Source organism: Tachypleus tridentatus, chromosome 4, assembly GCF_004210375.1.
Source record: "Tachypleus tridentatus isolate NWPU-2018 chromosome 4, ASM421037v1, whole genome shotgun sequence".
NCBI lineage: Eukaryota > Metazoa > Arthropoda > Merostomata > Xiphosura > Limulidae > Tachypleus > Tachypleus tridentatus.
In genome coordinates, this window is record NC_134828.1 from 107,092,926 (window position 1) to 107,237,104 (window position 144,179).

General features: G+C 33.8%; 2 protein-coding genes and 1 long non-coding RNA gene across 14 annotated transcripts in view; 2 read left to right on the forward strand and 1 right to left on the reverse strand.

Annotated features, from left to right (window-relative positions):
- The first annotated feature begins 421 nt into the window (after positions 1-421).
- On the forward strand, positions 422-119,385 carry LOC143249855 (PTB domain-containing engulfment adapter protein 1-like). Of its 12 annotated transcripts, none has more exons than XM_076500414.1 (14): positions 422-703; positions 33,575-33,693; positions 42,162-42,435; positions 43,671-43,735; positions 56,403-56,439; positions 58,165-58,236; positions 65,757-65,855; positions 74,686-74,823; positions 75,286-75,402; positions 90,376-90,474; positions 91,474-91,608; positions 100,139-100,286; positions 106,279-106,412; positions 115,286-119,385. In XM_076500414.1, exons 4-14 carry the CDS (start codon positions 43,716-43,718, stop codon positions 115,367-115,369), a joined length of 1,083 nt encoding a protein of 360 aa, XP_076356529.1. In that variant the 5' UTR covers positions 422-703; positions 33,575-33,693; positions 42,162-42,435; positions 43,671-43,715; the 3' UTR covers positions 115,370-119,385. The 12 variants fall into 12 exon arrangements, with proteins under 12 accessions (XP_076356529.1, XP_076356523.1, XP_076356525.1 ...); XM_076500405.1 differs by lacking the exons at positions 422-703; positions 56,403-56,439 and adding exons at positions 25,420-25,697; positions 34,932-35,485; XM_076500408.1 differs by lacking the exon at positions 56,403-56,439.
- LOC143249857 (uncharacterized) lies at positions 48,831-51,707 on the reverse strand. The gene is made up of 3 exons (XR_013028012.1): positions 51,613-51,707; positions 51,264-51,424; positions 48,831-49,647 (listed from the first exon to the last, which is right to left on the reverse strand). It is a non-coding gene; the product is annotated as an uncharacterized LOC143249857 (long non-coding RNA).
- A 17,530-nt stretch (positions 119,386-136,915) lies between the features above and the next one.
- Positions 136,916-144,179, forward strand: part of LOC143248186 (glycine receptor subunit alpha-4-like) — a 59,072-nt gene continuing 51,808 nt past the window's right edge. Inside the window, exon 1 of the mRNA XM_076496619.1 lies at positions 136,916-137,085. Coding sequence (XP_076352734.1) covers positions 136,991-137,085 — 95 coding nt within the window. The 5' untranslated portion in view covers positions 136,916-136,990. The remainder of the gene's footprint in view (positions 137,086-144,179) is intronic.

Consider the following 144,179-nt stretch of genomic DNA (forward strand, 5'->3'; position numbering starts at 1 on the left):
GACTCGATTCCCCCTTGGGGGCTCAGCTGATAGCTCGAGATGACTTTGCTATAAAAAACACACAAACACACATTATTCGTTGGTAAAAAAGTTAACGTTGGGGCGGTGATGACCAGCTGCCTTCCCTCTAGTCTTTCACTGCTATATTAAGTACGGCTAACGCAGATACATTTCAGAAAATGTATTGCACAGTTATGAATTTTTATAGCGTTCTTTTACTAACTTTTTAAAAATCCCATTAAAAACACAAAAGACTGCATGTAAGTTTTACACAGTGACGCAATAGTTGCATAATTTGAGCTATTAAAATACATAGAGATCAAATTAAAATAAAAGTATTTTTATTGTTGACAGAGGGCGCTGTGGTAGTTATTGAGCGGTTAAAAACACCAGCTGCAGTCTTCATCCAGTATTTTTCAGTGAATAAAAGGTCAACGATTTGGAGATTAAAGGTTTTACAGTCGTTTATACAAAGTATTAAAATATATCTAAGGATCCAATATAAACAACTGTTTAATGTACAACGCGAATATTTGCGGTGTTAAAAGAATCACGGTTTAATCCAGCTTTTTTTTTGTTTTATTTTTTATTACCTCGTTACGTTCCTTACGAGTGCTATGATAGTAATTTGTTTGGTTTAAGTAGCATTGAACAGCGGTAAGTTGAAGCGCAAAAGACTTGGTTGTGTATCCTGCCGCTACCCGTAAGTTATTTTTTGTTACAAATTACCCTTACTGTAATGAAAGTCCATAAAACATATTATGTTGAAATTCTGTAGTACTACAAGTTTCCCAGCATGGTCAGGTGGGTTAAAGCGTTGGACTCCTAATCTGAGGGTCGCGGGTTCGAACCCCCTTCGCACCAAACATGCTCGCCCTTTCAGTTGTGGGTGCGTTATAATAGTACGATCAATCCCACTATTCGTTGGTAAAAGAGTTGGCGGTGACTGGCGATGGCTAGCTGCCTTCTCTCTAGTCTTACACTGCTAAATTAGGGATGGCTAGCGCAGATAACCCTCGAGAAACTTGGCGAGAAATTCAAAAAACAATTACTGTAAGTATCGGAAATGACATTTATTTATATATATACGTAGTGTGTGTATGTGATATAAATCCAGGCCTTTCCACCAGGGGAAGAAAAAGAATTACAATTCAGGTTTAAGAAAATAGAAAATGCTATACTTTAGGGGGAATCCCCCATGTACACAACTTGAATTCAACACTGGTTTGTGTATGTGGTTCTGCAGGAGGTAAAACGGCAGTTACTATTTTCTATGTTATAGTTTTTAATTAGATAATGTGTAGCCGTTTTTCGGAAAGGATATTTTTGTGTGTACAACAATGATGTGAATTTTATTTTAGTGTCAAAAGGAACAAGTTTGTGTCTTTACAGCTAACGTATACACACTGAACTAAATAACTGAAATACTAATGATTCAACTTTCGTTTCCTTTTCAGTACTTGTAAGTAAAATATTATAACTTTCATGTAATCCTTCTACGTCATTTTATTTGTTTAGAGAATACAATTATTAATATATACAGGAAGTAATATAATCGTAATAAATGCACGTAACTGTGCGTACTATTCTCGAAAATATCTACACCTTCGTTGATTTGTTCACACCAGATATATTTGTACTCACTAATGGTTTTCTTCACTTCGGATATATCTGTGGCATTCATCGTGAGATTGCGAGTCGAGAGACCAAAACACTAGTCCATATCTAGAGAAAAATTTGTCTCTGATGTAAAAAAATTAAAAAGGAAAGAAGAAAAAAATGTCTTGCCTTTCAAAAGTACTCGTTTTTTTTCTTTTGGTATTAAGTTTATAGCAGGAGCATTAGGTCAACGGAAATGAGCCGTGGCAAAGAAATTGCAAGCTTAAGCCTAAAATCATTGTACTTCTTATTTTAATTGTGTTTGGTTTTTGTATTGAAATTTCAAAGTTATTATTTTGCTTTATATTCAGTTTTTGAAGATAAATAAAAAACGCAATACTCTACATTTCTCTGATATTATAGTATATTGACTGAAATTTTAATATTGAAAAATAATTTCACGACAATCTAATTTAAGCGAAATTATAATAAAAAACTCACGAACTCTGATATATTTAAAACAAAGGAAGATAATGTTTCATATCCAGTAGTTTTATTATGTTCCATAACACTAAACTCATAAGCCCGGCATGGCCAGGTGGGTTAAGGCGTTCGAATCCCTGTCGCACCAAACATGCTCGCCCTTTCAGCCGTTGGGGCGTTATAAATGTGATAGTCAATTTCACTGTTCGTTGGTAAAAGAATAGCCCCAGAATTGGCTGTGGGTGGTGATGACTAGCTGCTTTCCCTCTAGTCTTACCCTGCTAAATTAGGGACGGCTAGCGCACTTAGCTCTCGAGTAGCTTTGCGCGAAATTTAAAAAAACAAACTAAACACTTTGAATTAATTTCATAATAGTACTTTCAAGTCCAAGTTTCCGGTGTCTTTCGAAGTTATTACTTAAGGGAAGCAATTAAAAAAATATAACTTTTTCAAGTTCCTTTAACTTTTATCACTTGAAAACATACATATATTAAAACTTTTGCCCTACGCCATTTCGAATAAAAGTACACGTGCTTACACATCACTTCCGTGATATATGCATCCTGACTGTTTTCTCTTGTTGTCGTCTCGTCTCGTTTTATTAACCGTGCACACAAAGAGTGGGCAGGCACGAGGCAATTTGTTCTGCTACGATCATACAAAATTCCATTAAAACCATTTACAAATAAAATACTTTGGTGAGAAGTCATCGTCCTGCTATATCAGTGTATTATTGCTATTATTCTGTGTCCGACGGCACGATAAATGAATAACCGCAACTGGGTTCCCGAGGTCAACCTCAGTAGAAAAGAGGACAGAGTCTACCTAAACAGTTGTGGGACACAAACACGTACTCCAGTGTTGTATAACCTGTTTCTTACAACGCTCGGAGATGAGCTTGCACTTGGAAAGCGTTGTCATTGGCCTCATTATACACTATATTGCGTTGAAAAATTAATATCGAATAAGAATGATTTTTCTGTGGATGTGAACATATATATATGTGCATCAATGTGTGTATTAAATTTTTACAACCTGTCCCGAGGTTCCACAATGATTAATAAGCTCTAAACCCTTTTAGATAAATACTTGAAACCTGCTTCATGGACAGCGTGACGGTCAAAATACATATGGCTGCAAGGTGAATGTTAGGTTTACTGACACTTCAATTTTTTAAACCATACAACTGATATCACATGAAATCTCGCACACGTTAAAGTACGTGGCTGCTGTGGCTGTTTCTTGAATCACGTGTTTACTGTAGGAAAACTTGACTTGAAATTCAAGTTTTATTAAAGCTCGTAGGATCTATCAAACAGGGAAAGAAAATTTATTATTTCTCGTTTATAACCACGTGTTTTAGCGTTACAGCAGAGAATCTCGAAGGGTTTCTTGTGTTTTAGGCCCTGAGGGATGAGATAAATTATCGTTTGGTTCGTGTAAAGAATTGTTGACACGAGATATTTGCTTCACGTTGGGGAAGCACTCTATTTCATATCAACATTTTTAATGTATATGGGTGAGCGAGGAGGTGACAGCAATATAGCTACTGTTGAATGTCACAGGACAAAAATTAATAATTATGTTAATTTTCTAACGAAGTCAGTCAGAGTTGTTTCTGTTTAAATCATGCTATTGGGTCCGCCATGCGTGAAATCTTACAGTTGTTCACATGAGGACAGAGCTTGAAGGTGTTCCCCAATACTGCTCACACAACAAACAGCGTGCAAAATACAACATTAACTGTTGTGTCACGTGTGCAAGTAGATTCATATTTCACTCTGTTAATTTTTAACCTGGCACTTGGCCTGGTAACTGTGGCGCTTGTCTTACTGTATACGGGTCACGGGATCCATATTCGGCACAAATATGTTTGCCTTTTCGGTCGCGAGGGCGCGTAACATTATGATTAATTCTACCGTTCGTGATGACGAGAAGCCCGCATGAAGTAAACATGTTTTCTCAAAACGGCTGGTATGGGTATTAAAACTTTAATTAAAATAAAGGACAGGACAACGTTTCGAACTTCTTAGGCCATCTTCAGGTTAACAGATCGGAGAATACAATCTCACCATTCATTAGTAAAGATTAGTCTAAGAGTTCCAATAAGTTGCCTTCTATGTAGTCAGCAGTTGAAAATTAGGAACGGTGGTCCTAGTAACTTTGCCATAGACAAACAATTCACTTTTATGCCCCCCAACCCCGCGCTAGCATAGCGATAAGTCTCCGGATTTACAATCCTGAAATCAGGGATTCGATTCTCTTCGGTGCGCTCAGCAGATGGTCCACTGTGGCTTTGCTATAAGAAAACACACACATTTATACGGCAAGAATAATCAAACAGTGATTCAATATCTTCGATTAAACGTAACCAGTAATATAAAATTATAAATTATAAAATTATAAAATTTCAACTCAGTGATTACGATGTTTTATATTTCTATTTTTATATTTATAAAACTCGTTGCTCATGAACACATGTTTGAATACAATCTATATAAATAAACATCATCATGAACACATGTTTGAATACAATCTATATAAATAAACATCAATATATGTGTTCCCGCTGCATCTATTACTACATTCTTCATCAATCAGCACAACTTGACACAGTAATACAGGATGACGTAAAGAAGGTCATTAGATGGGGATGAAACGGTATGCCTATCTTCACAGTATTGGTACATTTATGTATTTTTATTAGTATTTATATTGTTAAAAAAATAGAAGCACAATTTCCTATCATTTGTTACAAACGAGTTTTCATTTTATCTGTCTAGTAAGTAATAAATAAATGTATTAATTTTGTTGGTAAATAGATGAGTTTTGATTCAATTCATTGGAAGAAAAATTAAACAAAACAAAACACGGAATTACAGATTTCTGCATATCTTGTTGATACATACACGTATTTTAAACATTTTCTATCTCTAAAGTCCGTAATCTGAGGGTCGCGGGTTCGCATCCCCGTCGCGCCAAACATGGTCGCCCTCTCAGCCGTGGGGCGTATAATGTTACGGTCAATCCCACTATTCGTTGGTAAAAGAGTAGCCCAAGAGTTGGCGGTGGGTGGTGATGACTAGCTGCCTTCTCTCTAGTGTTACACTAGTAAATTAGGGACGGCTAGCACAGATAGCCCTCGAGTAGCTTTGTGCGAAATTCAAAAACAAACAAACAAAATCTCTGAAGTCTGAGTCTCCACCGTCCCCATTAGCTCATGTAATTATATTTCTTAAATGTAAAATAAATGACACTACACACAAAGGCTTTGTTTATATACACGCTTCGTATTACAATTTACACAACCGGATGGCGAAAAAAATTGAGGGTTACATATGGCTATAAAGAACTGGACAATTTCGAGCTTTCTTGTTTTGTTTTTAATGACGAAATATAATCACGTGGTTGTACTAACAGAATATAGGCCAGAGGTACGTTATTTATAAGTCAACATTTACCAACTTTGATCTGAATGATACCAGATAGTGAAATAGTGGAGTGAAATTCAATTCACCAAGTTCAAGACTGACAACTTAAAACTGGTTTCATAAATATTTGATATTAGCCACAACAGTTCTTACTTTTATCCAGTTAGGCTTGAGATGAAAGAAATTGAATCTCGCTGGTACATAAGCGTATTATTGTTCTGGGCTTTGATGTCATGAACTGTTCGTAAACTAATTACACTGCACAACAAAGTGTTTGCTTCTTGAACACTGTTGGGTGTTCCTTATAGACTTTTGGCTGCTGATCACGAAAATCACATCCAAATTTGCCCATCACGTACCGTTTCATCGAAATATTCAGTTTCACCAGGACATTGCTACAATGGAAAAACGATATCAGGGCAACTGGAATCCGTCAATGTTTGCTGACCACTGTTGGACACTGCAACGTGATGCACCGGACATTGAATACAAACGAAAATCAGGAGCAAAACACTTTTAATTATGTTGAACTTAATAACGTATTAGAAACATAAACGCAATTAAATACGTTATTGCCGGTAAACAGTTAACTGTCTATTTCTCAGAGTTCCTACGTAATGAATCAAAACCAAAACTATATTTGTGCATACCCACCAGGTACCTGTCACAATCAGCAAAAACTTTTTAGGAAGCAAAACTTTTAAAAAAAATTTGTTGTGTAGTATACATATCAGTATTTATTATTTAAAATAGTTTTTGATAACATGAAAGTTTCGATAACACAATACCAGTATTTATTATTTAAATTAATTAATTTACCTCAATTATTTGAAAATTTGTATTTTGCGGTAACATAAAAATGACCTCCTGGAAGTATCTAACAGAACTGATCGTACACTACTTTAACCCAGTTCCTCATCCATTTGTTCCCACAATCTGAAATCGCAGGTCACAGTATTTCATATAACAATTTCTCTGTCATAAGTATAGCATCTTCAGACCTTGAACTCTATATTAAAGGAATTTTACTTATAGCTAAAGGCCTTCTAAGTAATAACGATTTACAAACTTTTTTAGATCTAAAATTATTCTAAGTTTACACACTTAAAACGTAACTGTTTTACAATATAAATGTAATCCTTTGTTGTTTTATCCTTCCGTTTACAACTTTACATAATAACTAAGTTAACTAGTAATTGATAATATTATAGTTGTAGTTGATAAATAATCTTTTTAACACTATTTTCAGATATTACTGAAGGTGAAATAAGTGTATTCCGAAACGTTCGAACCTTATGAATAAAATGTTTTAGGTTTTGTTAAACATGTAATAGTCTTCATTTTTCATTATGAGTACTTGAAATAAAACCTCCATAATATAAGTATCTCTCCCCCCTCCCTTAGTACAGCGGTAAGTCTACGAATTTGCAACGCTAAAATGAGGCGTTCGATTCCACTCGGTGGACTCGGCAGATAGCCCGATGTGACTTTGCTATAATAAAACACGCACCCACTTAAGTATTTGCAGACCCGACATGGCCGAGTGTGTTAAGGCGTTCGACTCGTAATTCGAGGGTCGCGGGTTCGAATCTCGGTCGCACAAAACATGCTCGCCCTTTCAGCCGTGAGGGCGTTATAATGTAACGGTCAATCCCACTATTCGTTGATAAAAGAGTAGCCCAAGAGTTGGCGGTGGGTGGTGATGACTAGCTGCCTTCCCTCTTGTCTTACACTGCTAAATTAGGGACGGCTAGCACAGATAGCTCTCGAGTAGCTTTGCGCGAAATTAAAAACAAACAAACAAACAAGTATCTGCATGTGATTTATATGTAATTTGTCACATGCGTATTAAATTCCTTTTTATTATGTGTTCACACAATTTTGTGATTTGTCTTGAAAAGTTGCTATAAACTTATCTCTTTACGTGGTATATATATATATATAACTGGCACATGTAGCATACATACACTGCTTCATGAAAACACCGAAGCTTTATTTCGTTTTTGTTCTTAGGAACAAAATTATACAATGAGTTATTTGTTCTGTGTCTTACACTGATACGGAAACTCAAGTTTCAGCGTTTTCAGTTCTCAGACGTTCTTCTAAGCAACCGGATAAGGGGGAAGGGGCGAAGTGTTTTACACTAAAAGTAGTTCAGATAACATTTCAAATTTACCGACGTGATTCTATTTATAAGATCGTGCTGCCCACGTGATTCTACTATAAGATCGTGCTGCCCACGTGATTCTACTGTAAGATCCTGCTTCTTACAAAAGGTGATAAATCAGGTATTTTTATGTTTGTTTTCATTGGATATCACTCACAAGTGAACTATAAATAGATAGAAACATTCAACTAAAACTTTTAGGTCCTGCATGGTCACGTGGTTAGGATGCTTGACTCGCAATATGAGGGTTGCAGTTTCGAACCCCCGTCTCACCAAATATACTCGCCTTTTCAGCCGAGGGGCACTATAATGTGATGGTTAATTCTACTATTCGTTGGTGAAAGAGTAGTTCAAGTACTCTTTTATTGCTACATTAGGGACAGCTAACACAGATGGTCCTCATGTAAATTTGTGCGAACTTCAAACCAAACTAAAGCTTCTGAGTCCACGAAAGACGAGTGTTTTGTTGTTTATTTGTAGTTAAGCACAAAGCTACACACACAATGGGCTCTTTGTATTCTACTCACCACGGGTATCGAAACCAAGTTTCTAGTAAGTTCGAAGACAATGGGAGGACGCAAGACGAGTGTTTGTTCTTTTACGCAGTTTCCTACGTGTTCATAAGAAAGGAAAATTTTGAATTTGGTTATGAAATGTTAAGACGATAACGCTGGGAAACAATAACAACAAAACATTTTTTTTCGGGCTTGGCATGGCCAGATGGTTAGGGTGCTCGACTTCGCAATTTATGGGTCGCGGGTTCAAATCCTCTTTACACCAAACGTCCCCACCCTTTTAACCGTGGGTGGTGATGACTAGATGTCATTCCTCTAGTCTTACACTACTAAATTAGGGGCGACTGGCGTAGATAGCTCTCGCGTAGCTTTGCGAGAAATTGAAAAACAAACAAACAAACATTTTCTTTTTCTGCTGCTATTCCTAAGTAATTTGACGATATTGATTCTGAAACTCATGTTTAAAATTACTGATTGCCTCTAGCTTTCGAGTTATGATACATTTATTAAAAATATATAACATATAACATTTTGGAATAACATGGGATCTATTGGTCTATCCTGTCTATTCCGTTGTTTAAACTAAATTAATGTATTAACTTTTTAATTATTTTTTAAATCCAGTCCTTATCATTCATATACTAATCAAGCTTTCTATTAAACTCACTTAAATGTATTGCTTCTACAACATCTGAAGACTACCCATTACAAAGAACAACCAAAATAACACAACTACAAACGTGTTGTGAGTAATTTTAACATAACATTTTGGGACAATATAGGATCTATTGGTCTGTCTCGGCTGTTCCACAACCTAAACTAGATTGACTTAAAAACAGAAAAGCAGAGCTTAAAGCCAGCCCCTATTATTCATATACTTGTGAAGCTTTTCGTAAACTCACGTAAATTTACTGTCTTTGCAACATCTGAAGACAACTCACACTAAAAACCAACCACCCTGTTGGAAAAATAAAACTGTTTTAGCTGAAGATGACTCCTACCCTGCTAAAAGTTATATTTGTGTCCTGTAGTCCTACCATTCTTACCATTAAGTATGAAAAAGACGTTATCAATTCCTTTTACAATCATAAAAACCTCATCCAGAACCTCTTAACTATTTCAGGATACAAGTTTTGAAATATTTCATATTCTCGTCGTATTACAACCCCTCCATCCGAAGTAACCCGCTCTCTGAACCAATTTCAAAAATGTAACGTTTTTCCTAAGGTAAACAGACCCCGCATGGTTAGGATGTTAAGGCTCTTGACTCGTAATCTGAGAGTTGCGGATTCGAATCCCCGTCGCTCGAAACATGCTCGCCCTTTCAGCCGTGTGGGCGTTATAATATGAGGGTCAATCCCACTATTTATTGGTAAAAGAGTAGCCTAAGAGTTGGAGGTGGGATTGACCGTCACACTACCCGTCCCTAATTTAGTGTTGAAAGTTCTCGTGTAGCTTTGCGCGAAATTCAAAAACAAGCAAACCAATACTCCTAAGGTACGCAGCCCAAGACTGAACACACTACTCCAAATGTGACCCAACCAGTGATCCATACAATGAAGTTATAACCTCTTTAGACTTGTATTTAATGTTTCTGTTGATACAACTTAAAATCCTAATTGCTTTACAACAGCAATAGCACGCTGCTTGGAATGCCTTAGAGACTGATCGGCCATTACACCAAGATATCTTTATCTCAAATACTATTAAGGTTATTACCATCCAAATAACACTTATAATTCAACTTATACACTGCTAAATTAGGGACGGCTAACGCAGATAGCCCTCGAGTAGCTTTGTTTGAAATTCAAAAACAAACACACTGTTCTTTGTAGCAGTCCAGATGTCCAGACTGTACAACACATATGTGGAGATTAATGTATTTCCTGGTCCTCAATTTTACACCCAAAATAGTGCTAATAAGTTACCTTTATTTACCTTGTGTGCGGTGTTTTTTACGTGAAAACTGTAATATATTTTCCACAGATGTAGCAGAAACTAATTGGGTGATTTTTGCACTTTCAGACTTTACTTGAACTGCAGGCAGCCATCATTTGAAATTATTTTAAACAAAATGTAAAATAACTTATGTTTACATAACTAGAGTGTAAAATACAAAGACTTGCGGAATTTGAATTTGTTACGAATTTTATGCGAAGAAGAAGATCAGGCTTTGTTTTGACTGTGCGCGAAGCGAGACGAAGTGACCAACTGAGTTAATGAGATGCAACTGAGAGATAGGCAAACTGAGGACATAAGGATTTCGTGATTTTCAAGCGAAGCAAGTGTACGTGGGAATGAAGCAACAGTGGTACATTACTTTATAATTATATCGAGAACAAATGACATTATGAACAGTATATTTGGAATTTTACATTACACAATACAATAAACTTGACCTGATACGGTCAGCTTACACTAATACATTGCACAATACAATAAACTTGACCTGATATGGTCAGCTTACACTAATACATTGCACAATACAATAAACTTGACCTGACATGGTCAGCTTACACCAATACATTACACAATACAATAAACTTGACCTGGCATGGCCAGCTCGTTAGTGCACTCTAAACATAATCTTCGCGTCCCGGGTTCGAATTCCCATCCCACAAAACGTGTTAGCCCTTTCAACAGTGGGGGCACTATAATGGGATGTCGAACTATCTGCTGAGTCTAATGATTTTAGTTGTAGTGAATCAGGTAATAAACTTTTACATGACTTTTTATTCATTAAAATTCACGTTTTGGAGAGAAGAAGAAATTAATAGATGAATGTATATCTTGTATATCGGTTGTATAAGATGTGGTTAAATAGAAGGTATTCATGGAACTGTAAATAAATGTTTTGTGTGTAAAAAAAAAGTTTTAAAAACTGACATCTTTATCAAAAGTTCGTATATAACAGTACAAGAGTTTGAAAACCGACAGTTTTTACTAAATGTTCACTTGTCATGGTACAACAGTTTAGATAACTGACATCTTTATCAAATGTTCACTTGTAATGGTACAACAGTTTAGATAACTGACATCTTTATCAAATGTTCACTTACAATGGTACAACAGTTTAGATAACTGACATCTTTATCAAATGTTCACTTGTCATGGTACAATAGTTTAGATAACTGACATCTTTATCAAATGTTCACTTATAATGGTACAACAGTTCAGATAACTGAAATCTTTATCAAATGTTCACTTGTAATGGTACAACAGTTTAGATAACTGAAATCTTTATCAAATGTTCACTTATAATGGTACAACAGTTTAGATAACTGACATCTTTATCAAATGTTCACTTATAATGGTACAACAGTTTAGATAACTGACATCTTTATCAAATGTTCACTTATAATGGTACAACAGTTTAGATAACTGACATCTTTATCAAATGTTCACTTATAATGGTACAACAGTTTAGATAACTGACATCTTTATCAAATGTTCACTTGTAATGGTACAATAGTTTAGATAACTGACATCTTTATCAAATGTTCACTTATAATAGTACAACAGTTTAGATAACTGACATCTTTATCAAATGTTCACTTATAATGGTACAACAGTTTAGATAACTGACATCTTTATCAAATGTTCACTTATAATGGTACAACAGTTTAGATAACTGACATCTTTATCAAATGTTCACTTATAATGGTACAACAGTATAGATAACTGACATCTTTATCAAATGTTCACTTATAATGGTACAACAGTATAGATAACTGACATCTTTATCAAATGTTCACTTATAATGGTACAACAGTATAGATAACTGACATCTTTATCAAATGTTCACTTATAATGGTACAACAGTTTAGATAACTGACATCTTTATCAAATGTTCACTTGTAATGGTACAACAGTTCAGATAACTGACATCTTTATCAAATGTTCACTTGTAATGGTACAACAGTTTAGATAACTGAAATCTTTATCAAATGTTCACTTATAATGGTACAACAGTTCAGATAACTGAAATCTTTATCAAATGTTCACTTATAATGGTACAACAGTTTAGATAACTGACATCTTTATCAAATGTTCACTTATAATGGTACAACAGTTTAGATAACTGACATCTTTATCAAATGTTCACTTATAATGGTACAACAGTTTAGATAACTGAAATCTTTATCAAATGTTCACTTGTAATGGTACAACAGTTTAGACAACTGAAATCTTTATCAAACGTTCACTTATAATGGTACAACAGTTTAGATAACTGAAATCTTTATCAAATGTTCACTTATAATGGTACAACAGTTTAAAAAGTGACAGTTTCACTGAATGTTACTACACAGCAGTACAACAGTTTTCTTTAGTATTTTTACATAGATCTTAAATTTAACATTCGGTTTCTTTCTGATTGCCGGTAATAAAACCTTTGTCATCAGTAATATTGTTTTGTTTTTGATGCAGGTGTTGTGGTTAACTTACAAGATGAAAACTGCTTCGCCATCAGGTGGAATTTTTCTGTTTCTTGAAGATTAGGCTTATAAATTTGTTACTCGTAGCGTTAGTATTGGTTTCGTTTTGTATGGAACGTATCTTAATTACACATCATCAGCAAACAAGAAATGTGCATATTTCTCGAGTACCTTCTGTGATTAGTTTTTTGAATATAATTTCGGTATAAGTACTCTCCATGTATAATGTTTTTCAGGGTGATATGTACCACTTACGTAGCCAAAGTCTTCATTCGTATGTTGCATGTCATAGTAACTCCTAAACAAAACGATTTATGTTCTTGTGGGTAAAAACGTCGATGTTAGACCACATTCTTCTCTCCCATTCGTCTGTTTATGTTTGTGTCTTCTCATATAAATGCTCCAGACAAGTGTTTGTTCTCGGATCACGGTGTGAGTTTCTTATATTATATAGCCCCTTTGTTTCTGTTTGTACCCAACTTTCTTCTAAGGAAGTCTTCGAACCTGGGCCGCACCGTGGGTAGAGCGAGCGATGCGTTTGCGCAGGGTGTCCAGTTGTAAACTAATGGATTTGGTTGGGTGGTGGTGGGCGCTGTATTTATACGTACGTCTCCATGAAACGCCAGGTCATCGCACACAGTGCTTTGGGTACCCAAGTCACACAACTAATGTAAATACCCAGCCGCTTCTTTGCTTTGCCAACTTGATGTTTGTGTAAATTCTAAATTGGCAATATTCGAGTCAAACTGCGTACAGCGTCAACCTGACCTGACCGTTTCGCTTCTTGGTGAGCTTGTCTGTTCCCATGTTGCTTTCTTGTCTTTTTATTATTATTAAGGTTTTGTTGTTTCGTTAGTGAGAAACCATAAAAAGGGCTAACTGCACTTTGTCCACCCCGAGGTGTAAGTCTGTATAAATCTACCATTTATCCAACGCCGGTAGGGGGAGACTCAGTATTTTGAGTTTCGAGAGTGTTATAGCACTTACTTAATGTAAAAGCGAGTCGTTAACATGTTGTATCTAGACGTCTTAAATTTTATAAGATGTATTTTATACAAACACCAGTGATCTTAACTGAATACAAGTTAAAACGTGTTGACACAGTAAACAAAAAAGTCTCAAGGTGACTACATGTGCAGGAAATGTATCATAAAAGAAAACTTCTTAAGATTTAAGTTTTTCTGATATTAAAAACAATGATAAAGACATGAGCTAGAATTTTATACTTATAAGAGTCTAGTTATTAGAAGTTTAAAGCCTGCTTACAGCTTTTGTCGTACCTTTTTCTCTTTCTGTTAGTCGTTTTCCTTTCATATAGGCCCGGCACGGCCAAGCGTGTTAAGGCGTGCGACTCGTAATCTGAGGGTCGCGGGTTCGCATCCCCATCGCGCCAAACCTGCTCGCCCTTTCAGCCGTAGGGGCGTTATAATGACTAGCTGCCTTCCCTCTAGTCTTACACTGCTAAATTAGGGACGGCTAGCAAAGATAGCCCTCGAGTAGCTTTGTGCGAAATTCAAAAACAAACAAGCAAACAAATCCTTTCATATAAAAGTTCCTTTCCACGTCAAATGACTCATATAAAGGCAGTCCTTCTCAGTGTTGTATTCCATCCACTTACGTCACTGGAAAGAGACTAAGTACCTATATCTGCTTAACATTGTTGGAAACTTACTAAATTGTTCAAGAAAAAATTTCTGGATTATTTAGTCATGCGTTTGGTTTCATTAGTTTTAATATTTAAGGTAGTTATTTTTTTCTGTTTCAAGTAAATTCCCATGTTCTGCAGTTATATTTACAAACACTGATAATGTACTTATCAGTGCTGATTAATGCGTGAGTGCTGTTTGCTTTTAAGTAAGGACAACGCTAACTTCGTTTGTTTGCGTAGTCACACACGGGGCTGAGGAACAGCGAGATATCTCTTTCCGTGACTTCCTTATATACCATATGTAAAAGGGCGTACTGAAATTCTGCATATCCGTAAAACGACAGGATGGCGCAGTTCTGCGTACCAGGTGAGCGCCAATGACCTTCACCCTTCTCCGAATCCGGGAGTTGTGGCTGGTCTTTCACGGGCTTCTCAGAAAAGACGCATTGATAGATAAACATTATATTAAAAGTAAAGAAAGATAACAATAACAAAAATGAAAGCGTAAATGGCTCACAAGGAAACTTTTCGTTATAAAATCAACGTTGGAAATCACTTTTGAAAACCCACCAGTGGTAAGTGTGAGGGTTTATTCACTAAAAATCCGGGTTCAATTTCTGTGGTGAGTTTCGCGCTGAAACGTAAAACAAACACGTGTGAAATTTGTTGTCCTCTGCCCTGTTTTATTTTTCCCGTTATAAGTTATAACTTAACAGATTCAGTGTCTTTCTGTGTGTCGTGTTACTATGACAGATTCAGTGTCTTTCTGTGTGTCGTGTTACTATGACAGATTCAGTGTCTTTCTGTGTGTCGTGTTACAATGACAGATTCAGTGTCTTTCTGTGTGTCGTGTTACTATGACAATATTCAGTGTCTTTCTGTGTGTCGTGTTATTATGACAGATTCAGTGTCTTTCTGTGTGTCGTGTTACTATGACAGATTCAGTGTCTTTCTGTGTGTCGTGTTACAATGACAGATTCAGTGTCTTTCTGTGTGTCGTGTTACTATGACAATATTCAGTGTCTTTCTGTGTGTCGTGTTATTATGACAGATTCAGTGTTTTTCTGTGTGTCGTGTTACAATGACAGATTCAGTGTCTTTCTGTGTGTCGTGTTACAATGACAGATTCAGTGTCTTTCTGTGTGTCGTGTTACAAATTCAGTGTCTTTCTGTGTGTCGTGTTACTATGATTAGTGTTATTTCTGTGTGTGTTACTATGACAATATTCAGTGTCTTTCTGTGTGTCGTGTTACTATGACAGATTCAGTGTCTTTCTGTGTGTCGTGTTACTATGACAATATTCAGTGTCTTTCTGTGTGTCGTGTTGTTATGACAGATTCAGTGTCTTTCTGTGTGTCGTGTTATTATGACAGATTCAGTGTCTTTCTGTGTGTCGTGTTACTATGACAGATTCAGTGTCTTTCTGTGTGTCGTGTTACTATGACAGATTCAGTGTCTTTCTGTGTGTCGTGTTACAATGACAGATTCAGTGTCTTTCTGTGTGTCGTGTTACAATGACAGATTCAGTGTCTTTCTGTGTGTCGTGTTACAATGACAGATTCAGTGTCTTTCTGTGTGTCGTGTTACTATGACAATATTCAGTGTCTTTCTGTGTGTCGTGTTACTATGACAGATTCAGTGTCTTTCTGTGTGTCGTGTTACTATGACAATATTCAGTGTCTTTCTGTGTGTCGTGTTATTATGACAGATTCAGTGTCTTTCTGTGTGTCGTGTTACTATGACAGATTCAGTGTCTTTCTGTGTGTCGTGTTACTATGACAGATTCAGTGTCTTTCTGTGTGTCGTGTTACTATGACAGATTCAGTGTCTTTCTGTGTGTCGTGTTACTATGACAATATTCAGTGTCTTTCTGTGTGTCGTGTTACTATGACAATATTCAGTGTCTTTCTGTGTGTCGTGTTATTATGACAGATTCAGTGTCTTTCTGTGTGTCGTGTTACTATGACAGATTCAGTGTCTTTCTGTGTGTCGTGTTACAATGACAGATTCAGTGTCTTTCTGTGTGTCGTGTTACAATGACAGATTCAGTGTCTTTCTGTGTGTCGTGTTACAATGACAGATTCAGTGTCTTTCTGTGTGTCGTGTTACTATGACACATTCAGTGTCTTTCAGTGTGTCGTGTTACTATGACAATATTCAGTGTCTTTCTGTGTGTCGTGTTACTATGACAGATTCAGTGTCTTTCTGTGTGTCCTCTTACCTCTCCTTGTCTTTCAGTGGGACAGCGGTAAGTCGTTGGATTCACGACATTGAAGTCAAGGGGTTCGTTTTCCCTCGGTGAATACAGCAGATAGCCCACTGTGGCATTGCTTTAATAAAAAAACACGCACGTATGTACATACCCTTTCTCAACTGCTCGTCTTACTGACTTCCAAATGGTACCAGACGAATCGTCACGGTCGTGAGGTTTGCAAAAATGTAAAATTTTTCACCCCACAATTTCAGGGAATCCTTGCACTTCCTGAAAATTGTATCTCCTTAACTTCTGGACCTATCAACTTCTAAACGTTGCCAAATTAATCGTCTCGGTCTCAAAATTTGCAAAAAATTAAAGTTTTTCAACAACCTCTTAGCGAATCCGAGTATTTCGCGAAAACAGTTCCATAAGGATTCCCCTAAAGCGGATCTCAAATTTGGCAATGAATTAGAGGGTGTAACTAAGTAGGTCTAATAATTATCGTTTACTGCTTGATTAAATAAATTAAATTTGCGTTATAGTGGACCTATAAAATGTAGTCCATAGGCCCATGGGCTCACCAGTAGGTTTAAAATAATTCTTTCCAACTACCCTATTCCACATTATCCACAGCCCTACAGACACTCTGTCATTTTCCAGAAACGATGCTTTTAATGTGAACTGATATAAAACACTTTCATGTTTTTCTATATTGGGCACTTTTAACATATCTGAGAGTGTTCTAGCACTCCCTATGTAGGGGTGGCAAAAACATCCGCACTAAAACAATACAGAAGTCATCTGTATTTTTTCGTTATAGGTCGTCAAAAGCTGAATATGAAGAGCCATCTGGCACAGTTGATATATCCGTGGTGTATATGCCACGTTTCAGCTATTCAAGAGCGTCCCAAAAGACGAAAACAGGCTAATAGCCATAACAACGAGATTTCTTATTTTCATTCATTATCTTTCTTGGGGTTCATTTCCCCTCGGTGGACTCAGCCCAATGTGGCTTTACTGTAAGAAATTAACACTCACATTTCATCTTTCTTCAGCAGGCCTAGTGCCTACCTAGTTCTAACTGTAACTATAATTTTATCACCATTTTAATAGAGCGAAACAGTCTCCATTATAATTGATTATCTATCTTAATGTTATTATACCCAACATTTATAATTCTATAGAATATATTTTAAAACTCGGTAACCCACGTACACCAGCTTCTGAGAAAACGTAATTAAATAGGTATTAGTGGGAATAAAAAGAAAATCAAACAAGATAGAGATGAAAGTAGACAAATGACTTGATCCAGTTAGTGACCATATAAGCAGACATGGAATATAAAATCCCTATATCCTCACCGACAAAACAAATAAAACCAGAATTTTCAATCATAAAATTTTGCTCTATTGTGAAGTAGTCATAAAAATAGTATTTTAAGGAAAGGTAAAGCGATGAAAGCTCGGATTCTATTTGAACACCGAGTTTTTAATTAATAAATTGAGGAAGCCAGTAATGTGAATTATTTCTTTCTCCATGTAAAGTAGAGACAGTTTAGTCTGATCACGTGATATGTTCACTTCTATCCACATCTCTGTTGCTCTGTTTTTTTCCATGTTTAGTAGTCAGCTTTCCATTGCTTTCTTATTTAGCGATGAATGTTTCCTACTTGCGAAATTAAGAGGTGGTTCATGTGCATATATGTTTGAAACGTTGGATTAATATGAGATACTTAAGAACTGTTTAGAGCGACAATTCCTTCCCTCTTAAAGGGGCCCGGTATGGCCAAGCGTGCGATTCGTAATCTGAGGGTCGCGGGTTCGAATCCTGGTCGCACCAAACATGCTCGCCCTTTCAGTCGTGTGGGCGTTATAACGTGACGGTCAATCTCACTATTCGTTGGTAACAAAGTAGCCCAAGTGAGGGTAGCTGCCTTCCCTCTAGTCTTACATTGCTACATTAGGGACGGCTAGCGCAGATAGCCCTTATATAGCTGTGCGCAAAAATAAAAAACAAACAAACTTCAAGTGGGTCATCAGTCATCATAAAAATTACGGTCTTGCAAAGCTGAAAGCAAGGAAACAAACAAAATATGTAGGTCTTAGTTTGATTTTTTAAAGCAATTCACAATAAAAATGCGTTGTGTCCGGGGTCATAAGAAATTGATCTCCATTCTGTTACCGTTGTTTCGCTTTTGTGTCAAATCTCAAAGGTGAGACATTCATGTAATGAGAAAGAAAATTTTATTATACATTCCGTACAGACTGAAGGAATCCCCGTCACACCAAACATGTTCGTCCTTTCAGCCGTGGAGACATTATAATGTTACGGTCAATCCCACTATTCGTTGGTAAAAGAGTAGCCCAAGAGTTGGCGGTAGGCGGTGACGACTAGCTGCTTTTCCTTTAGTCTTACATTTGAGACGGCTGGTGCAGATAGCCCCCGTGTAGCTTTGCGTGAAATTCAAAGTAAAAAAAAAATATATATTAAATTAAAAGATTTATAACTTGCATTTGTGCTCGTCAGGTAATTATTGCGTTTCATTTCTCATCAGACATGATATTACAGTAGTTTAGGTAAACAGTATAAACAGGTTGTGTGGGTCATAGCCACTTTTAATCACGTGAGCAGATAACATCAGTGAGATTTCTTAGAAAGCGGTGGGTGGTAATGAATAGCTGCCTTTAGTCTTAGAAACGTATAGCATCAAAACAAGTTTTGAGTTTTCACCTGGTGTCTTATAATTACTTCTCATCTTGAATGACTGTTGTTCATAAGAACCTTGAATAATATCGAAGCTTCAATAACTTTTTGAATGTTCCATGTTCAGCACTTTTAAGTGCTTTGGAGATGCACATTTTGCAATTAGTTTGGAACTGTAGTGTTGAAATCTAACTGCGATAGTTGGTTGTAAGCGAGCGGGTGATATTGTTTGTCTGTATAGGTGTGGAGAGAAAACTGAAAAAGTATAGAAATGAAAAGATTATGGTGTTATAAAGATGATGTAATTACGAACACTTGATTTAGACTTCATCCGACAAGATGATATACATAGAAAAGTCCTGAAGATAATGTTAGAAACCACACTCATTGTATCACCATCAATATAATATTTAGGAATGTAGTAGAACAATAAAAAATGTATTCAGAGTCTGGATGTGGAAGTGACAACATCACTGTTGTATGCACCATCAAGATAACGTTAAGGAAGTCATGAGAAGTCAAATACTAGAAGAAACTCGATTATATAATTATTATGAGTAAAAATAATGTTGATGAAAGGTATACAGTTGCATTTTCAAAACTCGAAGATGAAGGAAATATACCAGAATGGGAAAATTTTAAAGAAACAGGAGTCAAAACATCTAAGGAGGTGACTCCATTAAATTGAGGAAAAAAGAAATGGATGACAAAAGAAATCCTTGTGTTCATGGAAGATAGAAGGAAGACAAAACCCCTGAAGAGTATAAGAACTTGAACTGAAGAATTCGACTGATATTCAATGAATGAAAGGGAAAGCGGCTTAAAGCATAATAAAATAGAAAGAGAAAAACAAAAGGATAAAGATGTTATGTAAACGTATAGAAATATCAAAGATGCCATAGGTAAAGGAGAACTTACTGGTAATGGAAGTATATAAGATAAGAATGGTGATGTATTTATGGAACAAGAACAAGTACTGAAAAGATGGACAAGGTATACTGAAGTCACAACAGTCGTAAAGAATCACCACGTATTTAGAATAAAAAGGACTGATTGAACATTTCTATTTATTTCAGAAGTACGAACAGTCATCAGCAGAAAGAAAACCAATAACGCTACAGAAGCAGATGAAATTGTAATAAAACAAATAAAGTGTTTGGAAAAGTTTGGTACAGAAAAGTTAACAACTGTTATCAATGTAAGCTATGAAGGTGGTGAAGTACCTGAAGATCTCAATTAGTTGGTCTTTATTGTACTCCTTAAAAGACCTGAAGTCATTTGATGTGAACATCATGGAAAAACCAGTTTAATGAGTCATGTGACAAAGATACGTTTAAAGGTGTTGATGATGAAAGATAGAAGTAGAATAACACTGAGGATTGTAAAAGTTCAATGTGGTTTTGTTGAAGATCGTGGTACAAGAAATGCTATATTCATGGTACGAATATTTTCGAAGATGGCTTTAAATATGAAAGAAAGATCTTTTATTGTGTGTTATGATTATACCAAATCTTTTGATAGTCAAGCATGTAGAGATTGTGAAGTTAATTAAAATGCTGAATACTGGTGATAAAGACTTGAGAATTTTGAGAAATCTTCATTGGTACCAAATTACTACAGTGAATGTAGAAAATTAATTAAGTGATTTCATCCGCTTAAAAAAAAATAGTGAGAAATAGTGTAGTTTCTATGGAAACGAAGTTAAGACTTTTGGATCGCTATGTTATATCAGTTCTCACATATGCATTAAAATGTCGGACAATGTTCCCAAGTAAAGGAAAGGTAATTGATAAAGATAATTTGAGGGTCGCGTATTCGAATCCCCATCACACCAAACATGCTCGCCATTTCAGCCGTGGGGGCGTTATAACGTGACGGTCAATCCCACTATTCTTTGGTAAAAGAGTAGCCCAAGAGTTGGCAGTGGGTTGTGATGACTAGCTGCCTTCTCTCTAGTCTTACACTATCAAGTTAGGGACGGCTAGCGCAAATAGCCTTCATGTAGTTTTGCACGAAATTCAAAAACAAACAAACAAACATGTGACGGGTTCGTGATTGGAGATATCGTGCCGCTCAATACGTTCCTGACTTTCGACACGTTACGAAACCTACAATCAGTCCTGCTGTTTGGTATGATAAACAGGAAAAATACCTGTAACTGACTTTATGCCCTCCCCATGGTCAGAAGCTCGAACACCTTAATTGTTTGACTCCCAACTAATTCGGCCGACTTATATAGTTTCAAAAGCATGGCCTCTGAGTTAGAGAGAGTTATATCTGTTTGTTTTCGTGTGGTCTTAATTTTTGATTTGCCTACACTCAAGCCTTATGAGTTATGTAGTGACAATGATCCTAAGAATCAAACGTATTAAATTATGCTGACTTACCGCAAATCGGTATTTGGAAACAAAAAGTTTCACATCGTTTAACGAGAGTTTCATCGAGGCTGTAATAAACAGCTATCAGTCAAAGTTAAGTACTCTTTATAGGAACTATTTTTCAGGTTTATCTCATGCTCCTGGAGCCATTCCTTCGTTCGAACTCGTACTCGATATGGGCAGTCTTATGCTACACATTTTCGTACAATTCAGGTTTTAACTTCATTGGAGGAACGTGGAAAGACTTGACAGGTGTTGCTATGGTTCCAATTTCTTTGGTCGTCTTTTGGATTTCATGAAAATAGTCATTGGTTTCGAAGTGTGGTTTGAAGCTTGTAAGCCTTCGATAAACTCAAATCATTTATTATTATCAGGCAGGTGGCACCACTGCCTATGTAGGGATGGCCTGAATTATTCATCGAACTGGCGTTTTAAATATATCTTCAATAGGTCATCAGAACTTTATAATGCTACACAGTATTTCCTTTTATAATAATATCTATGTAATGATTGAGTCACAAGTTTTGAAAATGTCTCTAAGTATCATAGCAACAAGTTTGAATTTTTTGTTCTTATTTTTTATCGCATAATAACTCAAAACAGTGGTGTCAACCACTTTCACTGAGATGACGTAGTTTCGGGAGTATCCGCAAATTATTAATTAGTAGTAATTAAAAAAAAGACCACAATTCTATTGCAAACGATATTGTCATTACCCCTTCAAGTTTGCTATCTTACAGAAGTCTGGTGTTCCTCTAAAAAGCTCGAGGAATTATCAGCAAGTAATAAATAAACAATAAATATTACAGTTGGGACCTCATTGTATTTAGAGTTGGTTATAACTACAACCTTCCTATGTCTGTTGAAATACTGCATTAAAAACAATTACAAGGAAGCCGTGAAGATTCTTCTTTTAGAAAAAAGGAAGTAAATGTAGTGATGGCAAATATCAATCCTTGGAAAATAATGCAAACAAGACAGTATGGATGGCATTTGCATCATCCTACATAATAGTATAGGCAATAATTAATATATAATAATATGTATATATGGCCTGGCATGGTCAAGCGCGTAAGGCGTGCGACTCCTAATCCGAGGGTCGCGGGTTCGCGCCCGCGTCGTTCTAAACATGCTCGCCCTCCCAGCCGTGACGGTCAATCCCACTATTCGTTGGTAAAAAGAGTAGCCCAAGAGTTGGCGGTGGATGGTGATGACTAGCTGCCTTCCCTCTAGTCTTACACTACTAAATTAGGGACGGCTCAGTGCAGCGGGCTAACAACCTACTCATTTAAATACCTGTTGAAGAATCCGCAAGCGATTGCGGCCCAATGTTCCTTGATGGAATCTAATGGTGATAACTAAACTAACTAATATGTATATATAAAACTATTCAATCACAATTAAGTTTATTCTGTTAACGTTCTACTGCAATGTATGCCTGTTTCTAAAGGCTTATGACGTTAAAATTTGGTTTTGATACCCATGATGGGAAAGCGCACGTAAAACCCATCATGCAGTTTTGCACTTAATAATAACAAAATCTTTTTAATTTTATGACTATTTATAACAATGTTACATGCTCATTAACTTTCTAGAGCATTTTGTTTCGAAATTACGTTAAAATTAACGTTTCTGTAGTGTCAGAATTTGAACAGTGATATGCAGGTTTGTTTCGAGTTTAGCGTATAATAAGTAAAATAGACATTTTCAAATTATTTGTAATTTCCGCATTGTCATGGCGTCAACACGGACAGTTGTTAACTTGCTCTGCTCTTTGTTTTCTGGTTGATGACGCCTCGTTTTTCTGTAGGAATGTTTCAGTATTGTACAAGAAATTCGAGTTGAACAGGTTAGAACTGAAATATCCTTGGCTGGCCGATTATAAAGTTGACATCCATTGGATAAAGGAAGCGAGTTAACATTCTGTATTTGAATGTGCTTTCTTTGTTAGGTCTTCACTAGTCGACCTATTAGAATAACCCGTTCTCTCCCTCTTTAGAAGAAGGCCCGGCATGGTTAGGGTGCTCGATTCGCAATATGCAGGTTGCGGGTTCGAATCCCCGTCCCACCAAACATGTTAGCCCTTTCAGCCGTGGGGGTGTTATAATTTGATGGTCAGTCCCACTATTTTTGGTAAAAGCGTAGCTCAAGAGTTGGCGGTAGTTGATGATGACCAGCTGCCTTCCCTCTAGTATTTCACTACTAAATTAGGGACGGTTAGTGCAGATAACTCCCTGTAGTTTTGCGCGAAATTAAAAACAAACCAACTTTATGAAGATTGTTGTTCGGTTTGGGGACATCCAATTTCAAGAGAGAGGAAGCAACAAGGCTAAACACCAGTTAGAGAAGGAAAGGCTATCCTGTTGTCTGTAATAGTATAGGAGCTGTTTCACTGTTGTTTCTTTTTAATAGTACAATAAATATTTCTACATTTTAATATATTTGTCTGGCCTCTTTATTCTGCTCTTAAAGAGAAAACTGGAGTTTGTATTCTCTCAAAAACATTCTCAGTAGCCCTGGGCAAATCTGCTGCTGTTGCGGGTTTACTTGTTCGATATTTGTTGGTAAATAGATCCACGAATACCACAAACTTTCTGTTTAAATAAATTTTCGCGTCACCTTCTCCTTAAAATTCATTTTCCAATTTCGTTCTAGATTTGCACCATGTTTAAGCCGCTGTCATTTGGGATTTGTGTGACTCTCAGAAGTATATTGTGATTATGCTTATTTAACACCAGGGGGTGTTTTATGATTCAAAATGTATTGTTTGTGTAGAAAAATTCGCAAGATCACTTGGATAAAATATATGCCTTTTTAAAAGTTAATTTCATCAAATTAAAACTTATTAATATATTTATGAGTTCACTTGCATGTCAGATAAGATGTACTTTTGCATGGGCTCCGAAAGCGTTCTGTTTCAAAAATAAATAAAACCAAAATTAAAGGGTATCAAATATTTTTAAAGTTCACAAGTCATGCTATGTTACAGTTTGCAAGTGCATAATTCTTCTCGTGGCTCATGGCATGCGCACGTTCTACAGATGCCACGATAGTGCAAATTGCAACGTGAAGCGTCTCTTATGTGACGCCATTTTAGTGTCTACTGACTAACTGTCAGACAGACAACACACTACTGTATTGTGGCGTTAGTAATTAAAGTAGGTGACTCACTCAAGGCGGCCTTAGGCCCCTTTTCGGAAAAACGAATCTTCAACAAGGCTACTTTTTTGTGCAAATAATTCAAAAATCTTATCTAATTTTTGATTCATTCGCCTTATTTGATTTGGACTTGTTGCTATGGGCTTAGCCTTTTACCATTCTCTAGAAGGAGTTATTAGCAGTTAGAGTACAGAAAATGTTTATCTCCAAGCTAAAGCGATTCTTGTTTTATCTATGTGATGGAAGTTATACGTTCTTGAGGATAACTGGTTTGATAGCCAAGATACTTTCTTCAGAAGTGTCGGCGAGTATTTTCAGTGACAATAAATTTGTGAGAATTGTTTATGTTGCTTTTCCTTATTGCAGTATATTATTTAGGAGTAATTGTCAGTTTTGGTGCATTATTAAAGATACAGTGGTAACTTCCACGTTACAGTAGCATAACGTAATGCATTTCGATCAAATATTGTTCTTGCATTCCTATATAAAACAAAACGAAAACTCGAACCGTGAGTTGCTAGTTTTGAAAGATTGAAATTGATAGTTGTGACTCGTTTAGCCGTGCCTCCACGAATCATAAACAAAGTGGCAGGAAAGGACTTGATTGTGTGAATCACGTGACCGTTGCCACAGTAACCTTGAACGAACTCCCTGGCCTTGATTTCACAACGTGTGTAATATACGTGTGTGTGTGTGTGTGTGTACGTACGTACAGTGTTGCCAGTTTGAAAGATAACACGGCTGCTCTTACGGGGGACCCGAGAACTGTTTGTTTCTTACGGAATCTACTTTGCATTATTCGTTGTATCGTTGCCAGAATATTATTTAGCTGTTCGTCATATTTACGAGCGTAAAATATACCTGTTGTCATAGTAATCCAACTGAGGCTGATGTTGGAACGATACGAAAATTTTATTGTGTATGAACTTGTAAGTGAGTGATAACAGAAGTAAAATATTTGTTCTGAATTACCAGAGCCTGGTAAGTAGAGTTTTCCACTAAGTAGTTTGTAATACTGCTATTTTTACGGTATCTTAAAGTCATAATCTACAGACATTACACTTATAGGATAAGTACCATTTGAACAGGTAGAGAAATATTTTTATCTTTCAGTGCCTGTTGCCGCAGTAACTACAACAAAACTTCCTTGTTTTATTGAATTCAGTGGAACTTAACATTGCATTCAAGTGATACTTGTACTGAACCTATGTGTTCTATGATTTATTTTTGTTTTGATGAATTAATCCAACTGCTTCATGATAATTTGTTTTCTAGAATATTATAAGTGTTTATGGTTTTATGCGCAACCTGTTGACATAAGACATTATGCTGATGAACAATATTAGGAGAAAATTTAGCAGCTCTGTTACCTCGCACAATTCGAGCTTCTGTTCAGTTGCATTGGAAGATATTTCAGATAATGTAGCAGCCTTGTTATTTCATTTTTTCAAGACTTTATTTGACGGGTAGGGGAGTTGCTGTGAATCAGTCAAGAGTTGTTAAGAACCAACCAGTCGACTGTCTCGCTTCCTTAGAGTTGTTAAGAACCAACCAGTCGACTGTCTCGCTTCCTTAGAGTTGTTAAGAACCAACCAGTCGACTGTCTCGCTTCCTTAAAGTTGTTAAGAACCAACCAGTCGACTGTCTCGTTACCTTAGAGATGTTAAAAACCAGTCGACTGTCTCACTTCCTTAAAGCTGTTATGGACCATTCGACTGTCTCGCTTCTCCAGAGTTGTTAAGAACCAGTGGACTATGTCGCTTCTCCAGAGTTGTTGTGGACTAGTCGACTGTCTCGTTTCTCCAGAGTTGTTAAGAACCAGTGGACTATGTCGCTTCTTTAGAGCTGTTGTGGACTAGTCGACTGTCTTGCTTTCTCGTATAGGGTCGATAAAAACACGAATGTCACATCGCGTTGAAATCTAAAAAAGAAAGAACTATTTTGTTTGAAGCGTACAGTACACATACAGTGGGAAAAGAGACCGTGATGTCATAGGGTATGAATTATGGTACCAAATGAATGCTGCTGTCCATTGAACAACAAAAGCTACAGTTATCTAGTGCCATTACAGATAAAATATTTTATGCTGTGGTAGCTACAATGAAAACATCCATATTCTTCATGTAACGGATAATATTGTTTATTTCTTAGTACAGGTTTTACTTTTATAACATCCGCCGCTAGTACAGTGGTAAGTCTACGGATTTACAAAGCTAAAATTAGGGTTTCGATTCCTCTCGGTAGACTCAGCGGATAGCCCGATGTGGATTTGTTATAAGAAAACATAAACATACTTTTATTATCTGTAATTTTTCGGAATTGTAATTGGAATATTATGTAAAAACAATTAAGATATGTTTTAATCCACTTACAACTAAGTTAATATTTTATTTAATGTGGTAATTTTCATTGTTTTTTTCTTTATTTGCTTTTCAGGTACATTTCGAGATATCACGCTTCCATTGTAAAATGAATACTAAAGACACTTCAATTGTTGTTGTTTGTTTTGTTTCTTTTTTTCCAATGAGGAAATTAGATTGTTTGTTTTTGCTTCAGTTTTCACTAGCCTCAAATAAATCGGGGGATTTTTTGTTAGATTGGGGAATTCGGAAATAAACGGGAAAAATGAAGGAGAAACATGAAATTTTGAGAAATTTTGTTCATTTAAAGAAAACATTTATGAAGAAATTACTTATCGGAAGTTCTCATGAGAGTTAACAACAGTTATGTATGGGATGTATTTAAAATTCATGACGAACAAGTGTTAACTTTCACAAATTTTAACTCCCTCACAGGATCATATTTTCTACATCTATGAGAAAACTGAGTGCATTACAACGTTTTTTTTTTTTTTTCATTAAAGCTCAAGATAATTTAGGACCTCACTGGGCGTTTACTACATTTGGTGTCCTATTTTTATCATGTTTGTCAACATGCTATAGGTTAGTGAAAACAACACTAACTGGAACTATTTGTCATAAGTCTTAATACACAGTGTACTAAATGACGTGGGTGTTTTCTGCACTTCACTATTGCTATTATATAGTAAATTCATCGCTTAATTATTAGCAAAAGAATAAATATTAAAACTAATGACTATTGTTAACTTGGAATTTACGACATAATTATTCACTATTGTAAGAACAACGTCATAAATATCGTTGCACGTGTGTTGTACAAATGCTTTCGTGTTTTTTTTTTTTTCTTTTACAGTGATTTCAAAGAATGAAACTTGAATTTCTGGCACCTAAGATATTTTATCTGAGTGCAAACGAATTCTATAATTTCTTTCATAACATCTACAGTTATTATAATTCTAACATTATTTACAAGACGAGAATATCTAATACAGGCTACAGTTTTCACTGTTATCAGAGGTTTTGCGTGTTTGGACTTCAGGCTACAGTTTTCACTGTTATCAGAGGTTTTGCGTGTTTGGACTTCAGGCTACAGTTTTTACTGTTATCAGAGGTTTCGCGTGTTTGGACTTCAGGCTACAGTTTTCACTGTTATCAGAGGTTTTGTGTGTTTGGACTTCAGGCTACAGTTTTCACTGTTATCAGAGGTTTCGCGTGTTTGGACTTCACTTTTGGAAATCTCCATTGGATCAATGATCAAGTTTTCAGGCTCAGACGGGATTTTGACACTCGTGGTAGAGAGAGCACAGATAGCACATTGTGTAGCGTTGCGCTTAACAACAACCAAACCATTTTTGGAAAGCTAAACATTAAATTTAATAGTTATTTATAGTGAGAAGTTGAGAAGTGGGAACACATTTACTGATATCTCTCTTGAAGAATGTAAAAACAAAAAACAATAAGCGTTTGTTTGAACTTCGCGTAAAGCTACACGAGGGCTATCTGTGCTAGCTGTCCCTGATTTAGCAGTGTAAGACTAGAGGGAAGGCAGCTAGTCTTCACCGCCTACCGTTAACTCTTGGGCTACTCATTTACCAATGAATAGTGGAATTGATCGTAACATTATAACGCCTCCACGGCTGAAAGGGCGAGCATGTTTGATATGACCCTCAGGTTACGAATAAAATGCACTAACCATCTGACCATGCTGGGCCTTGTTATTTGTTTAAACAGTTCTATGTTTCGAAATAATTTGGTATAAAAATTCTGTTAGACAAAAGTTCAAATGTGCATATTTTGTTTGAAATTAAAAGCAGTAAAATAACATCTTGAAATGTGTGCACCAAGTTAGCATCGCGCATATTTACATTTGTTTAGTGTATATTATGTAAATATATTCATTAGTACTAACTCGCAGCTTGTTCTCTGTCGCAGGTTTGTATGCCTGTGTACAAACATCTGAGCATGTGCACTTTAAGGGACATGTCCCTTCAGGAATATTTCTTCCATTGACTGTATGTTTGTCAGCCATTTTGACTGACATCTGTGTCGACTTTTTAAATATAAATTTGTTTATGTAAATGCCCCATAACCAACTACATATGTCTAGTTTTCACGTTTCTGTAGTAACTTAGTTTGACAGCCTTATGTGCTCTTTTTACTTATAGGAACACAAAAAAAAACATTATGCCTTTATGTGCATTTGCCGTAAAAATCCGTTTATCACAATTTTTCTACTTACTGCGCACATTACATTAAAAACTACAAATGATATATCAGTTTATACGTTGCAGAAGCACGTGTATCCACAGATGTGCTTGTTTCACTTGAGATACCCGCACTCGGGTAACATTCATCTCTTTTTTTTTTTCCTACCCGTGTACTCTCGCCAACCATACACATGTTTAACTTCTCAAACTCTGCTGGAGACGTTATTTTAGAAACATCATGTTGAGCTTTAAACCATGTAAAGACAGCTTGTTATAACAGGTTGAATGTGTAGTCCACACTCTTCTCGCCTATCCTGGATAACAAACTGTTAATTTGTTTCTCACTTAACTACACTTACTTCGGTTGTTGCCCACGGTTTTTAACAAGTGTGCCCTTTTACGAGAACGCATCTTAAAAACGTGTCCCCCCCCATGACACATTACGGTAGGCATGCGGATTTATAGCACTAGAAGCCGGGTTTCGATATCCGTGGTGGGCACAGCACAGATAGCTCATTGTGTAGCTTTGTGCTTGGCTGTCAACAAACTTAACGTTACACGTATTCCTCTGCAAAGCGAACAGGGCCAGCCTCAGTCATTCGAGTTAAATATTAACTGGAGATATAAGAAACTGTGAGATACAGCTTTTTATTTTATTTACAAATGAAAAACTAAAAAACTAAACAACAACTAGTATACCACGCAGATGTAATATTATTATTATTATTATTATTTTTACCGGGCCTGATATTCTGTTTAGTTCAGGGTTTCTCAGCCAGATTTGCCAGACGACCCCCGTGTCCGAGCTTTGGTGAAAAAACAGTTCGTTACAGTTCATAACAAAGATAACACGTGTATCTCTCGGACACCTTGAGGACTTAAAGAAAAATAGAAATGTTGACTCAGCGCAGACAGCTCATGTTCCCATGGAAACCTACTCGAGTCCTATTGTTTGAGAAACATTGGTTTAGTGTATACGTTTCGAAAGAATCTCTGTGAAAGTCTGTCACGTAATGTGTTGTGGGATGCCTGATCATTCCGTTTTGGTTGAGAGATTGTAACGCTAACATTCAGGGCTAGGTTTCAACTGTGGGCAAATGGCAGACAGTCCAATGTGCAGCTTCGCACTTGCAGGTTTTCATTTAATATACTTAAATTCATATATTAACTTAATTTTTTTTCTCGTTGTTTGATAGAATCTCGAATTTTCGTAATAGTTTTAACTCCAAACGTTTTTAAGCACGCATCATTTATTGTTGGAAAATTTTGTTTGATGAAATAACTAACAAAAGTTTGCATTTCATAGTGTCATAAAAACGTCATTTTTGTTTTTGTCTTTTAATATAGTAGCACAATTTTCCGGAAAATGAATGTTTTATTAGTTTTCCAAAATGCAGCTTTTATTTCAATGACGATATTGTAAAAATAAGAGGAGAACTTTATTATATATTACAATGTATTAAAACAAGTGGTTAAACGTTTGTCTCTCAGTAACTAAGAGGTGCGGCATGGCCAGGTGGTTAAGGCATTCTACTTGTAATCTGAGGGTTGAGGGTTCGAATCCCCGTCACACCAAACATGCTCGCCCTTTCAGCCGTGAGGGTGTTCTAACGTTACGGTCAATCCCATTATTCGTTGGTAAAAGAGTAGCCCAAGTGTTGGCGGTGGGTGGTAATGACTAGCTGCCTTCTCTCTATTCCTTCACTGCTAAATTAGGGACGGCTAGCACAGATATCCCTCGTGTAGCTTTGCGCGTAATTCAAAACAAACCAAACCAGTAATTAAGGACAAAAATTGTTGTAAGCCGTATGTTTAATACCGGTACTCACAGTGGCGTATTTAGGTAAGGGCGACAGAGGGCTCAGCCCCAGGGCCCATTGGTAATTTTAGTCTATGTAAAATTACGTGGGACATAAGGCTCATAACAATTATTAGCCCTTGGACCCACACAACCTTAAATCCGCCACTGGATACCCGATACCAAATCTGGACTTCACAATCCTGGAAGAAGACAATTTAAAAGCTGTATTTTAAATGTTGTAATTAGATGTTAGCTAGAAGGCGCATCGCATAACAATGAATTGAGTTACTTCAAGAATTTGCCTGGAATATTAATAAATCAGAGGCTTTGCGAAATATCTAGAACAAAGACTAGGTTATAAGTAGGGGTAAGTGAAACAGTGAAGCATCTCAAGAAAGAGTTGTTTTTTTAACGGTAGAGTGAATTAGTCAGGGGTTTCACCCTTTTGGATGTATGTTATCTGTAGCGCATATTGAGTTACTTTGTTTTTGAATTTCGCGCAAAGTTACACGAGGACTATCTGCGTTAGCCGTTCCTAATTTAGCAGTGAAAGACTAGAGGGAAGGCAGCTAGTCATCATCCGCCCCAACGTTAACTTTTTTACCAACGAATAATGTGTGTTTTTTAAAAGTAAAGCCACATTGAGCTATCTGCTGAGTCCACCGAGGGGAATCGAACTCATGATTTTAGCGTTGCAAGTTCGTAGACTTACCGCTGTACCAGCGGAGGACACAATGAATAATGGGATTGACCGTCACATTATAACGTCCTCAAGGCTGAAAGCACGAGCATGTTTGGTGTGACGGGGATTCGAACTCGCGATCCTAAGGTTGCGAATTAAAAGCCCTAACCAACTGGTCATGATTTACTTTGACAATTAAGTCGTTTTTCTTTTTTATGTTAGTTTAGAGCAGTTAACGTGGTTGCAAACGTAGACCAACAAAAGTTTATAGTGTTTGTGTAATGGGCTATGTGTGTTCTGCCCACCACGTGTATTGAAAGCCGAATTGTTGTAAGTCCGCAGACATACCGCTGTGCCACTGGGAGGAGAATTTATAGTATACAAGCCTGTAAGAAACGTTAAGGAAAAAATAAATCTTATATAATGTTGTTGCGTAGACTAGACGTAAAATAATTTTCACCAGGTAATTTAAAAGAATGCGTCAGCATAAAAACATTGTGTACAACAGTATATTGGTGACCTTTCACTGAAATATTTTGACTTGTGGCTGAAAAGTGTTTGGACAAGAAATTGTCATTCTTTTATATTACTAAAATGCAATTGACAGAATTTGCGTTAAAAGTAATTTTAATTAAAATGTATTAAATGACTAACTGGTGTACTCGTCGGCTGGACGGAAGTTATGTAAATTCGTGGTTGATGAAACGTTGTATTAGGACAGAAAAAACTGTTTCCTTTATAAATAATTATAAAAAAACGCGTATGAAAACTGCAAAATACAAATTGTGAAACCACAAATTTTCCTGTATTTCCGCAAAGACTCAACAAACCTTCAAGCCGAACTGGGTGAGGATCCATGAACAGGGGGCCCACTAGTGGGTAAAAATGTAAAAATCCCCATAAAAATCTTAAAACGTAAAATTACAAACTGGAAATTTGTATATAGTCCCGTATGGATTTAATGACCTTCCATACCAATTTGAGAGGTAATTACATGAACATACAACAGAGAGTATTATTATTTTATTTATACACGGCCAAGCCTGGTTAAAACACTCGACTCGTAATCTGAGGGTCGCGGGTTCGAATCTCCGTCTCACCAAATATGCTCGTCCTTTCAGCCGTGGGGGCGGTATAAAGTTACGGTCAATACCATAATTCGTTGTTAAAAGGATAGCCCAAGAGTTGGCGGTGGGTGATGATGACTAGCTGCCTTCCCTTTAGTCTTACACTGCTAAATTAAAGATGGCTAGCACAGATAGCTCTCGTGTAGCTTTGCGCAAAATTCAAAACAAATTATTTATACAGATTCGTTTTTCAATGGCCCAGCATAGCCAGATGATTAGGTCGTGCAACTCGTAATCTGAGGGTCGCGGGTTTGAATTCCCATCACACCAAGCATACTCACCCTTTCAGCTGGCCAATCCCATTATTCGCTGGTAAAAGAGTATTCCAAGAGTTATATTGCGAAATTTGTGGCGACTTGGGTAGATAGCCTTCGCGTAGTTTTGCGCGAAATTCGTAATCAAACAAATCGTTTACCGAAATCGTATAATACTACTATGCATATATTTATTCTCGCTTTCAAGTATTTTGACTCTTGTATACGTCTTATATTTACACCTCTGAACCTTGCTGTTGGATTTGTGTTAGTCAGCCACAAAGTAACGGTTTTTATCAGGATCATGACTCACCTAGAGGATAATTTGTTTCTGTCATATATTTTGACATCTTATGTTAAAGTAATCTCGTATTAAGTAATCAGATATTATTAAACTTCTAAGTGTTTATGTATTTTTCGTCAAAAGGAAATGCCTAAGGTGTTTTGTGGCTTACCAGCATGACATTCCGTTTGAATGAACCCAAGACTCGGTCTGTTTAGTCGTGACGGGAAGTAGTAATTAACCAGAGGAGAAAAGTAGGCCAGGTAGAACCTTGTTGAGTGTTGTTTATTTAACTTATAACAGATTCTTGAAATTTAATAATTTATTTTTTTTCTTATTATTATTCTGTCTCTCATCATTCATGCCAAAGCCCTTATTAGTAGTAATTAAGATAGACCTAAAACATATTATAGTACTCGCGCTTTTAACATCTCTTATTTTGTCAAAATCTTACCATTATGATAAGAAACTTAAACGTATTCCCTGAAAAAAAGTATATTTAAAGTCGTCTCAAATTTTGTTTAGTAGGCTGAAGTAAGCTTTCTGTTGGTTAAACTTGTACATGCTGACATCTATAATATGATCAGCTGAAGTTTCTTCCTAATGCATTGACATGTTTCTTGTGTAACTTCTAATTTTTATGAAACTCGCTGTACCGTATATTTGTAAATAGGACGAGAGACATTTTGAACAAAGCTCAACTTCCATATTTATCCATCTTATTATTATAATTTTTGGTTTATATTATCTCTGCCGAGCCCATAATACGTTAGTTCCTCATTTGAATTGTGGATGTGATGTAAAATATGGACCATTGTAAAGGAGTTACACATGTTACTTTGTCATAGTCTTTTTCTAAGTTTATTATTCGCCTGAAAATTTTTCTTGCAGTTTCTGAGATTGATATGCAAAGATAGTATTATACATTTTTCGTACCTTGGAAACTGTTTTCATAATATTTTAAATTTTTAATTAATGGCTTGTTTTGGCATGAATCTACCGTGCTATGTGAATATAATTTGCTGACTTCAGTCCAGATTCGGTTTTTACCCGGTTTACTTTAAAAGTCGCTCTTTTTTATTATTTAAAACCGTCAGATTTAAAGTTTGCTCTTGCCTGGTGAATTGTGCGCATTACGTTTTATAGTAAAACCGTTGGTAGGAATGAAGGCATTTTTTGATGATGTGAATTTTCCGATTTATTTTACGCTTGTAATTTCTACAAAAAAAAACCCTAACAACAACAACAACACAAGACAAACTTTATCATTTGCTTTGAATATTGTACATCACGTTCGTAGTTAAGATATTGTGTGGTTAATATGATTGTTTTACATGATATTAGTTTGGTGTGATATATGGAAATAATACACGTCAGTTTACTATCTAAAATCAAAAGAATTATGAGGTGACGTGCTATTTCTTATGTAACCCGGATGTATATTCGCCAAACGACCTCAGAGTTACAGGGCATTTTATCATTGATTTTTTCATTCTGTCAGGAAAAGAATGGAAGAGAGCTGAAGTGTCTTTTTAAGAGTCTACCTTTCTGACGTGCGTTACACTATTATTTTTAAACTAAAGGGTGATTCCACGATAAAGTTGCACCACTTAAAAACCTGAATACAAAATCCGTAAAGTTAACAATGAACTAGTTGTTATTTCTTGTGGTTCAACGACGGCACGGAAGAACACGTTTACTTTGCAAACGTAGTTATGTTCCTGCAAGTCACGTGATTACCTTTCTGGTCAGCAATTTTCTTCTCGCAAGTATAGCACGCCTTTGACTCTGTTATTCAAACACTTCCGCATGAGACATATTAACCATTGTTTTCCGCTAGCGCTAAATGATGTGTTATCTACTGATGTGTTTACAAAAGTGTGACTAGAGTATGTTACTTGTTACATTCCACCTTCAACACCGTGGCACTGAGGAGTTTCGATACACTGTGGCTTATTTATCAGGCATCTGCTTTTACTCTTGTTGTACCAATATATTGGCTATTCCGAAGGTTTTTTTCAAGGTGGCCAGTGACTCACGGTTGAAACAGTGCAGGTAATTTTGTTCGTCATTTGTTTATTAAACATATATATTTGAGAGGTCGATTCTCGAATCTTAAGTACCATTATATAGTCCATACGATATTAGGGAATCCTTGTTTATGTCTTTCTGTTGTTTTTATTACTGTTATTAAGACTGATTTGACCCGAAATGCAGCGATGTTACTTGAAAGAGACAATGTGTAAAAATTAAACTCAAGCATGTTTATCAGAGAAATGAAGTGTTAGAAGTTATGACACCATGAGTTTTAACATGGTAGAAATATTTACAATCCCTATCTTCATGTTTCAAAACACTAATTTGCTTCTCTATTTAATATGTTCATGTGTAGGCAAGAAAAATATTGAAAATGAAGCATTGTTAAGTCTAATCCAATCACAAAAAATAACAAACAATTAGTGCTTATTTCACTGTTATAACTGTGTCTGTTGTTGATAACTGTTTGTTCATTATGTTTTTAAAATCTGGTTAAAAACAACTAGATATGGCGAGTGTTGCCATGTTATTACAAAGTGTTGTTTGATAGCATTCGTTCTTAAAATTACCAATTTATCATAGTTTCCTTCGTTCAAAACGTGGTTACACGATGTGCTCCGTGAACAAACCAAAAACAGAATAACTGGTTTTTCTGAATGATGGTGAGGTGTAACTCAAATAAAATAATAATACATATTTGGCGTAAAATAAATGTTTTATTATTTCTTGCTTATATGTAACTGACAGTAGTTATATTTCACTCACTTTGTATATTTCACACCGTAACAGTTGTTCACGCAGTTTATGATATAAATAACTCGCTGTTTTATAATGCCTTTCCTCACTTCATTACTTTAAACTAGCAAATAAAATTACAAGAAAACTTTAACGAGTAGGGATAAAGAGGAACCACAAAGTTCCTGACCACCCCTGTTGGGAAGAGAATTCCCCAGACTTATGTTTCTCTAAACTAAACCCCTGCCAAGTCACAGCGTCAGTCATATACTAGCTAGCCTGATAAACCCTGATATTGGGGAAAATGCTTCGTTATGACTGGATATGGCGGTTGATATGCCTTTCACCCACAGGTTCTTAAAACCATGGGATTGGGTGTATCAGTACAACACTTACACGGCTGAAGGGGCGAACATGGCAATAACGGGATTCGATTCCGCGATCTACATGTTATGTGCTTAATATCTTAACCACGAGAACAGGGTGAGAAATGTTACATTAGTAAAATGGTATTTTTGTGTCTGTGTAGCGGAACTATACAGTGTACACAATATATAGTTTCAATACGGTATGGTTGATTTCCATTCATCTGATGACGTTTAAGAACTTTTTAATTTTGCGGTATTGAACAAAGAATTTAATAAAAAATGTTTGTAGTCCTTCCAGGATCTGTGGAGGAAAAAAATCTATGCAATCTTTTTGTTGTAAAAGTAGAGTTAAGATTTTAAGAATTGTTTATTGTTTTTCAGAATGTGTTCCGCTTTCATTCCTGTTTGTTTCTAAGAGACTAAAATCGTAGAACACGAAATCGCATTATCACAGCATACGAACCACACCACAGTAATTATGTTTCGATAATGGTACGTTCCCAGAAGTTTAGGATCGTTTAAAAGGTTTTTTTAACACTCGCATTCGGACACAAATCAAATTGCAGTAATTATTTGTTTTCAGCTTTTACGTCAATGTAGCACTGAAACATAATCTTGCCTATCACGATTTCTTGAAAATAAACAGTGATGAAAAAATTGCTCATTGTGTTTCTTAGGAGTTAAGTACGTGGTGAAAGACACTTGTAAGTGAATTTAGTCGAAAGACAATATAAATAGTTTGAGGAGAAACAGTTAACGCGGAAATTCGCACCAAATTTATATTAAAGTAATAGCTATTAAAAGCCATTTTTTAGACAGATATAATTTGCGAAGCTATAGTACCGCATTGAGCAAGCAGCGAATTATATATATACATTTCTAAATATATAATTTAAGCGAATATTTTGATTTAACGCGAAATATGTAAAATCATTTTTATATGTGCTAAATAAGGCGACAGAACGTCGCGTGTAGAACACGTTTGGCGCTGCATGTGTACGTAATTGTATTGTTTGTATGTACCATATATTTTCCATTGGAACTCTTCACCTAACTTTTGCATATGTATTAATGGTCATGGTTCTCCTGCGTCTTTAACGCTGTCTACCTTTAGAAGCCATTAACACATGGCTAGCATATGTTATTACATGTTCTATTCAACCACGTAATGACATAACACTACTCTAATTTCATTATCACTAGTGTCAGTGTCCAACAAGAATTTCCTGTCTTGTGAATTGGCCAGTACTGAAGTGTCTACTGAAAACTTTGGGGATTGGAATACTTGGGCACATTCATCACTCCATGCAAAGTTCGTTTAAGTTTTAGTGAGAGCATACAATGATGCTGTTATCTTGGTGCAGTTCACAAAATTAAGAAAATTGCAAACTTTTTGCCTGGCTACGGGTTAAGGCCAGTCTCTCACTGCTGTTATCTTAGTAGACTCGTTTTCTACGTACATCATAACTGTGAAATTCAACCTTTGTGCACATGAATGTACATTTTCATGGTTTCATTTCCATACCTGTTTTTCTTATTTTCTGGAATACCATCCTCGGCTGCAAGCTTGATTGTATGACTAAACACTAAAACATCATCATAGTCCAAATATCTCTCCCATTGCCACTGCTGCCTCTAGCTTGAGCCTGTCAGAAGTTCTACTCTCAGCATCCAACTTGACTACCTAATATCTGGGTGCCATATCTCAAGTTTAGAACCAACTGGAACTTTTTACCATGCCCAAACATTTATAGTTCTTGGTAAGGGAAAGGTATCAATGTAAGCTATCACACACATGCATCTAAAAATCAATACAAAATCTTAACATATCTTACATCTTCCTGACAATTACTACTGGAGATAACCAAGTACTTTGAAAAAGCTGTCTAACACCTTGTACATAAGCTGTATCTTAGTATTAGCCATATCCTTAGTTTTCCAAGAAGCGTATTTGTTTCACCAGACACGTGTATTATCTGTATGTGTTATGGTGAGTCATGCTGTCTGATCCACATGGCCATCTGATCTAACAAATACTTTGACATACTCAACCAACAAGTTTCTGAACTGCTTTTACTGTATTGGGTCTAAACTATTTACATAATTGTTAATCATACATTTTCTAGCTTTTATCTAAGGTGTATTGGACATGAACAGTAGCATACCACTAGCCTAAGTTACTCATATTTTACTTATCACACCAATAACCCTTACAGAAAAAAGCTGGACAGCCATTGCCTATAATTACATCAGGACTTCATCACTTCTAGTACAGGCACCTTCCTGTGCTAATGTTGCTTGCATTTTGGACAGGAAACAGTTCACTTCATGTGTGGCTTTCATAACTATATTGCATTGTACTGACATAATAGTTTTCATCTGCAGTAAACCATTTAACACCACTTGTATATATAAGGATGCTATTTTTATTCCTTCTGCTACACACATTTATGCAGTCATCTGTTTCTGGGCTCAATCTAGCTGATACTGGATAACTATCCCATGTAATATAAGAGTATTAATTACACAAGAAACTGTGATAATTTTATGCTATCTCCAACCCAAGCTTGCTAATGTCAGTTACAAGGTCAAACATGATCACCTTCATTCCTTGAGCAACATTTCCAAGACACAGACATAGATCTGCATCTCTTCTCACATTTTGTAGTGGTCTTACATGAAGAGCTTGGCATATTGCAAGATCTCTTAGTGCTCTAGATACTTCTGTGTCAACCAAGAACTAAGAATTTTGCCCTTGTACCCTTACAGTTATGTACTGAACTCCACTTAGCCCTGAGAGATCTAGGCTGACTAATAAATCCTTCGGTGCAAAGAGGTCCACCATAGTCTTTGTCAGTTTTCTGGAGCTGTAATGGCAGCATTTACTGCTAGCTCTCCTGAACCTGCTAAACTTTGATGTAAACCACTAACCTTGTTTATATTGTTACTCTGTATGATATCTGTGCTTCTGGTTCTTTGGCACCTCCTGGGCAATTAGTTGGTACCTACAGCTTTGGTATCTTTTGTGCTCTGCAATATATATGAACAGTTCACTCACAAGTGAACAGCATACTTCAAACAAAGCAACTTATTTAATCTTTCTCTACTATCTCACATTGAAGTGGAGACATCATCAGCATAGGATTTGTCATGTAAACCATGGGAGGACTGGAAAAGCCTTACCTATACACTGGAAACCAGTCTGGTTCCACTTGAGTGATGAGATGTATGAGTGGCTAAATAATCCTAGATGTAGTAGAGGTACCTGAGTTTGATGGTCCATCAGAGGTTGTTACAACAGTTGCATGCTTCTTCCTTTATAGTGACTAGCTTGAAGTTACAATTTTCATACCTCTTCCAGCTAGAAAATGCTTCTCTTACTGTGAGGATATCCCTCACGCCCATCCAAGTCTTTCAGAGAACTTGTGCATGATTATATTTTGTGATCCACTGAAGCCATCACAAGGTAAGAATTGTGGGCTTTATATGTAATTGGTTAGTAACTTGGTGGTACTTCTATTCTGAGCCTTGAACTCAGCCTAATAGATCACTCAATTATCCTATGAGTTGACATGTAAGAATAACTCAGTCACAACTCTGTGTAAGTCTTCTTTTTGGCCTTCATGAAAATAGTTGATGAAATCTAGAGCAGGACTTTTTGAGCTCAGGATCAGGCATTGGACTGTTTGCTACTGAATCCAGCTGAAATACTTCAGAAAATGGTCCAGATCTTTTTTAATCACACCTTTTGAACATCAAGGTGAAACGTGAATGGCTTCACTCGTGATAATTTGTGATGTTAGCCAATCCATGGGACTGTGATATTGGAAAGAATAATTGATCCCTTATTCAGGATGGTAGAATGACAGGTTTGTGTCAACGGCTTATCTTGAAGCTTCGAACAACCCCTGGTAGAATACCTTCTAGTTGAAGAGGTTTATGTCTGCCTCAGGGGTTTTAGTCCTTTTCCAATGAAGCCCACTATCTCACCAGCTGGAAAAATTGTTCTAACTTGCAGAGATTATTCATCAGTGGTACACCCAGTCCTACTTAGTTAGTAGTAATGAGAACTAGAGATGTGTTACTCTGGTCGTGCAGATGAACTCATATGACCTCAGACTCTCCAGATGTCATTCCACCTCAGCAATCCTTAGTAATCTGTGCTCCCCGTGTACTGAGATTGATTCATAGTGACAATACAAATTCATTTTGCCATTCTGGGTATATTTAACATTCTACAAGCTTAACACAGAAAGATTAAATAGAGAATGATGTCAGGGACTCTTGCAAAATAAACAAAAATAATCTTAGGTCAAGGACAGGACTTTTAAATTTGAAAACTCTCTCATAAAACCAGTGGTAAACTGTCTTTCTCTTTCTGAGTACTTTTACTTGCATAAAATATCATTCATTAAGTAAGAAATATTTCTTTAAATTTGTATAACACAAGCATTCAATTCGAGACAGTACTCACTTTAGCAAATATAGAAACCTAAATGGTAAAATCACCTAGTTGGAGAACTAGAATTACCAATTCCTACCTACTTTGCAGTATTATCATGTTAATGATTTCTGCAAAGGACATTAAGATAGGTCTACTTTCTAGCAGAAGGATAAGTAAGACAGATTATGAAGCAGTACTAAAGTTTAAGCTAAGATTAGACACAATGCCTAAAACAATTTATAAACAAAGATTTAACATAATGTGCATGTTTGTATTGGACACTGGATGGCCATCTTTCACTGGACCCATGAACTGATCAACTAACTTACTTGATAACGGATGTAATACTGTTTAAAGTTAATATGGATTACAGCCATAGTGACTAGTTCAATCCAAATGACTTTCACCTTTCTGCATTGGGGGTGTTATAATGTCACAATGAATCCTATTGTTCTTTAATAAAGAGTAGCCCAAAAGTTGGCATTGGATGTTTTTGATCACTTCACTACCTGCCTTCCTTTTAACCTATCATTTCAAAATTATGAATGGTTACCACAGATAACCCGTGGGTGGCTTTGTGCAAAGTTTTGAGTAGCTAGACCAACAGTAATGTGTCTGGCACTTTTCATTTTCTTTAGCACTTTATACTTATAGATTCAGATATTGTTAGTCATTTTGAAACCTTTAACACTGATACACCAATGCTGCCTGATATAATTTGTTTGAAGGTCTGTGAGCCTTTGTCCACATGTTGTGACTCCAACTGATTGTGTGGGGCAGTTCTTAGCTTTTATAAACTTTATAGGGTGAAATTGTAATTTTACATGTAGATTTCGTGGGTATGAAGACATTTCTTACCATGTGTGTGTGGTATGAGGACATTTCTTACCATGTGTGTGTGGTATGAGGACATTTCTTACCATGTGTGTGTGGTATGAGGACATTTCTTACCATGTGTGTGTGGTATGAGGACATTTTTTACCATGTGTGTGTGGTATGAGGACATTTCTTACTATGTGTATGCTGAAAATGGATTAAATAAATGTATATTGCATATAATGCTACGAGTCAGACATACAGCAGTTTTATTTTTTGATTTGTTAATTTATGTTTAACATATTTACTAGTTAATTTATATTATTTTCAGTTTCTATAGCTCCAAGGAAGGCAAATAAGAAACTCTTCACTATCATTAAGGCTGCAAATACAACAATACATTTTTGAATGTGTCAGATTACCAAAATTAGACACATCAGACTGTTCAAAACAGTTCATTTAAAGAAGCAAAGTTTGACTTGTCTGTTGGAAAGCTACAACTTGGTGGTATTTCATACAATTTTTCAGTTTGGAATTTTGCAACATGATTAGGCAATCTGGACTCCTCAAATGGACACAAAACAACAAAATTGGTAAAAAGGAAGGTACGTAGAAAATAATTATTATAATATGAAGTAAAGTTTAAATTCTGTATTCTGTAACATTGACAATAGTCAAATAAAACCAGTAGGATAATGTTGTTTGTTCATCTTCTTGAATTTCACATAAAGCTACCTGCATAAAGCTATTTGCATTAGCCATTCCTCATGTTGGAGTGATAAACTAGAGGGAAGGTAGCTAGTTAACACCAACCACTGTCAATTCCTATTCTACTCTTTGCCAGTGAATAGTAAAATTGACTATTGTAATGTATTGGCTCTACAGTTACGTAATTCACGTAAAGAACAAAGTGGTATTACTTTTCTCAACATTTTATTACTTTTTAATGAGTGAGCAAAACCTGTTTTGTGTAGCAGAACAATCAAAAAACAAAAAACTCTGCACTGTTAGAAATGACTTGCACAGGAATACCAGCCAATAACATGGTATGAAAGTGAGTGAGTAAAGTTATTATTTCAAATAGTTTATTGCATAACATGAAAGTACTCATGCAATCCCATAATTTTAATTTAAAAATAATTGTGTAAAAAAGCTTCCTAAAATATGTAAGTTGTACAAGTGAAAATTATGATGTAACAGTAAACTTTCATAATTATAATGTGTTTAACTGAAACAGGTAAAATTACTGATAAAGAAAAAAACTACTAATTTTATGGAATTCTGTCTGGTTTGTAGGTTCAAATAAAATTAAATATAAACTTTCATAGAATATTATTTTTTTATTTGGAAAACAGCATTTGATCTTCTGTTCTTCACATTTTGTATTCTGTTAGTGGAATAATGCAGTCTTATTCTCTATACTTACTAAATTAAACTTTAAAAATATGTATTAGAAAACACATTTGAAAACTACATGTAATCTGGATACATGCTCAGATTAAAAAGGCTAATCTACTACTTAGTAAACATTGAGTTGTTTTTACTCTGATCAGTGATGTAACTGAACAAGTTGTGCTGTTTTATACACTGATTGCATAGTTTAAAGTAAAATGTAAAAAATCAATCATATGACCAAATTTACCTTTAATATGGTCATCTTTCATCACAGCTTTTAATTGTTGATTTCAAATAAAACATAGTCTCTTTACTGTGAGTTCTCTTTACAATAAATGGAAATGTCATGTGCAGCATCTGTAGTAAAAAATTATGCTATTGCATTAAAAGAAGTATTTGTAGGCTGAATAAAAATGATTGTATAATGAAATTTTGTTTGCTTTAGGAACACGACGGTGGGTGCATCTACCTGAATCTTTACAAACTGGCCATGTTGCTTATCTTGTTAAGGTTTGTAAACATATATTTCATTTATGAATTTTGGATCAAGGTAAAAAAAACAAACAAACAGTGAAAACATGAGTTTTTTTTTTGTTTCAATTGACTTAATTTGTCATCATCAGGTGTCTTAGTTTTAGAAAAAAATTATTTGAATTTAGTATATGTGATTTCCTTCCAGAAGATGTCACCCTTGTTTAACATTGTAACATATTAATTTTTTTTGTAACTGTACATAATTAGACAAAGTTGAATTAAACTTCTAAGCTCTGTGTTAATATTTATTGACATTATATAGAACCTTGACAGATGAGGCACTGTCTGGAATTCTGCTTACAAAATGTATTAGCCTTTCCCTGCTCTAGGGTTGTTTTTCTAAATTTTAGTGTAGTGCTTCGTATGTACAGAACCTACATAAGATATAAATTATAATGAACAATTCATACTCTGGAGAAGTTAAAAATGAGTTATTGTGAAATGAATAAACTATGGGAGTCTTAAAATCACAAAAGAGGGGCATAAAAATATTATTGTTTGTTTTTATTAAAATATGAAAAATGTTTTTTAAAAACAATTCAAAATATTATAAAGAATAAAACACCATGATTACGTATCTAATATATATATAAACTGATACGTAAATTAAATGTAGATGTAACAATTGAAGGATTCTAAAACAGTGCAGACCATATTTGTATGTTTAGTGTATACACGTGTATAATTGCACGTAAGTGGACTCGTGTAGAAATGTACAAATTTGAAATAACAGTAATTGAGCTAGTAATTAAATAAATAATTTGTACCATACTTTCAATATGAGAAACTGCATACATATGTACAAATATGTTGAAACAATATGTAATTGACTGGTGGTTTGTACATCTACAAGTGTTCAAGGTGAATGTGAAATTAATGATAAAGGAGGTGGGGTTGTGGTAGTGGAAGATATTGTGTTGCTATGTCTCAGTGCTTGTTTACTGTTGTAAGAAGACGTGTTTCATCACCAGCTAGAAAATGCAAATTTTGAGATATGTATGTGTATATATATAATAACTCTCATCTTGTTACAGAGTTAGATAGTTTCAAAATTTCTTTTGCATTGGAAAGCTGTACATTTTAACAAATTCACGTAAAGATAATTATTAGTTGTTCAATGTTTTTACAAAAGGAGAAAATTAAATTGAAGTGAGAAAAAGGTTTCACTTATTGGGAAATAACGTGTTACAAGTCGTGTTTTTGAAGTTTAGGCATAGAATTGACTATTTACTAGTGATCTTAATGAATAACATAGGTTAGTTATCAGAGTCTGTAGATTTGCACATTTTAATTGTAATTTTTATAAATCTAATTGCTGACACATTCTAGAATTAAGCACACTTTCTTGGTTCTGTTCTCTATTAGTCAGCCTATAGGAATGACCTGTTTTATTTGGGATAATTATCATGCTTAGTATTGTAGAATTAAATTCTGAAATAGAGGATGTAGCAAGTTAAACCCCAGCTGAATAATAAGGACTGTGTACTCATTCACAAAGGACATGTTTACTGTTTTATTTTTAATGTCTGAGTAAAGATTCCATTCATTTGTTCAAGACACTAAAGAGAAATCTCAGTCTAATTGTCTCTCTTTCACAAGAAAGATCACAAGTTTTCTGGGTGAATCCTCCCATTATTGCAGAAATAATATGTGGTACTGGTGAGAAAGTTGGTTTCATCTGTATGTACTACAGGTTAACAGAGGATTTTATTGTAATTGGAGGAAAATTATTTGTATGTACTACAGGTTGACAAAGGATTTTATTGTAATTGGAGGACAATTATTTATTTGGTCATTTTAATTTCTTGACTGTTTGATACTTAGTGTGTTGTGTTCCTTGGCTAAGGAAATTTTGTTGAAAAGGTGGAGTTTTTCTTATTTTAAGTTCTGGTTACTGTAATGGATTTTAGTCATTACACCATTTTTTTCAATTAAAACATGACAGGTTATCACTTTATGCACTGTGATAATAAGGCCAGTTGATACTGATATTATCTGTACAATATTCCCATCTACATTGTTCATTATGTGACTTCTAGAGATCAGTAGTTGTTAGTAACTAAGATGAACTTGTCCTAAGACCATTTTTTTTAAGCTGAACTACTCATCAAAGAAATTTGAGTTAATGCAATATGAAATTAATACGAGGGCTGTTCAAAAAATACGCAGACAGATGTCATAAAACAAAATGTACTTTATTTAGAAGTTACAGGTCTGGGACCCCTTCAAAGTACTCTCCTCCCCAACGCACACACTTTTCCCACTTGTTGAAACAGTCCTGGTACGCTTCTTTTGTAATGTCCTCCAGCTCCTTCTTCGCATTTGCCTTAATCTCGGGAATCGTCTCAAATCTTCTTCCTTTCAAGGGTCTTTTGAGTTTGGGGAACAAGAAAAAATTGCAAGGAGCAAGGTCAGGTGAGTAGGGGTGGTGGGGAAGAACAGTGATCGAGTGTTTGGCCAAAAACTCACGAGTTCTGAGGCACAAATTTCGCAGCAACGAGGTGCATCTTCAATTTTTTGGTCAAAATCTCGTAACAAGATCCAACTGATATCCCACACTCTTCAGCAAGCTCCCTGACAGTCAGACGTCGATTTGCTCGTACCAGAGTGTTGATTTTGTCGACGTGTGGGTCATCAGTTGACGTGGAAGGACGTCTAGGATGCTCATCATCTTCAATGGACTGTCGACCATCCTTAAAACGTCCATCACCATAAGCCGTGTTAAGCATAGCAGAAGTTTCAGTCGCAGGTTTTCCAAATTTAACACAAAATTTCACAGCAAGTCGTTGCTCCTTCAGGTCATTCATTCTGAAATCTGCCAAAGGAAAAAAATTGCACTTCACTTAAAACCGCGTAGCTAATACACAATTGAAGATATCTGCAATCGGGAAATGGCGTCGTAATTGGCTGATCTGTGCGAACCTAGTGACACCAAGCGGATTCCCCTGGAACCAACTGGAGCCGCGCAATTCAAACAGTCTGCGTATTTTTTGAACAGACCTCGTATATTGTAAAGTTGAGGCAAAATAATATATTGTAAAGTTGAGGCAAAAGTAATATATTGTAAAGTTGAGGCAAAAGTAATATATTGTAAAGTTGAGGCAAAATTATTTAACTTAAGGTATTGCTCAGTTTTCAGCATTTTATTAGGAAATGTTCAAACAAATTGTAGTAACCCTGTTTGTTAATTTTCTTTATTTCAGTTTGAAGTATGATTGAGTTGATTCATTTAAAACTGTTTATAGCTCAAACTGGGATTAGTATTGGAATAAGATAATAGGCTACATCTGGTGTGGATGAATATTTAATGATTCAACAGATGTCACAGTAAATATCAGAACTGTGTTGAGTGTGTGTATATACATAAGGTAGTTTGCAGAACTTACAAACTAGGTGTTTTATGTTAGTTCTTTCCAGTTTATCTGAATAGTCATTTTGTTATTTTTTAATACCATATCCTTCTTTCATAACTCTGTTTGTTACATCATGGTTGTCACTTTCACTGGCAGGTTGGATGACAAAGATTGGTCATATTTCAGCTTACAGTTACTTTTTAGTATGTGTTATAACAATCAATAAATCTTTCTCATCAGGGGTGACCTTGAACAGTTGTTAAGTTAATATAGTTGAAGAATGATAGCCATTAAACTGAAGTAAACTTCACATAAAACTAGATGTCTTAATCTTGAAATTGGTTTTATATATTTAAAGCTGGTAGTTTTAAGAGTTGAATATGACTGTGCAATGATGGAAAACTTATTGTATGTGCTGTTTAAGAATGACATAATTTATTAAGTACATAAAGTGAAGTGTTCTTTTAGTTTGATAGTTTCTGCTCTATGTTTTGTGTGTTGATCACCTCTGTTCAGTACAAGTGTGTGTGTTTTCTTAGAGCAAAGCCACATCAGGCTATCTGCTGAGCCCACCGAGGGGAATCAAACCCTGATTTTAGTGTTGTAAATCCGTGGACTTACTGCTGTACCAGTGGGAGACGTACAAGTGTGAATAACCTTAGTTTTATTTTTTCCTTGTTAATAAAATTCTCTCTCTTATTATTTGGTTCAAAAACAGTTCAAGTGGAATTTTCAGTTACTGAATTTGTTTTTTTTTAAAACGTTTCATTATTTGGGTAAAAGACTCATTCATGTCTTTGGTTGATTTTTAGGAAGTCTATAAGTTATTGAAGAATAATTGCGTGGATGGTTGTGTGGATTTTATTATTAATTCTTTGACAGCAAGGCATCATAAATATTTTATGAAATTTTACTTTTTTGTCCTAATTGTTTAATTGCTGTAATTAATTAATGTTGTGTAATTTGCCAGATATTGTAATATTTTTTTGTTCTAATTGTTCAAAATCTTTGTTGTAATTAGCAAATACTTAGAACTTTTTTATTGTTGATGTTATCAAAGTTAAAGTTCACAGAAAGTGGACATGCTTGTATTGATCTAATTTTTTGTATTGGATTCTACACTCACAAGGATGTTTTAGTTGGTAATATTTTATCTCTAGATTTATACCTACTGAGTTACATTTCCTTGTCTTCTCTTCTTGGACCATTATTACTTTCTTTTAAGGTAACAGTTTTGTATGTCTTAGTTTCCATATACTGTATGAATGAATGAAATTCATGGTAATTTCAAGGTAGTTTTTATTATGAATATATTTCTCAGTTGTAGAATTTTAAAAATATACAGGTCTACCTCCAGTTCCTTTCCCTTTGGAGAAGTGGGGCTGTAGAGTTTTTATGATATGGATTTATAGTAAATGTGTTACAGCAAGCTCGTTTGTCCCACCAGAGCTAAATCTTCTTAGCAACTTAAAAAAGTGATATAATGTTTTGGCCAGTAGGGTGAATGAACTTGAAGGAGCCGTAGTGAATATTTAGGGGACGCCTGGTGAGTCCCTCACTGCAAGTCATGAAAATATATATGTAGTTTGGTAGTAAAAACCTTTAGCACTTCTCAGTTTGTTATTATAGTGTTTATAATGATTGCTTATTTTTATAGTTGTTGTAAATTTCATTTTTATTCGTAAAATAACCATAAAATTAATACTATCACAGAAAAATCTGGAAAGTAAACTGTTTATTTCATAGCAATTTGTATAAAATTGTTGTTAGTTGAAAATTACTGAATTTATTGTGTGCACATATCTAACATGATTATTTAAAATGCGTAATACAGAGTGTTCGGAAAGTCACTGTGCAGTTTTGTTATCATATGTCTATTCAGTCTATTTCAAGCCAGGAACTGATAGCGGTGTTTAGAAACAAAATAAGAAGGATCCAGATCTGTATTGATGCCAACGGGGGTCACTTTCAACATTGTTTATAATTGTCATTCACATTTACCTCCTGTATTCTATATTGAAACATGTATGTTAATAAATATATAAGTGCACAGTGACTTTCCGAACACCCCTTATAAGCATGACTCTGATTCACTCAAATTACTTAACAGAATTGTCTTCATTAATCAAAAAAAGTGCATTTTAAGAGTAGAATTAATTAGATAAGTCGGCATATTATTTAAATTAACTTATATTCACAAGTTAGTTGTGACTTGAACGTTGTCTTAGAGTGGCTGTAAGACCAAAATAGGATAAAATAAATTCATTTAGTAAGTGTTTAGAAACTATTTGATTAACAAATCAGGTGTTACATGAATATAGAACTAACATTTTATCATGGGCTCTAGAAATTATTAAACACGAGTTTATAAATTTTAGATAAATATATTCAAACACTGTCTATACCACAATTGCATAAACCGTCTATCAGTTAATAAGCTTCCCGCTAGTACAGCAATAAGTCTATGGATTTACAATGCTAAAATCGGGGTTAGATTCTTCCAGTGGGCCCAGCAGATAGCCCGATGTGGCTTTGCTATAAGAAAAACACACACTATCAATTAATAAAAAAATAGCGAAGATCTGATATATAATACTATGTTTCTGGTGCATTCATATTATCGATAAACAAATGTTTTATTATAACATTCTAATGTACATTCATTGTTGTCAAGATATTATTGTTTTAAAAACTAGATAATGATATAAAATTCAAGTTGCTTAACGAATATGAAATATTAGATCCAGGAAAAAAGTGACAATATAGTGTTATTCAAAGCACCATAGTAACTTTTTACAATAAATGCTTGATTAGTATAAGCCTGTTCATTAACATGTACATTTCATATATTCATCATATTCTCCACTTCCATTATATGGGGTCGGACAGGGCTGCATTTATCCATAGGCAGAGTAGGCAGTTGCGGCATAGGGCGGCAAATTTAAGAAACTTCGAATGAAATCGGCAACATGTACTTGATGAATTATTACTTCATTTTGTAATGCGGGTTCGCCACAATCACCATTTTGTCCCGCACCAGATCGAGGTACCAGTCAAGATTGCTGACCAATAACATAAGTAACAGCGTAAATAACACAGTTCTCACTTCTGGAACGATCAGATGGAGATAGAGATTGCAAAAATATCTGCCTAGGTGGTATAAATGTTCTCTGCAGAGTGTTAGTTAACCATTTTATGAATTATTTAAGCTTAGTTACTTTTTATTGGATATGTAGTTTAGGTATAAGCTGATTAAATATAAAGTCGTTTGTAAGAGAAATAATTTTTAAATTTCTTCATATCAATGGACATTTGTGAAGAAAGACTAAACAATTGTGTATCATATTTTTAGTTTTCTACATATCTATGAATTCGAGTATTTTCTATTGAGTATAGTGGCGTGAGTTAGAACTTTTTTTTTTGGAAATTAATTAATACAAAATAATTTATTGATGCATGTTTTCTCGTATCGTTGGAAAACCTAAAGCAGCACTTTGTGTTGTAAATTTTCGTTTACAAGTTTGGACATACACTACCTTAGATATCCTGTTTTGTTTAAAATAATGACTTTTTCTTCATTATAAAACATCATAAAACTGTTGTGGAAAAATTATTTAGTATTGGTGTATGTTGCGTTTTTAAGGGAGTTGCTGTTTGTAATGATCATTTTAAAGTCAGAAGGTTTAATAAGATAGGCCTAAACATCTACTGATCTTAGGATACGATATAAAATTGTCAAGCACACTTGAAAGTATATTATATGATATAGTTAAGAGAATATAGAAAGTAATGTCGAGATATGTATATGTATATATAGTGAGTAAATTAACATGTTAGCTTGTAACAGATTAAAATAAACAGCAGCTACAACAAACAAACAAATTCATTGAACTTTTCACGACCACAGAAATCCAAGATAAATTTTTCAAACAGTTGGAATATAAAGCACAGTTAAAAATATGTATCGAGCCAAGACTTGATACTAAGGCTAATGAACAATACAAAATGTATACTAATATTAATCAGTAAATAAAGAAATTAAGAGTTTGTTTCTGAACTTCGCGCAAAGCTACTCTATGGCTATCTACGCTAGTCGTCCCTAATTTAGCAGTGTAAGACTAGATGGAGAACAGCTAGTCATTACCACTTACCGCCAACTCTTGAGCTACTCTTTTACCAACGAATAGTGGGATTGAACATGCATTATAACGCCCCCACGGCTGAAAGGGCGAGCATATTTGGTGTGACGGTAATTCAAACCTGCGACCCTCCAATTACGAGTCGAGCACCCTTACCACTTGGCCATGGCGGGCTTGGAATGAAGAGAAAAGAATAAAACCATTAAAAAAAAAATTAAATGTAAACAATTTCAATATTATTATTGAATAACAATCAGCAATAATACGTTTTAACTATATCTTGTGATCTTATTTGTTTGTTTGCTTTTTAACTCAGTTACATAGCTATACAATGTGCTGTTTCCAACACGAATATCGAAACCTGGTTTATAGTGGTACAAGTCAGCAGACGTGCCTCTGTGCCATCAGACGCATGTTGTGAACTAACTCGTTTAATCTCAAAGTAGGGGTTTTCTTCAGTGCTTAGATCACAATGTTACATCTCATGTGATTAGCAAATTTACATATTATTTCATAACATTAACATATGTATGTCAACGCTAGAGGGAGCTTATATCAATTTCATATCACATACCTACTGAAATTCAACGTGTTCTAGCTAGATGGTGAGTTAGCATTTTAATAAAACTTTAAAAAAGTTCATAGTTGAACTAATGGTTAGAAAGAATAATAAATAAGCTGTAAAAAATAATATAGTAGAAGTTACTATCTCAGAAACTGTGGCGATTTCTTTGTACAAGTAAGTTTTGTTTCACGTTAACGTGATTTGAAACGTAGCTCTGCAGCAACTTACGATAGCATACAGATATTCATGTTTGTAAAAATATTAAAGCGGTTTATTATTGTTATCTAGACTAGATCTTAACTAATTCTTACCAGATAATTGCAAAGAACCCATCTACAAAAGAACCACATTACTATAGTATGTTTGTTTGTTTTCAACACAAATTATAAACCTACAAACGTTCATCATTTCTCTTTAATATATTAATTTGGTTTGTTTTGAACAACATCAAGTCGTATAATTAATTTCTATCTTTATATAGAGATGTTCCGTCAGTATAAATACGACCGATTCATTAAGTGGAAAACGAATTACAAATATAAATATTAGATACAATAATAATAACAACAACGACAAAAAAAAATTACGAACGCTTCGGAGTTTTTTTAAGTTCCAACACCTGCTATTAAGCAATAATTTTTGATAAGTCAAAATTTCAGAAATAATTTGTATTCAAGTGGTAACAATATAAGAGGACATTAAGATCAAACGCGCGGCATGGCCAAGTGGTTAGTGCTGTACTCACAACCTGCGGGTCTCTAGTTTAAATCTCCAATCAATCCTACTATTCTTTGGTAAAAGAGTAGCTCAGAAGTTGGCGGTGGGTGGTGATAACCAGCTGTATTCCTTCTAGTTTTTCACTGCTAAATTAGGAACGGCTAGTGTGGGTAGCCTTCACGTAACTTTGCGCGAAATTCATAACAATCAAGCATCTTTAATTACAAGTCATAGTTTTTTGAATAGGCTTAAAATTGCCATCAAAATCATGTTCACTGCAAATTGGTGTGGTTTGTTTTGAATTTGGTACAAAGCTACACGAGGGTTATCTGTGCTAGTCGCCCCTAATTTAGCAGTGTAATACAAGAAGGAAGACAGCTAGTCATCACTACTCACCGCTAACTCTTGGGCTACTCTTTTACCAACGAATAGTGGGATTGACCGAACATTATAACACCCCCACGGCTGAGAGAGTGAGCATGTTTGGTGTGATGGGAATTCGAACCAGCTATACTCAGATTACGAGTCGAGTGCCTTAACCACCTGGCCATGCTGGCCCCCCTCACTGTAGACATGTTTTTCTTCTATTTACTTTCATTTGATTCTTGCGGTTTCAAAATACACGCATTTAAAAATATAGTCTTCCAGTGGCACAGTGGTATATCTGCGGACTCGCACTGCTAGAAACTGGGTTTCGATACCCATGAAGGGCAGAGAACAGATAGCCCATTGTGCAGCTATGTGCTTAACTTCAAAGAAACAAACGGAAAAGAAACAACAAAAATATGTTGTCAGCTTATCTTAATTTAATTTAATGCACAAGAATATATATATCTAAGAACAGCTGGTATGGGTAGAGAAAGCACTATGTAGAGGAGCGAACAACATTGTTAGCTCTACTATACCAGTTGTTTTTACATATATATATTTCTCTAGAAGTGGGTTTTCTCGTCGTCACGGATTAATGCTGAAAAGTTTTTCGTGAACACCAGAACTCATCACTTGGGCTGGATAATGAGAGATAGAGATTATCTAAAACACTTCATATATACACTACGTGGCCAAAAGTGTGTGGACACCCCTTCTAATCAGTGAGTTTGGCTATTTCATCCACACCCATATCTAATAGGTGCATAAAATCAAGCATAAGCCATACAATCTTTATAGACAAACACTCGCAGTAGAATGGGTCATACTGAAGAGTTCAGTGACTTTTAAAGTGGCTCTATCATAGAATGCTACCTTTCCAACAAGTCAGTTTGTCAAATTTCTGCCCTGCTAGAGCTGCTCTGGTCAACTGTAAGTGCTGTTATTGTGAAGTGGAAACGACGAGGAGCAACAACAGCTCAGCCACGAAGCGGTAGGCCACACAAGCTCAGAAAAAGGGGAACAAGTGCTGAAGCGCGTAGCGCGTAAAAATCGTCTGTCAACAATTGCAACACTCAATACTGAGTTCCAAACTGCCTCTGGAAGCAACGTCTGCACAAGAACTGTTTGTGGGGAGCTTCATAAAGTGGGTTTCCATGGCCGAGCAGCCAACCGCGCACAAGCCTAAGATCACAATGCCAAGCATTGACTGGAGTGGTGTAAAGCACACCACTGTTGGATTCTGGAGCAGTAGAAATGCGTTCTCTGGAGTGATGAATCACGCTTCACTATCTGGCAGTCTGATGGACGAATCTGGGTTTGGCAGATGCCAGGAGAACGCTATCTGCATGAATGTATAGTGCCAACTGTAAAGTTTTGTGAGGAGGTATAATGGTCTGGGGTTGCTTTTCATGGTTTGGGCCAGGCTCTTTAGTTCCAGTGAAGGGAAATTTTATTGCTGCACCATACATTGACATTCTGGAGAATTGTGTGCTTCCAACTTTGTGGCAACAGTTTGGGGAAGGCTCTTTTTTGTTTCAGCGTGACAAGCCCCGTTCACAAAGCGAGGTCCATAAAGATATGGTTTGCCGAGGTAGGTGTGGAAGAACGTGACTGGCCTGCACAGATCCTAATCTCAACCCCGTGGAACACCTTTGAGATGAATTGGAACGCCGACTGCGAGCCAGGCCATCTCGCCCGACATCAGTGCCTGACATCATTAATGCTCTTGTAGCTGAATAGGAGCAAATCTACGCAACCATGTTCCAAAATCCAGTAAAAAGCCTTCCCATAAGTGTGGAGGCTGCTATAGCAGGAAAGGAGAGGACTAATTCCATATTGATGCCCATGGTTTTGGAATGAGATGTTCAACAAACACGTGTGTGATGGTCGGTTGACCACATACTTTTGGCCATGTTGTGTATATATGTAGTATAATACTTTAATTCGAAGTTTGAATGAAATGCCATAAAACAAACAACAACTGCAATATATCAGCTTAATGATAATTGGAACAGACTGAGGTAATTATTTAGCATTGTTAAAGTGTACTTTGATAAAAAAAAATCGTAAACTGTTGTTTTAGAATTGATAATTTTAAAGTTTCAAGAGGGATAGGGTAGCTTTTGTCACTTTGAAATCGGATAAAAAGTTCGGGTCAATGAGCTGCCTTATATCCGCTTTTACCGAATTTTCTTTGTGCTCATGTGCGCGTATTTATAGGTGACACGTAGTTTTTACCAATATACAAGTATCTTTAACGCTACCCCTAATACATTAATATAGCACCTGTTCTTTGAAGAATTTTTTAGTTTTAAATTAAAGGTAGCTCAATTTAAAGACAAGTATCTTTTGATTATTTTTTTGAATTCGAGGTTTGAGTTTACAGTTTTATTTGACCATGGAAGGAGTGAAAAACTTGCTTGCAGTTGTTTGGTGGTGAAGAAACCGCTTTGAGGCTAATAAAATTTAAAGACTGCTTTGATGAATAACGAATAAAACTATTACGAGTTTAACGTCAATAAATTGCGATAGTGTGTGGCTTCATGGTAGGTAATAGAGTATGATAATATTAAGAGATAAACTTTATTTTGTGATATTAATTTAAGTAGATTTTTTTACACTCGATGGGGAGAATGATTTTTGCAACCACTTATGTGGACTTTAATTTGCAAATTGGTAATCTCTGATTACGTAAACCTGAAAGCTGTAAACATGCAGTCACAGAGTAATCTTGTTGCCACGATACTTGCATGTATACTTAGGCCTACTGACTGATACTTACGAACTATCGATTAGGTCGAAAAGCTTAGAAGCACGCCTTTATTAAAGAGGTACATTTCGGCTACTGAAAAAGCCTACATCTAGGCCTAATTATGTAATTCGATTGGTGAGAACACGAGAATCTCAAGAACAAACACATAATTTGTAGGCCTGTGATGCAATAAAACAATTAAACAGACCAAACTGTAGGGGCGGGTGATTGTATGCACCATACCCCAACCTAAAATGAAGGGGGTATGTATACCCCCATTCTCCCAGGATCTACGCCTCTGAATTTAAGAGTGAAAACGGAAGTACTAAGAACAGCTATTATCCGCTCTATTTTGGAGCTTTAAAACAAGGTTACGTTTGAAAGTTTGACATGAAACTGAAGATAGCTAATAAATGTTTCGGTACGGTAAACCAATTGCTTGTTTCAGTTTTTGTAGTGCATGTTGATGTATAGAAGATGTTTTAATGTTAGAGATAAACGATTTTATAACAATAATTTATTTTGTGTAATTGGATCCTTAACATTTTGCTTTGCAGTTTCTTTAGGAGCATCCAATAAACGGCCCGGCATGGTCACGCAGATGGCCCTCGTGTAGCTTTGAGCATAATTTAAAAACAACAACAGCATTCGATAAAAAATAAACCGAAATCGATACTACAAAGTTTCAGTTGTGGTTTGTGTTTGAGTGGAACGTTCAATAGTAATCTCTGTGTGTGTTTTCTTATAGCAAAGCCACATCGGACTGTCTGCTGAGTTCACCGACGGTTAGTAATCTGTAAAGCGAGAAGTTGAGTGTTCGATTAAAGCAAAATAACAAATTTAGTGTCTTAGAATCGTTTATTGCTAGTTTTTAAGTTGCTTACTTTGTTTTCTTATACGTCAGTTATAAAGTTTATATGTTGTAATTTTTTAAGTATTCAAAAAAATTTTTTTTGACGTGACCAATACTGTGAAAATGTATTATTAATGTAATTTTTATATAATACTGGCTTGTAATTATAGGAGGCACTTTTCCAGTCACTGACTTTTATAATGTTATTTTATTCTTTATTTAAATTGTTTTCGCAGTAATCTTAAACATACGCTTACTGCATGTTTCAGTGTACATTGTTACATCATTATTGTTCAAATATGTGTTATTTTTAAACTTTTTGTCATATCAAAACTTCTCGCTCAATGGCTAATGGCGTTTTTATACTCAAAATGTTGTGAATTAACATTTTGAGGTTTTAACGCTGATGATACAATTTGGAACAATTGCGAAACGTCAGTAATTAAAGATGTTACACCAAAGTTTTTCTAATACTTTTTATAAAACAACATAAATACCAATGCAAATGTAATTATGATATTTATAATTCAAAAATTAAGTTATCACTAAATACAATTTTTATTTATATAAATTTTGTAAGAAAAAACACTAGTTATGGTGATAACTAAAGTTTACAGAATTACATCTTATAAGGACTTATACTAGTTCCATACACATTTATTTTTGAATCAAATAAAAGAAATTAGAGACTTATGTAGAATGTGAAGAATAGTTTGTGCTACATACATATATATATATATACACATATATAGCAGTATCACAGTGTAGTACCAATACTTATTGTTCAAAAAAAGCATTCACTGAACATTTCAAACAGGCACTTTTAAACAGATAGCTAGTGCTATCTGTTGAGTTTATGTATTACTAAACTTGTTTATTTTTTAAATGTATTTGTTTTACACATTATTGCAGTGCTATTTAAGTTGATATCTAGTACATTTCATGTATGTTCATTAACATTGATGAAAATCTTCATTAAATTTAGCATATTATAAGCAGAAATAATCAAATGATGTGTTCGTGAAGAAAATGAATTATTTTATTGTCTTAAAAGTTTCTTTGTTAACCATCATATTAAAAAAACGTTTTGGATGACAGATTGAAATGTTTCTCAGAAAACGGTGAATAAGTTCTTAATATAAAATGTAATTGTAGGTATATATAACTTAGATTTCATGGATAAAGCAGCATTTCATGTATACATATATATATTCATACAAGGAAGATATGGTGGAATATCAACTATAACAGAATCTAAGTTTGTGTTATAAAAGCTGTCGTACATTTTATATATTTAAAAATGGCTGGTATGGGTAGAGAAGGCACTAATAGAGGAGCGAACAACGTTTCGACCTTTTTTGGTCATCGTCAGGTTCACAAAGAAAGAAAGGGTTACTGATCAGTAGCTGACCACATGTTTGAAGAACTGCCTTTGGATTGTTGTACATTTTATAATTTATTAAGGGAATATAACAAATACAGAAAAGGGAGGGTTATTTTCAATGTTAGAAATCATATGGAAAAATAATAAAGATTTCTTCATAAAATGTACTCATGATATTAGTATATTAGCAAGACTCTTTTATGCTTTAATATAAATGCTTGTAACTGTGAACTACTTTATGCCAAAGAGTTTTTAATGTGTTTTTTCATCCAGTTTTTAGGTAACACAGTGGTTGACCAGCCTAAAGGAATTCATGTTGTTAAAGAGGGAATTAGGAAACTTAAGGTAAGAATGTGTGTAATGTTATCTAGTCTAATGGACAATTTATGTTGTTGTTATGTTGTGAAGACTAGACATTAATTTAACATAACATAATGCTTTGGAACAACATGGGGCTCATTGATACATCTTGGCTATTCCATCTTCTAAAGTAAACTAAAACTATTATAACAGAAAAAAAATCTTAAAGCCAGCTATTATCATTAAAATATTTATCAAGCCATCCTTTAAACCCCTTTAAATGTATTGTGTTGTGTACATCGTAAGGAAACTCATTCCAAAGGCTAACTATCCTGTTACAAAAATAAATCTGTCCTACTTGAAGATGATTTCTACCCTGCCAAAATTTATATTTGTGCTCCTTAGTTCTTCTATTCTTTGTTAAGTATAAAAAAGATGATGGATGTGTTCTATCAATTCCCTTTAAAGACTTAAATGCCTCAATCTGATCCTCTCTAATTTTTTTTCTTTTAAGAGAAAATAATTTGAAAGATTTCAGTCTGTTCTTATATGACAACCCTTCTTTCCCAGGCAACATTCTAGTAACCCTTCTCTGAACTCTATCCAACTGTTCAATGTTCTTCTTTAGGTAAGCAGTCCATGGCGAAATACAATACTCTAAATGTGGCCTAACCAGTGATCCTTACAATGAAATTATAATCACTTTATACTTGTATTCAATATTTCTGTTCATGCAACCTAAATTCCTACTTGCCCTACCACTAGCAACATCTCACTGCTTGGATGGCTTAAGAGAGTGATCTACCATTATACCATCATTCTTTCCTTTTATGACATTGTTAAGGTTATTCCCATACAAATTCTACTTGTAATTAAAATTGTGATAATCCACATATATTATCTTGCATTATTATAATTAAACCCCGTCTACCATGTATTTGCCAAATTCACTAAATGATCTAAATCCTTTTGTAAAGCAGCAGCATCCTCTTCACAGTCAGCAACACTGGTGATCTTGATGCCATCTGGAAAATTGGGAATTTATTTGACCATTCTTTCATTTATGTCATAGGTGCAAATAAAAAATAGCAATGGTTCTAAGACTGAACCCTGAGTTACATTACTTGCAATATTAATCCAATTTTACTGAACTCTATTTGTAACAACCCTCTGCTTTCTTCCATCTAGTCACTCTTCTATCCAATTTTCTAACTTATTCCCTGCATTTATAGAGATAATTTTTTTCAAGCCTTTTATGTGGCACTTTGTCAAATGCTTTCTAGAAACCCAGATACATCAAATCTACACCCTTATCTATGCAAGCAGTAATGTTTTTAAAGAATGTGAAAAAATTTACTTGGCAAGATTTTCACTTAATGAAATCATGTTGACTATCCAATAAAATTCTAAACTTTATTGAATGACTTTGCAAAACACATTTTATCAGACTTACCAAACCTTTTCTCACAGCTGATGTGAGACTAATAGTTTTGTTATTACTAGAACAAGTTCTATTTCCTCCCTTGAAAAGAAGACTGGCATTAGCTAACTTTCAATCCAGTGCTCACTATTCAAGGACTTACAAAAAATTGTAAGTGGTTGACATATACAGTCTTTAACTTCTTTCATAACACCTTAGGAAATATTATCTGGCCCAAAAGACTTATTGTTCTTTAGGCCTTCCATTTTTTCTTCACAAGATCATAATTAATGCAATCATATTTTTTTTTTATCTTGTTTCTGTATATCAACTGTTCAAGATGAAGAATATTGTTTAAATCCTTTAATCATTAGTGAAAACTGAAGAAAAAGCTTAATTTAATGACTCAGTTATTTCATAATCATCAAACATCAGCCTCCCTTTATTATTCCTCAATGGTCCTAACCACATTCTTTTGTTTATCTTTTATGTATTTTAGGAAATTCTTACTACTAATGTTTACATTTTCAGCCAACTTTTTCTTACACATGCTTCTCAATATTCCCATTTTCTGTTTCAACAACTTTCTTGATATTCTATAATATTCTAAGTTTTTTATCATATCAGTCAATTTACATTTCATAAATTTATAATGCTTTTCTTTGATTTTATCTCTTATACATTTTGTGAGCCAATCTGTTTTTTTTTTTAATTTGCAGCTACCCTTGCAGTAAGGAATATGCTTACAGTTACAACAGAAAGTGTTCGTACCACTGTGTCCCGAGTGGTTTTTCGCTCATAACTTAAAAAGTATCACGATTAGGGTAATAGAAGTATAATATATTATAAATATTATATTAACACATATCTACATAAATTTTTATGTAAATTAAATGACAAATAAACTGTTTATAAACAAACAACCAAAAATAGGAGGAGCAGAAAGTGTTTGTACATTTCAGAACGTGTGAAAAAACTGATATTCCTGTAAACATTTTGTTTAGTTTGGCGAGTAAACTACATTATACCATTCCAGAACTAGACACTGGGTTCATAATTATTGAAATTTAGCCAGCAAAAAATATACTTCTGGCAATTTAGAGCTGTCTCCGTCGTTATCTGCTTGGTCATCATGGCGAACAGGAAACAACTGTCCAGTGATTTAAAAAAACGAATTATTGTAAAATACAAGTCTCGTGTGTCTCTTTCCAGTATCACTACACAACTTAATATGCCGAAATCTACTGTTCAAAGCATAATTGCCAAGTTTAAACTTACAGGATCAACTGCTAACCTCCCTTGTTCCAGATGCCCCACCAAAATTCCAGAGAGAAGCAAGGGGAAGGTTCTCAGAGAAGTTAGTAGGAACCCTTGTTTAACATGTAATGACATACAGAAACTGGTAAGAGAAACTGGGGTTGAAGTAAGCACCTCTACAGTTACAAACATGTTACGCTCTTCTGGGTTCAAAGCATGTCGTCCTCGTAGAACTCCATATTTAAAGCCTGTTCATTTAGAAGCACGATTGAGGTATGCAAGAAAGCATGCAGATAAACCATTTAACTATTGGAAGAGTATTCTTGGGTCAGATGAGACTAAAATCGAGCCTTTCGGCCACAATGATGTTTGCAATATTTTCTGCAAGAAGGGGAAACGAAATCGTCCAAAAAACACCGTCCCTACAGTTAAACATGGAGGTAGCTCGATCATGCTATGGGGTTTCTTCAGCTCTTCTGGTGTAGGCAGCCTTCATCGCGTCAACAGAATCATGAAAAAAGAAGAGTACGTTGATATATTAGGCACTTATCTCAAGAATGGTGCTCGGAACTAGCGGCTTGGACGTCGTTGCATCTTCCAGCACGACAATGACCCTAAGCACACATCGAAATATGAGCAATTCTGGTTGCAGAGGAACCATATAACCGTTCTGGAGTGGCCATCGCAGTCACCTGATCTCAACCCAATTGAAAACGTTTGGCATGAGTCGAAGACCAGGGTTCATCAGTGTCATCTGAAAAAGTTGCAAGAGTTTGAAGCCTTCTGTAATGAAGAATGGTTGAAAATACCAGTTGAGTACTGTTAAACAATCATGGAGGGCTATGAGGAGAGATTGTGCCAAGTAATTCACCTGAAAGGCTACACAACTGACCATTGAAGTAGATGCATGAATACTTTCTGCCCCTCCTATGTTTTGTTATTTGTTTATAAACAGTTTATTTGTTGTTCAATTTACATAAAAATTTATGTAGGTGTGTGTTAGTATAATATTTATAATATACTATACTTTCATTATCCTAATCATGCTACTTTTTAAGTTACGAGGAAAAAGCTACTCACGATGCAGGGGTACGAACACTTTCTGTCATAACTGTACCTTGAATATTTAAAAATTTATCTTTTAAACGTTTTCCATATATGATCAGTGTATCCAAATAACTCCACTGCTGTATCCATAATACATAATTCTTGATGCGTACTTTTAAAATTTATTTTTGAAACTTAAATCAAAATATTATTCCTCATTTCAAAATTGAGCAAAATATTGAATCTAATGGAGTAATGTATTCTCAAGATGGCTGGTATGGGTACTAAAACTTTAATTAAAATAAAGTACAGAACAACATTTTGACCTTCTTAGGTCATCTTCAGGTTAACAAAGAGAGTGTGCAACTGACTTGCTGGGTGCATGTCTTAGGGACAAGAGTTTAAATGGGTATGGGATTGTAGGGGGTGCTAATTTTGGTTTTAGTTGTTGTATGAGTTAGGCTTCTTTGATTTTGCCTTTGTTTATATTTGTTTTCCTACTTAGAATCTGGGTGTTTTCTATGATTATGTTGTATATATTTGATTTGCATGTATTATTGAGAATACATTTTTACTTCAAGTGGGTTTCTTATCATCACAAATAATGGACCAATGATAACTTGCACCCAAATGTTCCCAAGTTTCCACTTTCTCTGCCATTTCAGTGTTTGAAATTAACAATAAATTTAAAATATAATTTTCCTAGTAGGTTGTTTGACTAATTGGTGAAGAAAACCATTTTGAATAGTTTTCAAATACCTTTCTCCATCAGAGTTTGACTTGAGCATTTCTCAGTCTATATGCCTGAAATTAAAGTCACATTAATGAATGAGTTTTAAAGGTTAACAAAGGTTAATGAACTGATGAGTTCATATTGTAATAAACTGTTTTGTGGTAAAGATGGAATATTTTTCTGTTGGTATTTAATAAATGCAGAAGTTAAGTTTTAAGTGAATATTTTTATATATTAATTTCTTTGTTTAGACACTCAAAATATCTACGTTTGGTAGAATAGTTTCAAGCATTAAAAAGATTTAATTGCAAGCATTTACTTGTGTAAATATTTATTATCAAAAGTTAATCCTTAGCTAAATCAATCCATGGTGTTTTGAAAAAAAAGATTGTTATGAAATATTAGTATAAAAATCTATTTTACTACTTTTGTTTCAGCAGTTACTAGATATATTTGTATATCATTATTAAGGTAAATCTGAACATTTACCATGAAAAATACGTCCAGTATTTCACAAGTGACAGATCAACAATAAAAGATAATTGTCTATAAATAATAGAAAAGCAGTGATATTTACCAGAGTGAACTGAGATATTCAGAATTTTATGAATTATGTGTTTACAGCCACTATATATATAATATATCAAAAACTGCTGTGCAGTTTTGTAATTTAGAGCTCTGCAAGTAATGGAATTTGGTGACTGATTATTTGTCTGGTTCATTAATCAATTTTGTTCAACTAGTTAGCTATTTTTACACAAGACTTGTTCAGTTGGAATAATCATAGATAGTAATAGTTGATTATTTTCATGACTTTTGACACTAATTAATTAAAGTTAACAAGCTCGACTTAATCGAAAACAATATAATAATAATCAGAAACACGAGTTTTAATTAGTTAGTTAATTTTGTGGCATTAATTGATTTAATTATAATTTTAATTAATTGATTATTTTATGTGATAACAGTTGCTGTAATCTATTCTCACAGCTAATCATTTTTGTTGATTCATCAAAACATGGTACACATACTTTAACATTTAGTATCATTCATTTATTAGAAACATTTTACACATGCTAAAAACTACTGACAACTATCATCTCTTGTTAGGTATAGTCTGTGTTGTTTGTTGTATATTAGTCATATGATAACATCAATGTACTTACATGGGGTGAAATAAGTATATTAGTAATAGTTATGTAGAGTACTAGATATATCTCTGTAAATATAATAGTACTGTCAGTTGTATGCCTCATGTAACTACTTTGCAGGGTGTGGATGGATCTTCACCAGAATTAGTATATTTGGCCCATGCAGGAGACACATAGTTTTTCAGTTTTGTGTTCTTTGGTTTTCATAGACATTTTAACTACTATTTCAGCCCCTATTTGTGGATCTTCACCAAATTTGGAATGAAAGTTTGTTGAGTCCATGAGGAGATATGTACAGATTTGTGATTCCCAATTTTACATTTTGTGTTTTACAGTGTTTTATGGGTTGTCCTGCAATTGTTACAATTACATACTAAGGGGAACAATTTTTCATATCTTATGATAACCTTTCATTAATTACAAATTTACATAGCTTCTGTCTATGGGATGAGTACATAAAGAAAATTCATGATTATACATATACTATTCATATATTGGTATTTTAATATAAATGCTATTCGTTACAACCAGACATATCAGACAATAATAATGTGATTTGAGACTACTTACTGCTTACAATGCAGTGGAATCATGAATTTTATAATGATAAAAACCAGTGGTTACAACTTTGAAAGGATCTGTTACATTATTATCTTTTAGTCTCTATTTATCTATTAGCAATTTTGTACCATTGCCATTTATAATCTCCTACAAACGAGTTATGTGTACAGGAGACAGCTGGGTGGGGTCAGGCCCCTGCCTTTTTCCTCTTATGCCTCAAAAGTGTCCTTTCTCTCAGTCATAAAAACTGTCCATAACAACTAAAAAATATACATGATTTCACATCTTGCCTGTTGTCAAGCACAACCCTAGGAAGCACACAAAATAAATATATTGTTTTCTACAATTGTTGGTTTGTAAAAGTTGGAATATTGCAGTACCTTAGCACTTGAGAAATGTGCTATGTTCAGATGGCTGCTATCTTCTCTAATATCTGAAAATAAAGAAAACGTGATTGGTAAAGGTATAACAAGAATACATACTAAATAATTGTGTGTAGATATGCTATTGTTGCTGAGCATTTCCTTTTGAAAGCCAAATATAAGCTATTGACACTGTGATTTATTTTGCATCATCATTAAAACTTTCTTGATGATAAAATAAATGGTATTTAATGAGCATATGCACTTCCTAATTTTTAAAAGGCATATATATTTTCATGTAGTTATTTATAGGTCACTTTAAATTGGTTCATAACATTTTGTTTTCATACAGATTTTGTTGTGATATGTTAAAGTTAACTGAATATTTGTCTTGCATTGTTCTTGCTTTTAATTAAGAACTTAATTTGTAGATATATGTTGGTGGTGGGCTGCTGTGAAGTTATATATCCAAATGAGCAATGGAAAAACTAATTTACATAAGTGAAAACTAGTTACATTTCTGATGACTTGCAGTTCATATACTTAACATTTTTAGTATTTGTTGATATATTTCTGACTTATGAGATCATAAGTTGAGCTTAAGTGTTGGAAGAAACATAAAACCATTTTCTACTTAAGTATAATGATATATTCTTGTTTTCAGTTTCACGAATGCTACTTACAGATGTTGATGTGTTATCCCCCCCTCAATATGCATAGTTTACTATAGTGATTTCTAATTCAGAAATTTTAAAATCTCTAGTTTTCTTTGCAAGGACACGTTCTTTATATACACATCAAGTTATAATGAGGGAGATTAGAAATTGGTTTGCAAACTGTTTCTAATATTAATGTAGACTTACCATTTACCATTAGATCACATAATTATTAGTAACTTTGTTTGCAAAGGAAATAGATAAAACAAATTCTGTTTTTCATTTTGTATAGTTTGTGGCTGAGCTGATTATGAGAAATAACTGGTTAGTATATTTATAATAAACAAATCTCTAACAATAAATTAATTTTTCATCCAGTTTTCACAACAGTTGAAAAAATCAGAAGGAGGAAAGACTCCCAAAGTTGAGCTTACTGTATCTGTAGATGGAGTAGCCATTCAAGACATAAAGACTAAGGTAAAAGTCTGTGCAATACATGCAATGACGTTTATAAGCTTAGCATTAAGTATTGTAATAGATGTTAATCTTGCATCATTTTTAGTAATGTCAGGTTAGTGGAGAAGCTGTGGTTTTATTAATCTGGTAGTTTAAAGTAAGTGAGATAGGTTTTGAACATGGCTTTTATATATATCTAATGCTAAAACAAAATTAACCAGATTATAAAATTAATAAATGTAAGAATATAGGTACTTTTAAGCTGATCATGTGAAAAAGCATACATTTGAATTTTACACTCTTGTGTTGACATTTGTGCTGTGCAAAGTTTTTATCATCACTGTCCAACTATTTTACTGCACTAATTCAGAGTATGTGTATTAGTATTGTTATGAATTAAGTCTTTAAAAATTCTTTTAAGAAATGGTATTTTGAGAAACTCTCGATTAGGATTCCACATAATTCTTTTATCAAAGGAAAAAGACTTACAGACATTGGTCTTACTTTTTGTTTTTTGCTTATTCAACTGTAATTCTAATCCCATAGAATATCCTGAGATGTGAAAGAATAAATACATCTTAAAAGTACTGATCCAACATTTCATTTGAAACTTTGATAACAAAATTTCTTCCTTTTTTAGTTGTTGACTTATTGTTGGCAAATGATAGTCTTTTAAAATAGTCTAACTATGGGATGAAGTGAAAGATAAATGAATCTCCTCAGCTTTCGAACAAGGTGGTGAAAACTCAAGTATTAGTATTATGTTCTTGTGTGTAAGATCAGTGTAATATAAAAATATAATATTCTATTAGGTCATTAACAGATGTTATGAAATTTAAAAAAAATATCATAATTACTTGACAAGTTGCTTTATAGTTTTGATATAAACTATCATATTTTCTTGAGCAAGGCCATACAAAGCTGTAATTTAATGCTGTAATAGGTCATTTGATAAAACCCTTTCAAGGAGATATAAAGTATCTTGTTTCTCAAGTACGATCATCCACAGCTGTTTTGGAACTTTTGTATTCCCTTGGACAAAATCTTGTACAGCTTGAAAATATTATGATAATAAAATTTGGTGTCTTGGAAATGATTACTTGTAATACGTTGGTTACAGTTGTGAATGCTAATAATCAAGTGAACATCAGAGGTAGCAGCTCTTCTTGTGTTATATTACTCTGTTAACAGAATTATAACAGGAATGTTTTGTAATTATTTTCTCTTGTAATACTTTGAATAATATAGAAAGCATTGTTAAAGACCATGATAAAGAATATTTTTTGCTAACTTAAGACTATGTAATTACAAAATAATAGCTTAGTTTTAACCAAAAGAACTTTCTGAGTTTGAAAATAGAAAATATTGTAATATGTGTCAAAATATTCGTTTTTTTTTTATTTCTAGAGGTGAAATTGAAAAGACTCTGTGATATAGAGGCTTAATGCATTTTTTGATTGGCCATACCCTCTGCTGTGGATTGCAGTTTTGCCTATTCAAGGCTCATCAGCACAGATTGGGTCAGCAAATCAAAGAAATAGCATTAGGCCTTGTTTAATGGTAAAACTTATAGAATACCTATGGATGTTGAGTCTATTTTACTTCACCATATAGCCACCTAAGTTACAATAGGTATGTCAGTAATGTTAGGACATTTTGTTTAATTTACTATTTGATATTGTTTGCATGTCCAAGCTCATTATTGGGATTATTTATATATTTGAATTAATTTAGGTTAATATACAGTGAAGTAAAATGGACTTAAAACCCCATAAAATGTTGTTACTGCAATATTAGGGAGTTATTTGATTTTTATTGCAAGTCATTCAGCTAATAAGAAATAAAAGAATGTGAGTTTGTGTGTATAAGACACATGTTGAATATCCATATTATAACACATGTGTTATAAATTTCCTGTGCTCAATAAGCTGTAAACATTGTATTGTGAAGAGTTAAGTGAAGTCTTAGTTTTATTTTTTGTAAGTGCAATGACAGGAATAAGCCTAGTTCAAATTTATCAACAATTTCAGTTCTATGTTACTTTTGTAGAAGTCTTTTCATAGGATTTTCTTATGTCAGTTATTTTCCTTTTGATTTTGTGTTGCTTTTCTTAGTACTTGGCCTGACATGGCCAGGTGGTTTAAGGCATTTGACTCGTAAACTGAGGGTCATGGGTTTGAATCCCTGTTGCACCAAATATGCTCGCCATTTCAGCCATGGGGGTATTATAATGTGGTGGTCAATCCCACTATTCTTTGGTAAAAGAGTAGCCCAAGAGTTGGCAGTGGGTGGTGATAACTAGTTGCCTTCCCTCTAGTCTTCCACTGCTAAATTAGGGATGGTAGAGCAGGTAGCCCTTGTGTAGCTTTATGTGACCAAACCAGTTCTTAGTAGTTTATTTAGAAATAAACAATAAATATCTCAACAAAAGTGAAAAAAGTTTCCTGTAATATTTTACACAAAAATAAATAAATAAGAAATAAACAAAAAGTTCATTATGTTTAAAAGGTTGACATGAATGCTATTTTATTTTCTTATTTTTACTTCTTGTTTTGATTCAATTTTGTACTCATGATGATTTAGTGAAATGTAATTCATATCTATTTTTGATATGTTCTTTTGATTTGTGCTCTAGCTTGAATTACATAACTTTTGTATTTTATTTTCTCTCTTTAACTTTTCTTAACATGTCTTTAAATGAATTACTATTATGTTTTGATGTGGAATTTTTTCTTTGGTTTATAACTTATAAATAAATAATGTAACTAATTATTAATTCTATTTATATTTCTAATTTTTTTACAAAGAACTTCGCAATGAAAGTGTTTCCTTTCTCTAATTTGAAACCAAGAAATATAATGAGAAGAGACAGAGAGCATGTGTCTGAAAATGTAGGAGTATACTCCTATAAAAGGCAATGAGCAACCAACCTTAAAGGATGCTTCCACTTAGATGACTACTGTTTCATGATTTTATTCATTAAGAGTAGCTGTGTGGTTGAATGTACCTTTATATTGTGGAAATTAAACTTGAAGAGGATGAAGTTTCTCACTTGAGTGACTACACAAACATCTGTTCAGTCATGTATATGTTAACTATTGAAAGACGTTCTTTCTAATGCTTTCAAAGTTTTATTAAGTCTTTATTTTCCTTAAGTTATTGTTGTCCTAATTCAGTTAGATAACAGTTACTTATTTCCTTTAAAGAGTTTTTATTCATAGACATTAATAAGTTTATGTTGGAAGATTCTGTCAGTAATTTATATTAGTGTACATTTTTAGTGATATTTCGTGTACTTTGTATATTTAATTAGACACAAAATTAATTATTTATTTAGATTCAGACAATAAATTTGTTGACAAGATTAGCAGACTTCAAATGATTTTTCTTAGAAAGTTTTATGTCTATAATTACTGAGATATTGGGAGTAATACTAATAAACATCTATGTGTGACTTTCCATTCAGTATGTTTTAAATTAATTGTTAGTTACTATATATTTAGGTATAATGATAAAAGAAATCTTAAAACTATGGAAATTGCATATAAATATAGTGTTACTCATATTATTATGAAAATAAATAATATATATACATTATTGTATTGTATTAATGGTTAGTGTGGAATTATTTCATATATATTGTGAACTATTCATTTGTTTCCCATTTGAAAAGCTGTACATCCAAGCAAAGCTCAACATTTATGTATGAAGTGGCAGAAGAACAGGAATGAATAATGTTGGGACTAAATTTTATCTCACAAGCAGGATATTCTACACTAAGTTGTTAGCAATTCTTGATGATGAGAAACCCACTTGAAATAAAAATGTATCTCAGAATGGCTTGTATGGGTATTAACATTTTTATTAATAAGCAGAGAACAACATTTTTACCTTCCTTCTCGACCTGAAGATGACCTAGAAGGTCAAAACATTGTTTACGCCTTATCAGTAAAAGTATTAATATCCATACAAGCCATTCTGAGATATCTAAGTTGTAATTACATTATCATCCACATTTCAAAATGTGATGTAATCTAAATAACAAAAACATAGACTTACTGTTTGTTACTGCTGAGTGGCTCTAAGCATGACTGAAATGTTCAACAATTTTTTTTTTGTGGTGGGAAGAGCTAAGGCTCTAAGTGAAACTTAAGAGTGCAACACAGTTAACCTTTTTAAAGTTTATAAAATAATTTAAATCAATACTTTAACTTAAAACATCTCTCATCATTGGAGATGGGTAATTCTGCTTGTTAAGAATTTAATACACACACACACATCACTATAATTATCACAGTAGAGCAAAATATTTTTATATAAGCATCTATTCCTGCAGAAGTACTTTGTGATAAATACCCACATGTGCTCCTTAAGGACCACTTCCTGCACTTAAAAGAACCAATTTTTGGTACAGCTAGGATTGTAATAATCTTGAAAAGGTGGATATATATATATATGGAAAAATGTAATTCACGGATTACATGAAATGCTCTTCATTTACTTCTTGTTTGTTTAAGTTTCATTTAGGTTATTTATCTGTAATCCAAAATATGTAAGGTAACATAAAAACATGTTACCTTTTTTTTTGTTTTCTGTTCCTTCATGTCTTAATCTTTATTCTCAGATGGTACTAAAGTATGAGTGTCAAAAAGTGTTAAAATAGATTAATAATTAATAAATCAGTTGTAGAATGATTAAAGTAAAAAAACTTCATGTAAGTTGAGTGACTGATGTATGCATAAATAGTGGATTATAAGAAAATGTGGCCTGGCATGGCCAGGTGGGTTAAGGTGTTTGACTCATAATCCAAGGGTCACGATTTCAAATCCCAGTCGCACCAAACATGATGACTAGCTGTCTTCCCTCTAGTCTTACACTGCTAAATTAGGGACGGCTAGCGCAGACAACGCTCATGTAGCTTTGCGCGAAATTCTGAAACAAACAAACAAGAAAGTGTAGTTGAAATGGTAATATGCATCTAACCTTTAGAGACAGAAAAGGATATAAATCATTCAGTCTATTGTACATAAAAATATAACAGCTCTGTAGGAACTATTATGGGAAAAAAACTCAACTAATAATGATCTGTAAATGTTCTAATTTGTAAATAATAACACAAGTTGTTGTTTCACTTTAATGACATCATGAGTACAACACTGGAGTTTGCAGCAAAACCTTAATAAACAATAACACACCCACAGTTTTAATGTGCAAAGAATAGATATTGCACAGATCGAACCTTACTCACCAACTTAGAAATCCAGAGCTCTGCCACAGGGTCATCATATGCCTATTACAATTTAGTTGGTTGAAGTAGTTGTGCTACTAAAATCAACTCTTATAACCTAACAATAATATGTTTTAACTGATATGGTTTATTGTCTGGTAATAGTGATATTATAACTTTGTTTTATTAAACTTGCACTGGAGTTACAGCAATACTAGTATTCTCTTAATACAAAAAATAATGTATAGATTAAATTGGAATTATAATTATTATAATATTAATAAATTAATATATCATATTTGTAATATAATGTAATATAATTTTGAAGTAATACTTTTATTGTACACATATCCAAGTGGGACAGACTAATCTAGAACTGAATAACGAATAGGTTGAATAGTTAAGTAGACCTCTCAGCTATTATAAAAGGTTCTTACTGTGACTTGTTATATAAACCATTACCTAGCATGATGTAGCAGTTTATAGTACGTTTTGTTAAACCTGTTATTTTAGCTTAGCATCACTTCATTTAGAGTTATTGGTGGTTATGTGATAGGACCAAGTGGTAACACATTTCAACAGAGTAAAGAAAGGAAGTTGGACTATTTGAAAAGGAAAAGTATGCTATGTTATTGGTTTTTAGAATTATACAATAACATGCTATGTTATTGGTTTTTAGAATTATACAATAACATGCTATGTTATTGGTTTTTAGAATTATACAATAACATGCTATGTTATTGGTTTTTAGAATTATACAATAACATGCTATGTTATTGGTTTTTAGAATTATACAATAACATGCTATGTTATTGGTTTTTAGAATTATACAATAACATGTTATGTTATTGGTTTTTAGAATTATACAATAACATGCTATGTTATTGGTTTTAGAATATACAATAACATGCTATGTTATTGGTTTTTAGAATTATACAATAACATGCTATGTTATTGGTTTTTAGAATTATACAATAACATGCTATGTTATTGGTTTTTTAGAATATACAATAACATGCTATGTTATTGGTTTTAGAATTATACAATAACATGCTATGTTATTGGTTTTAGAATATACAATAACATGCTATGTTATTGGTTTTAGAATTATACAATAACATGCTATGTTATTGGTTTTAGAATATACAATAACATGCTATGTTATTGGTTTTTAGAATTATACAATAACATGCTATGTTATTGGTTTTAGAGTTATACAATAACATGCTATGTTATTGGTTTTAGAATTATACAATAACATGCTATGTTATTGGTTTTAGAATATACAATAACATGCTATGTTATTGGTTTTAGAATTATACAATAACATGCTATGTTATTGGTTTTAGAATATACAATAACATGCTATGTTATTGGTTTTAGAATTATACAATAACATGCTATGTTATTGGTTTTAGAATATACAATAACATGCTATGTTATTGGTTTTTAAATTATACAATAACATGCTATGTTATTGGTTTTAGAATATACAATAACATGCTATGTTATTGGTTTTAGAATTATACAATAACATGCTATGTTATTGGTTTTAGAATTATACAATAACATGCTATGTTATTGGTTTTAGAAATATACAATAACATGCTATGTTATTGGTTTTAGAATTATACAATAACATGCTATGTTATTGGTTTTAGAAATATACAATAACATGCTATGTTATTGGTTTTTAGAATTATACAATAACATGCTATGTTATTGGTTTTTAGAGTTATACAATAACATGCTATGTTATTGGTTTTTAGAATTATACAATAACATGCTATGTTATTGGTTTTTAGAATTATACAATAACATGCTATGTTATTGGTTTTTAGAATTATACAATAACATGCTATGTTATTGGTTTTAGAATATACAATAACATGCTATGTTATTGGTTTTAGAAATATACAATAACATGCTATGTTATTGGTTTTAGAAATATACAATAACATGCTATGTTATTGGTTTTAGAATTATACAATAACATGCTATGTTATTGGTTTTAGAATATACAATAACATGCTATGTTATTGGTTTTAGAATATACAATAACATGCTATGTTATTGGTTTTAGAGTTATACAATAACATGCTATGTTATTGGTTTTAAATTATACAATAACATGCTATGTTATTGGTTTTAAATTATACAATAACATGCTATGTTATTGGTTTTTAGAATTATACAATAACATGCTATGTTATTGGTTTTTAGAATTATACAATAACATGCTATGTTATTGGTTTTTAGAATTATACAATAACATGCTATGTTATTGGTTTTTAGAATTATACAATAACATGCTATGTTATTGGTTTTAAATTATACAATAACATGCTATGTTATTGGTTTTTAGAATTATACAATAACATGCTATGTTATTGGTTTTTAGAATTATACAATAACATGCTATGTTATTGGTTTTTAGAATTATACAATAACATGCTATGTTATTGGTTTTTAGAATTATACAATAACATGCTATGTTATTGGTTTTTAGAATTATACAATAACATGCTATGTTATTTGTTTTTAGAATTATACAATAACATGCTATGTTATTGGTTTTTAGAATTATACAATAACATGCTATGTTATTGGTTTTTAGAATTATACAATAACATGCTATGTTATTGGTTTTTAGAATTATACAATATTTTAGAAACTAGTTTGGGACTGCTCTACAAATGTGTCGTATTAAAACACATTTTAAAATTAAGGTTTAAAACACTGTGATATGAATATATATATATCTGTTGTAGTATTGGCTTAGAGGTTGATAGTATTAACTCGTATATATTCAAATTCAAGACAGCATGAGCTTAGAAGCTGAGAAATTACTCTGTTTAGCCTTGATAAGACACTTTCAAGAAACTAGAGACATACCTTTTGCTGTTTATATGTTGCTACAAATGTAGAAAACTCAATTTTAGTATAAGTAGTTTTAAATATAACATTTATTGTAACCTAGCAAGTTTTTCTCTATTGCATATATTTTTAGAATATTGGTTTTCAGGGTTAATTGGTTTGGCTTTGTTTAGTTTGTAGTTAATTGCAAAGCTGCACAATGTGCAATTTTTCCTGTGCCCACCATGTGTATCAAAATTTAGATTTTGTTTTTGCATTGCAAGCCTTCAGACTTACTGCTAAGCAGCTAAAGGGATATATATATATATATATATAGTTTTAGTATAATATTTAGAAAAAAGTTACATGTTAAGTTTTCATATATTTTACCAAGTATTTATCATAGATGGCACATTTATTATACCTTAATGAATATTAAGTAATCTTTTGTTCATCTGTAAATCTCACTGAACAATTAAAATGATTAATTACTAGTAAATAAGATTTTTTTCTTGTGGGCAGCTACCCAGTATCAACAAGATTAATATAGATGTGATGGTGGAACATGGACATATTAGTACAAATTTTTTTTTCTTTTATACTATTTGTAAAATGCTGTATTAGCATCATTTGGACCATGTTTTATGCTGTTATTGTGGTATAAATAAAAGAAACAATGACTCATACAGATAGTGTCTACTTTTTGTCAATATCTTTATAAGTACATTTGTTTAAAATTAACATAAATCTTTCTCATTCCTTTTACAGAGAGTATTCCATCAGTTTCCATTGCATCAAATCTCTTATTGTGCTGATGATAAGTCAGACAAGAAGTTTTTCACTTTTATTGCAAAGGAAGAGAACTCTAAGAAACATAACTGCTTTGTGTTTGTTAGTGAGAAGCTGGTAAGTGGATTAACATTTAGTAATTCAGTTGAATTTAAAAAGTATTAGACTTTTTTGTATTATATATATATATATTCTCTTTGAATGTGGGCTTTTCAGTGCTTTTATTATAACTTATGAACAAGGCTATCAGTTCCAGTGCTGGGGCATACATGTAATAAATCATTAAGTCTGGTAATTTGATTTATAATACAACATTTTTATATAAATGTATTTTTATAAATGCTTCATTAGTATTTAATATGCAAAAACTATCACATAAATTATTCAATTATTGATGTTAAATGGAGATCATAACAAACTCTGATAAATTATATATATATTTAATGTATTATTAAAATCAGTGTGCAAAGTGTACTTTATTATTTTATTAATTTGAATATTAGGCTTTACTATATTAATATCTTTATTTATGTACATGTAGAGTTGGATGTAAAATAAAAGTTAATTTTTGCTTTACAGGCAGAAGAGATTACGCTGACCATAGGGCAAGCTTTTGACTTAGCATACCGTCGGTTTTTAGAGACATCAGGCAAAGACTTGGAGATGAAGAGACAACAGATGATTCTTCAAAAAAGGGTAAAGAAATTTATACTAAAATCATTACTCACTAATATGAACTAAACATGTTTAAATAAAATAATGCATTATATTAATTGGATCTTCTACAGTTTTTATTAAATACATCTAATATAAAATAAGCCAACTGTACAGATCAAAACTAAAATAATTTCAAATAGAATATACAGTAGTAAAGACAGTATGATATAAACAAATTAAATGGACATTAATTATCATTGTATTTGCAGAATGATAACACAATAACTTTTAACTTAACAAAATTTAAGGACAATAAGGGACTCATTGGCCTATCTTGGCCATCTCATCCTCTAAACTAGACTTTAAAGTAAAAACAAAACACTCAAAGCCAGTTCTATTCATTCAGATATTTATCAAATTGTCTTTTAAACTCCTCTGAAGATATTGTATCGACCACATCTTAAGGCAGTTCAATCCAAAGGTTAACTATCCTGGTAGAAACATAAACTATCTTAGTTGAAGGTGACTCCTACTCTACCAATATTTATACTGAAGTATCCTTGCCTTACCAATCTTACCATTAAGTAAAAAAAAGAAAAGAAAAACAGGATACACCAACATTCAATTTCCTTAACAATCTTAAACTTCTCAGTAAGATCCCCCCCAATTCAAGTAAAACAATTTTAGAAATTTTAACCTTTTCTCTTGTGACAATGTTCACATTCTAAGTATCATCCTCTGAATATTTACCAACAATTCAATGTTCTTCCTAAGGTAAGCCATCCAAGACTGAACACACAACTTCAAATGTGGCCTAGCCAGTAATTTATACAAATAAAATTATACCCACTTTAGATTTGTATTCAGTATTTCTGTAGATACAATCTAAAATCCTAGTTGCCCTGCTACTTCTACCAATATACTGCTTGGATGGATTAAGAGACTGATTAATAAGGACACCAAGATCCTTTTCTTCCATAAAACTGTTGAGGTTGTTTCCATCTAATTTATATTTATGATTTAACACATCCTCCAGGCATGTCTTTAAACTACAATTTGTTGAATATTAAAAGTTCAATCCAGAAAAACTTGAAAGAAAGTTGATTTGGAAGTATCTTTTTGAGACAAGTTGAAGACAAGTTTTCATTTTCAATTGATAAATTGTTAAGTGAAATACAGCATCCTCAAGTTTCCATACCAGCTGGTACTAAGGTCTACATGGTGGGAGTAAATTCAGTATTTTTTAAAAAGGATACATTCTTAGCATTATTAATTAAGAAACTGGCCAACTTTTATACTTCTACTGTCACCTTGTTATTTTAGTTTTTCAATTGAAATACAAACTATTTTATCTGCAATTCTGTAAAAAGGGTTGAAGCATCACAATAGTCTGCAGTAGGATGAGCAGACAACAACACTTTGAAAGAGCTACAGGTATAATATTTTACTTGGCTTGCTGCAATATTTCTACCAAGGTGGTTTTAACTGGTTCTTGAATACCTTTGTGTGTCATTTGGAAACTTTTGAGTTTGATATGCTTGGTTTTCAAGCTTGTGATGATGCACTGACAGGTTTCAGTCATCTTACCATTTAAGATCACTTTTTGCAGCCATGAACATGTCCACAAAATTTCAGTTCAAATTGAGTAAAACTGGATAGGATGTTTTTATCATTTAATTTATCAAAATTTAATCATTTTGTAATACTATTATAGTAATGGTATGACATTACATTGCATTTACTAATAGTATGATATTACATTGTATATAGTAATAGTATGATATTACATCGTATATAGTAATAGTATGACATTACATCGTATATAGTAATAGTATGAAATTACATCGTATATAGTAATAGTATGATATTACATCGTATACAGTAATAGTATGATATTACATTGTATATAGTAATAGTATGACATTACATCGTATATAGTAATTGTATGACATTAAAAATGCCCCCTACTGGCTTGTGAGGGACATGTTCAATTATGATAACCCACATGAATTATCATACACTTGCCCAACTTTTCAAATAATCTAAATCATTTTGTAAGGCAGCAACATCCTATTCACAGCCACAACATGAAAGCTTTAATATCATTAACAAATTTAAGTAACTTATTGGTTATTTCTTTATCTATATAATTGTTGTAAATCAAAAAGAGCTAATATCCTCTCTTTTTTTCCATCCAACTACATTTCTGTTCAGTAAGTCAACTTATTCCATGTACTAGGAGAGATCATTGTTTTAACAGCCATTTTGTTTGTAACACTATCAAATGCTATTTCTAAATCAAAATACACCAAATTCTTATTTGTACCCTCATCTGCATCAGCAGTAATTTCATCAAAGAATTATCAAAGGATTACTAAGGCAAGATTTTGTCCTAGTGAAACTACGTTGACCACTCAACAAAATTTTAAACTTTGTTAAATTACTCTGTGAAACATCTTTTATCAGACTGATGTAAAACTGCTAGGCTTGAAATTAATGGGATAATTTTTACCATCTCACATGAAAAGACGAGTAACTAGCCAATTTCCAATCTTCTGGTACCTGGCCATTACTCAAGATCTTACAGAAAGTAGAACCAATGGAGGAAATATTATCTCATTCAGAAGTCTTATCCATTCTTTAAGTTTCCACGTTTTCCAGAAGTCTTATCCATTCTTTAAGTTTCCAAGTTTTCCAGAAGTCTGATCCATTCTCTAAGTTTCCAAGTTTTCCAGAAGTCTCATCCATTCTCTAAGTTTCCAAGTTTTCCAGAAGTCTTATCCATTCTCTACGTTTCCAAGTTTTCCAGAAGTCTTATCCATTCTCTAAGTTTCCAAGTTTTCCAGAAGTCTTATCCATTCTCTACGTTTCCAAGTTTTCCAGAAGTCTTATCCATTCTCTACGTTTCCAAGTTTTCCAGAATTCTTATCCATTCTTTAACACTCCTACGAAAAGACGTTTCTAGTCCTAATTTCTCCAAGCCCATTCCTCTGGCTGTGGATTCGCTAGATAGTAGATAGGGACAGTGGGAATCTCATCAATCCATTCATTAATGGATTTAAATGGCAATTTTATATAAATACAAAATTATTAGCCTAATATTAATAACCTTTCAAGTTGCTCTGGGGCCTATTAGGCCCCACTTTTCGTAGGAGTGTTAAGTTTCCAAGTTTTCCAGAAGTCTTATCCATTCTTTAAGTTTCCAAGTTTTCCAGTAGTCTTATCCATTCTTTAAGTTCCCAAGTTTTCCAGAAGTCTTATCTATTCTTTAAGTTTCCAAGTTTTCCAGAAGTCTTATCCATTCTCTAAGTTTCCAGGTTTTCGAGAAGTCTTATCATTCTCTAAGTTTCCAAGTTTTCCAGAAGTCTTATCCATTCTCTAAGTTTCCAAGTTTTACAGAAGTCTTATCCATTCTCTACGTTTCCAAGTTTTCCAGAAGTCTTATCCATTCTTTAAGTTTCCAGGTTTTCTAGAAGTCTTATCCATTCTTTAAGTTTCCAAGTTTTCCAGAAGTCTTATCCATTCTTTAAGTTTCCAAGTTTTCCAGAAGTCTTATCATTCTTTAAGTTTCCAAGTTTTCCAGAAGTCTTATCCATTCTCTACGTTTCCAAGTTTTCCAGAAGTCTTATCCATTCTTTAAGTTTCCAAGTTTTCCAGAAGTCTTATCTATTCTTTAAGTTTCCAAGTTTTTTAGAAGTCTTATCTATTTTTTAAGTTTCCAAGTTTTTTAGAAGTCTTATCCATTCTTTAAGTTTCCAAGTTTTCCAGAAGTCTCATCCATTCTTTAAGTTTCCAAGTTTTCCAGAAGTCTCATCCATTCTTTAAGTTTTCAAGTTTTCCAGAAGTCTCATCCATTCTTTAAGTTTCCAAGTTTTCCAGAAGTCTTATCTATTCTTTAAGTTTCCAAGTTTTCCAGAAGTCTTATCTATTCTTTAAGTTTCCAAGTTTTCCAGAAGTCTCATCCATTCTTTAAGTTTCCAAGTTTTTCAGAAGTCTTATTTATTCTTTAAGTTTCCAAGTTTTCCAGAAGTCTCATCCATTCTTTAAGTTTCCAAGTTTTTCAGAAGTCTCATCTATTCTTTAAGTTTCCAAGTTTTCCAGAAGTCTTATCCATTCTTTAAGTTTCCAAGTTTTCCAGAAGTCTCATCCATTCTTTAAGTTTCCAAGTTTTTCAGAAGTCTCATCTATTCTTTAGGTTTCCAAGTTTTCCAGAAGTCTTATCCATTCTTTAAGTTTCCAAGTTTTCCAGAAGTCTTATCCATTCTTTAAGTTTCCAAGTTTTCCAGTAGTCTTATCCATTCTTTAAGTTTCCAAGTTTTCCAGAAGTCTTATCCATTCTCTAAGTTTCCAGCTTTTCTAGAAGTCTTATCATTCTCTAAGTTTCCAAGTTTTCCAGAAGTCTTATCCATTCTCTAAGTTTCCAAGTTTTCCAGAAGTATTATCCATTCTTTAAGTTTCCATGTTTTCCAGAAGTGTTATCTATTCTTTAAGTTTCCAAGTTTTCCAGAAGTCTTATCCATTCTTTAAGTTTCCAAGTTTTCCAGAAGTCTTATCCATTCTTTAAGTTTCCAAGTTTTCCAGAAGTCTTATCATTCTTTAAGTTTCCAAGTTTTCCAGAAGTCTTATCTATTTTTTAAGTTTCCAAGTTTTCCAGAAGTCTTATCTATTCTTTAAGTTTCCAAGTTTTCCAGAAGTCTTATCTATTCTTTAAGTTTCCAAGTTTTCCAGAAGTCTTATCTATTCTTTAAGTTTCCAAGTTTTCTAGAAGTCTTATCCATTCTTTAAGTTTCCAAGTTTTCCAGAAGTCTTATCCATTCTCTACATTTCCAAGTTTTCCAGAAGTCTTATCCATTCTTTGAGTTTCCAGGTTTTCTAGAAGTCTTATCCATTCTTTAAGTTTCCAAGTTTTCCAGAAGTCTTATCCATTATTTAAGTTTCCAAGTTTTCCAGAAGTCTTATCCATTCTTTAAGTTTCCAAGTTTTCCAGAAGTCTTATCCATTCTTTAAGTTTCCAAGTTTTCCAGAAGTCTCATCCATTCTTTAAGTTTCCAAGTTTTCCAGAAGTCTTATCCATTCTCTTAGTTTCCAAGTTTTCCAGAAGTCTTATCCATTATTTAAGTTTCCAAATTTTCCAGAAGTCTTATCCATTCTTTAAGTTTCCAAGTTTTTCAGAAGTCATATTTATTCTCTAAGTTTCCAAGTTTTCCAGAAGTCTCATCCATTCTTTAAGTTTCCAAGTTTTCCAGAAGTCTCATCTATTCTTTAAGTTTCCAAGTTTTCCAGAAGTCTTATCCATTCTTTAAGTTTCCAAGTTTTCCAGAAGTCTTATCCATTCTTTAAGTTTCCAAGTTTTCCAGAAGTCTTATCTATTCTTTAAGTTTCCAAGTTTTCCAGAAGTCTTATCTATTCTTTAAGTTTCCAAGTTTTCCAGAAGTCTTGTCCATTCTTTTAGTTTCCAAGTTTTCCAGAAGTCTTATCCATTCTCTAAGTTTCCAAGTTTTCCAGAAGTCTTATCTATTCTTTAAGTTTCCAAGTTTTCCAGAAGTCTTGTCCATTCTTTTAGTTTCCAAGTTTTCCAGAAGTCTTATCCATTCTCTAAGTTTCCAAGTTTTCCAGAAGTCTTATCCATTCTCTACGTTTCCAAGTTTTCCAGAAGTCTTATCCATTCTTTAAGTTTCCAGGTTTTCTAGAAGTCTTATCCATTCTTTAAGTTTCCAAGTTTTCCAGAAGTCTTATCCATTGTTTAAGTTTCCAAGTTTTCCAGAAGTCTTATCCATTCTTTAAGTTTCCAAGTTTTCCAGAAGTCTTATCCATTCTCTTAGTTTCCAAGTTTTCCAGAAGTCTTATCCATTATTTAAGTTTCCAAATTTTCCAGAAGTCTCATCCATTCTTTAAGTTTCCAAGTTTTTCAGAAGTCTTATTTATTCTTTAAGTTTCCAAGTTTTCCAGAAGTCTCATCCATTCTTTAAGTTTCCAAGTTTTTCAGAAGTCTCATCTATTCTTTAAGTTTCCAAGTTTTCCAGAAGTCTTATCCATTCTTTAAGTTTCCAAGTTTTCCAGAAGTCTCATCCATTCTTTAAGTTTCCAAGTTTTCCAGAAGTCTCATCCATTCTTTAAGTTTCCAAGTTTTCCAGAAGTCTCATCCATTCTTTAAGTTTCCAAGTTTTCCAGAAGTTTTATCCATTCTTTAAGTTTCCAAGTTTTCCAGAAGTCTTATCCATTCTTTAAGTTTCCAGGTTTTTCAGAAGTCTTATCATTCTTTAAGTTTCCAAGTTTTCCAGAAGTTTTATCCATTCTCTAAATTTCCAAGTTTTCCAGAAGTCTTATCCATTCTTTAAGTTTCCAAGTTTTCCAGAAGTTTTATCCATTCTCTAAATTTCCAAGTTTTCCAGAAGTCTTATCCATTCTCTAAGTTTCCAAGTTTTCCAGAAGTCTTATCCATTCTCTAAGTTTCCAAGTTTTCCAGAAGTCTTATCCATTCTCTAAGGTTCCAAGTTTTCCAGAAGTCTTATCCATTCTCTGAGGTTCCAAGTTTTCCAGAAGTCTTATCCATTCTTTAAGTTTCCAAGTTTTCCAGAAGTCTTATCCATTCTTTAAGTTTCCAAGTTTTCCAGAAGTCTTATCCATTCTTTAAGTTTCCAAGTTTTCCAGAAGTCTTATCCATTCTTTAAGTTTCCAAGTTTTCCAGAAGTCTTATCTATTCTTTAAGTTTCCAAGTTTTTTAGAAGTCTTATCTATTTTTTAAGTTTCCAAGTTTTTTAGAAGTCTTATCCATTCTTCAAGTTTTGAAGTTTTCCAGAAGTCTTATCCATTCTTTAATTTTCCAAGTTTGTCAGAAGTCTTATCCATTCTTTAAGTCTCCAAGTTTTCCAGAAGTCTCATCCATTCCTTAAGTTTCCAGGTTTTCTAATAATTTGAAAATTAATGTAATAATCTTGTTTCTATCTATCAACGATTAACAATAAGGAATATTATTCTTGAACTTTCATAAGTAAAAACTGAAGAAACAGTAGGATTTAATTACCCAGTTTTTTCATTATCATCAGATATGAGCTGTCTTTTATCAACATTCAGAGATTGTACTATCACTCTGGCATTTTGCTTATTTTTAATGGTTTTGAGGAAATGTTTTTTTAAGTTAGAGCCTACAAATTATACATTTAACTAAACAATTATATGCATTTACTCTAAGATATTTTTAGGATGAGTTACTTTGAAATCACATGTTATGCAAATCAGAATTAGTATTTATATCTTGCACCTAGAAGAAAAACAGCAGATTTACATGAATCATATCAGTAGAAAAAAAATGCTTATATTAAAGCTGCAGGCATTACCTAAATGTCATTTTAGTTCATACAGGCATGACAACAGTTATACTAATTTTCCTATTTCCAATAGTAATCTTTAAATTATAATATTTTAAAGACTATTAGCTCATAGTTGTTATTTTCAGAACATTTGGATAATTTATTCAGAGAATTGCTTTGTTTCCTGTAACTATCTATGGTTTTTAAAAACCACCCAGTATTTCTTTGGACACAAATGTAATAATTTGAATTTTACCTCTAGGGTAAAAAAAAACAAACAGTAATATATTTCAAAAACATCTCCAGTTCTACAAAACAGAAGACCTTTATTTTCCAGTGTTGATCTCCAGTTTTATTCACTGTTATTTAAGTAATCACATTAAGTCTCTTTCATTCCCACATAGGGGAGAGGAACTGAACTTTTAAGAGGTAACCAGGCCTGATGCATGCAAGTGTCTGTCAAAATTAGACCTGGCATTATTAAGTTGTGAAACTACAATATGAGAAGTATTATCAATTATAGCAGTTAGTGATCTGTGGGTTCAAAATTGTGAGAAGTCTATATGTAGTCTAGTTATCGGTACAGACTTAGTGATCTGTGGGTTCAAAATTGTGAGAGGTTTATATGTAATCTAACTATTGGTACAGACTTAGTGATCTGTGGGTTCAAAATTGTGACAAGTCTATATGTAGTTTAGTTATTGGTACAGACATTAACCCTAGAATGTCAGCATTGAATTTAAACCATCAACACCAGGTGTTATGGGGTCATAGTGATTCTGTGCTGGCATTCTAGGATTAACTTTACTTAATCTTTCTATCTTATGAATTTTGGTTTCATAATCAGAAACCATACTTTAAGTCTTTGATTGTGCTCATAAAGCATTAGTAATATCTCTGAGGCTGAACAATAATTAAAAAAAAAAAGATTATATTATTAAAGAAGGTTCTGAAACATACATACCTCACATTGTTCTCTACATGTAGAAGCATATATATGAATCTTACCTTGCTTGCTCCTGCTTTTATATCCTATGGCAAATTAAATCTTATGATTCTCTCCACCTATGTCAGTGCACCCGTATCCCAGATCTGTATGTAAGCTCCTCATTATCACTTTATATTCACTTTTCTCAACAGCAGAATTTTACAATGACAGTTTTTAGTGCTTGCTGTAGGTTTCTCCTGGATATTGTGTAACTTTAGTTACACCTGCACTTTGAATAATTTTTTTGACCCGTGTTATTATGTTTTGGGTTTGTCTATTTTGTTTATTTTCCATAGGAAATAAAAAGAGAAGCATCTGAAACAGTTCAGATATTAATTCTCCTATTCACATCTCTGAAACCAAGTCTCCTAGTGCTTCAACTTTGCCACCTTTGTAGTGTAGCATTGGCTTGGAGTTAGAAAGAGGCCCTCTTTTTGCAGAGGACATTCATTCACTTATATGCAGAGAGATGGCATCTTACATGAAGTCTGATGTTTCTTCTCCTGCTGATTCAGAGGCTGAGCTTATGAAGGATCAGGGGCAGACTGGTGAGAACTTGGGTTTCATTTTTCTGGCTAATTTCTTTGCTTAAACAGCTATTCTCCTAGTGCTTCAACTTTGCCACCTTTGTAGTGTAGCATTGGCTTGGAGTTAGAAAGAGGCCCTCTTTTTGCAGAGGACATTCATTCACTTATATGCAGAGAGATGGCATCTTACATGAAGTCTGATGTTTCTTCTCCTGCTGATTCAGAGGCTGAGCTTGCGAAGGATCAGGGGCAGACTGGTGAGAACTTGGGTTTCATTTTTCTGGCTAATTTCTTTGCTTAAACAGCTATTCACGAGCCTCAGATAGACAACCCCTCCTGCACCGTCTTTGCAACTAGTATATCAAGTTTGTAACGTATTGAACATTTATTCTGTGGCTTCCAACTCTTCTCGTTTTTTATTGAGGAGAAATCATTTGGTTGATGACCTAATCTTCCATCTTCACCAGACACTGCTGTGCATGCTTGGGAATCTGCTTATCAATTAAGAGAAGGTGATACCATGCCTTGCCCTCCTCATTTATTGGATCAGCATGCCTTAGCTTTGTATTGCTTGGAGGACTTATATTTAGATTCTTATAGATTGGATCCTGTTCCTCCTATTTGATGTTATAGGCTTGATGCCATTATTCATCTTTACTTAATGCAGTTTTCCTGGATTTATCTCTTCCTACAACAGTTTTGTATTTTCTTATCTTCTTTGAAGCTGTTGTCTAAGGCCTATCACAGGTCTTCTGCTCTATTTTCAGAGGATTTTAGTTCATCATATACTTCTGCTTTGTTAATGTTATCAGTTTCTGCTCTATCCTTGTTCACTTGGTTGGTTTGTTACTGGGATCTAGTGGAGAGCAATGACTTGCTTGAGGGTGTTTGGCTTTCTTCTTTAGCTCTGAGAAATCTCACAAAAGCTCTTTTTTTTTTTTTTAAAGACATTTGATTTTTGCAGGTATTTCAGATTCTATGGAGTCTTAGATGGAGGTGGCCTATCTCTACCCTTCTCTTTTGATACTGACCTCTTGCCTTTCTTGGATTTGTACTGGATGGATTCCTACATCTCCAGTAATACCACTTGAGTAAGCAAGGTCAAATACAAAGTGCTCCATCTATCCTAACTGTTTTCTCTTGGATCTGTATTTCCAATAACTAGGAGCAGTCTTAGCCATTCTGGAGCCTTGGGCAGAATTTAATTAATGGGACCCTATAATATTATGAAAACTCAGAAGTCAGTTAAAAAGCATAGCACTGGGAGCCCTGGGCATCTGCCCAGTTTGACTGATGGGTAAGACCACCAATGTCAATAACAAGACATAGAACCTTGTCTGCCTGGTTGGAGCCTGTATGGATTTGTAATTTTGTAATGATGTTGGTTTTTTTTTCTCTGTAGCTGGTTGGTCTTTACAGCCCAGGAATTAGAAAAGCATATCTGTTTCAGAAGTAGTGTAGACCTCACTAGTGTGCTATTATATATCTCATTTTTACACACCTTTTTTCTATGTAGATGCTTTCTGTGTGAATCTTACCCTCACTGGCTCCTACATCTTGTGAATGTGGGGCTCTAGCTAAAGTATGAGAGGAGGTATGTTTAGGAAGTTAATATTTTCCTGTATGGAAAATGTATTTCCAATAATACTTACCATCCCTCACATTTTTGTTGTTTTCTCTCATTGAAATGGTCAGTTTTAGGTCTGCTAATTTGGATCTTCTTGAAAAGCAAATATAAAGTAGTAATGGGAGCTCATATGCAGATCTGGAACAGTGGGTGCATTGATGTAGGTAGAGAAAATCTCAAGACTTAACTACCTATGGACAGTATAGTGTGTATAAAAGCTAAGTAAGCAGAGTGTAATTTATACCAATGCTAAGAAGGGCAGAAAAAAACAACTTCCATCTGGAGGAAGGTAAAGTGTGAGAAGAAATGAGTATTACTGAAAATACAGTTTTGGTAAATTTTATTTTGAGTAATTAGTCATATTCTGATAAAATAATGTGTTTAATTAACATTTTTTATTCCTTAATAAAAAATTAACCTGGAAGTAGATCCAGACTGATAAATCAGTATGAATATTTCCCTACTGGAGGTGAGAGATGTTTTAAACATTTGCTTGGATCTTACATGACCAGAATAGAAATTTAAATACAGTTCGTGTATAAGTACATGAACTATATCAATTTAGTCAGTTCTCTTTTGAGAAAAAATTAAGCTATAATTAAATATTTAATCATTTTTGGCTTGCATCATTAGAATAAAATCACATTACATTACTCTTTGATAGCACTATTTAGGCAGAGTATTCATAATGGTAAGCTTAGTGTTTCTGCAGCAGGCACTTGCTATCCCGTTCAGTGTACTCATTAAATTACATTATTTTTGACCGTATTATAAACTTGAAATACCTTACAAGTTCGTGAATTTACTTGTTAAGTCTGATGCATGTTGTTTACTAATTTATTTAGAAATGTGAAGTTGTTTTTTTTAACATGCAGTTTTATTTTGGAATTACATTCAACTGCAACAATCTCAAGGATAATTAGTAATAAGATATCAATATTACCCTAAAATCTGACTTATAGATAGTTTAAATAAAACTGAGAATAATTACAAATCACTTATTTTATCTGGTTCACACCAGTTCATAAATATTGATGGTATAAATAGAACCAAGATTACTACTATGTCAGTTATTATCCCAGTTGGCCTGATGAGTCCTGGTATTGGGTAAAAGGCTTCAATGGCAGTGGTTATGCAGATGTTTGATATATTATATTAATCTTTGCTTTCACTCCTAAATTTTCAGACTTGCACTGAAGCTTAAAAGGTGCATATAATGTGTTTTGCTGTTAGTAATTGCACTGTACGTGTTTGTTAGACTAAGCTGTATATTAATTGTAACATTAAAGACATTATAAAAGCTATGTAATGTTTATATTTGTTAAACAATTTCATTCTGCTAAAATAACTGCTTAAATATTTGAGTGCTACTCTACTGTACACAATAAATTATACAAAACATTCTGAAACACGAGATAAAGCCCTAAATTTTCACTGCTAGAATTTATTAATATGTAAACCTATATGTATTTATTCTATTATGTGTTAGTGTACACAATTAATTACTTTCATGAACATTTAAAATTCATTTCTTTGTAGTTTTTTGGGCATATTCTGTGAGTATCTTATGTGTGTTACATATTATAATTTATTTTGTATCAGTCTGCAATTTATTATGTTAGGTACGTTATGTATTATAATTTAATTAGCTGGAAATTTTAATTTTAATTTAGAAGATAATTGAATGTCTATATATATCAAAGTTATGATGCTTACCAGATGATTGATGCATGCAGTTTTCTTTCTTAACACAAATATATTTTAATGTATAAAAAAACAATGCAATTTATAATAATAGTTAGTACAAATTATTATTTATACACAACAAAATTTATAAACTTACAAACAAAGTCTTCCATCTGGTCTGGAACTCAATATTTTATCAACAGTCTAGGTTCATGAGGTGCAAATTACTTTTATGTTGATATACAGATACATTTCAGTTGATGGGAATACTAACTAACTCTATTCTTGTTTGTCCTAATACAGTTTACAAGCTCACTTTTTACTGAGGAAGATATCTAATGTCCTTGTAGAAATACTAATGTCTATAGTTGATTCTCAAAAGTTAAATGGTTGGTAATGTTTGAAGCCTATAAATGTTTCTGTAGTTTTTCATCAATCAAAATTATAGCTTCTGAGGCTTATAATACAGTGACTATAGCTGACAAACAATATATACTGTTGCTTGGTATCTTATGATGGATTGCTTTTATATACCAATCATGTGAGATTCTTGAATGTTCAACAATGTTCCAAGAAAGGTTAGTATCTTTATAAACCACATATTTTTGATTCTTGGTTTTTAGAATTTTCTACAAATTTACAGAACAGGTGGGACTTGCCCAATATATATCCAACAATATATGCCACATGCATAAAGAAAATCTATTTTAAAACAAATGTATGTATTAAAATAATGTATAACAGTAAATCTGTCACTTGCAGCTGCTTAGCTTTATATATAGAAGGAAATAACATCTTTGACAAAGACTATAATATAATGAAAATGACTGAAAACAGGTTAGATTTGGAGAATTTTTATAATTGAAACTGTTTAGAAATTCCAGGTTGTGAGGTATCTAACAGTGATAGACTTATTAAGAGAGATGTTTTTACATAAGGGTTGAACTGTAGCCTGTTAGGATTGAACACAAAAATTTAGCCACAAATTAAAACCTGTATGCTCTGATTGTAATAAGGAATTTTAAGGGTTAAAACATTTTTAATTGACAGTTATTATGAGCCAACTGACCAGACATAAGATGTAAACAGTAATTATGTAATGAGATTAGGGTTTCTTCTGTTGAGAACATTGATTCAATAATTATGGGAGAGTTTTAATTTTAAACACATTGATTATACTATAATGTGTAAAATAGTGAGATTTATTGAAGAAATTCAGGGTGTTTTTTTCTACCAAATTGTGAAAGAGCCAAATAGGGAAGAAGCCATTTTCAGGTTTGTTGTTAACCAGTGATGAGGATATGATTGTGAGAGATAAAGTGAGGCAATATTCATAGCAGAGTGATCATTGTATAATTACTTTTAATATTTTTGTTACATGTTGAAACAACATAAGCCTTACTTATACAACAACTTAAACCCAAAATAAACCAATACAAAGGAACACCTTTATACCTATATTAAACATAATATAACAAATAAAATTATATATTCAAACATCTGACACCACCCTCTACATTCAAACATTCAGTTACACAACCCCTTTCAAACATCTGGTCAGCTACCGGTCAGTTACCTCTTTCTTTCTTTGTGAACCTGATGATGACTGAAGAAGGTCGAAACATTGTTCGCTCCTCTACGTAAAAAAATTTTTCAACCCAAACGAGCCATTTTTACATATATATTCTTCTCTACAAGTGGGTTTTCTCGACATCACTGAAAAATAAATGTTTTAGTTTTTAATTTACAGAAAGCCAATTTTGAGGCTATGAGACATACGATTTATCATTGATCATCTGAGACAATAAGATACAAGTAGATCTGGAACAGATTTGGGAAACTTTTTAAAATAAATTATTTTTAATACAAATTAAAACATTCTTTTAGAGAAAATGTTAATAGGAATGTTTAAATCTAACTGTCTTGCTAAAGACATAAAAGAGAAAATCATGGATAAATACAGTAAGTTTAATCTGCTATATTATGAAGATAGGAAAGCAAGAGGACAAGATGTGGTAAAATACAGGCTAGGTTCCAATGAAGATAGTTATGATTAATGAAATGAGCTACTATACCAGTGGTGGAAGACAACACATTACAGGAGTTTAAGAGAGGAATCAATGACTTCTAGAAAAGTACAGGATGGGTTTAAATTTTATTTTTCTCAAGGGTGGGTGTGCAGGACCAAACAGCCCCATTTTATCTCATTTTTCTTTGTGGAGTGACTACTATATCTTTCTGGTGATTTTACTTGTGCAAATTTCTTTACTACATGTTACTGTTGTGATTCTACAACAACTTGTGTGTTACATTTTACTTTGTGGATGAGTTGTTTTTTTTTAATGACTCTATTAATGAAAGAGAACAGAGGTTTGAACTAAGATGCAATTTTTCCCAAAGTTGGGTGCATGTGTTTTCAGTTTTTAATTTTGTTTAAAGGTAATATGAATTTTGTGTTGAAGATTATGATTGGGTAGATAAATATTTATTGATCTTTTTGGTATGTGTGCTTATTTGCATGTGTGTTTAATATACATGTATTTTTTGAAATGTACCATTGTAAGATTTGTATTCTACACAGAGTTATGTTTTTAACTTCATGACATTTTTATTAGATAGTATATATTTCATCAGATTTTATTAATTTGATTTTTTTTTCTTTTTTAAAGTTAGTACAATATTTTAGAAATTTTGTTAAATATATTAATTTGGATCAGATTATCTTGGTATGGGTTATTTTTTTAGGTTTAACACATATACATAAATTTTATATTTATAGAATTGAGATGTACACATAATATATTTAAATATCCAATGTTTTTAGTCTTTGTTTTTCATATACTTGTAACAAAACTTATTTTACAATTTGTTTAGATTCAAGAGCTTGAAACAGAGAATGCAAAACTTTGTAGACAACTTCAAGAACTGCAGCCAGAACAGAAGGAAAATGGAATTCAAAAAAATAATTCAGAGGTAATAAAGTAGTTTTTGTTGTTATTAATAAACTAGCAGATAAAGCACTATATGTGATAATACATTATGACACATTTTTTTATTTTATATATATATATCAGAATTGGGGCAACACATATGATTACCTATAAGAATATTATGAAGTATTATCTCAGTTATACCTTGATTCACTATGATGTTTTAATACATTTGATACTCTAGCATAGATAATGTTTAACTGGTTCCACTTAAAAAACTTACATCTGATACATAAAGTTGTCATAAATGGCCTTTCAACCGAAACATCAGTTTTTTCACCTAACTATTCTGTTGAACTCTGATATTCAATGAAATGCATCATTGAAAGTGGTCTACAATATATTTACATTTTATTAAATACTTCTTTCTGTCAGCACAAACTATTAAAGTTGTGTGAAAATGTTTTGAAAATATTTTCAGTCATAGTGTGGATATTTCTGGCTGGTTGCACAATTAAGATTGTTAAGCAGTGTTTTTAACTGTAGACTACTGTGCACAATTAAGATTGTTAAGCAGTGTTTTTAACTGTAGACTACTGTGTTTTTAACTGTAGACTACTGTGTTTTTAACTGTAGACTACTGTGTTTTAACTGTAGACTACTGTGTTTTAACTGTAGACTTTTTAACTGTAGACTACTGTGTTTTTAAATTTGTTAAATATTCTTGTAGTTGCTCAAAATTACCAGAAAAGTTTTTCTTAACTTGTTACTTTTCAGTTAACAAAATCAGAAAGAATAGTACTGTTATTGAAATCGTATTTTAAAATGAAACATGATTTTGTGAAGATAATTATTTTGGGAAATAAAATTAGATCTCTTTCTTCTCATATGTTTTTCTAGACTTAGTAGAATGTATTATGAATTTCTAAAAGTTAATTGAAATTTTTGGATGAAATTTATGTGAAGAACAAATGTTCCTTTTTTGAAATTCTTGGTATAACACTGATCATATTAGTTATACATAAATACTGTTTGCTTTAAGAATTCAAGTTTGATCATTGTCAATGGAAAAACAACAAATAGTCTTGAAGGAAAGCACCAGCCCATACCTCCATCAATCCAACCTCCGCCCACTGTACCTCGAAGAAATATTGAACGTACTTTATCTAAGTCTCAAGTGAGTGTCAATGAAGCATATCTTTTAACTTAATTTGTTTGTTTTTTCACTTTGAAGATGATGAAAGTTAATGCTTGAACATATTTAAACTTTCAGGAAATATATGTAAGAGATATTTGACAGCTTATTAATAATTTAAGTTTTGCTCTCAAGGCCTTACATCTCAGTTGAAACAGGACAACAACTACAGATAAAAAATTTGAAAGAGAAACATTAAAATGAAGAAATAGATGGATGTTTTCTTTTTTTAATTTTTGAAATTGTGAAATTTGAAAAACTCGAAAATACAAATTATCCCTCACTTTTGAGTCATCATTGTGGCTTTCAGGGTTAAAACTTTACTAGTTTAATTGAAGTTATAAGGGCCTAACTCTTATACCTTAAGTATATTTTACGAGTTTGGTACCAGTTCAAGAAAATACAGTAAATATTAAATTAACAAGATGCTGCATGAACTTTGTTGCAAAGTTTTACAATTAGAAGTATTAATTTGTATTTCATTTCTTAATGACTACGTAAATACTAGCTTAACATAATGAGTACACTTAAAGGTTTATGAAATTGTTCAGCTCTATAGGTGAAGATGAATGGACTTAAGAAACAATCTTTAAGGTTAAGACCTCTTTCAAATTAGCTGTTTGAAACAGTCTTAACTACTGGACAGAGTTCTCATTTCAGTTTTAATAATGAGTGTGAACAAATACAAGTTGACTTGGCACATTTGAGTGTGTAATACAAGTTGACTAGGCACATTTGAGTGTGTAATACAAGTTGACTTGGCACATTTGAGTGTGTAATACAAGTTGACTTGGCACATTTGAGTGTGTAATACAAGTTGACTAGGCACATTTGAGTGTGTAATACAAGTTGACTAGGCACATTTGAGTGTGTAATACAAGTTGACTAGGCACATTTGAGTGTGTAATACAAGTTGACTAGGCACATTTGAGTGTGTAGTTTCTTTGTGAATCAGCTAAAGTATGGACATACAATTGTTAAACTTTAACTTACTGCTACATCTTTCACAGGAAGTAAAAACATGATTAATAATAAAAAGTTTTTCATTTGTCGTGAAATTTGAGTTTTTACCAGAAGTTATGTATTTAATCTTTTAGATCACTCCGTATAGTAGAAGTTTGATTTACATATTTGTCGTTTTAGAGTAAAACTACTTTCATAGCTTGTTATTAAAGACTATGTAGTTTAACTTTTAATGAGATTAAATACTGGAATTTAGTGCTTTTAGAAAACTTTAATTTATTTAATATAGGTAACTAACAGTTTAGCTGAAAATATCTCAGTAGAGGGAAGATTTACCAGTAATAGTTAAAAACTGATGCATTATATTTAATTTTTATACATAAAGGATGCAAGGGAACGTACTTTGGGAGCATAGGATCTTAATACGATTTTACATGTTAATTACATAATTATAGATATCAAGGTTTTTTATTCAGTCTCTCAAGAAAGTTCTTGTGTTGCTAAGAAATCATTTTCCAAAAAATGTGAACTTTATAGAACAGAGTGATGTGTAGACATTAATATAAAATAGTAAGATAATTGTAGTTATAAACAACTAGGTAAAGCAGATTTATTACTCACATAGAACTAGTTAAATATTCATGGTTTGAATGTTTATTATTAAAAACTAATTTGCTTATTATAAAGCACAATGCTAAACAATAAATTGTACTATCTGTACTTTGCCCAACATGGGTCTCAAAACCCATGTTATTATAAGATATTAATATAAGTATTATAAGATCTCAAACCTCATGCTGAGCTACTGAGGGGCAGTAATAAAAATATACAGCTTAATTATGTTAGCAGTTTTATAAAAACAATAGTGTAAGAGGGAAGGATAGGAGAGTGTAGTTTTCAATCAGTAAACATGCTTCAAAATTAGGAAAATACTCTCGGGAAACATATACAATTTAATTCAGAACTCAAGAGTTTCCAAAGCCCTAAGGCTAGTCTGGACCCCAGCTGTAACTGATGATGCAGTGGACATTCCATTCACTTTTCTTGGTCAAATAAATCTTGACTCCCCACTTTCTGGTAAAGCTACTAGAATGAGTAAGAAACAATGTTTTAAGTTAGCAATTCTGCTGTAATGTAATTTTGGTTACAATTTTATGAGAGTTTTTAGTCTACAAAAACTAAGGATGCTTAGTTTAACAATAACTATTGTTATTGTATATAGCAATATACAATATATTATAGGATATAATATGAGGATATAATATGTATATCCTCTACACTTGTGTCTCCACAACTGGCAGTTGACGTCCATTCTGCAAAGTTTCCTTCACTCCAGACCTATGTTTCAAACTGGTCTTTTTTGTAAGTAAGAGCTCTTCTGTGTTTCAGTAGTAGAATAAGGGAAGGAATTTGCATAGGGAAGAGAATTGGTGTGTGTGTGTGTGTGTGTAGACCACTAGTGTTAGACACAGTTATTTGGAATTGGGGCCCCACTGAAAGATAATACAGTTTATTAACATAACTAAAGACACCAAGCATAAGAAAGCAGGTGTGAGAGCAGGACTACACCTGTTGATTTATTTTTTTGTAATAGTTGCAGAAATGGTTAAGTATATAGATATACTGTCAAATCAGTCTTACAAAAAACTCCCATCTCAGTGTGTAGGGCACTGAGCAGGGGCAGATGAATGCATACTTTCTGTACTTCAACATTCACTGTGAATTTTGGGTAGATATTCCTTGTGAGACGATGCTGTCCACTCAGCAAGTTACAAGGACAATAACCATAGTCAGTGCAATACTTAGTTCCCCATATTAAGTGGACACGTACGTGTTTCTCTTCCTCCTTTTTGAATGTGCTTTGCTTCTTTTTTATTGTGGATGTGTATCAAAAGATTGATACATATACGTGGTGTTATGCAATGTGCCAAAAATACAAAGAATGTATAAGACCATTGATGAGCTAGAAATGAAAATCAATTGGAAAACTCCCCTCAATAGAGCTTCTGGATATAATGGAGAATGGATACCAGAGGGAGGTAAAACCAGAGCACATGAAACTAAGTCTTGATGACCCATTCTGTGGGAGGGAGAATGGTGATACAGGAGAGGGAGTAGTTAATTAAGGCAGCTGTGATCTAATGAGATGGTAAACCAGGGAATAAAAGTAAGATTGTTAGACAACAGCCCCAGGTTGTGTTTCTAAATAGAAGAGTGAGAAATGGGAGAAGACTTAGGGTAAAGAGAGAAAAGGAAGGGAACCAAACCCCTGAAATGAAAGCATCTAGATTGAGGAGTTCCCAAGAATAGAGAAACCAAGTCCATTTAAATATAGTAAAGGAAGAAACAGATGTTAAAAGGGCAAACAAATAAGGATGGATGTTGATAAAAAAAACAAACTACTGAGTTGGTGAAGAAGAGCCAGAATGAGAAGGTGGATGGTGGAGGTATACCAGAGGAATAAAAGTAAGATATAGATGACCAGGTTGCAGGGAAGAAAAAGACAAAAAAGGAAAAACAGGAAATATACAGAAGGAATACAGGAGGTCAGAGTTCAAGAAAGATAGAATGGTGATAATATTAGCCATTGCAATGGAGTCATGATGATGATGATGAGGACAAAAACACATTGATTAATGTAAAGTTTGGACAAAAGGAGGCTCATGGAATAAGGCAACTCAAGAGTCATTATGATATATAGATGAAAGAGAAAGAAAGCCATGACATGAATTATGAGCATAGCAAACAGAAAAGGAGACACCTGTTCCTTCCCAGGAAGAGAAGAACAGGAAGCAAAGATTGGAGGAGGAAAAGCTGGCCAAAATTGTCTACAGGTGAGGCAGGTTCCATAGGAGTTATTGAAACACTGTTGACTTAGTTGGAGAAAAGTGGCTGAAGAGGAATGTCTGAGCCTCAGGATGTTTTTTAATACATTTGTTGTCATAAGTATCAAAAAGAAATGTGGTGGCTTGAGAAAACAAAGTTGGAAACAGGTGGATGGAACAAAAGTGCTACAATGATAAAAGTAATGTAGCACTAAATGGGGAAAAGCAGGGAATTAAAGAGACAAGAAACTCAAAACAAACACTGAAAAAAACATGCCTAAACATAGGTAGTGCTAAGAAAAGAACGTGTCTATGATCATACGTTAGTGCTCATGGGATTATTGCACATGGAAGTTGTGTCATCTACCTATTGGTGGAGGGCTACAGCATTATGATGATCACGATATAAGCTAGTGCAACATATGTTTAGGGAGAATTATATTCAAGGTTTGTGGCATACTCAGAAAATTACAATTGCACATGAGGTAATAGTTCTTAATGGTTCAGAAATATAGAATTTCTGAATTGAAAAGAAGATAAGGAAGAAATGGACAGAAAACTGAAAGCATGTGACAGGAATTTAGAAGAGGAGTTCAAAGAAAGAGATAAACTAGTTAAAGAAAAATTAAAACAAAATTGAAGACAAGATTGATGAAGCATTTGGAGTTTTGAGATTAAAACAATAAACAATAAAGACCTCAAAAAGGTATGAAAAATCATCAGTGAGGTTGAAAAGAATATCAATATAAAACATCTAAAATGCAAATTACCAAATGCAATGATTAAACCAGACACTTCTTTTTCAGCATTTGTTTGACAAAAATGTGTTTTGTTGTATTTTGCTATAGAAATGAAAAGTTGGTGCATTGTTTTCATAGGAACTGATATTTTTTTACAATTAGACTGATCAGAGTAACTTTCACATATACAAAAAAATTCTACAATGTTACCATGCTAAAACAAGTTAGCAGTGTATTCAACAGGAGAACTTATTTGGTCTACACCTACTACCATTACTGCTGTGTCATCTGCTACTCCAGAACCTTTCTGGTGTACTCCACCTGCAGGTACTAATTCAAAGTCCATAATTTAGCTGGCACACTGACAAATTGAAAAACTAATGGATAGATATCATTGGCTGCAGGTTCAAATTCCCTTTGCACCAAACATGCTCTTCCTTTCAGCCATGGAGGTATTATAATGTGACGGTCAATCCCACTATTCATTGGTAAGAGAATAGCCCAAGAGTTGGTGGTGGGTGGTGATAACTAGCTGCTTTTCCTTTAGTTATAAACTGCTAAATTAGGGATGGCTAGTGCAAATAGCCCTCATGTAGCTTTGCATGAAATTAAGAAAACAAACAAACAGATAGCATTGGAGCTATACCAGATTCAGTTTGAAAAAATTTCAAGAATGAACCTATGGAATACAAAACAAGCCATTGATCTTGCTATCTGTTCAAAAGGATCAGTTTTGGCTACATTGAGTAACATTCCACCTGAAAACCAAAACAATCATCAAGCATTAATAGCCGTCTTATCCAACAAGTTTGGAGTAACACACCAGAATCAAGTATTCAGAGTAGGGTATAAAAGAAAGAAGAGAAACCTTAACTGAACTTCCAGAGAACTTGGAAAGGCTTGTCTGGTTATTTTATAAGGATGCTTCTTATGAAATGATGTATTTGTTGGCATGTGATGAACAATTTATAGATGCCATAACACATGAGGATAATATGAAAATGAATGAAGTAAAGTAGGTTTATTTCTTTAAATAATGCTTTCCATGTGGAAAAGGAACTTGAATTCATTAATATTACTAAAAGAACCATCTAGAACTAACAGTTTTGAAATGTCATCTCATCCAGCCTCAGTTTAGAAGAACTGGAAGAATTAATTAGGCAGTTAATTACACAGAGTGGAATAAAAAAAACAAACAACAAGAAAATAGGTGTGAAAGAACATATTGCAAGGAACCTGTATGGAATAAGAACTCTTCCCAGAACATACTAGAAAGAGAGAAGTGTTATGATTTTCAGAAATGCGGCTATTATGGCTGAGAGTGTAAGGAACAAACGGTTGTTATTAAAACCAAGGATACAATACTCTGAGAATGTGTCTCAGAGTCCAGTTAGATTAAAAGAACAACAAAGAGCTAACCAGACATTAAAAAAAAAATTATGAACTAATGGATTTATGGAGCATACTCCATTTACCTGAAATAATAAAAGAAGTACATTATTTGAGGAATATTGTCTATAAGACCAATGGTTTATTGATGGAATGCTAATTGACACTGCTCATACAGTTGCAATTTTTCAACATTATTTGTTAAGTAAATGTGGGAAGTTGCTTCTGAATGTGAAGAAAATGAGGGTTTGATGTTAGCAATAAATGGACATGGAGTTTTAGTAAAAAAGGAAGTTGAAAGTTACCTCTATTGTAGAAAACTTTTCTGTACCTCACGATATGTATGTGAAATTGACATTGAAGAAGAATGTATCTTTGGTAACTGATATCATGAAGATGCATAGATGTGAGTTTAATCTAGTTTCAACTAGCTACATAGTACTTGACCAGACAATCACATGGCAGTTATAACGCTACAAGATCAACTTCCAGTGACAAGAGAGAAAGTGGTCATTGTACTACTAAGAAGTGAAATATTCATACCAGGAGTTATTATCTATAAAACTTCATCTACTGATCAAGACATAGTAGAACCAAATAGTCTGGCAAATTTTGAGGAATTTAAGGTTGGAAGAGGTCTCGTGGATGAGGAAAATAAAGTTGTCAGACATGATTCACTCAGCAAGGATTTATATAAGCTTGTGATAAGAAGTTACTGTGATGTTAATGTTGATAAAACTAGGTTTCATCAAGTTGATGTGATATGGTTGAAATAATTTCATCACAAAAGAGAACAAATTTCAAGTTAAGTAGGTGTTAGAAGGGCCATATGTCATACTGAAAAGAATCAATGATGAGGAATACTATATCTAGAATAAAAGATAATGGCCATCCACTGTGATTGTTTTGGTGAGAGGATGACCAACTGGATGACTCCAGCTGCATTGGTTATATCTCTCTTCTCTGTGATTCAGTTTTAATGACAAAATGATAATCTAGCACTCTTTCAAGCACTTTGTTTAAAACATTTTTTCTTATCATTTTCCTTGACACTAACAAGCTAGGATTAAAAGTAAAAATGTTACTCAGTGATTTTGATTTTTTTGTCATGTTTATCTTTTCATATCAACAACATTATGAGGAGATTTAATTTCATACAAAGCTATTATATAATTAAGTTTTACATTACATGTGTTAAGCATTGCAACGATTCTATAGTGCACATGGCACGGTGACTTCAACATTAGCTGCCACTAGCTCGACACAAAAAAAAACAGAAACCTTGTAGTCTTCAAGAAGCTGCTTATTTATGTATTATACATAACACAACACACAATTTGTGTAGTCTGAACAAATGATTCGTATGTGCTGAAAAGTAAGAACGGTATTTTATAATTTTGCAGTAAAAATTAAGGTAGCCAAATTATTAGTACTAGTGTACTAATAACAGCCACCAGTAAATTAAATGGTATCTTCTTTATATATATCCCTAGTTAAGTATTCATACCTTGTAAGACAGAATGTCACATGTTTACAATATACTGTACATTTCTCCTACAAGAAGAAAACAACAATAAATGTACTCTGTAGATTTAAGTTCAATGTGTGTCATCATTATATGACTGACTGTTTGACTTGTACTAGTGGTTACTGTTTGACTTATGAAGAGAATATTGCTCATAACGTTAAAAGTAACTAGTTAACAACATAAAATGCTGTATATTATTTGACTTTTGTATTAAAGTAAAGGTGAGTAATATTTATTGATTGTTATTTGCCAAGAGACACTTGCAACTGAGGTATAACAGATAATGCCTTCCACAATTATATTATTACCTCTCTGCACACTGTAGCTTTTCCTCATGCATCAGCTTTTGATTTTTGCACATCAATAGCCTTGAGCTATCTTTCACCTAAGATGCATGTTTTCACACCAGTTGCATTAGTACTTGATGTGGTCATCTTGTGACAATAGCATTTCACCAATAAGAGGGTAACACATTTTGAATTACTTGCTTGGTACAAGAATTACTGTAATGTAATGAGAAAGTTTAAAAGTGTTGATTTAGACAGCATAAGTTGTAATGTTTTATGAACTAAGATATAGTTTCTTAATACAAGCACACTAAGTAAATGAAATAGTAAACTATTTTTACTTCAGTAAAGTTAGAATTTTATAGGTTTTGCATACTGATTATTTTATCTTTAATTACAGTTAGTCTTCATAAGTGATATTTTGAAGAGAAGTGAACATTAGTTAAGGTGTTAATATTCTGAATTCATGTACTTTAACAGAATGGGTTTTCCATGTAGAACAACTACCACGATATTTAATTTTTCTCAATTTTGTAAATTTGATTTCATAACTGTCAATTTCTACCAGAGGCATTCACAGTATAGATATGATCCTATCGATTTTGTATGTACAATAAAACTTTAGTAGTCTAACTGGTTGGCCATGTGAAAGAGGCAGCATTTTAACATCTTATTTTGGTATTTTACAGTCTCTGTCCTTCCTGCCTTTTATGGTATCAGTTTACCCACATGGTCAATCACTCAAAAATCATAATGATTATCGTTTTATTATTTTTCTAGAATTTTCTCATAGAGTTTACGGAGCTGCCATCTGATGGTATTTGTGATAACAAAACATCAAACAATATAAATTTTGATGAGTTTGAAGACTTTAACCCTAGAGAAGAACAAGATAAAATGAATGGAAATGGACATCTAGAAAATGGAGGTTAGTCATCACTTCTTATCTCACGTATCTCTTTACTGTTCTTACCCAACATTTGTTATGTTGAAGTTTTAGTATTGTCATGTGATAAAAATTAATAACCAAAAACATTACAGCTATAGGGCTCAGCATGGCCAAGTGTGTTAAGGTGTTTGACTTGTAATCCGAGGGTCACGGGTTCGAATCCCGGTCGCACCAAACATGCTAACCCTTTCAGCTGTGGGGGTGTTATAATGTGACGGGCAATCCCACTATTTGTTGGTAAAAGAGTAGCCCAAGAGTTGGTGGTGGGTGGTGATGACTAGCTGCCTTCCCTCTAGTCTTACACTGCTAAAGTAGGGACAGGTAGCACAGATAGCCCTTGTGTAGCTTTGTGCAAAATACAAAAACAAACAGTTACAGCTATAGCAGCAGACATACCTTTAATTGAACACTTTGAAATTTATGTTATATCATCATCAAATTATAATGAAATCAAAACTGTGATACCAGATATAGATAAAAAATTTTACTTAACAAATATCTTAGTGTTTGTATGTTTGTTATTAAATTTTAGTTCTTGCCTGAGCAATCTGTCAATTGAAAGTTTACTTCTACATGAATTACATTTACAGTGTTACGTTAAACAGTAAAAATAATGATGAGAAGTTTGAAAGACTAGTTGGGTACTGAAAGCTAATTTGTCCAAATGTTTTTTATTTATTGGACATTAATCCTATGTATCTTATGAATGTACAATACATTAAATGCTCTGCAATATTATAATAAACTTGCATGAAGAAATAGTTGTAGCAAACATATTAAAATAAATATTATATTCATTCAGTAATGTTTTAAGCAGATACACTGTTGGCTTGACTTGTTTAAAGTAATGACAAGTAAAGACATAAATATAAAATAATTACAATTACAAACATGTGAGTATATTTAACATAACATTTTGGGGCAACATGTGACATATTGGTACATCTCAGCTGTTCTGCACTCTAAATTAACTTAGAAAAAGATAAACAGTTCTTAAAGCCAGCCCTTACCATTCATATATTTGAAGAATTTTTCTTTAACTCACTTAAATTTAATAACATCTGTAACAACCCACTCCAAAGACCAACCACCCTGTTAGAAAAATGAAACTATCTTAGCTAAAGATAACTCCTACCCTGCCACACTTCATATTTGTGTCTCCTTGTCCAACTGTTTTCACTTTTAAATATGAAAAAAAAAAAAATTCATGTACATCAATGATTCACTTTACAGTTTTAAACACCTCAGTCAGGTCCTCTCTAACTCTCCTTTTTTCAAGATAAAGAGTTTGAGATGCACTGTTGGACAAAATCTTAAGGCCAATGAACATAAAGAAAAAATATGCATTTTGCACAACTAGTCTCAACCACTTATTTGAATAGAGCTTAAAAAGATGAAAATAAGAAAAGGGAAAATAAAAAAAAAACTCTTTTAGCATTTAATGGGGAAGATGTGAACACTTATGAAATTAGCTTAAATACTAGCTGGTCAAAAGTTTAAGACCAATACAAAAAGAAGTCCTAAACAGGTTAGGAAATGCCCAACAAGAGGTTTCAGTAATGAGTTATGTGGCCATCATTGCAAATAACTGCAAACATTTTTTTTGGCATGGTCGATATAAGCATTTGCAGAAGGCTGTCTGGAATGTTATTCCAGGTGGTGAAGATGGCTTCATGAAGATTATGCACTGTTTGGAATTGACATTCATTTCTATAGACTTCCCTTGCCATCCACCCCCAAATATTTTCAGTGGGGTTCAGTTTGGGCGAACACGCTGGATGATCCAAAAGAATCACGTTATTCGCCATGAAAGAGTCCTTTGTTCTGTGGGCATTGTGGATTGCAGCATTGTCCTGCTGATAGATCCAGTCATTTCCACACAAGTGAGGGCCTTCAGTCAATAAGGATGCTCTCTCCAACATGCCAATGTAGCCAGCTGCTGTTTGACACCCTGTATAATCTGAAGCTCCATTGTTCCATGGAAGGAGAAAGCACTCCAGATCATGATAGAACCTCCTGCACTATGTTGTGTGAAAAATGTTTCCGGTGGGATATCCTTATAGTGCCAGTAACATTGGAATCCATCTTGGCCTTTCAGGTTAAATTTGTTTCTGAACAGAGAACAAAATCTTCCTCCACTTTTCTAAATCCCATGTTTGGATCCCGTGTTTGGTGCTTCTCACCAAAGTTTAACCAAGCTCTTTTGTGGTGTGGAAGGAGGCATGGCCTTTGAACACATTTACGTTTTTTAAAGCCTTTCTCTCGTAGATGCCAACTTATTGTACTTGAGTTGCATTCTGTGTCTGTAAAGGCTTTAATCTGGTTTGACGATCGGCTGGTGTCTTGCTGGACAACCAGTCGAATCCTCCTGCTCAATGCCGGCTACATTTTCTTGGGCCAACCACTTAAAATTCTCATTCTGTATCTCTCAGGGTCTTTCAAGAAATTTGCAACAGCAGTTTTACTGTGCTCAATCTCACCAGCGATGGCATGTTGAGAGAGACTTTGCTTTTGGAGCTCAACAATTCTGCAATGTACAAACTCTGTCAACTTTTTAGCCTTTACCATGTTTTTACTCAATGTAACACAGGAGATGTCAGTGGGAGATGCTGACAACGCTAATGCTTGAACACAAATGACTAAATTTCTTTACGTGTTTACCAATTAATGCTTTGTTTCAGTATGGTCTTAAACTTTTGACCAGCTAGTATTTAGGCTAATTTCATAGGGTTCACATTTTTCCCTATTAAATGCTAAAAAAGTTTTTTTTATTTTATTTTCCCTTTTCTTATTTTCATCTTTCGAATCTCTACTCAAATGAGTGGTTGAGTCTAACAATGCAAAATGCATATTTTTTCTTTATGTTCATTGGACTTAAGATTTTGGCCAGCAGTGTATTTCAGTCTCTCCTCATATGACAATCCTTCCATCCGAGGCACCATTCTAGTAAACCTTTTCTGTACCATTTCCAACAATTCAATGTTTTTCTACGTTAAGGAACCTAAGACTGAACACTGTATTCTGAATGTGGCCTAACCAGTGACCTGTATAATGAATTATAACCTCTTTAGAACAGCTTTAATTGGTTGAAATTGTCTATAAATCCAATTGCATTTTAACCAAAATTCTTTTGAAATTCAGAAGTATAATCAAGTACAATTTAATCAGTAATGATAAGAAAACCCACTAGTAGAGAAAAATATATATGTAAAAACGTATGGTTTGGGTTGAGAAAGTTTTTTATGCAGAGGAGCGAACAAAACAAAAACTCAGCATACTAAGAAACCAAATAAACACAGCCATAAAACTATGCTTGCCAGGTAAAATTAACGACGAATTAGACAAAATAAAACAATACTTCATCAACATCAATAAGTTTCCTTCACAAACGGTAGAAAACATTATACGCACACATCTAGACAAAAAGCAAAATCAACTAACAAAAGTAAATATATCCCATGAATTACAAAATTATGAAACCACGAAACCATATACTGCTGCATACCATATATTCCCAACATTCGCAGGAAAATAACCAACATTTGGCAAAAACTAGTAACAAAATATGACATTCCAGTTAATTCCAAATATATTCAAAAACCAGGCATAAAACTAAGTTCTATACTGTGTAAAAACCACACTGACAAACACCACACAAATATCATTTATAAAATACAATGTGATAACTGCCACGACTTTTATTTTGGAGAAACAAGTAGAAAAATGGAAACCAGATTCAAAGAACACAAAAAGTCACCTTCACACGTTTTCGAACATTCCAAATCAAATAAACACAACATAACCATATAAAACACACAAATACTAAATAAAGAAACAAACATAAACAAATGCAAAATTAAAGAAGCCTTACTTATACAACAACTCAAACCCTAAATAAACCAATACAAAGGAACACCTTTATACCTACCTATATTAATAAATGTAATCAAACATCTAAGCATGCCTTCTACATTTTTACATTCATTTACACAACCCCCTTCAAACATGTGGTCAGATATCGGTCAATTACCTCTTTCTTTCTTTGTGAACCTGATGATGACCAAAGAACGTTGAAACGTTGTTTGCTGCTCTGCATAAAACAATTTTCTCAATCCAAACCAGCCGTTTTACATATATATTTTTCAAGTACAATTTAACCCTTTTGCAAAATTCAGATATACTCCACAGCTATCAAAAAACGTTTTGCTTTACTATGACATCTGGAAATATCTCCCTGTACATGAAACAGTCACCAAACCTACATGAGTGCTACCATCTGTGTTCTACCTCATGAAACTTGGATGTTTGTATGCCTCAATACAAAACTGCCAACTTTGCTGAAACATGTATAGAATCTATATAAAGACAGCTTTTTTATATCTTGGATATTTTTAGCTAAACAATTTACTTTATATTCTCTGTTGATTTTTGCTTTTTATGAACTTAATTTTGCCTATATTTATGCCACTTACTGGATAACACTTTACTTTAAATTTTCCCTGATTGTTTGTTTAAATCAGTATTTTCCACTATTCACTATGATTTTCAAGAAATACTGCTGTTGGATGTATAAAATACAACTTCATTAGATATTGAGAAGGTGATACAAAGGATCAAATTCACTTTTATTTTCTGATAGACAATTGACACTTTTTTATGGGATCCACCTGAAAATTAATTGTTCAGTGAAAGAGGTAATGTTATGTGGTCATTTTTAATAATTCATAATATGTCTATTGATCTTGATGAAAAAAAAATTATAACTGTCTACTTAGTCTTCCAAACTTTACATATGCTATTATTTGCTCCTATTTAAACTTATTTGTAACCAGATTTTAAACTTATTGTGCCATTGTACACAGGCAAGAATAAAGACCTACTAAAATGTTTCCATAGAAATGGTATTTTATAATAATAAAAACAAATGTTCTCCTTTTCCATTTTCATTCTGCAGTTTTTTTCCCAGTAAGATACTACTGAAATGCTGTAATGAACCTGCTAACAAAAATAAATGCTAAAATTCTACTTTATTAGAATGAAAATATGTTTGTTCACATTACTGAGATGTCAGGGGAAAAAAAAGGTTAAATAGTTAGGTTAAAATTAGCTGTTTGTAACAAAAAGAAAATACCTTTTTTTTTGGTGAAATTAAAATTAATCTACTTCAACAATGATACACTCAAATTAATACTCACCAACTAAATAAATACATTCTTTAAACCCATAATTTTTGTGCGTTCTGTTGGAATTTTTTTTCATGGTGTTATAATAATTATTAATGTACCTTATAAAGTTTCCAGTCCATTTATTAAAGGTGGATAACAACATGGTTTGGATTGTTTTCAGCCAAAGAGATGTAAATATTATTGGGTGCTGTCACCGTTTGATGGGTAAATTGGGATATTAGTCTGGATGTTTACAGCATCCCCTTGGATATAAGGAGTTAAAGTAATGTTATGTAAGTGTGAACCAAAGTTAAATGAAATACAATATGAACGCACAACTAAAAATAAATACATTATTAATTGGTTATACCTTTTAAAACTTGTGTACGTTTACTTGTTTGTTATTAAAACAATAACTGTTCCAGCTATTTACAAGTATTTCAGGTTTAACTGTATTATTCAACAGGTTGCAGATGTTAATTGCAAAAGCTTCATGAATGTAATACCTAATTGTGTGTCATAATGATGAATAAATAAAATATCTAAGTAAGTTTGCATTTGTGAAGTAAGATAATATTTACTATATACACCAGGTTTCTTTTGAAGTAAAATTTAAGCTGGTTCACTGAAGTTCGGTCCCATAGAGTAGGTAAATCTTCAGCATATAATAAAGATATTGGGCACAGAGTAAGTGATGTAATTTACAGGGTACATCTAATTAAAAGGAGATTACAACACATAATAAAAAGGTAGATAGATAATATTCACTATTTGAATGTTAATAACATATTTTTGTAACATTTCAGTACATGAAAAGGACACATTCACTTCACCTCAGAGTGACCCATTTGGAATGGGAGACTTTCAGCCTTCATTTCTGGACACAAAACAGCTGGAAACAGCTATTGGAGCAATTGACAAGAGATTATCTGAAATGAGGGTAAGTTGAATGGTTGGATAGATTTTTTTTTGGTTTTTAGCTAGCATAGCAACCTTATAATAATTCACTTGGAATTTGTCCCACACATGCATATGAAATAAAACCCCTAATAAATGTTAAATTAAACTTTATATATTTGCATCTTCAATCCCACTTCTTGCTACTTTCAGGGTGGTTATCATAGACAGAGATAAACTCTTGTACTCAGAGTATACAGTGGATGGATACCTTATTCCAGTGTTTCTCATACTTTGACTCATGTCCTTCAGTAGTAAATGTGAGCATTCTTGCAACACTCTCCCCACCCACAGGATAAATATAACTTTCAGGTTTACTAATAGCTCAACAAAATATAAAACTAGATATAGTAAGCATAAATAGAAAGTATCTGATATATTGTTACGCTAACATACGAGTACTGTAGAGCCTCCCACTGGCCAGAGCAACATCACTGGCACTTTATGGAATTTACCTGCCAAAGTTAGTGTGTTGTCACAATATAATTCTTATTCACTTCCTGACATTATGCTTTTTTCACATCCTCTTCTTGCTCCATTTCAAAACTTCCATGCCCTTCCACCATGTGGACACACAACTTAGTTTGTCAAAAAAAAATGGTTTTTAAGGTGTATAGTAGTTAATTTTGCAAAGTACTACAATTTTTCGACTAACATGTATGATAAAAATTACAATAAAACTGCTAATTTCTGAAAGATATTTCAACTATAATGGTTCATTCTTTGAACAAGAATAACAAAAGTATGTGTAATACCAGTTATAGCTGTGGTATTAAAGGAAATATTTTATTAGGAGCAGTCTATGACAAACAAAATGTAGCTAAAATAACATATTGTAATACATTGTTATTTCCGAAAGCTTTTATTGGATCAGTTAGAAAAAATCAGTTTAAGTAAGAGCTAGGAGTTTTAAGTATATGCCCCCCCCAATGGCTCAGAGGTATGTCTGCAGACTTACAACGCTAAAAAACGGGTTTTGATACTCGTGGTGGGCAGAACACAGATAGCCCATTGTGTAGCTTTGTGCTTTATTCAAAACAACAACAAAAATTTAAGTATATTTTTTGCTGTTAAGAATTTAGATGAATTAGTGCACTTCACTATGTTTGAATAATACATGTGGTGGCTTTTATTTTTATTGTTTATTTGATCAAATCTTGAATAAATAATTAACAACAAAGTGTATATATATATTTCTGTATCACTAGCAAGTAAGGATCTCAATGAATAAGCCATGAAGGAATAATAACTATCTTTGCACTAGGAATATATTTTAGTGTTTAATAATGCAAATAAATGAAACCAAATATTGTTTTATCTTTACTTGTAGAAAAAAATCTGTCTTTTAATTTTGGGTCAAAGGAAAATGTTAATTGACATGGTTGTATCAAAAGGGTTCTTTTGTGGAGACTTGGCAATTCCTTTTCAACAGACAAGAGCTCTACGTTCGGAAGATGTTCTTGTCTCATTGTGTTTCTGGTATAATTGATTAATCTCTCAAGACAATATTAATTTCTCTCTATACCAGCTGATGTTGCTCCTATAGTTGCTGTCAAGCACATGAGCTTCTATAGTTCATAAGTTGTTTCTTCAAGGCCACTGTCTTTATAGTAACACAGTAAATTTGCACATTTGTCACTTTTCCCTTGCAAGTCATGGTCTGAATAGAATAGTTGGAGTTCCAACTTCAAACGATCTATGTTTAAAATTTTCCATACATTTCCTTTAAACTTATAAATGCTGCATGAGGAAATGCATTTTCCATTGCAGCAGTTCTTTCTGGGTTTAAAAGTTCGTAGAAATGGATTTCTTCAATGCTTGAACAATGACCTCAAACCTGAAGGTTAATGCTTTCTAATACAGAATAGTATAAAGCATGATACTGCTGTTTGGGTCTTTATAAACAGCCTCAACCTGGCAGCTTTTTTAAATTGCCAGCTTTATGATAGATGATTTCGAATGATTGGTTTGACTTCTTTTCTTCTGTTGACCTAAGCAGGTGATTAGCTCTGTTTTTGCAAAAGGTAACACCCATCATTTCCTTCTCCGTAACGTCAGTTACTGCATCTGCGTCAGAAAAGACCTGCTTGTAGGTAAACAGCAGGAATACAAACTCAAAATCTTCAAGAATTTGAATGAAGTCACTAGCGGTGCTGATAGCAACATTGTCGTACTCCTTTTACAGTTCTCTGAAACATTTCTAATAGCTTTGTGTAACAACTGAAAGCATTTGAAACCACGCATGAGGATAAATTCTGAGAAGTTTGAGCATTTGTTGGTAGTTGAGGACCATTTTATTTTTCAATAATTGCAACTCATTTCTTTGAATTTAAAAAAGGAAAAGAAAATCTTCTAATGTATGCAAAGAAAGTTCTTGTCTGCCTAATGCACTTGGCACCTTGAATTAAAATGAAATTTAGACAATGAGCATAACAGTTTACAAACACAGCACTTGGAGCTGCTTCTCTTACCTTACATTGCAATACCTTTAATTCAGATACCATTGTAACAGCTTCATTATAAGTCTGGGCAGTTAGTTTGTTCTTATAATTAAACTCAGTCATAATTTGATTGACAACATCAAAAATAGATTGTGCATCTCGATTATAATTGGTATAAAAAAAACAACAAGGAATAGTTCATGTAAGAGCCCTCTTTCATTGACATAGCATATGATTATAGAAAGCTGGGCATGACAAACAATATTCGTGATTTCATCTATCTGCCAAGCAAGAAAAGAATCAGCTTTCACTTCTTTCATATTCATTCAAGTACAGTAAATGCACTGAAGAAATCAGTTCATTTTGCATGGACTTTGAAGTTCCTGTACATACTGTAGAATGGTAAATATGTACAACAATTCATCATAATGAGCAGTAAGTGTCCTGTAGTTACCTTTGTTTAAAGAGTCAATAAAATCATCGTGCCCTCCAAATGACAAGCTAGGAGTATGGTAGTTCTCCTTACGTTTTCATTGTGTTTCGCTGTTTGAAGCCGTGCACCTTTGTCTAAAGCACGGACAGTAGGAACTTGTTCCAGCAGTTTTAGTTTTATTTCAGCACTAACATGTACATTGGCCTTTGTGTGGCATTTACCAGCATGATCCAAGTTTTCATATCACTGAAACCATATTTTGTCCACATAAACAAATTGCCAGAGGGGGAAAAGAGTATACAAGGCTAGCAAAACATATGGTTATTAACCGAGCCCCCAGTCAACCAATCCACATGATCATACCATTGGTAGTGGAATGAACAGTGCTTGCCAGAATAATTCTGAATATAATTTACATGTGGGCTTTGGCTTACTCTTATTTTATTTTTCAAAATATTATAATAAATCAATTAGAACTTTTAACAGCCAATCCATCAGTTTTCTTCCTGTGTGTTGTCAGCCATGGTTGTGTAACTTGTAAGTTTGTTACACGAGCTTCCATTCCAACTCAGACTTAAAATTTATTTTCTTATTCTTCTCTTTACCTTATGCTGTGTGTTACTCTGTTACTTCATTTCTTACCCATCACTACTGGAAACTTAAGAAATGAACACGTGCAAAGAACGACAGAACTACGAATGTGTAGGTTCATCTACTTCTAGCTTCAGTTGGAAGCTGATATCCCTGTTGTTAAATGATGCGGCCAATAAATTTGGGTTACTCAATTACATTTTGTAGTCAATACTGTTCAAGGCACAGGCATCGGCTACTTACCAGTTAGTCTAGACCAGAGATGGCAAACTTTTTGAAAGCGTTCCCAAATTGAAGATAATCTTCTAAAAAATCAGTCAGTTGCATCTCAGAATTATCCAAGTCAATCCACTACAACATTTCCAAATTCAGTTTGTTTAACGTTACACTGAACTTATGAATTTTTCAGTTTCTTCAAATAACCTGAACTAATTAAGTCTTAAAGAAAGTTGTTTAAAAGTTGAATTAATGATACTTGAAAATTGCATTTGCAAGCTTCGAATGTATGTTTTCTCAGGAATTTCAAGATATGTCTTGTGGTTTTTTAGGCTTGGAAAATAGTTAAAAATGCCATTGTAAACATCAAATTTAAATATTTTCAGTTTCATTTCAAGAGCTTTTATGTTTACAAACATAACATCATATGTTTTACCAGATCCTTGTAATTTGGTGTTCAAGTCATTTAAATGTGAGGAGAAATATGTATTAAACATCAACCTACAAATCTGTACAATATCAGATAATTCTTGACAAGTAAATTTTTCATTTGTCAAAAACAGACAAATTTCATCCAAACACTCAACGAATCGTTTAAGGAAAGAACCTCTACTTAGCCAATGAATATTATGGTACATAAGTAGCCCTGTGTACACTGGATTCGTCTCTTTCAGTAAATTATGAAATTGCTTTTTTTTCACAGCATGCACAAAATTAAAATTAACAACCTTGGTTACAATTTTCATCACTTTTTCAAAAGCTCCTTAAGGCCAGTTTTTGCACACAAAACCTCCTTGTGTTTAATACAGTGAAAGCCTAGTAGTAGATATTCAACATATTTTGTGCAAACAGATATACAAAACCTGCTTCTTTACCAGTCATGCTAGGTGCACCATCATTTGTCACAGAAACTATTTTGAAAGATCAACCTGCCGATTAGATAATTCGTTTACTACTGCCTTACACATTTCAGCACCTGCGGTGAGTTCAGGTAATGTTACCAAGTTCACCTGTTCTCAAATTTCATCAGCCCTACAAAATCGAGCACTGATGGCTAGCGTAGCTGATGATGTAACATCAGTGCTCTCATTAAGACAAATGGAAAGGAATTTACATGTACCAATATTTTTGCTAGCTGTTCTCTTATGTTTGTTTCCATCTTTAATATTCTATCTTCTACTGTGTTTCTACTCACTGGCAATTCCTTATTATATTGAATAATTTACTTCTTTTTACGACAAACTGTCAAAAAGGAAAGGAACACATTCTAGCCATGATTCTTTGATATACTCCCCATCAGTAAGTGGTTTTTCCATGCTGAGCAATAATATTTGAAATCTCAAAACTATTAGCATTAAAAGTTTCATCAAAACATTTGACTGCACGTTGTTGTTGCTAACTTTTTGAGAAATGTGCTCTTTTTGTTCTTGTTCACTTTTATCACAAAGCCATTTATGAACAGTTTCATAATGCCTCTTTACAGAGGAAGTCCTGCACACCACTGTTACAGAACATGTAAGATACATAATGCTTTATCACCATTTTTGATCATGCCAAATCTTTCAGTCCACGATTCTGCTGCTGCTCCTTCTAGTTGAACGTTTTTATTTCTTTCCTGGTTGAGCTGACATTCCGACAAGCTGAAAAGTGTAAATACACTTTAAAGATATCTCACTAATTAACTTAAATACTATAATTCAACTTACTGTAACATAACAGCAGGTGAAAGTTTATATCATTGATATAAAAAATAATCTATAATCATCTAACTGATCAAAGATGTATGCATGCCATGCCAAATAACATAATTTTAACAATATAATTCATATATTTACTGCAAAAAAAAAGAAATGCATATTTACTGTTATTATTACTAAATATCTGATATTCACTTACAAACAACAGAAGAAATGTATAAGCAGAGTGAAGCCAATACCAACAGTTTACCTCTATTTTTACTCAATTACTGATGTGCGTACTGGTTATGTGATGAATTCAGAATGTGTCGTTAATTTGCTGCAGCATTTGGCAATAATGACAATCATTATACATATTTATTTATTATGGGTTAGTGTTAAAGAATCAAGAGGCAGCACTGCATGCCACATGCCATCACTGGTCCAGACTGTTGAGAGGTACACAGTCAATGGTAGCAGTCGAGTGCCATATTGAAAGAGGAAACAGTCAGCTGATTGCATTAGTGTTATAAACTAAAGTTACACATATTAGTAATAATGATCTTTGTATAGTTACAACTTTTTTCTTGTGTTATTATTGGTTTGTGTTCTGATTGAACATTTGCAAGGAAGTAAAATAACAAAATAGGTTCAAATATTTAATTGTCTAAGCATTTTCATTAGTTAAAACTTGTTAGTTAAAACTGAGATTTATATCTCAGTAGCTACATCATGTGGAAATGCCAGTTCATTCCCTACTTGATAATTCAATAACATAAGTTTGAGAAATTAAGAGCAGTTCTTTTAGTGAAAATCTGGAAGACAAAGAGCAGATATTCGGTTTAAAAAACTTAGGTAATATATTATGTAAAATAAGACTCGTTAAGTGAAACATTTCTGCCACAATTTTACCCGAAACGCAATGAGCTATCCATACTCTAGTCACAGTGGGTTTCAAAACAAACCCAATTTTTAGTGTTAAAAACCTGCACTCAGAGGAGGGGCCTAATTTATTAAAACACTTTTGAACACAATCACTTTCAATTTTACATGTACCCTGGTATCATGTTTCATTCTTAGATTACAGAATATTTCTGAGTGCATTGAACACAATCACTTTCAATTTTACATGTACTCTAGTATCATGTTTCATTCTTAGATTACAGAATAGTTGTGAGTACATTCCATGCTTTTAAGTACACATGGTATCATCATGGTGTTAGACTCGTACTGAGAATACTTAAAAGGGTATTCTAATTTGTGAGATAAAAACCCAACACATATTGTGTGAAGCACAATCATCAAGTTAGAGAATAATCCAACTGTTTCAAGCCAAAAGATTGTCAATGTTTTATAAAAATGTAACTGTGAAGACAATGTTAAGAACTATAAGCAGCTGTGCAATAAATATCATATAGTTTACATCACAAAAATTTGGTGATTGACGTTTACTGTTGTAAATGATGAAAAATCCATTAAAATACCTTATTTCGAGGAAATGTTAATGTAGTGACAAGATTATAGCTTTCTGGCATGTAGTAAATCTATCAGTTGTTTTAATCTTTATTTCACTTAGTTTAAAAACCAGTTGTCTTGAGAGTACAGTTGGGTTAACTTTTTGATAAGTCATTTGGTAATGTTTTCATTAATATCCTGTGAGTATTACTTCCAAATGTTCAAGTGTATTGCTGTAATTTGAATCATATAAATTATTGTCAAAGTCAAAGATAATTTGAAGATGCCCCTGTTCTGTGAGTTGAAACATAATTAAATATTAAACAGTAATTTTTACTTCATAGCTGTTTGTTACTTTACAAAGTTTTCCAAAAATTCTTTTTTTATCCCTGAATTGAAATCTGTTGGTGTACATACAGTATAGGTATTAGTCACCTAATGTGATGAAAGTTGTGTACATACAGTATAGGTATTAGTCACCTAATGTGATGAAAGTTGTGTACATACAGTATAGGTATTAGTCACCTAATGTGATGAAAGTTGTGTACATACAGTGTAGGTATTAGTCACCTAATGTAATGAAAGTTGTGTACATACAGTATAGGTATTAGTCACCTAATGTGATGAAAGTTGTGTACATACAGTATAGGTATAAGTCACCTAATGTAATGAAAGTTGTGTACATACAGTATAGGTATTAGTCACCTAATGTGATGAAAGTTGTGTACATACAGTATAGGTATTAGTCACCTAATGTAATGAAAGTTGTGTACATACAGTATAGGTATTAGTCACCTAATGTGATGAAAGTTGTGTACATACAGTATAGGTATAAGTCACCTAATGTGGTGAAAGTTCTTTTGAATTGTCGTGAACATTTACATGGTTGTGTTACAAGTTTAAAAAGTTGTAGGTAAATATTTTTATGAACTAATTAAATAAAAATGTAAATTTGTAAGATATATTTAAATTTGGTAAAATTTTGAAATGTTAATTGATGGATTTAGCTTTTGAAATTGAAGGAATGTAGTTTTGTAGAATTATTGACTTCATATACAAAAATGTTTTGTTGTAAAAACTAACCCAAATATTTTTACAGAATCGTAATAATATGACCTAGTATTAACTATATTAAGAAATGCAGCAGTTCAGATTTGTATTTGTAGAATGAGAATTGTGTATACTAAAAATGAATAAAAACTATCAACGAGGTAAGAAGCAACTATTTATTAAGTAAGAGTTATTGTTATAACTGAAACAAATGTTGTAAGTCGTTTTTAAAATACAGGTTAATATGAAAGCAATGTCAGATGCATTTCAATAGAAAGAAGTAGGTAAAATATTTAACTAAATGAATATAAATATCCAGACATATTTAATAAGTGTTATTTGTGTGTGTGTTTTCTTATAGCAAAGCCACATTGGGCTATCTGTTGAGTCCACCGAGAGGAATCAAACCCTTGATTTTAGAATTGTAAATCCATAGACTTACTGTTGTACCAGTGAGAGATTAATAAGTGTTTAAAATGCTGGACATATGAGAAGGTTGAAGAGAGATTAGGTTAAAACTTTTAGGAATTATTTCTTTCAACAGTTTTGCTACCCCTAATAAAGAGTATTTCAGTACCTTCCTTTTAATTGGAATTAATCACTGCTTTCTGTTAAAAACTTGGCCCAGGAAGTACGGTTTTTCAAAACTGATTTAACTTAGAAAAATGGTAAAAATAGGCAAGCCATTAAACAACCATTTAGCAAGTTTTGCAAAAATTGAAATGATTAAAAATATTATTTATATCAGTTGAAATGATTAAAAATATTATTTATATCAGTAAAGCTTGTATAGTATCTTTCAGTAATGATATACCATCATTTAATTTTTCAGAGTTTTGGAGAGACAGTTATTTCTTTTGAACTTCAGTCTCTTTTCTTGTGATATAAAAATAATTGTTTATTTATGTACATTAGTTCTAATACATTTTTACTTAAAATTGGTCACATTAATTGTCTGATTAATCTTTACTATTTTATTTTATGTCTTTGAAAGGTGGGATTTAGCCGAGGACTTTCTTTTGGGAATGACGACTTTACGTTGGAAACATTAGATCCATTGTACAACAAAACTTCATAATCAACTCTGAATGTGAATGGAGAAAACTTAAAAAATGATCACTAGTAGTGATACTGAAAGAGCTTCATTACTAAGCTGAAAAAAAAAAAGATTAGTCAGGTGTTATGGTTGTACTACAAGAAGAAACCTGTGAAAAAGATGGTTTACAATAGAGTGAGCACTATAGACAAGAACTGAAACCAATCTGAAGTCGGTATTATATATACTTCCATCAATGTTATGACGACTGGTTTGTTTTTTAATGTGTTTTCACCAAATAGTGTACTTCGTGGTTACTACTGTTAATACATTCTTATTTTTTTATAGTATACATACTTGCTTAGTTGGAAGTGTTAAACACCTACAAAAGAAGTTAACATAGTTAAAAAATGTCTTTCATGTTTTATTGCAGGAAGAGAATTTTAACGTGTGTGATGAAACTGTTATTAATACCGTATTATTATTATTATGCACTAATGTTAATTAGACTTATAACATGGATTGTTTTTGGCTTTTTCAAGTATGTGATAGTAAGTGCTAGATGATATACTTAAATGTTATTAAGCTGTAACTTTAAAGCTTATACAAGTGGGAAAGTTTTAGCGATTAATTTGATTAACAATTAATATGAATCTTTCTGTTACCTTGACTTTTATTTTTTTTGTGACAAATGTTTTTTTTTTGTCAAACCACTAGCATTGGTTTTGTTTTTCTTTGTTATTTTTAGCATAAGTATTATTTGTAAGTATGACCTAACATTTCAGTTGTTATGGTTTGGATAATTACACTGTTTTCTGGGGGTGAGAGTGATTTCTCAAATTGTTTTTTAGCTTTCTGTAATTTTTACTCATGTCACAAAATGTCTTCTTTCTTTTTAAACTGAAATAACAAGCATTTATTACTGTTAGTTTTTGAATAAATCTGTTTCAGGTACTTATTGTATCAACACTGGGTAATATATCAATGGATTGTGTCAACACTGGGTAATATATCAATGGATTGTGTCAACACTGGGTAACATCTTTATGAAGAAAATCAGTAAGCCAATGAATAGTTAACATTTCTTAAACTGTTGTTGCTCTTTCAATCAATGACTTTGTTGTAATACACAAAAAAAATTAATGATTGTCCTCCAGTTTCATTCTTTCCCAACATTTTTTACTGAGCTATCCACTTCAGAGAATTTTTTACCGAACTAGCCACTTCAGAGAATTTTTTACCGATCTATCCACTTCAGAGACTTTTTTACCGAGCTAGCCACTTCAGAGAATGGTTGATTATTGTTAGTGTAACGAATATTTGAAGAAGAAGGATATTTTTAAGGATTGGACGAAAGAGTTTTGCAGATTAATGTCTCAGTCTTGACATTATTGTACCTTTATCATTGGAAAACTGAGCATGGCTTAAGTTATTAGGAAAAATACAGTGATAATGATAGCAAGCTGTTGTCGAGTTTTTAAATGCCTCTTTGTACGTTAGATGCTAATTAACTTTGTTTGGTAGCATGTTTGTAGAAAAAATACAAATATTTGAAAGTTATTGAATGGACATTGTATCTAGTGAACCTACATTTAGATGATTTTTGAATTAACTTCAAGGTATTTCCATCAGGATCTGTTGTTAACATAAAAACAACTGGGCCTGAACACCTGAAGTAATCCTATGTTCAACAGTCAGAATGCTCACTTTGTTAAATTTCAACTATGCACTACCTGCTAATTGCGTCTTTTAAATAACATGAACATACATAAAAAATATTTTATTTTGGTTGAAAAATGCATAAAAAACAACAACAAATAATCGTATTTTATACTTGGTACGACTGAAGAGTCAGTTATTAAATTGTATACAGTGTATCACTCTATCCACATTCAATAATTTAAACCATACACATATTCAATATATAATTCTGAAAGTAGCTTTATAATATTACAGTTCAAGGCATTGAGTTTAGATTTATTAAAACTTGCATTTGGGAATTTGCAGTTTTTAAGTTCATAAATCATTGATTTTGCTATTGTTTGTTGGGAAATTAGAAAGGAAACATTTAGGAGAGAATTATTTTAATATTAACTATAATTGAAATTATCAAATGAAAGTTTTTTATTTTTGAAATAATTTTACTTTTAGCCATTCATTTTATAATTTTTTGTCAAAAGTTTTTAAATTACTGAGATGAAATTACAAAAAAATGTTTTGAAATAATGTGAAATCATTACTGAAGGAAACAGTTACACATAAATGTTTATATTTTTCTAATTCTATGAAACAGAAAGTCAAAGTGCTTTTCTTGCATCATCTTTGTTAAGACCCATACAGGTTTAGGCATGTTGTACAAAGTATATTTGATAAAGCTACTGAAAGATAAAAAACTGAACTGTGGTTTGTGGCCCGGCATAGCGAGGTGGTTAAGGCATTTGACTTGTAATGTGAGTGTTGCGGGTTTCAATCCTCTGTCACATCAAATATGTTTGCCTTTTCAGCATGTGAGCTTTATAAGTGACAGTCAATCCCACTATTCATTGATAAAAGAGTAGCCCAAGAGTTGGCGGTGGGTGGTGATGACTAGCTGCCTTCCCTCTAGTCTTTTACTACTAAATTAGGGATGGCTAGCGTAGATAGCTCTCTTGTAGCTTTGCAGGAAATTCAAAACAAAACAAATATAAACTGCAGTTTGTTTAACTAATAAATTAATGTCAGGAGAAAATACTGAGGTTAATAATCAGTTTACGTTTTCTGAATGAACAGTAATAAAACAGTATATGCAATATTTAATATGCATTTAAAGCTCAAAGAGAATTATAAATTTTAAGAATTCATATTATGGGTGAATTTTTGAAGGTATAATAGAAAAAAGTAGGCATACAAAAATTAAATTAATGTGAGCATCTTACGAGACAATAATTTAATAGTTTGTTTTTAAATCTTTTAGAGATTATGCTTTCACATTATTTTTTACAACTATGAATAACTTAAATGTTTTAAAAATATTCTTATTGGTATCTTGTAAATGAGATACAGATTTTTTGTGTGTGTTTTATTTACCATATACACATAAATAAAGTGAAGGATAGAATTATAAGAAAAGTTTAGTGATTTTGATTATGTTAGTACTTCTCTGTGAGAAGTAACAGAGGTTTCACTCCACAAATTATTTTTATTATTGTCCACGTAATTGGTTTTATGTCTAGTCTTTAGAACTAACTTGTATAACAATAACCAGTATATAAACACTAGATTGGTTAACTACTGAATACGTGTACTGCACAAGGAGATATGCGATGCTTTGTTAAGACTGTTGTAATGTCTTTATTATTTAAATAATCTGTCAAATTAGTTTAAAGAATGAAAGTAGTTTATTGCATTTTATTTTTTGCTTGGGAAGTTTTCAAGAGTTAAGTTGTTATCCAATCACTGTGAGGTAAAATGTAGCTTTCACCTGATCAGTTAGGAAACTTCTGTATGTTTGTGTTGAAAATTAAAAAAAAAAAAATTATTGTTTTATATTCTAGATATATATATGTATACACACTTCATTTACGTTTTTAGAAGTGTATTATCATTTTATATAGCAATTTTTATATGATCCTGCAGACAGTATCATTCTAGTTATAAATTTTATATTTATTAAAACTGTATAACAAATCACCAAACAAACTTTGTTTCTAAACCATGTTTACAGAATTGCATCTTTTGTACCAAATGCTTGAACATTGTGGTTTTATCAAAAACTATAAGTAAATGAAGTAACCTCCAGATTATTTTAATTAGCCTTGACACCGTCTGTTAGTGAAAGTGTCGTTTTGTTTTTATTTTGCTTTGGTTTAATTAGTTTAAATTTTTATTTAAAACTTATGTTAGACTAATGCTAGTGAAAGGATATTTAGTTTACAAAGCTGATACTAGATGGCAATGGTGTACATTTTAATATTTGTTTATCTATGGCTCATAATCAAGTAATTACGAGACCTACAAATGTATCCGGAGTGATGTAGAGTATCTAAGTAATTGAATAACATAAATAATAATTTCACAGATATCTCGTGTGATGGATTTGAGCACAGAAACATAAAGCACAAGTTTTTATTTGGAATTAAACAGTCGGCAATGTACACAACTCTCATGTTCGTCTTAATTACATACTGTCGTGTATGGACATAATACACGACCGTTTGCAATGAACAAAAAAAAGTTCAGTTTCAACAAACATGTAGAACCTAAAAACAGTCATTACCGATTACAGTCATGTAAAATATACAAAAACTAGAAGGATACCTCGAAATATCACGCTTTTTATTTTTGTCCTCAGACAAACTTAAGTACTCACGTTGTGCGTAACGTTACACAATACAAATAAATTATCTAAGTATGGTGAATCCCGTGTCACCAGTTCAAGCAAACATTTTTATGACACAGATTGGATCACAAGACGTGTGTCCGTTAACGGGCACATTCAAACACTTTGTCTTTCTTGACCTGGGGCCTGGCATGGCCAAGCGCGTAAGGCGTGCGTCTCGTAATCCGAGGGTCGCGCGCCCGCGTCGCGCTAAACATGCTCGCCCTCCCAGCCGTGGGGGCGTATAATGTGACGGTCAATCCCACTATTCGTTGGTAAAAGAGTAGTCCAAGAGTTGGCGGTGGGTGGTGATGACTAGCTGCCTTCCCTCTAGTCTTACACTGCTAAATTAGGGATGGCTAGCACAGATAGCCCTCGAGTAGCTTTGTGCGAAATTCCAAAAACAAACAATTCTTAACCTGAAAATGGCCTAGAAAGGTCGAAACGTTGTTCTCTCCTTATCAGTAAAAGTAAAGGATTGAAATGGTTGCAAAATTCAAACGGCAATTTAAAAAAACAACTGAAAAGGTTGCCAAATACGGGTCACTCGTCCGATTGCTTACCCGTTTAAATTCTGTTTTATTCTACAGCTAAGCAGTATTAACTGGCTCTGTAAGGATCTAAGATAAAATTAGTTTGGCTTCACAGCCAGATAACTGTCACTATTAAATCAATAGGAATGAATAAAAACATACAATCAAATTATTAAAAAATGAGTCGTAGTGTGAGTTGTTTTAATGAGTTATTTTGTGATCTCGATTTTGTTTGAAGGTAATTAATAATAGCTTGAAGAGGAAAAATGGGAATTATATATAATATACACAATAAACAAAATATATTGAATTTCTTATTTATGGCTGGCATATTCCAAACAATTATTTTCCTACATATTGTTTTGACCGCAACGAAGTAAACGCATTTTATTATTTTATTGTAATAATTGACTGAGAACTAAATTTTTGCTAGTTTTGTTTAATGGGCCGAGACTGGTGGCGCAGTATGGCCAGGTGGTTAAGGACTCGACTCGTAATCCGAAGGTCGCAGGTTCGAATCCCCGTCACACCAAATATGCTCGCCCTTTCAGCCGTAGGGACGTTATAATGTTTCAGCCAATCCCACTATCCGTTGGTAAAAGAGAAGCCCAAGAGTTGGCGATGGGTGGTGATGACTAGCTGCCTTTCCTCTGGTCTCACACAGCTAGCGCACATAGCCCTCGTCTAGCTTTGCGCGAAATTCAAACCAAACAGAGACTGGCCTATCGACCTACGATGACTCCTTGTTCCTGTTCTTTCGACGCGAAAATGCGCTCCCCAGTTTGGAGCCGTGGATGCGCAATAAGACCGACGACCCAATCCCACTCTCCAATCAGACAAAAGTAGTCCAAGAGTTTTGTCTTTGGTTGACTAGCTTCCTTCCCTTTATTGTTTGAAATACCTAGAGGGAGTTAGTGCAGACAGTCTTTACACACTTATCATACCAGTTAAAATATCATGACCTGTGGAGTTGTAATTGACGAGTCAATAGTCATGCACATAGGAAATCCGACTTACAACCATGAGCGCGATACTATGCATGCGAGACGAAGTAATTTCCGTTTATTATACATAGACGTATTACAGTTAGATCGCGCAGATAAACGTTTGGTAGGGACGTTCCTACACGAATTATACACACACAAAATATGGCATGTAATGGTAATATCAATAAGTACGTTGTATGATTTCGAACTGGTATGTCATTAACAAAAACCCTGGTGGTAAAGCCATTCAAATCGTAATCTGAAGGTCGCGGGTTCCAATCCCTGTCACTTTGTAGCGTAGTTTCCATTTTAAAATGCTCTGTCGTAACGATGTCATATTCAAAGCGCTTCGCTTTTTCCTGCAGTTGTATTATAATTGATTAATATTGGAGGCGAAGGTTTTTCAGCGCTAATTTTAACAGTCTGTGTCGCACAGAAATGTATAATAATTGCGTCCAGCGACTTGACTGGCATGTCTTCATATAGAATAGGTCAGTAGCCATTTTATTTTCTTGTTGCTTGAACGGAAGTTATGACTGGAATCCTTCTTTTGATGAATCCCTACAATTTTGATCTCGTTTCAGTATTGATCCATCTTGATTATGCTGTGTACTGTTGCCTAAGAAACATGAACAACTTTTGCCGCTGACCGTTGTGTTTATGGAAATACGGCTGTTAAAGGACTCCGCATTTTGGTCACCACACCTGGAGTCAGACCTGTTACTGGTCTTTTTCTGGATAGTCCTTGTACTGCTAATTGATCCATATTCATTTGATTTCTAAACCTATTGAGTGCATATACATCTACGTTTTGAATATTTCAAATCCCCTCTGATCTGAACACATTTTACTTGCTTAACTATATAAATATTTTGAACTGGAAAAGGATGTTACATATCATTCCGAAAAGCGAACATTGTTTGGTGAAGGCCCGGCATGGCCAAGCGTGTTAAGGCGTTCGACTCGTAATCCGAGGGTCGTGGGTTCGAATCTCGGTCGCACCAAACATGCTCGCCCTTTCAGCCGTGGGGACGTTATAATGTAACGATCAATCCCACTATTCGTTGGTAAAAGAGTAGTCCAAGAGCTGGCAGTGGGTGGTGATGACTAGCTGCCTTCCCTCTAGTCCTACACTGTTAAACTAGGGACAGCTAGCGCAGATAGCCCTCGTGTAGCTTTACGCGAAATTCAAAACAAACAAATCATACTACTAAAGAAACGCCAAAAAATGTTAACATGTAATTTTGATACATGGTATTCCACCGAGACTTTCTATCGGCGCTGTTATCACGTGACGTGCTGATTTGCATATTCATATAAAATTGTTTTTTTTCTTCAGAACTACAGTTCAATAAATGCATATTACAGTTCCTCTCTAGCAGAACAAACAGCTATTTTCAGCCTTAAAAGAAAACATATAAACCTGGTTATAACAAAACCTAACAGAGAAGAAAAGGTAAAAATACACCAGGCGAATCTTATAAAGAAATCAAACCAGTCTTCGTGCTGGAATTGTAGGAGTGGTCTATAATGACACTTATGATCACAGTTTGTTCAGATTATATGACTAATAAGTTAACGGTTGAAGGTTGTGTTGAACTTTTTTTCGATCCTCAAAGAGCTTAAAGATTCACGATAATGTATGTCCCCCTATCGGTTGAAAGTTTAAGAACTTACAACGGTAATATCGGTTCGATTCTCCGATAACTTTGTACTAAAACAACCAAATCCTAACAATCCATGTGTGTATAATCAATTTTGATTTAAAGACTGTTTGTTTGTTTATTCTAATTTCGCGCAAAGCTACACGAGGGTTATCTTCGCTATTCATCCCTAATTTAACAGTGTAAGACAAGTTGGAAGGTAGCTAGTGTTCACCACCAACTGCTAACTCTTGAGCTATTTTTCATCAATGAATAGTGGGATTGATTGAAATTTTATAACGCCCCAAAGGTTGAAAGGACAAGTATGTTTGGTGTGATTGGGAATCGAACCCGCTACTCTCAAAGTCGAGCGCTCCTAATCAAGTGGACATGCCGGGCCATTAGAGATTGTTTCATTGTTTGTCTAATTAGATTGTCTAATATTCGGTTGTAGGAAATTATTGGTTATTGTGACGATTTTTGTATTTTTTTCTTTAGGTACATTAAAAAGATTGTCTAAGTTTGTTTTTACAAAGCTGATGTCCTTTCAGTTCAAGAATCAAATTTTACGTTACATAACTTTACTCACGATCAGGTTGAAGGGGTCGCTAGGGTCAAACCTTGCACCCTTTCTGACTAGTTTAAAATTATTCTGAAAAACGAATTTTAGATAAAAACTTCTGTTAATATGTTAATTATCATTTATAAATTACAGAACTTTCTTTCTTGAATTTTGACCAGGTGGGTAGAGCGCTCGACTTCGGGGGTTTAGTTCAAATTTCCGTCTCACCAAATATGCTGGTTATTTCAGCCGTGGGGGCGTTATCAAGTTTCGATCAATTTTACTATTATTTGGTAGAGGAGTAACCCAAGAGTTGGCGGTGGGTGGTGATGACTAGCTGCTTTCTCTAGTCTTACACTGTTAAAGGACGGCTAACGCAGATAGCCCTCGTGTAATTTTAAGCAAAATTCAAAAGAAACAAACTAACTCTTGAATTTTTAGTAGTAGTTAAGGAGGTGGGTTAAGGCGTTCGACTCGTAATCTGAGGGTCGCGGGTTTGAATCCCCGTCGCACAAAACATGCTCGCCCTTTTAGCCGTGAAGGCGTTATAATGTGACGGTCAATCCTATTATTCGTTGGTAAAATAGTAGCTCAAGAGTTGGCGGTGGGTGGTGATGACTAGCTGTTTTTTCTCTAGTCTTACATTGCTAAATTAGGGACGGCTATCGTAGATAACCCTCGTGTACCTTTGCGCGAAATTAAAAAAACAAACAAACAGTTAAGGAGCAATATAAAACTAACGGTTGAGTGAGGACACGAATCTAGATTAGCTCTTTTGAATAAAACTGGTGTGTGTTATAAACTGTTTTGTTTTTGATAATTTTTCATGTTGGCAGATTTTGTTTTGTTCTTTAATCTAGAACGTTCAAAGTTAATTTAGTGAAAGTCTTAGCGAATCGTTCTTACAGGACTGTGGAGAATCATTCACTGTTGCATGAAGGTATAAGTCGTATTAGTGTTTAAAATTCAGCACGTTTAGTAACCATGACATTAATACGTGTAAAGGGTGACTATATTGAATACTTCAACAGTTTTATGGTCGTCTGTTCCATAAGAAACAAACAGCTGTAGTATGTAAGACAATGATCGTAATAGTTCACAAACAAACTTCTTTATATTCGAGAGAAGTGTGTACACATAAATATTAGGTATTTCTAAAACAATCTTCCGAACAGTGAATGAATGTCTTTCTAAAGAAGTAATTTTCAGGAACATTAAGATTACATAATTCTTTTTTGTCTTCAATCTGTAGTCCAGAGTTTTCATCTCGTCTGTGGTTCCAAGAAGTTTTTGTCTTTATGGGGCCTGGCATGGCCAGGTGATCAGGGCGCTGGACTCGTAATCTAAGGGTCGCGGGTTAAAATCCCGTCACACGAAACATGCCAGCCCTTTCAGCCATGTGTGCGTTATAATTGATGATCAATCCCGCTATTTGTTAGCTGTGGGTGTTAATGACTAGCTGCCTTCCCTCTAGTCTTACACTGCTAAAGTAGGGACGGATAGTACAGATAGCCCTCGAGTAGCTTTGCGCGAAATTCCACAAAAGTAAATAAATCCTTCAGTTTTATGTCTAGTTTACTCCAAAAGCTGAGGCTCTACTTTTCACTTTTAAACCAAGTGAGAGAAACAAATTAAAACATTTATTCATAATTCTGCTCATCCATTTCTTTTTTTTTTTCTGAGAAATTAAAATGATATAGAGCTAAATTTGCACCTATTAATGTGCAGACAATTGAAAGCTACTGTAAGAAACGAGCACCTAAGAAAGTGCAGTAAATAGGTGTAGGTGATAAAATTGCAATCAGTGAAGAGAACAAACCACAAATCACAAAAATCCATGTCATACCCGGTGGCTTATGGGCAAAGCGCAGATAGCCTATTGCGTATCGTTGTGTTCGACCACAAATAAACAAATAAAACAAACTCTTTGTAACTAAAATGTGCTTCTGTGTGTAGGGGCCTGGCATGGCCTAGCGCTTTAAGGCGTGTGCTTCGTAATCTGAGGGTCGCGGGTTCGCGCCCGAGTCGCGCCAAACATGTTCGCCCTCCCAGCCGTGGGGGCGTTATAATGCGACGGTCAATCCCACTATTCGTTGGTAAAAGAGTAGCCCAAGAGTTGGCGGTGGGTGGTGATGACTAGCAGCCTTCCCTCTAGTCTTACACTGCTAAATTAGGGACAGCTAGCACAGATAGTCCTCGAGTAGCTTTGTGCGAAATTCCAAAAACAAAACAAACAGTTTTTGTGTGCACCATCAAAGAGTCGTTACTATTTCGTATTATACCTTGTCATTAACTCGTGTCATACAAATTACTGTGTGAGTTAGTCTGTCCAATGTTTCACGTGGTTCAAAATAACTTATTTCACGCTTCACATCCACAGTTATGTTAGTTCTCTTTCTAAGAATGTTTTTTTTTTTTTTACTTATTTCAGTCCCTCGTTCTTGGCGAAGTGCCTTTCTCGGTTGTTTATGATATGTTGAAAAATCTTTATTTTAAGAACTGGAGTTAAAACCTTTTTTTTTTTTTTTCTATTGGCAGTTTTTAGCTTTCAGAAACGTCACGTGTTTGGGGCCACGACAAAGTTTATTAACCTTGAAAGGTTGACTTGTACGAGAAAAATAATTTTCACAGAGAAATTTGAATGCTTGGAAATCTTAACAGCCATTAAAGTTTATTTGCTATAAATAACAGCGAACAGGATAGCTATTTACACGATGAAACTTTTGAGCCAGGCTATAACTAAATCATTTATACTGTTGTTGTATCTTAGAAAGTTAAGATGAAGGTTCTGTGAATCTCCATGTTTCCGAATTGTATGAGACTTTGGGATCTTTGTTTAATGTTATTTCAATTCAATAGACGTCAGCAAGAAACAGTAGTACTGTAACACTTACTGTAACACTCACTTGTGGACGAGTTTAACATTGATGACCTGTCCAAACTGTTGTATTAATAGTTTAGATAAGCTTCACTGAGTAGTTTGGAAAGTAGGTTCCATGTGTACTTATCTGGTTAATAGTTTGGATAAGCTTCACTGAGTAGTTTGGAAAGTAGTTCCATGTGTACTTATCTGGTTAATAGTTTGGATAAGCTTCACTGAGTAGTTTGGAAAGTAGTTCCATGTGTACTTATCTGGTTAATAGTTTGGATAAGTTTCACTGAGTAGTTTGGAAAGCAGGTTCCATGTGTACTTATCTGGTTAATAGTTTGGATAAGCTTCACTGAGTAGTTTGGAAAGCAGGTTCCATGTGTACTTATCTGGTTAATAGTTTGGATAAGTTTCACTGAGTAGTTTGGAAAGCAGGTTCCATGTGTACTTATCTGGATACCGCTGGTATCACTTTCTTCACTTTCAGAAGGGTACGGCGCAATTTGTTCATCATTTTTGGCTTCAGAAGGATCATCATCACAACTTTCAGAGTAGTCTGCAACATTATCATGTTCACTTTCATCGTCGAATGGTTTTGTCTGTAAATGTACAGCTTCATCAAGAGATATCATTTTTGACACGGTTTGAAGATTTTAGCTCCTATATATATATAGGATTTGTGGATTCTTCTAGAATATTCTAGATTATTCTAAATACTTCTGTAAAGTTTCTAGAATGTTCTAGAACAGGCGTGGGCAAACTAGGCAATAATCAGGACCGTCTAAATCTAAAATTATTGTTGGAGTAGAGTTATTATCCTAAATTTCCATTTTGAAAAGAAGTTGTAAAATTAATATATTTTTACTATAATTTGCTTTTTTCGGTTGCCCAGGCCTGTTCTTGAATTATTCAGGAAATAAGTAAAGTCATTTTTACGTTTTTTGATCTGGGGCCTATTAGGCCCCAAAATACCCTTAGTGGATGTTTTACAAAAATTTTTTAAATATTATTTCGCAAATGTCTGAAAAGTCAAAATATTATTGCTCCTTAAAATATAAAGGAATAGGGTCAGTTAATGGCAATTTCATTTAAATACCAAATTATTAGCCTAATATTAATAACCTTTCAAGTTGCTCTGGGGCCTATTAGGCCCCACTTTTCGTAGGAGTGTTAATAAAGCAGAGAACAACGTTTCGACCTTCTTAGGTCATCTTCCGGTTAAGAAAGATAGAGTTTGCAAGTAACCGCTGCCAGGCACATGTCTTAGAAACAAGAGTATAAACGGGTAGGGGATTTTAAACTACACTGACAAACACAACACCAACATAATTTATAAAATACAATATAACAACTGTCAAGATTTCTATACTTGAAAAACAAGCAAAAGAATGGAAACTAGATTCAAAGAACAAAAAAACAAACAAAAGCAAGACAGTTCGTAGTTCAATAAACGGCTGACCAATCATCTGGAAGATGTAGAGTCATCACCTAAGATTTTCAGTTCCTTCCTATGGATGGTGAAAGTTTTGAATCTAGGAAACACTCTTTATTCTTCCGACAAATGTGATTACGTGAGGCAGGTTTTTCAACATTGATATAAGGATCCTTTTAACTGGAAAATAAGATCCCTTTCTCTGAAGACAAAGAGTGAAAATATATTTCTCACTCAAAAGATTCAGACTTGGTAATGTGAATTATAAAGCCGTGGTTGATAGGTTCTTTGGGCTTTGGCTCGTCTACAGAGATCATTTGTCTGAAGTGTACAGTTTTTATGTCTAGGGATATACAGACCCTTCACTCAAAGCGTTTAAGGCGCTTGACTTGCAATTTTTGGGTCGCGGGTTCGAATCTTCGTCCCACCAAACATTCTTGCCAATTCAGTCATTGAGACGTCTCAATGTTTCGGTCAATCCCATTATTTGTTGGTAAAAGAGTCGGTGGTGGGCGGTGATGATTAGCTGTTTTCCTTCTAGTCTTTCACAGCTAAAATTTGGGTATGGCTATTGCAAATAGCCCTTGCGTAACTTTGCCAAAACTTCAACAAACCAAACTATTCAACTTATAAAGTCTTTTAAGCCAGGACTTACAAATATATTATATATAGATTATTCCCATGTAATATGCTGGTTATTCATTTGGGTATATGGGCATACAGGCCTTACACATAGAACATAGAGCCTTTTACTTAAGAGATACAGCTTTCTCATCATATACGTACAGATGTTGAAAACGAGATATGTGTAGTATACAAGTTCTTCGTCCGTAGTATATGGTTATTCACTCGATGTATGCCACTCATCTACATTTGCAAGTACAATATTCAAGTTGACCTCTATGATGGCCTTCAATATGATAATTTTGACATGACTATGCTGTCTGTGAACGTCTACAGATATGGAGTTTTTAGTTGTCTTTCACTCGTCATACTGAACCTATATCAACATAATAAGATTTAGTGTCTCTGTGTCTGTCAATTAATCCCTAAACCTTTAGACTTACCAATTTTTAATTGGTACCAAACAATTCGTTTTGACCTCGAGATTTGCAAAAATGTGAAGCTTTTCACCGCGAAAACACTTTTACGGGGATTCCCAACAGCGGACCTCAAATTTGGCAATAATGTTGTTATTGTTTTGAATTAAGCACAAAGCTACACAATAGGCTATCTGTGCTCTGCCCACCATTTGTCAATGAATTACATTAGAACACCCAATGAAGTAGGCCTACTAATTGCTGTTTGTAACTTGGTTAGAGAAATTAAATTTGCATTATAGTGGCTATGATAATTAAAAAGTACAAAGTTCAAGTATTAAATTTGTGTTATAGAGGCCCTGTAAATGTGGGCCATAGGCCCATGGGTTCGCTAGTATTCATATAAAATTTGACAAATATGTAGCTTTGACGCTGCTAATTTATTTTTCTTAATTTATCACCAAATAAATTGTTTAGCATAAAAAAATAGCTGAACTTCAGTTTATCATATTTACCCCAATCAGAGACGAGTGATGATTTAAATGACAGACTGGATTTCGTGTTTGTTTTTATCGTCAGCATCTATACTGTGGACAAATCAATTACATTCATGGAAGGTTAATATTGTTTATTGTTTTCCTTTTAATGCAACATTTGATGTGTACAACAATAGCACGAGCACGTTCTGTTTGTATGTAATAAACATGCTGTGCTTAAATTGATTACTGAATGCATAGAGAAAACAATGCTGCTATAGAAACGATACGAATTATATATTTAATTAAATAAAAAGTAGATTCAAAATATGAACTATTTTATGGGCTTCAGTTTCTGTCGTGAGAAAACGCCAGGTGTCAAACATCACTAGGAAGTAATATATTTCAGAATTTTTAATTTCAGTTATTTCATACATAAAAAATTTCCAAATAAAGTTGTTGTTTCTTGAGCGCAAAGCTACACAATGGTTTACTTATAACGTGCCCATCGCAAGTATTTGATGTCGATATTTTTAGCGTTCTGAGTCCTAACCAAGCTAACGCTGAGGGGGCGGCATGGCTAGGTGGTTGGTCGCTCGGTTCGAAATCTGAGGGCTAAGGATTCGAAGCCCCGTCACAACAAACATACTCACCCTTTCAGCTGGCCAACCCCTCTATTCGTTGGTAAAAGAGTAGCCCAAAAGTTGGTGGTGGATAGTGATGACCAGTTGCCTTCTCTCTGGTCTTACACTGCTAAATTAGGGATGGCTAACGCATATGTTCCTCACTAGCTTTGCGTAAAATTCAAAAAAGGAAGCAAACAAACGCAATGCCAAAACACCAAGGAATCCAGATAAAGTTATAATGGACGCAAAATTCCTCCATCCACCAAATTGAAACAGTATTTTGAGCTGCGAAAATCTGAAAAATAATTTAAATAACCTAGATATAAATTTTGCCATAAAAAACGTATTTCTCAAATAAGAAACCGTTGTATTAAAAGATGGCCAGGTAGGTTAAGGCGTTTGACTCGTAATCTGAGGGTCGCGGGTTCGAACCTCGTCGCACCAAACCAGCTCGTTCTTTCAGCCGCGGGGACATTATAACGTAACGGTCAACCCCACTATTCACTGGTAAAAGAGTAGCCCAAGAGTGGGTGGTGATGATTAGCTGTCTTTCCTCTAATCTTACACTGCTAAATTAGGGTCGGCTAGCGCAGATAGCCCTCTAGTAGCTTTGCTCGAAATTAAAAAAATAATTAAAAGATTGAGGTGAGAATAAAAAATGTATGATTGAGTTTTCTTTGGAAGTAAAATAATTTGTGTTATATTTCTTGTTACCCTTAGGCCTGCTCCCAAGTAGCACAGCGGCATGTCTGCTAGAAACCGGGTTTCATACCCGTGTTGGTCAGAGTACAGATAGTCCTTTGTGTAGTTCTATGCTTAATAACAAATAAGCAAACCATTAGGTCTCCATTAGTTTCACATAGATAGATAAAGAGTATTACTTATTTTGTATTATCCTGAATAAGAGGCACTGTTTAGATATTTTATTAATATAAAAGGTTGTGCTTCTCACAGTTTTAAACGTGCCTGCTGCTCTGTTCTTTTTATTGTTTCTTCAAACCCATAACTAGTGCAAACCTTGTACAGCTTCTAAAACGTTATTAAACAGAATATTTTGGAAATTAAGAGTAGCAGTCAATTTCCAATATGGTGGGTGGTGGTGTTGACTATGGCTGTCTTCCATGTAGTTTTACATTTCAAGTATGGGGACGACTGATGTAGAGAGCGCATGAGTAACTTTGTGCGAAGTACAGCAAACAAACCTTTGTAGTGATTTCCTTTAAACACTTCCCGCGCCGTCTCACAGTTACCTTCAGAAATAATTAATTCTTTGGCAAAGAAGAGATGCAGATAAAAATAAATAATCGTTAGGGGAAGAAAAAATATTTAACTTAATAACACCCCAGAATAGAACAAGTACTCAAACTGACTCTCGAAAACAGTGCCTTAGGGTATGATATATATACTGAACTCAGTACCCAAAAAGTGATATATACAGGGTGAGCCAAAAGTAGGTGGACAGTAAAAAAACATTTATTTAGAGATCACGTATACGTACAACTATATGTTATAAGACAATTATATTAATGAAAATAAAATGTTATTTATTAACGCAAATGCTCAAATTGTTTTCCTTCTTGATTTACACAGCTTTGAAGTCTACCTCTTACGCTTCGACAAACATTTTTGCACAAGTCACTCTGGGCATTAATTTCTTGAAATGCATCTCTTATGTAATTTTTTAAATCACCGACACTTCTTGGTTTTTGACTATAAACTTTTTCCTTGAGTACTCCCCAAAAGAAAAAATCCATAGGGTTCAAGTCCGGTGAACGTGCCGGCCAATCGATTGGACCTCTTCGACCAATCCATTTCAATGGAAATGTTTCATCAAGATACTCACGAACTCCTTTGGAATAATGTGGAGGGCCCCATCTTGTTGAAAATAAAAGTCATGTAAATTAGGTTGTTGCTGTAACTGGGGAACAACTTGATTCCTTAGAATTTCGAGATACTTATCTCCTGTAATTGTTCCGTCCAAAAAAATGGTCCATAAACACTAGAGCTTGAAATACCACCCCAAACATTGACACCAGGCTGATTTAGCTGTTGTTCTAATGTTAAATGCATGTTCTCACTATACCAGTAAACACAATTATGTCTATTGACATGACCGGATAATTTAAAAGAAGCTTCATCACTCCACACAATGTTATCTAAAATTCCTGGGTTTTCTTCAATCTTGTTCAGCATAATTTCACTAAATTGCAGTCGCCTGTCTGGATCATCCTCCAATAAGCCATGAATTAGTTGTGGTCGATAGGGTTTCAACCCAATTTGCGTTATAATTCGCCTAATAGAGGTTTGTGGTATGTTCAATTCCATAGAAGCTCTTCTGGTGGATTTGTTTGGACTTTGAACAAATACATCGGCAACATGTTGCTTATTATTCTCTGTACAGACTGTTTTGGGTCGACCAGTTTTAGCAGCATTAAGGATTGAGCCAGTGGCGTCGAATTTGTCACGGATACGGTAAATGGTTTGTCATTTTGGAGCTGGAGTATCAAATGTTTCAACCCACTTTCTCCTTATGGTTTCAGTATTTTGAGATTTCCAATACTCTTTTAACACCCATATTCTGTTATCTGTATTTAAAGTATTTGACATTATGGGTTCTATTAACAATCTAAAAAAAAAAGAAAACAGATTAAATTAAAACAAATGTAATTATAAAATTGTAATTATATAACACAAATAATATAGTTGCAACATAGTTATAATATACAATTGCATTAATATAACCAATACATAAACCTATTCCAAATGCTGTCCACCTACTTTTGGCTCACCCTGTATATATATACTGCATTCAGTACCCAAGGAAGTGATATATATACTGTACTCAGTACCCAAGGAAGTGATATATATACTTTACTCAGTACCCAACGAAGTGATATAAATACTGTACTCAGTACCCAAGGAAGTGATATATATACTGTACTCAATTCCAAATGAAGTGATATATATACTGTACTCAATTCCAAATGACGTGATATATATACTCTTCAAAACAAGAAACGCAAAAGGGATATTTGTTTTATTTTAAAGAGAAATATATGTAATAACGTTACAAGCTCAGAGTATGTGATGTTACACGTGTTAAGGCACTGATTGTCAGACCAAAATGACAATAAAAGTTGTGCACTTTGAAAACGGAGGAAAACATCGGATTTTTCGCCAAAACGCATTCGTGTCCAATAAATTTGTTTGAGAGATCTGCATGTTCTGCAAGTGCAACATGTGCAAAATCCCTATAAAAGTGACGGGTTCTCGGTTTCTATATCTCAGTGTTAAGCCACCGACACGCAATACAGTTACGCCAAGACTGACTGAAGCACAACGCAACAACGCCATTGTCGCTTGGAAGCAGGCGAATCTCGATCAGATGTTGCCAGAGCTGTGAATGTCCACCCAAGCACCATCACAAGGCTATGAAATCGTCACCAACAACATGGATCAACTCGTGACCGTCCACGATCTGGCAGACCTCGTGTGACCACGCCCGCACAAGATCGCTACATCCGGTTACGTCACCTTCGGGATAGGACCACCACTGCGACGTCTACTGCCTCAACCATACCAGGGCTGGGTAGGATTTTCGATCAGACCGTACGCAACCGTCTACGAGATTCTTAGGCTCCATGTGCAACCCATCATGGTGAACGTCAACGACGTTTTTCAACATGACAACGCTCGTCCTTATACAGCCCGACTCACCACTGTCTTCTTGAGACACCACAACATCAACGTTCTTCCCTGGCTCTCCAGATCACCAGATTTAAACCCCATCGAACATCTTTGGGACGAGTTGGACCGACGTCTGCAACGGCGACAATCTCAACCGCAGACTCTACTTCAGCTTGCAGCAGCTTTGCAGGCTGAGTGGACAGCCATTCCACAGGATGTAATTCGTCATCTCATCGCTTCCATGGGCAGGAGATGCCAAGCAGTTATTGATGCTCACGGGGGGCATACTCGTTATTGACGTTGAGTGACGTTAAACGTCAACAAGTGAGCGTGGACTTCGCCTTTGCAGACTTTGGATGTTCAGCAGTGAATGTGCAAAGTTTCACACATGTCATACAGAACTACCCGCAATAAACTTGTTAACAATTTGTCTCAAATTTTGCCTTTTGCGTTTCTTTACTCTTTTCTTTTTTTTGAAGAGTATATATTGTTTTAAGAATTTTCTGTTGCTACTAAAGACAGTGTCTTCAATCGTATTTCGATAGTGTTTATTATTATGTATATTTTTCATCTAGGAAGATAAAACATCTCGAACAATTTTAGTTTAACATTGGAAAGCTGGTTGTAATAAACACGAATTTATATGTTGGGTGTTTAATAACGCTAAAATCGCATATAGTATCAGAAGTTGTAAAATACTGATTGGCTCTTAAGTCATAGTATAGAAGTTTAAACGCTTATTGGCGTAGTTGATAACAGTATTATATATACTGAATTATATATACCGTATTACTTCGAATTTAAGACGCATCTTTTTCACGTTTAACCGAACTGAAAACAAGGGTGCGTCTTAAATTCGAGATATTATTTTCCCACTGTACCGTCACAATATAACACCCTCATGGCTGAAAGGGCGAGCATATTTGTCGCGACCTGGATTCAAACCCGAGACCCTCGGATTACGAGTCGAGTGCCTTAACCATCTGGCCATGCATAGCCGTAGAAGAAGGAATGTAGTTAGTTAAGAGCACTCACCGTTAGCTTTTGGACTTCAATGTGTATCACTTAAGAAGCTTTTGGACTTCAATGTGTATCACTTAAGAAGCTTAGCAAGGAGAGAAACCAAATATTTTTATTCACTCAGTCAAATTACGTAGGGATAGGTTTAGTTGCTGCTGTGCAAAATTTGAAATTCCCAACGTAAGAGCATGTTTATGCAAGAGCAAAACAAATATTTTCAAACGTCTTTTCTGTAATAACACAGTAAAGTCTACAATTGAACACGTGATACATTTTATATCCATGTAAAATTTTTTGTAGATCAAATGATGCTCATGATGTTGAAACATGGTTAACAAAAGGATGCCATGTGTTAAAATAAACAGCGTGGAATGCATGGAAACTGAAGTTAAAGGCCATAAGACGACAAGAAGGGGAGACAGTTCATAGAGTAAAAAATAACAGTGGAAATCACGATATAAATAACAAGAAAATACAGAAGGAGAGGAACAGCGGAAAGAAACTGGAATAATAGAACGATTACCCGGAAGTAAAACTTCGGAAGTGGAAAATGTTAGGGAAATAAGCATAAGGAACAAACGGAACTAAAGAAAGAGAAACAACAACATAAGGAGAATGGAAAGTGAGAAATAAAACCTATGGAGTGTGGGAAAAAATAAGTTGAATCTATATGGCGGAAAGATGAACGGAAGAGAAAACATCTGACGACAGATGTAGTTAAAATAAAACCACTTATATTTCTTGTTTATTTGTTGTTATTCTTTTGTCAGTGGCTTTATTTTAACTTCCTATCACAGAGGAAAGAGAAAACAACGACCGCTATTACAAGAAGGAAAAAAAATACAATAAAAATGATAGGGGTGCGTGTTTGTGAATTTCGCACAAAGCTACTCGAGGGCTATCTGTGCTAGCCGTCCCTAATTTAGCAGTGTAAGACATTTGGCCAAAGTGTTGTATAAGGTGACGCTCAGATGCAAGCAATAAATACCAAGTACCTATTTCCAGAGACGTCAGAAAATTCACGAAACATGAGTTATAACAAAGGGATCAACCGTATAAAGACATGATATGACAAAAATAAAAAGTTTTATTAATGAATAATTGTATTATTTTGAGACGCACTGTATAAGTCTGTTTTTTTGTTTTTTTTTCAATTTCGAGCAAAGCTACACGAGGGCTATCTTCGCTAACCGTCCTTAATTTAGCAGGGTAAGATTGGAGGGAAGGCAGCTAGTCATCACTACCCACCGCCAACTCTTGGGCTACTCTTTGACCAACAAATAGTGGGATTGACCGTCACATTATAACGCCCCCACGGCTGAAATGGCAAGCATGTTTGGTGCGACCGGGATTCGAACCCGCGACCCTCGGATTACGAGTCGAACGCCTTAACACACTTGGCCATTCCGGGCCCCAAAGAGATGTGAAAATGTCAATTGTTCTTATGTTAATTATCACAAATATAATGTTGGGTTACAATATTAAAACATAAAGGGCGAGCATGTTTGGTGCGACCGGGATTCGAACCTGCAACCTTCAGATTACGAGTCCAATGCCTTATCCCACTTGGCCATGCCGGGCCAATAATAAGGGAAAACCAGTGATGTCGAGAAACCCACTTGTTGAGAATTTATATGCAAAAGCGGCTCGTTTGGGTTGAGAAAATATTTTACATAGAAGAGCGAACAACGTTTCGACCTTCTTCGGTCATCGTCAGGTTGAAAGGTCGAAAGAAGGTCGAAGAAGGTCGAAACGTTGTTCGCTCTTCTATGTAAAATATTTTCTCAACCCAAACGAGCCGTTTTGCATATAAATAAGGAAAACGTAAAATGAAACTCAGACCAGAATCGTCTTCGCTAAGCCACACTTATACTGTATTACATTTCTTATCTCACTAAGAACTTATAAAGTTTATTTGTGTAAAACATTGGACCGGTTACCTTATAATTAATTTAACTTTGTGACTTCTGTTATTGGTGCATTTTTCCGATAGAAAGAACATGATAATGTTGAATCCAGCGAGATTAATCAGATATAAACTTATACGGAATAACGGCGTGATCGAATGCGAGAACCACGAAATGACTGCACGATGAAAGATGCTTGGTTCACCGCTTGCGTAACTTCTGTAATGGTACTCGCGCTTGAAACATACCTTAAAAATATTATTCAAGGGAAAAGACCAAGAGCTGGAATCGTACGTGTACAACAAACCAGCTTGACAGTAAGTTGATGACAACTTATGCACCTGACGTATAACTTGTAGGCTGCAAACCCATACATTGCGATTACCTTTCACGTGCTTCACAAAACATGCGCTTTACGTAGCAGTGAGCTGTGTGTGTGTGTATGTGTTTCACGCATAAAATTCAGTCAACACTCTGAAGACTATATTAGCAGCGACCGATCTCGTAAAGGGCGAAAGAGTGAAGATGACAGTACCGAAGATTCGTCTGCGGAATACAGTATATTTTTTAACAATTGCTATATTTGGCCAGCCGATATCTACTCTTGCCTTACGTTCCAGGTAAGCACAAAGTTACGTGTAAGAATTAACCAACCAGAGTTTACGACCAATAACATTCGTGATACTTATAAAAGACGGCGAGGCCACACTCATATTTAGTTTTTACCACAGTAACATTTCAGAATCATCCTGTTCAGGCTCGTAACCAAATAACTTCATTCAATAAGACATCTCTACGTAATGTGCTGCAGTGAAACCTAAACCACGGGGGATAGCCAGAGCTGGTGATTCAAACTGTAAATTCGTGATGACGAGAAACCCGTTGTTCTGTACTTTATTTTAATTAAAGTTTTAATACCCATACCAGCCGTCTTGAGAATACGGTTCAAATTGTAACTGGATTTTGTTTCCGTCAGCTGATTGGTAAGAAATATTGTTATTTATAAAGCAAAGTTTGCTGAACCATGCAAGGTGCGTTATTGTAAGCACGTTCTATCTGGTAATAAAACTTCGCATTTTGTAAGCTTCTTGGAGGGTTTGGTAGTTGTACTTATGAAACCCATTACTGAGTATTTAATCATAGCCTAGTTCCTTTAAAGTTACATCTGTCTACCAAATAAATGGCTGTAAAGAATCAGGCTTTGCTACTGTAATACTTGCGAAAGGTTAGTGGTAGTTCTCTAGTTTTTTCCTGTAAAACATAAATATAACCAATAGAGTGTTTGAAAACTTATCGTTAGAAGTGTTAAAGTTACACGTGTCAAAAGACCTAATGACGAAAGAATCCCACTATTACGGTACCAACTATTGAACAGTACCTTCACTACCGTTCATTATTCTATTGTATGTACTTTTTATCTTACGAAACTTGAACTGGTATCGTACACAATAAAGGAGTTGCTATCACTACACGAGCTGATGGATTTGTTCCAAGTTACTTTATATCAATAGTAAGACCTGCACTATCGCGCCCAAAGGATGCCGCATCACGCTGATTGGCTGACAAAGGGGATGATGTCGTCAAGGATTACAACGTCATAGTTCCATCACGTTTAAAGGAAATGAACAGAGAATAATTTCCTTAATTTTAAAGTATTCTGTTTATAAACAGTTTAGGAACTGTATAAGAAATGCTTAAAAGTGTAAAAAATGCCACATTTTCGATTAATAAACTATCTTCATAGTTTCTCTTTTTCAAAATAATACAAAATACGTAATATGTGCTATCTATGTGAAACTAACAGAGACATAAGAATAACAGGAGATATAACACATACGATTTTACCAAGGACATGTTGGTAGGCTGTCATGACAGGTGGCCATAACGTAAAAAGTTGTTATCCGAGAACGCGTTTCTAGGCAACCATCACAGCGATGATAGGCCCCCATGATGTCACCCTTTCTAGGGTGATTTAAACTTACAGACATGTAACATGTAGTAGTAAAAATTTATGTAATTGCAATCATATTACACTAAATAATATAATATGTCATTGAAAAACACTTGATTGATAATAAAAAGAGAAAGTTAAAATTTGTATATTATCATTTTAGGATAGGAAACTTAATTAACTGATAAGTTAGTGTTAAGCCTTTTTAAGACGAATTATTTATAATTAACTAATAAATCAAGGTTAAGTGTCTCTTTTATGATCATTTAATATAAATGAATTAATTATAAATATTTTAATTAATTAGTGACAAGCAACCTTTTAGGGACGATTTTATTAATTAACTGTCGAATTAATGAATAATTGTATTATTTTTGAGACGCACTGTATAAGTCTGTTTTTGTTTTGTTTTTGGAATTTCGCGCAAAGCTACTCGAGGGCTATCTGCGCTAGCCATCCCTAAGTTAGCAGTGTAAGACTAGAGGGAAGACAGCTAGTCATCACCACCCACCGCCAACGCTTGGGCTACTCTCTTACCAACGAATAGTGGGATTGACCGTAACATTATACGCTCCCACGGCTGAAAGGGCGAGCATGTTTGGTGCGACCGGGATTCGAACCCGCGACCCTCGGATTACGAGTCGAACGCTGTATAAGTCATGGCGGCCGTGAAACAGGTTTTCTACTTTGTGATGCAATCATCCATTAAGGCCGCCTAGCAACGCATCTCTAACTGGTGGCAAAACCTGGAACTATGATTTTGTCGTCTATGAAATAGTTTTCCATCATAATTACCAATACAAAAATGAATAATTTTTTTAGATAAGTAACGTATTCCATTCTAATTAATAGTTTACTTATTGGTTTCACCCATTTTATTTAGTATTGTTGGTTTGATTTGTGTCAAAAATATAAAATTAAGAATATTTAATATTAATTTAATATAATATGTACTTTCTATATGCGTTTATTAATATCCAGTTTAGGTACGACAGTTTTTCAATTTAGATTTAACTGGATTAAGTAACTGTTAGGATGACGATAGCTTCTAACAAAGCCGTTAGGCTTGGCATGGCCAGGTGGATAAGACACTCGACTCGTAATCATTAGCTGCCTTCCCTCTAGTCTTACACTGCTAAATTAGGGACGGTTAGCACAGATAGCCCTCGAGTAGCTTTGCGCAAAATTCAAAACAAACAAACAAACAAACAAACAAAACTGTTATAGCGAAATATTGAGCTAATAATGTTATATTCTGGGGATATAGGTCGTGGTTTAATTTACATTTATAGAAATTTCTCATAATAAACTCCAGTTTAAGTTAAACAAAGTTATGGATATGTTTCTATTGAAATAATATAAACGATTGACTACTAACAGGGTATCTCTAAAGTGAACGTTTCTTGACTTAATGTACGTTTCTACAATATAAATGTCTGTAAAATGAGATCCTTACATGAGTATTTGATAACACAGTTTCTAAAGGGCCTTACTGGAGTGAACACAAACCGTCTTCTGGCCTACAATAATAAAAAAAGAAAGAAATAATTGAGAGACGTTAATTTATCGAATTCCTTATCTAGGTTTCCAATAAGTTGTTCTAAAAAGTCAAATACTTTAATTATTATTTCTATCGTTCAGGTTTTGTTCAAACACATTGATAGAAGAAATACAATGATTTAGTATTCCGTAAAAGTAACTAAAACGGGTTATTTTGTTACAGCTATTCAAGGAAATAACCTTATAAAATAGGTGTACACTCAGTATATTCTGTAGATGCATAATACTTTTACCAGTGTGAGAGAAGCCACTCCCACTTTTGAACATGTGGTTGAAACTGAAGCTTTTGTGAAATTACAGCGATTAAGAGCTTTGTACGAAAAATCAAACAAACAAAAAACAAGTTTCTGTAAAGAATCTCCAATATTCTATACTTCCTTTTGCTGTAATTATATGTGTTGAGAAAACCGACCAATAATGAATACATGCAGATCATTGATCAAACACCTGGTTAAAAAAATCGAATTATGAACGTTTCATAGTAGTTCGCTACACTAATATGATGCATGCTGCTATAAACATTACCAGAAGTACTGTGACATATCTACTAGTAATTATTCTGAATATGGTACAAACTAGTGTAATTCTGTATAAGTTGTATGTTGGTGAATAGAGAGTAGCGGTAAAGACAAATGGTATTATTCAATTCGGTTTTAAAGTTTGTTCATATGCATACACACACAAATATTAACGTGGTATCGAGAACGATACTGTGAATAAATATTGTCTTTATTATCAGACGTTCAGTAAAATAGACTATGTATTATCAAACGTTCAGTAAAATGAACTGTGTATTATCAGACGTTCAGTAAAATGGACTATGTATTATCAGACCCTCAGTAAAATGGACTATATATTATCAGACGTTCAGTGAAATAGGCTATGTATTATCAGACATCCAGTAAAATGGACTATGTATTATCAGACGTTCAGTAAAATGGACTGCGTGTTATCGAACGTTTAGTAACATGGACTGTGTATTAACGGAGGTTAAATAATCGTTTTGTTATTGTTTGTTTGCATGTAATAGGATATGATCTGTTTAATACGTTTCTTTCGAATCTGGCCCGCATATTCTTATTGTTTATGTACTTTACCATTCTATATGCCGTCGAAGTAATAACCAAAATGTTTAAGATAACGTTAATATTGAATACTATGCCAGACATGAAGAGTTATGAGAACTAATAGTGGCTCAATGTTTCTCGTACTGTATGTTTGTTTGTTGTATAGCGCAGAGCAACACATTGAACTATCTGTGCCAAGCCCAACAATACTCAAATTTAGCGTTATAACCTTTCAGACTTGTCTCCGAGTCACTAGAGGGTACATGGTTTGTGTAATACTAAAAGTATAAATGCTTTTATGAAAAACAATGCTTTGTTTTGTTTCTGTTATAGTTTTCGATTAGGTTACCATTTGCTCTATTGTGTTATTTATCAAATGAAATTAACGGAACGTTCTAGAAATCTCGTGTTGAGTTGTTTTTTTCCCTATATGTTATATTTTTTGTACTTGAGGTGTTGTTGTTGCGAATATTGACCTTTATTCACCACTAGACTAGAAGCGCAAGAAACCATTTCACCACAAAAATTATCAATTTCACTCTTTTTCACACATGTAACTGGTAGTTTTGATACCACTTACTGGCGTTAGTGTTAACCGAACCTCAACACGTTTACAATATAAACAGATTTACACACGAAGACGTTAGCTATGTAATATTAATAGAGAATGCTTTTGAGTGTGTTTTTATTTTCTTATTATTTTATGAAAACTCGAAAAGTATTTCCATTACGAGTAAAATACAATTCTGTTTTCAAATTGGGAACTTGCGTTCAGATTTCGTTCTTATTGAATCATCATAATAAAGGTAACATGTTTTCACGCTTCTGTGAAGCTTGGAATTCACCTTCTTTAAGTATTGTTTAATGGTGAATAGTAAAGAAAGAGACGACTTAGCTAAACTTTAATAAATTATACATAACAGAGACATTGTCAACATAAGAAGTTGTTTAGTTATAATTCTTTTCAGGGTTTATTTTGAGTTTACTAGAATTCGTATGGAAGTAGTTGGGGTATATTCGTTGGGCGTCCAAAGTATAGCTTCTTACGCTGATTGGTTGCTTCAGATGAGGAGGGCAGTGATAAGAGATATATATATGCAAAAATGGGTCGTTAGGGGCTGAGAAAATATTTTACATAGAAGAGCGAACAACGATGACCGAAGAAGGTCGAAATTGTTCGCTCTTCTATGTAAAATATTTTCTCAACCCAAACGAGCTGTTTTTACATATATATTTCTCTACCAGTGGGTTTTCTCGACATCACTGAGTGATAAGAGATAGCTTGAGACAAAGAGATCACATGACTTCCTAGTCCAACGAAGTGGTACCAGCAGGCGTGTCACTCGGGTCATCATAGTTCTTGATGTCATAAGTCCAAACTGTGCCACCAGGTGTCGATTTACCAGGGGGCTAAAGTGAAAGACAATGAAGTAATCTCTGAAGAACTTGCAAATGGTTCAGAAGATGTTGTGGGTCAACAGGTACTAAACATGCCTTAGTATCATCAACTTTATAATTTACAATTCAATAATATATCCAAACTTTATAATGTATATCTCATCTAATTTGCATAATATATCCAAACTTTATAATGTATATCTCATCTAATTTGCATAATATATCCAAACTTTATAATGTATATCTCATCTAATTTGCATAATATATATTTTTTGATAAATACACGGTTATCTTATAGATATTTAGTCGTTTTTTTTTCTCATTTTATGGGTCTAATTCTTCCATGCCATTACAGAATGTAAATGTTAACACTATGGTAATGCTTTCCTGATCTCTGTTGACAACTGAATAAACTAGGGTTACAATACTTATCATTCTTTAGAATTCCAATACACTTGTACCCAGGGGATGCCTTAATGGTTCTGCTTAAATGAACATACTGATCAAATTGAGAGTATGAAATAACTAAAATATAGAAAGAAGTTAACATATGGTGTTGGTATGTGCTAGAATAATTCTGTTTAATAACACTTCTCAGCTAAAACTTGATAGAAACGTTATATATTAAGTTTTGTTGTCATGGCACGGCCGAGAAACGTATGGAGAATTGTCAGTAGAGCAGAGAGTTTGCTTAACAGCTTTACGTGATGCTGATTGGATCTCCGACCAATTGCTGCAGACCATCAAGTTCACACTAGATCGTGGGACTGTGATAAGTAAATTTGAAAATGGGAAAGGAAAAGGCAGAACACCTGAACTCAATTATATTGATGTTAAGTATCTTTGTTTATGTAGTCTTTGGGACAGAAGGAAGACTGCCACTGATCGCAAGCATGAGATAAACGACCATGTACCAAATGACAGAAAGGTGCCCAGGTCTACAGTATCATGAACATTCAATGAGAATGGAATATTTGGTCATGTAACAGTTAAAAATACTTTACTTCGATCTCCAAGTATTGTCAAGAGACTGAAATTTGCTAAAAAGTAAAAAAAATGTAGTTTTGATTATTGTAAAAGTGTGTTATGGATGGATGAGTCCAAATGTGACATATATGGCTCAAAATGTAGGTTATATGTCTGGTGGAAGAAAGATGAAAAATACTTACCTCAATGCATAGCATCTGCGATGAAACATGGGGAAGGCAGTGTGATGGTTTGGGAGTGTTTGTTTCTGTTGAGGTGACAAGAGGTATTTGCAAAAATGGATGGTGTGTGTGTGTGTTTGTGCTTTACTTATAGCAAAGCCACATCGGGCTATATGTTGAGCCCACCGATTGGAATCGAACCCCTGATTTTAGAGTTGCAAATCCGTAGACTTAGTGCTTTATTAGGGGGGGGGGATGGATGGAATAATGGACCCCAGCACAAATACCATCAGTTATCAGTCCATCATGGTATACCTAGTGGTTTGCATGCAATTGGTAACGGATTTCACTACCAAGAAGATAATGACCCCAAACCTTCATACAACCTATGTGGGGGCTTTATAATATGATTTTCTCTCCTGTTATTTATTGATAAAATACTAGCCCAAGAGTTGGCAGTGAGGGGTGTTAACTATTTGCCTTCCCTCTAGTCTATCACTGCTAGATTTGGGAGGGCTAGCATATCTATACTTTGAGTAACTTTGTATAAAATTAAAAACAAACTAAACTAAATCCAGTGTAGGTCAGTA

What these genes read in the sequence shown, in the direction of transcription:
- LOC143249855 (XM_076500408.1), top strand. Translation starts at nt 42,375, where the DNA reads ATGATTAGGCAATCTGGACTCCTCAAATGGACACAAAACAACAAAATT. An exon ending in CAAAATTGGTAAAAAGGAAG is followed by an intron (nt 42,436 to 43,670) that starts GTACGTAGAAAA and finishes TGTTTGCTTTAG; the next exon opens with GAACACGACGGTGGGTGCAT. An exon ending in TTCAAAAAAATAATTCAGAG is followed by an intron (nt 90,475 to 91,473) that starts GTAATAAAGTAG and finishes GTTTGCTTTAAG; the next exon opens with AATTCAAGTTTGATCATTGT.